General features: G+C 33.8%; 1 protein-coding gene and 1 pseudogene across 1 annotated transcript; both read left to right on the top strand.

The window, feature by feature from the left end:
* The first annotated feature begins 32,638 nt into the window (after window positions 1–32,638).
* CDH19 (cadherin 19) lies at window positions 32,639–113,041 on the top strand. The gene is made up of 13 exons (XM_027118721.1): window positions 32,639–32,748; window positions 41,166–41,215; window positions 62,483–62,782; window positions 66,011–66,305; window positions 72,911–73,030; window positions 76,071–76,235; window positions 77,947–78,128; window positions 78,882–79,135; window positions 84,109–84,230; window positions 87,011–87,132; window positions 106,218–106,332; window positions 108,595–108,846; window positions 111,755–113,041. Exons 3-13 carry the CDS (start codon window positions 62,588–62,590, stop codon window positions 112,243–112,245), a joined length of 2,313 nt encoding a protein of 770 aa, XP_026974522.1. The 5' UTR covers window positions 32,639–32,748; window positions 41,166–41,215; window positions 62,483–62,587; the 3' UTR covers window positions 112,246–113,041.
* Window positions 50,581–51,098, top strand: LOC113626829 (cytochrome b-c1 complex subunit 7 pseudogene; annotated as a pseudogene).
* Window positions 113,042–144,179: the final 31,138 nt, after the last annotated feature.

The following is a 144,179-nucleotide window of genomic DNA, read 5'->3' as shown; positions in this document are numbered from 1 at the left end:
AGGGAGCATATCTGGCTTTCTCTGGTTGGTCCTGAGTTGGAAGCAGAGGTAAACATCAGGCAAGCTATCTGTCACTGACCAAGTTCTAACCTTCTGGGTAGATCACTGCCAATGATGTTCGGCTTCCTGACTGATTGCTGCAGAGATTGTGGGTTGAAGTTTTATCACATATATGGTCTGGCCATTATCTATTAGTATGTTTGATCTTTCAGTAAAAAATAATATAATTTAGAACATATCAACTTTTGAAACAAAATACCAATGATTAATGTTTAAAGAAAGCTTTTCTTGAGGAAGATGTATCTGAGTTCATATTGGAAGGAAAAGTAAGGACTAGCAAAATTGAAGGAACTGGGTCAGGGGATGGAAAAGAACTTCTGAAATGAAGTGAATAGTGCTTGCACAGACTGTGAAATAAGAAACAGCATAGAACGTGGATAAACAGAAAAGCCTCAGACTTGTATTCACAGCAATTCAAATTTGTCCACAATGAGTTGGCTGAGGTGTGCTGAGACTAGGTCTCACATGGCTTCTTGGTAAGAGGAAGGGTCATGTATGGTCAGGCTGTCAGTGTTTTCCTAAGAATACCCAGGTGCCATTGAATGGATCGGACAAATTAGAGCTTTTCTTTTAACAAAAGAATCATTTCTACTCTTTGAAGAGTGGATAGAGGGAAACATCAGTAGAAAGCACTTAAACTCTTGCAGAACCCTTAAAAAAATACAAAGGACTAAACTATTAGCAGTGGAAAAGTAGAGGGAATAGATGGATTAAAGCAGTGCTTCTCAAATACCAGTGTGAATATGAATGCACAGCAGATGTTAAATACAGATTTAACATCTGTACTGATTGGGTGGATCTGCCCCTGGATTATGCATTTCTAACAAGATTCCAAGTGAATGCCAATGTTGTTGGTCCAACTAATAAACATTGATATTTGAACGGCAAAGGATAAGAGAAATACTTCTCCTCTCTATGATGTTCAACTATTTAAACAAAATTTTTGCAACAATATTTTGTATCCTGCAACAGAATTCACTGATAAAATAATCTTTCAAAACATGTGCAAAAATTTAAAGGGGTCAATAAGGTGTCCTAATAGTAATTACAAAAAGGAGAAATAAAAGTTAATTATAATAAAATAATATGGCTTTCAATATGAAAGTATTCAACTATGACCATACTAGAAAACATATAATCACTTTGCACCAGTACTTAAACTCAGTGTAAATATCAGTACAAATATAGATGAAAATAAGCATGCTGTTTTTGCAATAATAAAACCTGCAGCGTTGTCATTGTGACACATCTCGGCAAAATGTTTTAAATTTTCTGAAAATATTCTAAATAGAATAAATTATCATCTTGCAGTTTACACAGGATTTGTATTTCTGAAAAATATATATTCAATGTGGTTAAAATCATGCAAAAAAATTTGTCTTTGTATACAAAATGGAGTAAAGTTCAAAACTCAAAAAATTATCATCATATATGTCCTGTTAGACATTATACATTTTGTGCAGGGCAGTAGAAAATTCTTCATTCTGTGCATTGCAGACATGGAATATCCATAGGCCTACCCAAATATTCAGTTATTCCCTATTCCATCCATAGCCTTATTTGCAGGTACTTTGTTCCAGGTTTTTTTTGCTAACACAAACAATGCTGCAAGGAAAATCGTGAACACATATTTGCTTGTTGCAAAAATTGCTCTCTGAATGTGACAGATATTGTCAAATCATTCCCATAAGATGGTACCAATTTACACTTCCAGAATCAAACACTTTATATTTAGAGGACAGCTTTTATAGTGTGTGTTTTTTTTTTTTTTTTTTAATGTTTCCTGCTTTTGTAGCAACCATGACAATCAGGAAGTTAACTCTGAGAAAAGACTGGGGACAATGGAGAGACTAAGCCACGTGAATACACAGAAAAAGAACATTCCAAATGCAAAGGCTCTGAGGTAGAAACATGCTTGGTGTTTGAGTAGCAGCAAGGAGGCAAGGAATGGGGCTAGACTGACCAGTGAGGTGAGAGGGAGTACGGTGGGAGCAGAGGCTGTGAATGAGGCAAGCACCGAATCTCTACCGTCTTTGCAGGGTTTGAAAAGGAATTTGGAGTTTATTCTCCACTGGTAGTAGGAACCCAGTGGAGACTTGAGGTTCCACTTGAATAATCATCATACGTCTAAGAATCTAGTACCACTCAATATTTTTTTCTAAAGCCATCAAGAGTCTCTTCAGAATTTTCTTCTAATTATGAAGTTATATATCTTTCTTTTCAAATTCATATTGTTTCTTTGTATTTGCAAAATTTCTTAATTTCTTATTAAAAACAAATACATCTTGACAAAAATTTTTGTCAACTCGAGGTAACCTACCATTCACCCAGAAAATGTAAGGACTCTCGATAACTTAGTTATATATTTTCAGATTTTTTTTTCTTTTTTTCCTTTTAAGAATGTGTGCAATAATGCACTAGGAGCTGACATAAAACTATGCAAACTATTACAAACATTTTTCTTTTATTTTTTAAAAGAGAATATTTGATACTTGCAGCAGAATTCGTATCTTTTTAAAAATTTTCTGAAACCAATAATAAAATAAAAATTCATTAGTTTACCACACAAATTAAGAAAGTATATTACTGATATTCACTGGGAGTTCCTTCTAATTCTTTTGCTTACCACAATTATTTTCATTCCATGTTTTCCTAATAGCTTTATGATAAATAGTTTATCCATGATAAATATACTTTTTATTATAACATATTGAACTTACTGCATCTTGCTTTTTCAACTTACTATTAAATATCTAAGATTCAGCAACATTAATATGTGAAAGGTAGCTTTTGTTCCCTGCTAAAAAATATTCCGTTGTTTCTCTCCCCACTTCTTATTTACCATTTCTTTTCCGTTTTTCATTGCTTTTATAACTAACATACCACATCAGTAATATATTAATTATGTTTATTTTTAAAAGTTTCTGTGCCTTCTTACCAGAATATGTTCCACTAACGCAAGCATTTTTGTTTTATTTAATGATGTATTTGAGATATCTAGAATTTTGCTTGATACAGAGTTTGAGCTCAGTAAGTATATTTTGAATGAATTAACAAATGTTAATTAATCTTCAAATGTATTAATCTTCTATTAATACATTATTAACAAATGTATTAATCTTCTATTCAGAAGAGTTGCATTTATTTTGATGTATGTATATTAATATCCATATATATTGCAGGAATATTACTTACAGAGTTTCTATTAAGATCTGATGATTTTGGGCATGTCTGTGTCTTGTTACATATGTAGGGGTTTTCTGGAGTATATACATTGGCTTATAGTATAAAGAAAAATGATCAGATTCAAGCTGTATATTGAAGGTAACAGAAACAGACTCACTGACACAATGAATTAGGTGTTTAAGAAACTGAGAGGAAACATGGATGACTTGAACCTTTTGGCCTAAACAATTGGAGAAAGAAGTTGCCATTAATTGAGATACGGAAGACTGTGGGAAGAACAGTTGGGTGTGATCAAAGGCTTAGTTACTGAAGTGTGATATTTGACATGTCTTTTTGACGTTCACCTAGAAAGGTCAATTAGCTGGTTGTATATAATATTCGGATATCAAGGGAGAAGTTCCGTCTAGACATAAAAATGCTGGAATCTTCATCATATGCAGTACTTAGAGCAATAAAACTGAGATCAACAACATCCAAGGAGAAGAGGTTTTGAATATTTGAAGAGAAAAGAGAGTGAGAGAGTATATACCTAGAAATAGGGTGATTAGTGGGTATCAAGAAGAGCCTCCTTGGGATTATAATCATGAAAATGTAATGAGATCAATCAGCATCTTTGAAGATGTTTTCTCCCAATTTGTTCGGACACTTATAGAAACTTGGCATAGAATTAGACTTAAACCAAGTGGGAGTTTGGCAGGTGAGTTTGGATAGAAGGCATTTTGCTGATGCTAAACAGCTTTATTAACAGGGTATAGAAGGGATAGAGGAAATAGGGGTTGACAAGCAAAGGGATAAGGTCGTGAATGAGATAGAATGGCACTAAGAGTACAAGAGAAGAAATATAAAACCTGAGTCCTCTTAGGGTTACATGAACAGAAATTAAAGAGTAAGTTGGGGTTCAAATTATCTCAAATCAGAAGGTGGTTTTTAAGGCTCTGAGTAAAGAGTTAGGGAGTAGAGACTGTATTCTCGTTGTGGTCTTCTTTGGTTCTAATGTTAAATTTAGTTCTTGGCATTGGAAAACATCCTGTATGACCACAGTTAACCTGTCCTACACAGAAGAAGACAATTTTCATTTAAGGAGGAAATAGAAGAATTCTAGAGTGTGCTAGGCAGAGGGCAGAACAGGACATTCAGAACCCAGCAATCTTTAATTATATCCAGAAAGAAATGTTTGTAAAACTTAATTTTCTTATAAGCTATCACCAACGCTTTCTTTATACTGTGTGTTTGATTGTGGATAGCATACCTTTAGGCATGAAAAATTATAATTTAAAAAACACAGTAATTCATAGATACTCAATAGTGATATGATGGAAACCTCAGGAATAAGTAGAAAAAGATTAAGCTCCAAGACATTTCAAATCTCTTTTATTTTGGCATTTAGTACTCTTTAATTTTTGCCTTTGAAATACAGTTTAGAGACCTGCTGTTGTCTGCATTTAAATGATTCCTCTTCAAGTTGTGAGTTGGGTCCCTACAAGATCCAGTGTAATGATGGCTTTTGAATATTAATATGCTTCTTGACCTACAGGTAACCTGACCTTTTCTAAATCTTAGTTTTAAAATTTCTCTTTATAAACAAGTAAATTTATTTTAGCTCTGTGTGGAGTGGAATACAGTCTCCACTCCCCAACTCTTTACAACTGAATAGAGTTGTCTTTCAGAATGTGTAAAAACATTATCACTGCCAAAAAATGGAAGAATATCATTTCAGAAGTTTCACAGGGAAACTCACCTCAATGATTTTCAAGGTCTTTTTCAAAATGAAACCACTTTTTTTGGTGCATAAGAATAATGACAGTATCACAAAGAGAAAAATCTCACATTTTTCAAAAATCACACATTTTTTTCTGATTCTTAAAGACAATTTAAATCTCAACCCAATTTATAATTTCATGTTGTACATACTAGTGATTCTGAATAGTTTCATAAAAAGTCAACTAAAAGATACAGTTTTCCTTGATGATATCCTTTCGTTTGGTCACCATTTTATAAAAGTAGATTTCTCTCTTTAATGTCAAATTTCTCTTAATTGTGAGAAACTGCTCACATGAGCACTTTGCCTTGGAGAGAATAATAAAATTATTTTCTTAAGGATAGAAATTTTAAGTTAATCATTATACTCACTGGGGGAATGGTTCTATGGCTTTTTCATTTTTATCCTATTTCTGTCACATCATAAAACAGAAATATTTACTTATAGTTGTTGTACAATACATGCCATCATAATAAACCAATGGGCAAATGAATGGTTGCTAAAGAATGGTTTACTTAGAAAAAGCCTAAAAAAGTTGTAAGAGATTAATTTTCAATCATTCACAAAGGACTAGAAATCTATGTTCCACTCCTAAACAAAATATAAATACATCTACCTATGAACACATATATATAAATGTGATTTTTATAGTTCATGTGGCATACTTTTAAAGGAAAAATTGGACTTTACAGCCTCATAGGTGCTTAAACTTTATCTAGTCTACCAGCTTTATTTTTCAAAACATAAAACTGAGGCTTAAGTAAGGATGCTTTAATTATTAGCCTTGGTATTTTCCAGGGTTCAGTATTCCTTAGTATTATGTCATGTTCCCATGCTCACATGCTCTCTTTACTCCTCATGCCTGGTAAAGAAAGCGCTAGTGAAATAAAAGAAATTGGGGTAATAAAGTAGGAAGAAGAAAAGCAAAATTTATAAAAAATTATTTCAGTTTACACGACATTGTAACACATCTCTGTCCCAATCAATAACAGATCAAAGGTATTACCTACTGAGCGTTTTACACTGTCAAAACCAAAATTTCAGGGGAAATGATCTACTCAAAGTGACTTTTATGTACTGTACATGTTTTCTCAGTCCCAAACTCGATGATAGGCATTTGAATTAGTGGTGAAAATAAAAGACTTCATATCTAATGTTAGGTCATTCACAATCTAATGAGAAAACAAAAGTTTTTCGTAAACATATCTGTTTAACATTATCTCAAGTGCAGTAAAGGAATTGAACCTGGCTCTGTAAATCAGGGCAAGAGAAAATATTTAGCTTTACACAGGAGAGGTCGACAGAAGCTTCTGTATGACAGTAACATTTTAGCTGAAATCTCAGGGTAGGTAATGTTGAATAGTCAGTATTGAGCCTGCAAAGGACAAAGAGCTTTATTTGGGGTCTTAGGAACGGCAATTCGGGAGACACAGATTTGGGTAACACTGAAAGAGTGTTCCAGGGAAAAGGAAGAGTCAGGGACTCATAAAGGCAAAAGCCACGAGGTTGTTAAATTCCCTGGCCCAAATTATTATTTTGACTCTGATACAAGAAAGACAATGTTTATCCTTAAGAGACAGACTGCCAGGAGTTATTTTAGGTAAGGATCCGATATGTATCTTGAGTTTCTGGAACATTGGGCAGGTGTTCTGGATGCCTGAATTAAGACAATCAGGGATCAAAGTTCGGACTCCATCTGGGCTGAGACCTGCGTAAGGTCATACTTCCTCAATGGCCTCCAGACTCCACTTAGAGAATTTCTTATCAATACTGACTCCATTTTGATTTTCCTTTCACAGTAAGAATCAGTCTGAAGAATGTGCATGTTTGAAGACTAGGAAAGGATAAGAAAGGTGCAGGTGTAAGAAACAAACATTCTAGGTTAACGTAATTGAACATGAAACTACTCTGAAATGAAAAGAGCTAACTTATTAGAGAAACTCACAAAGGGCAGGATGAAAACATGAGGGACACCTTGCAGACTGGCCTCCAATGAACTGGATGTGGTCAGAAAGCATAGGGCTGTGGAGGAGATGCTAGTTTTGCTTTTAGTTCTAGGTAAAACCGGAAGATGTTAAATCTCGTAAAGCAGCGGTCCCCAACATTTTTGGCACCAGGGACCAGTTTCGTGGAAGACAATTTTTCCACGGAAGGTGGGAAGGGAGGGTTCAGGCGGTAATGTGAGTGATGGGGCACGATGGGGAGCTGCAGATGAAGCTTTGCTCGCTCACTTGCCACTGACCTCCTGCTGCGTGGCCCGGATCCTAACACTGGTCTGCAGCCCGGGGGTTGGGGACCCCTGTCATAAAGTACATCATGGCTGTGTGGGAAAGAAATAAAGGAGGAATCAGAGGATAGGTTTGGCAACTATTAATAGTTTTTATATGAAATGAGAGTGAGTTGCATAAGAGTCAAGGTGAGTGATGGAGGTATGGTGGGCAAACTATTAAATCCATGCCTGTCAAAAACAATACCATGAAATGTTTGTTCAACATGAATTATTGTGGGTTAAAATGAAACAACATTTTCTGCTAATCAAATTATATTATTCTTTATATTCAAAATAGGAGATTCTTTCTGGTACTGAACCCAACATAAAGTTTTCAAATACTTAGAATTTTTCTTTTGTTTTATACTTTCCCGTCACTCATAAATAATGTTAGTCATTCAACTCACCAAAACCACACTGACTTAGATAAATATTATTATAAATATTGCTTAAATATGTATAAAATTCTTTCATCTGGCCATCAGGTCCAAAAAATAGGGCCCGTAATTTTGTAGGTCTTTTCCAGTTTGATTTGAAATGTTCTAAACCAGACAAACCCTTCAGAAGAAGTTTAAAGTATTTAAAATTTAGGTAATAAAATAAATTACCACTTACTGGTTTATGTCACTTCACCTGGCATTATTCTGTTTTGGAAGTGCAAATAATTTTACTGACATGGGCATAGGTTATCATCCTATAGAGAATATTAAAAACAAAAACATAACACTTAAAAAAAAAAAAACCAGATAACTGGTGTCAGGGTTTGGGTCACATTATGTAGTTTTCCTTTAAAATCTAACTTGAAAAAAGTACTCTGGAGAACTAGGTCAGGTCTGATGATAAATTTATCTTTAGTTTTTCTTGATATTGCTGTTAACTTTAGCAGAATTGAAATCAATTAATATTTTGCCAGTTAAGAATCATCTGCCTGTAGAAATCTGAGGAGACTGGAATGTATTTTTGTCTGTTATGGTTATGTTTTAATATCCCTTGAAGAATGGATCATCATGTTTCTCCACGTCTCCTTCCCATATTAATTTGCCTCTGAGCAAAGAAACTAGTAGTGCTGGAGAAAAGTTGAAGTATATGAACTATATCATTTTTTCCCTCTTTTTTTTTTGATGAAGTATAGTTGATTTATCAATACATTTCATTGTACAACAAAATGATTCAGATATATATATATATTCTTTTTCAGATTCTTTTCCATTATAGGTTATTACAAGATATTGAATGTAGTATGAACTATAACTTGAAGAAAGTGTTACTTGGGTTTGTTAAATGTATCTCTGTGAGTGTGGATAAACTCCATGACAAGCATATTTTTAATTTAGATATGAGCCTGATGATTTAGAAGAGAATAAAGTTTTGGAAAATTACATGCAAATTTAAATTTCCATCTACTTACTGTTTCTTACGTAGTTGCATAAGTTTGATCCATATTTTTATGCAACCAACAGCAATAATTTACTTAAATAGCAGTGAGAAGCATCCCATTGCATTTATTAAAAACAAAAACAGAACCACTACAATTTACAAAAATAGTTTACAAATCACCTAGTCATGTCAAAAATATTAACATGCCATAATAACTTGTGTTGGGAAAGGAAAAACATTTTTTCTCTACCCTTCTGGGTTCTTCTGTCTGATCTAAGAATTAAATTGATGTGAGACGGATTAACAGGAGAAAAAAAACAGTTTAAATACATATGTACAGGGCTCCATAGGAATATGAGCTCCAGGACAGGTTAGCCAATTGAGGCTTATGTGCCAATGGAAAGAAAGAGAAGGGGTAGGAATTTGGGACTTCAAAGGGAAGGGAGGCAATTCACATGGAGATGGGAAAACAAATGTTTGGTAAACAAATGTTTGCTGAACCATGCAGAGACAATGGGACACCTAGTGTACACTGGTCTCCAAGCCCTTCTGAGTTCCTTCCACTCCATCCAGCCCACATTCTTTGCAGATATCTCTAGTGATAATACCCTTCCTGAACTGGCCCTTTATCTAAATTCTTTTAGGTAGTTAAAGGGAAGGTGAAAAGAAAGACTTCCTGTGTCTGCTCTTTCTTAAAAATAATTCATATGAAGTACTTCTCATGCCAAAGAGACACATTTTGGGGTGACAAATTTTGCTCCCCTACACTTGACTAGTCTCATTTTAAAGTTTTATTTTTCTAAAATTTTTATCATGCAATTTTTTTTCACTAAATTAGTAAGAACATAAACCTCTAGTATGAGATTTTTTAATTTTATTTATTTAAACAGCCTTCAGTTTGAGTAAACTTTTAGTATTTTTTTAATTTGTGAGGTATTGGAAATATAATTACATCAAGGTAAACATTTCTTGCTAAATTTAGATATCAGGAAAGTGGTATAAAAAAACAAGATTGGAAACAGAGAGCAGCTTTCTCCCTTCTTTGACAAAATATACACAATGTTGCCATAGTTACTGAAACATAACAAATATTTTCCTTACTTATATGCAATAAGTATTTTGCTACATATTCTCTTGTAATGAATTTCTGATACAAATGAAATTTCAGTGCATCTCACACGTGAAGGGGAGCAGAATTTTTCACCCCAAAATAAGCATGCTTGGCATGATGATTATCTTAAGCTGGCTGTTTTTAAAAGACAGCAGACACAGGAGAAGCTCTGAAAACTGAGTAGAAGTTACCCTTTTGTAAGAGATATTTATGCGTGCAAGGGAAATCTCCATTTGTACAGGTGTTTCCCTTACCATAACCAGAGAGGGATGACCAAATCTCTAGAAACTGTTATCAATGGAGATGATAGTGTCTTAAATCTTCATAACAACCATATCCTATTTACTGTGCTTTCCTGTTAACCTCCCATAAGCGGCTCCCAGACCTCCAATATCTTTCTTTTGTCTTCAGAGGAAGATGATGTTTAAGGTGATGGTGTAGACCCTCTCAGAGAGTTACTCAATTTTCCCGTCTATCTCTCACGTATATAGAAGGTACACATGTTATAAAACTTTTGTTTGTTTTTCTGTTAATCTGTCTTTTTTTTACAGGGGTGTCTCAGCCAAAAACCTACAAGTTTAGAGGGTGTAGAGGAAGAAAAACTTCTCCTCTACCCTTCTGGGCTCTTTGGCTGGTCTAATAATTAAATTGACCTAAGACAGATCAATAGGAGAAAAACAAATTTAATTATGAATGCATGGGAGTCCCAAAGGGCAAGTTGTGCAGGTGAATCTTGTATTCTGAGCTAAGGATTGGGATAGGGGCCTGGGGCTTCAAAGGGTTGGAGGATAATTTACAAGGCAATAAGAAGAGCAAATGTTTGATTATTAGATGTTTGCCCTGTCAGACAGATGGGTCATTCAGATAAAAAGTTATCTCTAGTAATAGCTCTCTCTCTGAGCCAGGCACCCCTTCTAAATTATTTTAGGAAGTTAAGGGGGAAATAAAAATCTCTTTCTGAGTCTTTTGGGCCTTGATTGTCTTCAGCTTAAAATAATCCACATGCCAAAGTGGCACATTCTGGGGAGGCTTGTTCTGAACTCCTTCAAAGGAATTTTTTCTTTCCTCCTTCATACCCTCAGCATGCAAATTTATCATTTAATATCATACATAGATTATTTTTTAAGTCATAGATTAATTAGATAGCATACTAAAAAATAAGCAATGGCATGAAAACATTTAAGTTGAGTATAGGAAGTTAAGTAACCCCACAATTAAGAAATTAAGAAGTTTTTTTAATTTATGTTTTATTGGAGTATAGTTGATTTACAATGTTATGTTAATTTCTGCTGTACAGCAAAGAGATTCAGTTATACATATAGTTATATTCTTTTTTAATATTCTTTCCCACTATGGTTTGTCATAGGATCTTGAATATAGTTCTCTGTGCTATACAGTAAGACCTTGTTGTTTAAGAAGTTGTTTTAAATTCTAACAACAACAACAAAAAGTTGTTGATAGGTTAATTCTATGTGTCAACTTGACTGTGCCATGGAGTGCCTAGATTAAATATTATTTCTAGGTATGTTTAGTGGGGGTGTTTCTGGATGAGCTTAGCATTTGAATCTGTGGATTCAGTAAAGTAGATGGCCCTCCCCAATAAGGGTGGGCACCATCCAATTCATTGAGAGTCCCTTAAAGGGTCCCTTTGGTCTCCCGGTGTCTAGAGTCAGGAAATGGGCTGAGAAAGTTGCTTAGCCCTGGTAAGGATATATTCTCCAATCTAATTTAGACATGGTCAGGGAGAATAAAGGATAAAAAGAAACTGCCAGAATGTGATGTCAAAATTTACAGAGAAAAATTAATTGGCTATTTCTTCCTAGGGAGCAGAGTTAAGACCTAACCCTGAAGTGTTTCCCATGCTGGGGTAAGGGCTCTTGCCGTGCTTTCCTGGGAGAGTTCAAAACTGCTACCTATATGGTCACTGCTCTGTGTGTTTTGTATTCTTTCCAAATTCAAGAGCATATTGTGGGCTCTGTACCTATTCTATCATTGCACATTGTTTGAGTTTTGAGAAAACTTGGCTTTCTAATACGTAGGTCTCTAGACCAAGAGGAATCACATTTGGACATGATTAAAAAAAAAAAACAGATATCACTCAGAATTTTTGGAAGATGGGCTGGAACATAATAACTGGATGGGACTTTTGCATTGTTGCCCAGAGGACTGAGTGAGTGTGTCTGCATGTGGTAAGGAGAGAACCCAATATTTGGACAAATAGATGCCCTGTGGTAGTCCCTCTAATACTGCTGGCTCTCCTTCTAGGAGCCTGTTATGATTTCACTGCCCCACTCCATCGAAGGCCCATAAAACATGAGCAGAAGTGACATTTGTCAGGTCCAGCTGGAAATTTAAAGAACCATCAGTCTTTCATTATCAGACCCTGACAACATGCATCAATTCAATATAGTGTCTGCCCTGATAACTTGAGTTCTGGAGCGAATATACACAAAGTGGAGTCCCAGCTACCTTCTAGAAAATGTAGGTTTCAGAGAAAGAATCATTTATTTTTTTAAGCTGCTAAAATTTTACAGTTTTTTTCGGTACGCGGGCCTCTCACTGCTGGGGCCTCTCCCGTTGCGGAGCACAGGCTCCGGACGCGCAGGCCCAGCAGCCACGGCTCACGGGCCCAGCTGCTCCGCGGCATGTGGGATCTTCCCGGACCAGGGCACGAACACGCGTCCCCTGCATCGGCAGGCGGACTCTCAACCACTGCGCCACCAGGGAAGCCCAGATTTTACAGTTTCTTTTAAACCACAGCCTGAGTTAGTCTATCCTGACAGATACAACCATTCACAGAAAATTATCCACTTAACACAGGAAAACAGTGCATATTTTTATCCAACATAACCATGTTAATTAATTTAGGCATTAGTCATAGTCTAATAATGATTTTTTATCCAAAACATACCTCTTTAATTATAATTACATGTAGAATAAACTGTTAACCTAGGACCCATTTTTGTAGTCCATGTTAAGGAAAATATAGTAATAGTGAGGGGAAATTTTTGTTATAAAAAGAGGCAAACCATAGTGCACTGTGGACTCAAATACAAACAAGCGTTCCTGATCCTCTGCATGCCAGTGCAACTTTGAAAAAAAGGTTGAAGTAATGCATTTTACATACTTCTTTCACCCAGTGACAAAGTTGTTTTTCCTCACAGAAACTACCTAGATAGTGCATTTCCCATTTAAGTGTGTTTCCCAGTGAGAAGCAATCAGTGAAGCCATTGTTATCTTGTTGCAAAAATACCTACCAAGAGAGTACAGAAGAAAAAAATACAGCTTGCATCAGCTATCAATTTTATCGGTGAAGAAAACAACTACTATTCATTGGTTTAGGTTAGAAATACTTTTGCTACAGATTTCCTTAACATCTAAACGTTCTTCTTGGGATTTCTAAAAGATGTATTGAAATGGAAAAAAGAAGGTGTTCGAACATAAATCAGTCTCTACAAGTAAGTTGCTTCCTCGGAACTGAATTTATTCTTTATAATATATAGTGAAAGCAAAAACTTACTAAGACAGATCAAAACAGTTATGAGCAATGAAGTTAAATTTAGTTTATCAGAGACTACCAGCCTTTTAATTCAAATGATTTTATATGTTTCTCCAGTAAGATCCTATGCCAAATGATATTTGAATTGACCAGATATTTAACATTAAAAACTCTTCAGATGCCCTTGGATTTAGTATATTTTTGTAATGGTTATGTGTGAATGAAGTTGAGATCCAGTAACATTACATAAATTCACTCATATATACGTAATTATATCTCAAATTTCAGTGTTTGTATAAACTAACCATCAGTTTTATTTGAACATTAATGAAAAATGTGCTACAGTTATTTATTTTCTTCTCCATACCTTTGAAGTAATGTTCTGGAGAATGATTTTATATTTGATTTTGGATATTCACATTCCCCGTAATGTTAATATGGAAGTACAGGAAAACAAGCCCATAATGTTAGCCTGAGAGTGCATTATGTTGGATTATCCTATAATGTTTCCCACTGGGAATGCACACAAGGTCTGATGCCAGCCTTATAAAGAGCAGTGTCATAACTTGTTACACAGAACTGCCTTTATCATGTCTTATGAGCTTTCATACTTTTCATTGTTTATTGGATATCCTTAATGCCACTAGAGCAATTTCATTCCAACTAAGTCAAGTGCTTCTTATTTACTTGCACAGTTCAGGTGCAAACATCTAAACTAATGATTTAAGACATTCATTCTCATATGCAGAAACTTTGGTTTGTATACCTTTCTGAAGTTCACTGTAATCATTTTAATATGAAGTGTAAGTTAAGTTGATAAAAGTACCATTAACTACAGAGAAATGCTTTTGACAATTCTCATTATCAAACAAAATGACAATAAATAAATTGCAGCACAGGCAAAAACTCGGAAATAACGGAGCTGCATCAGAAGTGAAAGAAGCATGTGACGGCCTATTTAGGAAAGTCTAAGTGTTTGTCTTTCTAAGATTCAAGGAAAATTTCAAGATTTTTAGATTCTTTATCATTGCAAAATTTTAATTCCATAGTAAAATTTTCCTTTAAGTAAAGACATATTCATAACATATGCATCTTTTATCTTAGTCTTAAAGCAGGCTTATGAGGAAATAGCCTTTACTGCCTATTTCTCTCATGCTTCAGCAGAAAAGGAGTGTCAATCCAGTTGACACAATAGAGTTTTGGTTGGAAAGTGATGCTCAGTAGCAGCAGAATAAAGACAATAATGGTGGGGGCGTCCACTCTCCTGGAGGAGCTTTCAGATGAAGATACATGTAAAATAGAAAATGATGGGAACACTTTCTGGTTACCCTATTTTAGTCCATGCTATCCATATAGTTAGTCAGATGGTAGGTGACTTGATTTTACAAATATCTACCAAAAATAATATTTGGCATTTGATATTGAGTTTGTGAGTCTCTATACATTTGTAATAGGGGGAGAAAAAGAGTCTTTCTGCAAACCACTTCAGTATGGTAATTGTGATAGCCATGAACATTTCTATATGATCTTCTGCTGTGAGGAGCATGGTTGAGTGACAGCCCCCGCTAATATCCCTCTGGACTCTGGATCCACCACCATGTTGGTGCCACATTCATGACTCCCTGAGGCTGCTCCCAGCCAATGATTGACTGTGACAGAGCTACTAGTACAGGCCTATTTCTATGAAACTCTATTTCAAAGGATGGTTTGAGTCAAAGACTGCCCATGAGCTCAACCAACAATTTATCAGAATAATGCTGTAATCTTAAATCTCTCCTATTCCATCCTCCTTCCTTTCCACTTCCTTCTCACAGGCATCAGGCTTGCATTGTGGTCTGACTGTTTTCCTTAGTTACTTCTGATTCTTCATGTTCATCATTCCCAGGCACTTCCCCCAGTATTGCACATCTAATCCCATCTTGCCATCTGCCCCTTGGAAGATGAAAACCAATACATTATGCATATCATCAGCAAACATATGATAGGTGACTCTTTTCTTGACTTCTCATTAGCTATTGTTGATTCCAAACAATGCTAGCATAGATCAAAATGATTGCTTTATTCACCATAAAATGCTTCGGTATACACAGTGTGACCTAAATGTATGTTAGACCTAAATGTAATGTATGTTAGATAATCCTCTGGTATCTTGGATAAAAGCGTCCATTATTATCCCAATAAGGATGAATCTGTGGGGCTAATCATCCTAACAGACAGAATCCACCATCACTAAGAAAACAAAGTATTGAGAGGTTAACATACATATCTGTAAGAATTTCTTTGGGGCTTCACAAGAAGACATTTAATTCATTTGTTTTTTCTATATTAGTCTTGCCAAATTGTATTGTGTGAATAATGCAAGAACTTAAAAAATATAACTTAAGGTAAAATAAACATACATTTCCTCCATATGTCCTCATTCAATCATAAAAACAAATATAAGATAGAGCATATAAATTGTTAAATGAATAAAATCAGTTTACAGGAAGCATGCTTTGGGCAGAGAAAAACATTATAAATATTAATATTTGCTATTGCCATATTGAAAAGTCTTACGTTAGCATATGGTCCCTTCTTTGTACATTTTAATTCAAAATATACTTAAAATATTTTTTGTTTGTTTGTTTGTCATGACATCTTTCATTTCTGTCTCAATCTTACACTCTCATTCTTTGATAGTGTCATGATAGAATGCAGATAAAAAAATATAGAACATGTATAGCTGATTCACTTTGTTATAAAGCAGAAACTAACAACTAACATTGTAAAGCAATTATACTCTAATAAAGATGTTTAAAAAAGTGCCTATTTATTATCATTTTGTTATTATTCCACAATTCACATATATTACTAGTATCTGTATACAGATTTATCTTCTATCTGATAATTTAGTAAGAGGATCATTTGAAAGCAAACCACCTGTGTCTTCCACTCACTCTTGTGAACTCAAGCACATTTCTCACTCCTTAATCACCCTCTACAAAATCCCCAAACATAGTAGTCAAGATTACAGGGACTGGTATTGTACTTCATAAGCTTGAATTCTGATTCTATCATTTACTGTCTGTACAATTTGAAGAAGTTACTCGACCTCTCTGGTCTATAATCTGTTCAACCTTGACATGGGAAAACCATCTACCTACTGAGGCTGTTATGAGGATTAATTAAAATAATTGTATGGAAGGAACGTATAAGAGAAGTTGAGGTAAAATAAATATTAGTCTATATCTTCCATATCTATAGGCTTATATTATGTAGTATATAAATATAGGGAGGTTTCAAGTGTTAGGCTTCCAGTAACTTAACCCAAGAATTAATGGTTGGGCAAAGTCTCCTGCAAATAACAATTATAAATTCTAAAATTGGAATATATATAGAATATAAAACTATAATATATGTGTGTGTCCAATTTTATTATTGTTTGTACATAAGCTACTTAAAGCATGTGAGTGTGTATGTGTTAAAGGTTTAAAATTCATTAGGACATTTGGTACAATGCAGAGCTCTTTAATAGATGCCATGATTCCTGTACGGAAAGGCAGTAGTGGGAATTTTGATTTGTTTGTTTTTGTCTATTTCTAGCCCAGTACATTGCACATAGTAACACTCAGTAAACATTCTGTGAAAGAATGAATGCTGTATATTCGCTTGCATTCCTAAATATAGACAATGTGATAGACTGGAAACTGTGTCATTTCTGGCATCAGATGACAGAAGCTTGAGATATGGCTGCAAAACATTCTAACTGCATGGCATTCTCTGAACTTTAGTTTCCTCACTCCTTATATGAGGATGAAAATAATAGCAACCAGCATATATTATGATGCCTGACAACTCCATATCACCCAAAAGAGTCACAGCATCCTTTATCCTACTGCTGCTGGAAGGGATGCCCTGGAGAATTACCATTTGTTGTGTACAACACCATCTACTTCCTTTGCCATTGAAAATGACAGAGGTTGTGAATCCAAAAAGTAAGGGAGTATAGGATCATTGCTGATGTACATAAACTACTTTGTCTCCTTAGAAGTTTTCTTTAAATTTAACTTTATTTATTTTTATACAGCAAGTTCTTATTAGTTATTTATTTTATACATATTAGTGTATATATGTCAATTCCAATCTCCCAATTTATCCCACCACCACCCCCGCCACTTTCCCCCCTTGGTGTCCATATGTTTGTTCTCTACAGCTGTGTCTCTTTTTCTGCCTTGCAAACCAGTTCATCTGTACCATTTTTCTAGATTCCACATATATGCGTTAATATGTGATATTTGTTTTTCTCTTTCTGACTTACTTCATTCTGTATGACAGTCTCTAGGTCCATCCACGTCTCTACAAATGACCCAGTTTCATTCCTCTTTATGGCTGAGTAATATTCCATTATATATATGTACCACATCTTCTTTATCCTTTTGTCTGTCAATGAACATTTAGGTTGCTTCCATGACCTGGCTATTGTCCCCTTAGAAGTTTCAACAGGAAGAGAATAGGCATTTACTAGTAGAAGTTGAAAATCTGTCACTAAGAATTTGTGTTGACAATCAGCCATAAATAAGATAAATTATAAATAAACAGAAACTCTGAGTGAAAGAAAGCCATACACAGAGAGAGGAGATTAATAACGTAATTTGATATTAATTGGAAAAGGAACACAGAGAGAGAAAGTAGCCAAGTCATTTCTGGAGATAAATCTCTTTTCCTTACAACCAGATTTGCCTGATCAATTATTACCTGCTTCATAAGTTTGCTATAATCCAGAAAACAGATCTGATTTTTACAACAGCTCTTAACATGTCTTACCCTTTTTTCCATCATGACCCCTGACATTGTAATCTCAACCCATAAACTAGATTTGTTCTTTAAAATGTAAATAAAATGACATCGTCTTTCATTTAAAACTGTCCAATGCTTCCCAACTCACTCCTTGTAAAAGCCAAATAACCTAAAGTTGTCAGAAAGACCTTATAAAATCTGCCCCCATGTGCACAAGTCTCACACACACACACACACACACACATACACACATCATCATCACCTTCTGCTTTCTACCTCTCTGCACTCCAGCCATGAACGATGCCTTGATGTTTCTTGAGCATTTTTGGATAATTGTTTTGTGTGACCTAAGCTGTTCTTCAGCTTGATAACTTCAGGGCTCACTCCCTCATCTTAGTCATGTATTTACCCGCTATCTCCTCAGTTGGACCTTTTCTGAATCTTCTGTATAAAATTTTGTGCTTCCTACCCCGTGACAATACTAACTACCCCCCTTACCTGCTCTATTTTTCTACTTAACACTTTTGTTTATCTAATATACTATATATTTTACTAATTTACCATGTCTATTCACTATGCTCTAAACTAGGACATGAACTTCATCTAGATAGAGACTTTTTTTTCTGGAACATTCCTGAGTGTACCTCCAACACTAAGACAGGGGCCTGAGAAATAGTAGATGGTCAAAAATTTCTTGGGAAGGACAAAAAAGGAATCAATTAAGGAAGAAAGGACATTAGTTTAAGTGCTTATATGCTTAGTTTTATTGCTTTACAAGTGGTGCCTACTATAATACTACAAAATTAGATTGCCCATCATGTTTTTAAGAGAAGTGTTTCTTTTAAAAGTTGTTTGTTTTCTTCAGTAAAGAGGGATTGTGTTATAGTGAGTGTAATATAGGCTTTGGCATAAAATATCCTTTGACTCTTCAAGACCTTGCTTTGCTATTTGTCTCACATTTACTCAAATGTAAAGGGGGCCAACAACTACATCGCAGAAATGCAGTGAGTATTAAATAGTTTAAATCATAGCACAGCCGTTCCATATGTACCATAAAATGAAGTAACTGAAGCTTTCCATTTCTTCTGCAAAACAGAACACTCTGAACCTGCCGTAATACTCTCTGATATATGAGCACACTTTTTCTCCCAACCATGCAAATATATTCTTCCAAAAAGCCAGCTATGTTAGTTTGCAAAATATTTATATGAGGTTTTCTAATTATTGAAAACATAGATTTATAAAATATAACAAATGAAATATGTCTGAAAAGTAGAAGCCATTATTTTTCTATTAAATCTGAGATATATGTTCTAGAAATGCTTATTAAAAGCAAGGTGTTAAAAAGCTATTGAAGGGTATGAATAAAAGCATTTTAAAAAATAGATATGAAAAAATCATTGAAACCAAAGAGGAAACATTTATATCCACACAAAAGCCTGTACACGGATGTTTATGACAGCTTTATTCATAATTGCTAACACTTGGAAGCAATCAAGATGTCCTTCAGTAGGTGAAAGGATAAACTGTAGAATATTATTCAGGGATTAAACAAGTGAGTTATCAAGCCATGAAGAAAACATAGAGGAAACTTAAACCCCTATTGTAAGGAAAAGAAGCCAATCTGAAAAGGCTACATACTGTATGATACCAAATATTTGACATTTTGTAAAACTTTAGGTAAAACTGTAGAGAAAATAAAAAGATCAGTAGTTGCCAGGAGTTAACTGGGAGGGTAGAATGAATAGGCAGAATACAGAGGATTTTTAGGGCCATGAAATTACTCTGTATCTGTAACGGTGGATACATGTCCAAACATTTCTCCAGATTCATAGAATGTACAGCACCATAGTAAATCTTAATGTAAACTACGGACTTTGGGTGATAATTATGTATCCCTGTAGGTTCATCAAGTGTAAAAAATGCTCCACTTTGATGGGGGATGTTGACAGTAGAAGAGGCTCTGCATGTGTGGGGCAGGGGGAATATGGGAACTATGTGTACCTTCTACCATGATTCATTAATAACCTAACACATCCCTTAAAAATAGTTTATTAAACTGTATGCCTTCACATCTTTCTTTAAATTCCTTCTTTATTCTTTTGTGTGTGTGTGTGTGTGTGTGTGTTAGTTTCTGCTTTATAACAAAGAGAATCAGTTATACATATATATATGTTCCCATATCTCTTCCCTGTTGTGTATCCGTCCCTGCCACCCTCCCTTCCCACCCCTCCAGGCGGTCACAAAGCACCGAGCTGATCTCCCTGTGCTATGCGGCTGCTTCCCACTAGCTATCTACCTTACGTTTGGTAGTGTATATATGTCCATGCCTCTCTCTCGCTTTGTCACAGCTTACCCTTCCCCCTCCCCATATCCTCAAGTCCATTCTCTAGTAGGTCTGTGTCTTTATTCCTGTCTTACCCCTAGGTTCTTCATGATATTTTTTTTTCTTAAATTCCATATATGTGTTAGCATACGGTATTTGTCTTTCTCTTTCTGACTTACTTCACTCTGTATGACAGACTCTAGGTCCATCCACATCATTACAAATAGCTCAATTTCGTTTCTTTTTATGGCTGAGTAATATTCCATTGTATATATGTGCCACATCTTCTTTATCCATTCATCCGATCATGGACACTTAGGTTGTTTCCATCTTCGGACTATTGTAAATAGAGCTGCAATGAACATTTTGGTACATGACTCTTTGAATTATGGTTTGCTCAGGGTATATGCCCAGTAGTGGGATTGCTGGGTCATATGGTAGTTCCATTTGTAGTTTTTAAAGGAACCTCCATACTGTTCTCCACAGTGGCTGTATCAATTTACATTCCCACCAACAGTGCAAGAGGGTTCCCTTTGCTCCACACCCTCTCCAGCATTTGTTGTTTCTAGATTTTTTGATGATGGCCACTCTGACTGGTGTGAGATGATATCTCATTGTAGTTTTGATTTGCATTTCTCTAATGATTAATGATGTTGAGCATTCTTTCATGTGTTTGTTGGCAGTCTGCATATCTTCTTTGGAGAAATGTCTATTTAGGTCTTCTGCCCATTTTTGGATTGGGTTGTTTGTTTTTTTGTTATTGAGCTGCCTGAGCTGGTTAAAACTTTTGGAGATTAATCCTTTGTCAGTTGCTTCATTTGCAAATATTTTCTCCCATTCTGAGGGTTGTCTTTTGGTCTTGTTTATGGTTTCCTTTGCTGTGCAAAAGCTTTGAAGCTTCATTAGGTCCCATTTGTTTATTTGTGTTTTTATTTCCATTTCTCTAGGAGGTAGGTCAAAAAGGATCTTGCTGTGATTTATGTCATAGTGTTCTGCCTATGTTTTCCTCTAAGAGTTTGATAGCTTCTGGCCTTACATTTAGGTCTTTAACCCATTTTGAGCATATTTTTGTGTATGGTGTTAGGGAGTGATATAATCTCATACTTTTACATGTACCTGTCCAGTTTTCCCAGCACCACTTATTGAAGAGGCTGTCCTTTCTCCACTGTACATTCCTGCCTCCTTTATCAAAGATAAGGTGACCATATTGCATGGGTTTATCTCTGGGCTTTCTATCCTGTTCCATTGATCTATCTTTCTGTTTTTGTGCCAGTACCATACTGTCTTGATTACTGTAGCTTTGTAGTATAGTCTGAAGTCAGGGAGTCTGATTCCTCCAGCTCCGTTTTTCGTTCTCAAGATTGCTTTGGCTATTCGGGGTCTTTTGTGTTTCCACACAAATTGTGAAATTTTTTGTTCTAGTTCTGTGAAAAATGCCAGTGGCAGTTTGATAGAGATTGCATTGAATCTGTAGATTGCTTTCGGTAGTAGAGTCATTTTCACAATGTTGATTCTTCCAATCCAAGAACATGGTATATCTCTCCATCTATTTGTAACATCTTTAGTTTCTTTCATCAGTGTCTTATAATTTTCTGCATACAGGTCTTTTGTCTCCTTAGGTAGGTTTATTCCTAGATATTTTATTCTTTTTGTTGCAGTGGTAAATGGGAGTGTTTTCTTGATTTCACTTTCAGATTTTTCATCATTAGTGTGTAGGAATGCCAGAGATTTCTGTGCATTAATTTTGTATCCTGCTACTTTACCAAATTCATTGATAGCTCTAGTAGTTTTCTGGTAGCATCTTTAGGATTCTCTATATATAGTATCATGTCATCTGCAAACAGTGACAGCTTTACTTCTTCTTTTCTGATTTGGATTCCTTTTATTTCCTTTTCTTCTCTGATTGCTGTGGCTAAAATTTCCAAAACTATGTTGAATAAGAGTGGTGAGAGTGGGCAACCTTGTCTTGTTCCTGACCTTAGTGGAAATGGTTTCAGTTTTTCACCATTGAGGATGATGTTGGCTGTGGGTTTGTCATATATGGCCTTTATTATGTTGAGGAAAATTCCCTCTATGCCTACTTTCTGTAGGGTTTTTATCATAAATGGGTGATGAATTTTGTCAAAAGCTTTCTCTGCATCTATTGAGATGATCATATGGTTTTCTCCTTCAAGTTGTTAATATGGTATATCACATTGATTGATTTGCATATATTGAAGAATCCTTGCATCCCTGAATAAATCCCAGTTGGTCATGGTGTATGATCCATTTAATGTGCTGTTGGATTCTGTTTGCTAGTATTTTGTTGAGGATTTTTGCATCTATGTTCATCTGTGATATTGGCCTGTAGTTTTCTTTCTTTGTGACATCCTTGTCTGGTTTTGGTATCAGGGTAACGGTGGCCTTGTAGAATGAGTTTGGGAGTGTTCCTCCCTCTGCCATATTTTGGAAGAGTTTGAGAAGGATAGGTGTTAGCTCTTCTCCAAATGTTTGGTAGAATTCGCCTGTGAAGCCATCTGGTCATGGGCTTTTGTTTGTTGGAAGATTTTTAATCACAGTTTCAATTTCAGTGCTGGTGATTGCTCTGTTCATATTTTCTATTTCTTCCTGATTCAGTCTTGGCACGTTGTGCATTTCCAAGAATTTGTCCATTTCATCCAGGTTTTCCATTTTATTGGCATAGAGTTGCTTGTAGTAATCTCTCGTGATCTTTTGTATTTCTGCAGTGTCAGTTGTTACTTCTTTTTCATTTCTAATTCTATTGATTTGAGTCTTCTCCCTTTTTTTCTTGATGTGTCTGACTAATGGTTTATCCATTGTGTTTATCTTCTCAAAGAACCAGTTTTAGTTTTATTGATCTCTGCTATCCTTTCCTTCATTTCTTTTTCATTTATTTCTGATCTGGTTTTTATGATTTCTTTCCTTCCGCTAACTTTGGGATTTTTTTGTTCTTCTTTCTCGAATTGCTTTAGGTGCAAGGTTAGGTTGTTTATTCAAGATGTTTCCTGTTTCTTAAGGTAGGATTATATTGGTATAAACTTCCCTCTTAGAACTGCTTTTGCTGCATCCCATAGATTTTGGGTTGTTGTGTCTCCATTGTCATTTGTTTCTAGGTATATTTTTATTTCCTCTTTGATTTCCTCAGCGATCACTTCGTTATTAAGTAGTGTATTGTTTAGCCTTCATGTGTTTGTATTTTTTTCAGATCTTTTCCTGTAATTGATATTTAGTCTCATGGCGTTGTGGTCAGAAAAGATACTTGATACAATTTCAATTTTCTTAAATTTACGAAGGCTTGATTTGTGACCCAAGATATGATCTATCCTGGAGAATGTTCCATGAGCACTTGAGAAAAATGTGTATTCTGTTGTTTTTTGATGGAATGTCCTATAAATATCAATGAAGTCCATCTTGTTTAATGTATCATTTAAAGTTTGTGTTTCCTTATTTATTTTCATTTTGGATGATCTGTCCATTGGTGAAAGTGGGGTGTTTCTAAGTCCCCTACTATGAATGTGTTACTGTCAATTTCCCCTTTTATGGCTGTTAGTATTTGCCTTATGTATTGAGGTGCTCCTATGTTGGGTGCATAAATATTTACAATTGTTATATCTTCTTCTTGGATCAATCCCTTGATCATTATATAGTGTCCTTCTTTGTCTTTTCTAATAGTCTTTATTTTAAAGTCCATTTTGTCTGATATGAGAATTGCTACTCCAGCTTTCTTTTGGTTTCCATTTGCATGAAATATCTTTTTCCATCCCCTCACTTTCAGTCTGTATGTGTCTCTAGGTCTGAAGTGGGTCTCTTGTGGACAGCAAATATATGGGTCGTGTTTTTGTATCCATGCAGCCAATCTGTGTCTTTTGGTGGGAGCATTTAGTCCATTTACATTTAAGGTAATTATCGATATGTATGTTCCTATTCCCATTTTCTTAATTGTTTTGGGTTCGTTATTGTAGGTCTTTTCCTTCTCTTGTGTTTCTTGCCTCGAGAAGTTCCTTTAGCAGTTGTTTTAAAGCTGGTTTGGTGGTGCTGAACTCTCTCAGCTTTTGCTTGTCTGTAAAGGTTTTAATTTCTCCATCAAATCTGAATGAGATCCTTGCTGGGTAGAGTAATCTTGGTTGCAAGTTTTTCTCCTTCACCACTTTAAATATGTCCTGCCAGTCCCTTCTAGCTTGCAGAGTTTCTGCTGAAAGATCAGCTGTTAACCTTATGGGGATTCCCTTGTGTGTTATTTGTTGTTTTTCCCTTGCTGTTTTTAATATGTTTTCTTTGTATTTAATTTTTGACAGTTTGATTAATATGTGTCTTGGCGTATTTCTCCTTGGATTTATCCTGTATCGGACTCTCTGTGCTTCCTGGACTTGATTAACTATTTCCTTTCCCATATTAGGGAAGTTTTCAACTATAATCTCTTCAAATATTTTCTCAGTCCCTTTCTATTTCTCTTCTTCTGGAACCCCTATAATTCGAATGTTGGTGCATTTAATGTTGTCCCAGAGGTCTCTGGGACTGTCCTCAGTTCTTTTCATTCTTTTTTCTTTATTCTGCTGTGCAGTAGTTATTTCCACTATTTTATCTTCCAGGTCACTTATCCGCTCTTCTGCCTCAGTTATTCTGCTATTGATCCCATCTATAGTATTTTTAATTTCATTTATTGTGTTCATCATTGTTTGTTTAATCTTTAGTTCTTCTAGGTCCTTGTTAAATGTTTCTTGCATTTTGTCTATTCTATTTCCAAGATTTTGGATCATCTTTACTATCATTATTCTGAATTCTTTTTCAGGTAGACTGCCTATTTCCTCTTCATTTGTTAGGTCTGGTGCGTTTTTATCTTGCACCTTCATCTGCTGTGCATTTTTCTGTCTTCTCATTTTGCTTATCTTACTGTGTTTGGGGTCTCCTTTTTGCAGGCTGCAGGTTCGTAGTTCCCTTTGTTTTTGGTGTCTGTCCCCAGTGGCTAAAGTTGGTTCATTGTTTTGTGTAGGCTTCCTGGTGGAGGGGACTAGTGCCTGTGTTCTGGTGGATGAGGCTGGATCTTGTCTTTCTGGTGGGCAGGTCCACATATGGTGGTGTGTTTTGGGGTGTCTGTGGACTTATTATGATTTTAAGCAGCCTCTCTGCTAATGGGTGGGGTTGTGTTCCTGTCTTGTTAGGTGTTTGGCATAGGATGTCCAGCACTGTAGCTTGCTGGTCATTGAGTGAAGCTGGGTGCTGGTGTTGAGACGAGATGTCTGGGAGTTTTTCGCCATTTGATATTATATGGAGCTGGAGTTGGGAGGTCTCTTGTGGACCAGTGTCCTGACGTTGGCTCTCCCACCTCAGAGGCACAGCACTGACTCCTGGCTGCAGCACCAAGAGGCTTTCATCCACACGGCTCAGCATAAAAGGGAAAAAAAGTAGAAAGAAAGAATTAGTAGAAGTAGAAAGAAAGAAAGAAAGTAGGAGGGAGGAAGGAAGGAGGAAAGGAAGGAAAAAAAGAAAGAAGATAAAGTAAAATAAAATAAAGTAAGGTAAAATATAATAAAGTTATTAAAATTAAAAAATTATTATTAAGAAAAAAAATTTTTTAAAAACACAAAAAAAAACGGATGGATAGAACCCTAGGACAAATGGTGGAAGCAAAGCTATACAGACAAAATCTCACACAGAAGCACACACATACACACACAAAGAGGAAAAAATCATAAATCTTGCTCTCATAGTCCACCTCCTTAATTTGGGATGATTCGTTGTCCATTCATGTATTCCACAGATGCAGTTACATCAAGTTGATTGTGGAGCTTTAATCTGCTGCTTCTGAGCCTGCTGGGAGAGATTTCCCTTTCTCTTCTTTGTTCTCACAGCTCACAGGTGCTCAGCTTTGGATTTGGACCCGCCTGTGCATGTAGGTTGCCGTAGGGCATCTGTTCTTCACTCAGACAGGACAGGGTTAAAGGAGCTGCTGTTTCGGGGTCTCTGGTTCACTCAGGCCGGGGGGAGGGAGGGTCACGGAGTGTGGGGCGAGCCTGCGGCGGCAGAGGCCGGCGTGACGTTGCACCAGCCTGAGGTGCGTCGTGCGTTCTCCCAGGGGAGTCGTCCCTGGATCCCGGGACCCTGGCAGTGGCGGGCTGCACAGGCTCCCGGGACGGGTGGTGTGGATAGTGACGTGTGTTCGCACACAGGCTTCTTGGTGGCGGCAGCAGCAGCCTTAGCATCTCATGCCCGTCTCTGTGGTCTGCGCTTTTAGCTGCGGCTCGCGCCCGTCTCTGGAGCTCCTTTAAGCAGCGCTCTAAATCCCCTCTCCTCGCGCATCAGGAAACAAAGACGGAAGAAAAAGTCTCTTGCCTCTTCGGCAGGTCCAGACTTTTTCCTGGACTCCCTCCCGGCTAGCCATGGCACACTAACCCCTTCAGGCTGTGTTCATGCCGCCAACCCCAGTCCTCTCCCTGCGCTCCGACTGAAGCCCGAGCCTCAGCTCCCAGCCCTGCCCGCCCCGTTGGGTGAGCAGACAAACCTCTCGGGCTGGTGAGTGTCGGTCGGCAGCGACCCTCTGCGGGAATCTCTCCGCTTTTTCCTCCGCATCCCTGTTGCTGTGCTCTCCTCCGCGGCTCCGAAGCTTCCACCTCTGCCACCCGCAGTCTCCGCCCGCGAAGGGGCTTCCTAGTGTGTGGAAACCTTTCCTCCTTCACGGCTCCCTTCCACTGGTGCAGGTCCCAACCCTATCCTTTTGTCTCTGTTTATTCTTTTTTCTTTTGCCCTACCCAGGTACGTGGGGGGTTTCTTGCCTTTTGGGAGGTCTGAGGTCTTCTGCCAGCATTCAGTAGGTGTTCTGTAGGAGTTGTTCCACGTGTAGATGTATTACTGGTGTATCTGTGGGGAGGAAGGTGATCTCCGCGTCTTACTCTTCCGCCATCTTCCCAGAAGGCTTCTCCTTCTTTATTCTTAAACAAACTGGAAAACATAGACATATGATGAATGTGTTTTATAGAAAAATATGCAGAGACTCATTCCGAGGATAATATCTCAAAGAAAATGCCTTGACACCCTAGGGCAAAATATATGTATAAAATTAACCTGAATGTATATATTTTAGGTAAATATAAAATATTTAAGCTATATTTATAAAAGCTAACATTTTATTCAACCATATTAATTCATTGACCCACCGACAGGCAAGATGATTGCTGCTGTGTAGATTTTTGTTTATTTATGTGTGCTTATTTATCTATTGATCAAATGCATGTAATTTAATTTTTAAGTAAACTATGCTATAAATATGAACTTAAAATCACTACATCACATGAATATAAATCAGAAGGTGGTAAACTTTTCCTGTAAATGGCCAGGGTAAATATTTTATTTTATTTTATTTTATATTTTTGAAATTTATTTATTTTTGGCTGCATTGGGTCTTCATTGCTACGCACAGGCTTTCTCTAGTTGCACCGAGTGGGCGCTACTCTTCATTGCAGTGCGCAGGTTTCTCATTGTGGTCACCTCTCATTGCAGAGCACGGGCTGTAGGTACACGGGCTTCAGTAGTTGTGGCATGTAGGCTCAGTAGCTGTGGACTACGAACTTAGTTGCTCCAGCATGTGGGATCTTCCTGGACCAGGGATCGAACCCGTGTTCCCTGCATTGGCAGGCGGATTCGCAACCACTGCACAACCAGGGAAGTCCCAGGGTAAATAGTTTAGATTTTGTAGGTCAAGAATCTCTGCTGCAACTACTCAACTCTGCCCTTAGAGTATGAAAACAGCCACAGACAATTTAGACAATACGTAAACAAAGGAGAATGATTGTGTTTCAATAAAACTTTTTTTGTTTATAAAAACAGAAAGCTGGGTGTATTTGGCAATTGGTGTCTTAGTTTGCAGATCCTGATGTGGAGAAAGATTGTCCTTTAATTAATATTAAAACACTACTAGTTTCCAGTGACTAATTTTCCTTAATTTAAATATATGCCACTTAAACAGGATTTTTCTTTATATAGATATATGCAAAATCTTTCATAAAATGCAGAAATGTCTTAGAGGTACCATTATATTTCAGGGAACTTAAACAATAGTCAGGACATCTCGTACAGTACAGCTCAGTCTGCAAACAGCTGTTATGTTCTAAAATTCTCTCATGATTAAATTCTCTCTTGATTAAATAACACGTATTTCACATCTCATCACATAGTCAGTGGAGGTTAACATTCCTCTCTTTCAAAGTGATTTTATTGGATTTTCTTTTTTTTTTAAATTTCATTTTGTTAAGCATCTTGTTTTATGCTTAAAAATGATGTGTGCTTTACATTTTCAAGAGATGGTTGGTCAGAGTCTTATTTGTCTTTATGTAACTATAACCTTGAACACAATGTCTTGCAAAAGGAAAAATGATAGATGACTGATAGGTAGATAGATGGATAGATAGATAGCTGAAAAGCCAGGGGTCAAGAGGGATAATTTTACCTTTCTGGGGTTGTACTTCTGAATTCCATTATTATAAAGTTTTTATGTATTACCAGTTACTAAAATACTTTTTTTTATAGAATGGGACTTTTGTTATTTATGTATTATTCAATGTCAATTTCCTCTATCATGGGGTTTGTGTAGTTTAACCAAACAAAATTATTTCTTAGATGCAGAGCTACAGAGTAAGTTCTGCCCACAGGAAATAAAAAAAAATAACAAAACAAAACAGAAAATAAAAGAAGAAAATATAGATATATGAACAGAAACATTTTAATTAGAGCAAATCAATGGCTACTGCAACTAGACTTCAGAAGGTAAATCTTCTAAGACCATACAAAATGTTGCCGTATTCAATAGAATGTTTCTTTACTAGGAGCCAAGTTTTCTGAGTTTAACAAAAAAGGATTTTGCCATTGTTTGAAATATATGGATTAACTAGTGTTTTACTGTCATTTTTATTGTTATTCATTTTATTTTATCTTCTATTTATCATTGTGATATATGCTCACAATTTCAAAAAAAAAGAAAAGAAAATACATTAAATTGGACAATTAGAAAAGAATACCATCTAAAAGTCATTCACAGAAAAAAATTTTTATTTTCAGCTTTTTAAAAAGCTATTTTACATACATGTCTATAGTGAATACTGTTGATTGCCAACTAGATTCAACAATCTAACCTTGATTAGCTGACATTAATCTATTTACCAGGTAGTTCTTACTCCCAGGTGCAAGAATGGCTTAATGGTTCTAAGCTTTTCTCTTTGGCATAATTTGTTCAGATATGGACAAATGATTTTATTAGTCAATAAGGTAAAAGTGGAGTGTTTGGGACACTCTTGGGGAAACACTTACTTACTCTTAAGCACCAGAGGAGAGCAAACAGACCTGGAAAACTGATTGCAGTGTGAAACCACTGGATCCAACTAAACCTAAGCCTATTTCATTTTTCTATGTATGTTCCACATTTCTCCAAGGTTTAATCCATTATTTAAACTTTAATTTGTATTGTTGTTTCTATGGCAGCCAAAAGAATCCTAATTGATACTGTGACATACAGTTAATACATTTCTCAATTATTTCTATCTTAATACATTATGAGTCTTTCCAAAACCGTTCATGAATATAATTTTATTATAATACTAATGTATTATTATAATAAATAATAAATAATAGTATGCTCCAAGACTGTGATGATCAGGATGTAGACCTTAAATTCTACCATCCAGACCACAGCTGATTACAGCCTTTATATCTAATTAAAGTCACCTTGATCATCTATGCTGTGATGTAGGTAGACCTAAACTTTATGAATGAAGTTTTATCTCAAGGGATGGGTCAGAACTTGAATAACATTTGGCTTTTGTCCTCTGCCTGCTGTTAGATCTGAAGTTCATTAGCTGGTCCAGTCTGCGGCTAGTCAATGGATTTACATTCCTTAATTATCTTCTTTTAAAAAAGAAACTGATGGCTCATCAGAGCATTGATGAATTGTACTATTTTAATTTAAATCTTTATTTAGATTGACTCAATTCAATCCTGGCTTGAATGCTTCTAAAACTTCATGCTCTTTTCATCAGCCTGCTGGCAGATGACATTTGTAGAATTCCCCCAGATTGCATGTGAAAGCTGACAGTTGTTTACTAGAATGTTTCTGTGTAGTTATGAAACAGCGTCTGTGTCACAGGAATTGTCCACCCTGCCTTACGTTTGTTCTATGGTGTGGAGACCTCCAATAACCCGTAGTGTAATGGCTTTGGCTCTCCTATGGATAGTGCTGTACTTAATTCTGAGACTCTCCATTCTTATACAGTCATGTTCCGTGCACTACTTCTTTTCCCTCACACTCCTGAAAAAGACTTTTCTCCTGATATGAGGAAAACGCACTAGAAGTAATCCCTAAGCTTATTTGATGACTAAGCTTATTTGAGCTTATTTGAGTCCCCTCAGTCCAGCCAAGTCTACATTCTTGGTTTTGGCATACCTGTAGAGACTTGCTGGATTCCAGCCTATCTGTCCCACAGGGAGGACAAGCATTTTTTAGTAATTTATAGTACTTTGTGCTATATTAAAATCAAATCTAGTTGGTCACTTTACATGTGTTTTATGACAGCTCTTCCCTTAATGAAATCAAAACTTGCTGTTAATGGTATTCTACGTAAAATATATAGTTTCAAACTGTACCTTCTTTAGAAAGTTTAATACTGTCTCAGTGGATTTCCTACAGTCCTGATTGTCCTTTTAGTGGTATTATAACAATCGGTGTAGAAAATGCTGATCCACACTTGTTCTCTTTTGCCTTAAGATAAGCCCTCAGGACATCTTGTGGCACCAGGCTGTCAGGTTGAAAAAGTGTAATTGCAGTTCAGAGTGGATCTGGATACTGTATCAAGGCAGGAAACAATACTCCATAAGATGTTAGATCCTTACCCAAACACTAGAACATGGATGAATCTAGAGAACATTATGCAAGTGAAATGAGGCATTCACAGAAGGCTATATTGCATGAGTCCACTTATATGAGGTGTCTTAATTTGTCAAACTCAGAAGCAGAGGGTAGAATGGAAGTTGATGGGGCCTGGGGGCAGGTGGAAATGGGGAGCCGTTGTTCAATGGGTATAAAGTTTCTGTTATACAAGATGAGAAAGTTCTAGAGATCTGCTGTACAATGTTGTGCTGCTAGTTTACAAGACTGTACTGTGCACTTTACAATTTGTCAAGAGGGTAACTCTCATGTTAAGTGTTCTTACCACAATTAAAATTTTAAAAATAGCTCTTGGGAAAAAACTTATTTAACATATTCTTGTTTGGTTTTGCCACAGGGTACAGAGGTATCTAACGTCTATTTATTTAGCAAATGGTAACAAATGAAATTTGGTTTTTATGAATTGAAAAACGGAGTAAGCATGAATCAGACGTCATGTAATCTATTTAGTTCTCACTAACGTTGGTTGTAATCTTTTTCCTACTTTCCTTCCACTGTTATGATAAAAAATACAATGAACATGTATATACTCCCGATATTGTAGGACTCAAGTATATTTCTGAAATTTGAAGCTGTCTCCTCACAATAATTGCATATGTAAACCATAAAAATATTAAATTTTATATACATCAATCATAGTGTTAGACACTGTTCACATTTTTTTTAACCTCTCTCTGATTTGGTTAAAAGATGATTTTTAACTAAAAACAACTTGAGTAAACAGTGGAGTATAATATTATATATTTCATAATAAATAACTATAACAAATTCTAATTATAAATTTAATACAATAACTATATTTAGGTAATGCATAAACCAAGGAAAAGAAGAGGATTATAATTTAGACATTGCCCTCTCTTTCTGTATTTTACTTTATTCCTGAATAGAAAGACTGAATTAAGGAGCAGCCAGAAGGCATAGACTCACAGTTAAAAAGCTTTTCTCTTTGTAGTAACTTCTGTGCCCGGTTTAAATTGATCATTTGTTTCATCAGCTAATCCCCAAGTAGAGGGCATGTCCTTTCCACTTGCAGAATTCTCTTACATAAGTTGAATTCCCTCCTCATCACCTCAAGCCAATAAGTACTTTATTTTCTTTTTGGTTGTTGTTAGCAAAAAAGGGTGAAAAAAATCAGCTCATGCTACTTGCTGGAGCTGTCTGCATATTAATCCCAGACTATGAACGGACATCAGAATGCCCTTATGATATTTTGCACAAAGGCTCAGTGTTCATGGCTCTGCTCAGAGAACCCAAAATAGCATTCAGTAAGCAGTGACATACTGAAGGTCTTGGTACTAAAAGCACAAGCGTCTGTAACTCAGAGCAATGCGGCACATATAAGGTTTGATGAGAAGCCTGTGAAACAAAATCGGGACAAACTCTCCTACTATTCCTCATGTGTTTCATGTGAATTTTGAATTTGTTTCTGCAGAGCTTATTGAACTTGAAGATACACAGGTAAGAATGTGATAATCAGGCATGTATTGATTATATAAATTAACTCAATGAAAATAGGGCCAAAAAGTACTTGAAAAACTCTGCTAATTTGCACTTCATAAGGAAAATTTCCTAAAAATTTTAAAACTTGACATGTGCATTGAACATTCTCTAAAACAAAAATCAGTTTGCCATCTCTACAGTTCAGATTGAGGAAAATAAAAGTTGCTTATATCTAGAAAATTTAAAACAAGTTTCTTGGGAGGAATGTAGCATTACTGCTTTTTTTTCTTTCTCCAGGATTTTGTTTCTTAAGTTTTTTCTGTATTTACCTCTCTACTGTCAGATGCTATGAGCAGTAAAGTTATCAACCTTAAAGATATGAGAAAAATATTTATTTATAGAGTAAATATTTTTAAAACAATAAATTATTTATTTCTTAGTAAATGATATTCTGTATGGAGCTTTTCACATATGTCAATAAAACTATATGTTTCTTTGAAGGACAATCTATTATTAAAGTTGACATAATTATTTTATTTTCTTCCTCTTTGCCAGGTTTTTTTGGCTATCAAACTTTCTATTGACTTTCAAAATTTCTTAGAGTGAAAAAGTTTAAGTAATTAAGAATGTTACAAAAATACTACTAAAAAAAGTAAACTATTGAGCATATTATGAATACAAACACATATTAATTTGTGATCTACTATATCTATTACATGTACACATATTAATTTGTAATCTATTATATCTATTACATGAAGAAGGCTAATTCATCAAATATGAAATTACACAAAACTATAAATTAAGCAATGCAAACTGTGAAAGGCATTTATTATTGTTTCAATTCTAGTTCATTACAAATAATTTTAATCGGGTTACTAATTTTAATAAAATATTTCAATGTAAATTTGCCAAAGGGATTTAGTAAATCAGTAACTAGCATATGAAATAACACCTGAAGAGATTAACAACAAAGATACATAAATAGAATGGCAAACTCTTCTTTAGATTATATAAATTTATAGTTTAGCTCTATAAGTTTATTTTTTAATTAATATACCCAGAGAGAAAACATTATTTATTTAAAATATTTGCAACTTTATATAATTATAATATATAATATATAAAAATTTATATATTAATATATATTTATATTTTGGATGTATTTGCAATATGAAGTAATGTAATAAAATAATATACATTTATATAATATTGTTTATTTCAAATTCTAAATACTTTAAATGTCTAAATATCACTAGCATGCAAATATATATACTTAAAATTTTTAATTTGAAAATATTTAAATTTCAATATAATCTGAACATTTCTGTTTACCAAATTTTGTAACCAGTAAAAATATTTCCCAAAAGGAATAAACATTACAAAATTAGGAGTCTAGAATTATTTAATCTTTTAAAATAGCCAGTTTGTGAAATCTAGAAATCATTTGACCTCTTATTTTTTATATGTGTTTTCTACTTTACCAAAGTGTTTAACAATGACTGAAATGAATCAGATTATTCTGTAAATTATATCTTCCTTCTACGTTTTCAATTTTTTTTTTTTTTTTTTTTTGGCTGCACTGCATGGCCTGTGGGATCTTAGTTCCCCCACCAGGGACTGAACCCATATCCCCTGCAGTGGAAGCACAGAGTCTCAACTACTGGACCTCCATGGAAGTACTATGGTTTCAATTTTAGTATTTTCTTTACTTGTGCCCTTTTATGCTTAAACCCACACACACGCTTTCACACAATTTGTAGAAGTCTTAAAGCATATATTACATAAGTATATTTTTTTTATTTTGTTTCCCCCATTGAAATATTTCTAAGGTACTTATCTCCAGGAAATTTTAAAAAATAATTCAATTAAATTATCATAAGTTGAAGATGTTTTAAAATGATGTGCACAAATTCCTCCCATGCATTCTTAAGAAACCTGACCCATCTTTCAGAAATTTGTCATAATGTAGTACATATAATTTGATAAATAATAATCAGTAGCTAAATATAAATTGGTAGTAAATTTTTTGCCAGTCATGCTCTTAACATGTACCCTTTAAATAGTATGTTATATTTAAAGTCTTATAGTATAGTATTTAACATGTTATTGAATACTAATGCAATAGGAATAAATGTATTACACAGTTTAAAAGAACATATTGAGCTTTTCATATATCTTTATTTAGATTGGGATTTATTGCTACTGACCTAATATTTGAGAACCATGCTGATGAACATGGGAAAATGGAACTTTTATATTTTGTTGTCATGATGACTTTCTTTAATAACCATGATCTTCGAATACCTGTATCTTTGCTTTGGCATAACAGATGAAGGATGAAACATAAACAAATATGGAACTTAATAAAGCATATGAATCCTTTCTTTCTTGCCGTGCTGGTGACAGCTCGCAAATTTGACAAATGAATGAGTTACTTTTTCCATAGTGACAAGAAACATGTTTGACCCTTTTTTTAAAGACCTATACCACTAGAGAGTTTTGTTGCCACCACTCAATTAAAAGAATTCAGCTAAAATGCTCTAAAACCCACCTTTTCACAACTTACAGCAAATCAATTTCTTTTTGAAATGTTGCATGTCCTCTTGAATATTCTGATGTGATTCAGTAAGACAACTCTTGTCTCACATTAAAAACGCCTCTAGAATTAGTAAAGTAGAAATGTTTTTGTCAGAAATTTGTCGCATTAATTAGTACTCAATAAAAGACATTCAGAATCATCAAAAAATGTCTTAAAGCAAAACATAATTTTTCAGGGACTCTGCTTTGGCATATAAAGTCAAGTTTGAGATGTTATTATAGAACAGTGACTTATCAACATACAAGATCAGTACATTTACATTTTATCTGTTCCTTCCTTCTAAGAACTTACTTGATAAATGAATTTTGTAAATTAGCAGTGTAATATATTAAAGTGGGAGTAATTTTGACACATTAGTTATGGCTAAAAATAACCTAGGTAATTTTCTCTAAGTGCAAAATTTAGAAATGTTCCTGTGGAAATGAGAAAATTACGCATAAATCATGGGAACGGAAAATGCCACCATTTTTCTGCCTTTAAGTTGGATTAAAGCTAAATTGTTTTCGAGAGTTTGCCATCTATTTTATTTTTAAAAATCTCAAGTGGAGTATCTATGACCTCCTTTTATAAAAAAAATTTTTTTATTGAAGTACTGTACAGCAAAGTGATTCACTCTTTTTCATATTATTTTCCTTTATGGTTTATCACAGGATATTGAATATAGTTCTCTGTGCTGTACAGTAGGACCTTGTTGTTTAGCTATTCTCTATATAATAGTTTGCATCTGCTAATCCCAAATTCCCAATCCATCCCTCCCGGACCAATCCTCCCCCTTGGCAACAAGTCTGCTCTCTGTATCTTTGAGTCTGTTTCTGTTTTGTAGATAAGTTCATTTGTGTCATATTTTAGATGCCACATGTAAGTGATATCATATGGTATTTGTATGACCTCCTTTGATAAAGAGATAATACCACCAAATTCAGACACAGATATAAACTATAACTAGAACACTATAAAAGATAGAAAAGAAAAAGATAGGGATGAATCTTCTGTTTGAAATTTTAATGGTATTTTTTGTCATTAAGCAAATACTTCTTGACAGTTCTTGGAGTTGCTCTTGAATTAGTGAAGCAAAATATAACTCTTTCCCCAAAGTGTTAGATGAAAAATAAAAGGGCCACGCTGTAATTTTTTAATTGGATGTAAATCCCCTTCTTCTAATTTGGACTTTTGTCTTGGGGCTTTTTAAAACATCGTTGCTCTTTGGTCATTTTCTTTGGTCATTTTCTTTGGTCATTTTCTGTCCTTAACCAATGTCTACTAACTATGCCAATTCTACAGGCATATCAGAATTTGACTCCAAATTTATTGGTTAATAATAAATAAGCATATGTGTTTCTATACATGCATACCCATATATACATATACACACATATGTGTGTATATATATTTATCTATGGTCAAATTTCAAATTTACATATATACTCATTTAATAATTTTAAGCCCACACAAATTATTTGTTAAAATACTGTGCCATGTTAGAGTGCAGATTTAATAAAGTCACTTATATGAAATTTAAACTGGCTTTTTAAATTATAGTTTCTGTGCAATATTACATAAGTTACAGGTGTACAATATAGCGATTCACAACTTTTAAAGGTTATACTCCATTTATAGTTATTATAAAATATTGGCTATATTCCCCATTTTGTACAATATATCCTTAGAGCTTATTTTATGCCTAATAGTTTGTACCATTTAATCTCCTGCCCCTATATTTTCCCTCCCCCCTTCCCTCTCCCCAGTGGTAACTACTAGTTTTTTCTCTATATCTGTGAGTCTGCTTCTTTTTTGTTAATTTCACTAGTTGTGTATAATTTTTAGATTTCACATATAAATGATATTGTAGAGTAATTGTCTTTCTCTGCCTGACTTATTTCACTTAGCATAATGTCCTCCAAGTCCACCCATGTTGCTGCAAATTTAAATTATTTTAAAGGTGTGAAACAGTGCTGTCATTGTGTGTGTATACACGTGTGCATATATGTATATTCCATATATACATAGGATTTTTTTAAACCAACGTTTAAAACACACAGTTCTTAACTCATAAGAATAATTTTCATGAGGTATGTGACATTGTATTATAATGATACCACTAAGCTTTTGTTTTGTAGGGAAAAAAGGACAAGCAATACATGTTTAAGGCTATATGTATATGAGTTAAACATTACAAATCTTAGTAAGATATTAATTAGTTCCTTTCTACATATTACAAAACAATTATAAGGGTTGCCAGGGTTTTTAAAAAATTAGGTAAGGAATTATTTCATGTAAGAACATCATCCCTTTCCACAGAATACATGAACTCTCCCTACCCGTTGACAGGTTGGAGTGTCTCATAGTGCACATAACTTAAATTTTTAGGAAAAACAGAGACACTTATTCCCTCAACAATTCAGTCATTCAGCTTCTACATTAATATTATACTGAATGAGGGAATTCCCTGGCAGTCCAGTGGTTAAGACTTTGCCTTCCAATGCAGGGGTTGTGGGTTCAATCCCTGGCTGGGGAGCTAAGATCCCACATGTCTTGCAGCCAAAAAACCAAAACAGAAGCAATATTGTAACAAATTCAATAAAGACTTTAAAAATCGTCCACATAAAAAAATCGTAAAAAAAAAGTTATACTGAATGCTTCTACATTAAGCACTAAAAAAAAGCATCTTTATCTTCCCTGGTATCAATTACAAAGGAATAAAAAATTTAAGTAAGATATCCTATTTTACTTTTTAAATCAATTTTGCATCTCAAATGAACTATATTCATGATGATTTTCCTTCCTTAAGTCTATGTATTTTTAACCCATCCCATTTCTTGGAGGTACATTTACTGTTTTATATATTTTAAAACATCTATTACTTATCTTGAAGGAGTGTTTGTTTAAAAATATTTTGTACTGGGCTTCCCTGGTGGCGCAGTGGTTGAGAGTCCGCCTGCTGATGCAGGGGACATGGGTTCGTGCCCCGGTCCGGAAAGATCCCACATGCCGCGGAGCGGCTGGGCCCGCGAGCCATGGCCGCTGAGCCTGCGTGTCCAGAGCCTGTGCTCCGCAATGGGAGAGGCCACAACAGTGAGAGGCCCGTGTACCGCAAAAAAAAAAAAAAAAAAAAAAAAAAAATTTGTACTAAAATATAGATATATTCTCACTTCCTTTAAAAACATGTACTTTGAAATGTACATTCCATATTAGGACCCAGAATTTCTTATAATTTTTATCCAACTTTTTGTGAGTAAATATTGTAATAGTAAACTCTTTATAAACTTTTTTATTTCAGTTTTGAAGTTGATTTGAGTAAGTGTTATCTTAACACATGGAATATTCTGAGAGATTATTTGAAGTTCCTGAATTTATTGTTTAACTCTAAAGTCATAGCAAAGCATAAACAGTGGTAATTCATTATTATTATTTACTTATATATTATCATTCTTAATAATAAACAGAATTTATTGAGTGGTTACTTTGGTGCTTGGTTTATTTTTTTCTTTGCAGCATCTTTGCTTATTATTGCTCATTTAATTGTCCTACAAATGGGCTCTCAAACACTGTAATTTCTATCTTAAAAAATTCTTCATTAACTCTAAGCCCCCTAAGGCAGAGACATATCTCTGCTTTCCATCTATTTGCAACTACTCTGAGAGACACATCTACTCTTGGGACTCAATTCTTGACCTTTAGTCACTCTTCAATCCACTCTTTTCTAACTGTTGAGAATCACTTGTAAAACTTCTCTTGAGCTATTCATCAAGATGCACCAGTTTTTGTTTTTAATTAATGAATGGTATAAGAAACAAAATCTGGACACTTAGGGTGCATATTAATGCTGGTAATAGGTAAATTTTTGCTGATATTGTAATGGTCTCTTTTAGTGGCACTTTAGGAAAGATATCTATTTTTCATGCTCATTTGTTAATACTGATTTTTCTAATTAAATACAACTCACTATCAAACTCTACTTTCCTGATAGCATATAGTTTTTCTACTACAAAACTATGCACTGTCATTGTCATAATTCTGTCCAACCTCTTTAAACATTTGACTAAGTGTAGATGTCAAAAATTACTCAACTAGCTTCAACAATTAGGTTTCCAAATTCTTCACACAATAAACAAATGCATTGCACCAGAATTTTCTAAATGTCAGTTTCTTTCTGTAGGATAGTTTCAGACCTGAGTTTAGTAGATTAAATGGTCTGAAATCTTTAACACTCCTGAAAGATATTTTCTAATTTCAAAATATCATTCCAATTTATTTTGCTGGTATGAGAAGCAACTAATAACAAGAAATTGTGGTTTAGGAATTTAGAGGTTGTAGGAGATTAGTGCATATCTTTGAAAGATTTAACAGGTAGAATTGACCATAGATGAAGCCTGAATATATATGAGAGGTAAAGTGAAGAAAATATTAAAGGGGAATTTTTATTCAACTGAGAGTTTCTGAGTGGAACCTGGTTTCATTCAGTGAAAGAAACAACATAGTGATGATGTGGAATGGGGGATAAAAGATAATTATTTCTGTGTGAGACATGGACATTGAAATGCCTCTTGGAAAATAGGTTTGTAGATCAGGAAAGTGATATATATGGACTATTGAGATTGCTTTGTGATGCTTCAGGATATAAATATTAATTGAAGCTATAAAACCAGGAGATAAACATGAATCAAATGAACAAAAAATTCCTTAAGAATGCAACTCCATAATTTAAGAAATAGGACAGTAAAATGAAATAGAGATTCCTCAGACAAAAGAGAACCACAAACGTGTATGGAGTTTTGCAAACCAAAAAAGGGAGATTTTTGAAAAGGATGTGTGGTTATGGTGCAGGCAACAATGTGCCATGCCACTGTGAAGTTAATTTAAAAAAAATAAATAAAAGTATTTATTAAATTTATAGAAAGAAATAAAGGGGATCCCTTTTGACCTCAATGGATTGGTTGCATTGTACAGTACTATTGGCGGAAAAAAACAGACTGCATTTTTCTGTAGACTGAATGAGAGACCATGAAGACAGTAAATGGACATTTATCCTGTAATAGTATTTCCCCTCCATTTTCTTTGAGATTTACTTGTGGATGCTGTGCCTTTTGAATTAACCCTCTAATTTCCTGATCTTTTCTATCCAAGTTTCTAGATCTATGCCTTGTTATTCTACTTCCTAAGAGATTTTCTCAAATTTATCTTTTAACCACCCTCCACCTTTTAAAAAACTAGTCATGAAATTGGATTTCACTAGATTTTTTTGGCAATGACTCAGGTGATTGATTTAGATATCCCCAACTATCATTACAGCTTTGTACTTGAGGATATATGTTTCTTTATTAAAGAAAGTTGATAGGCAAGTAGATAGATTTCAGTTTACAAGTTCATGGAATCAACTTTTCTAAATCTATATTTAGATGTGACAATGGTACTATAAGGTAATGGTTTTAGCCTTCTGATTCTATCTCTAAAGTGTGTTAGGTCTTGTCACTATTTATAGTACGTTTCTACTTCAAAACCTGACTTTTCACATAATAGAAACTGCATACGTTAGCTTTGGGTGTATAAACCTGAAATCATTTGTATACAGTCTGCAGCAAATATTTCCTATTTTTTGTTGCCCTGTCTTGAAAGGAGTTCTTTCCTCTATGATTTAAACAACATTAATGTTGACAGTTACTCCTTTGATTTTTTATTCCTGTGGTAATGGGGACTTACTAGTGATTCTCTTATGCACCCTAAGGATGGATTAATTAGAGGGTTACGAAGAAATCTGTGATTATAAACATTTAAATAAATGCCATGTTTATGGCATAATAATAACTAATTTTATTGCACATTTAATATGTTCCAGGTGCAGTTCCAGTTCTTTTTAAATGACATCACAACATACATAGAAGTCAGGTATGTTATCTCATTTTACAATTGGAGAAACTCAATCTGAGAGTGTTTAAGCACCCTGATTAGTACCATGCAACTCTTGTATCTATATATGTACAAATCTTTACATTTTATACAGATTTTCCTTAATAGTTAGCATTAATTTAATATTAAATGAAGACTTAAATAAGTAATATAATTAAGAAAAAGAACCAGATGGATATTATATGGTTTATTTGATTTAATTCTTTACTTCATGTCATACATTTATGTACTATTATGTATCCTCAACCTTTATTATTTATAATAACCATCCATTCTAGATATAATTTGGCAACCAGAAAGTTACTACTACATGATCAGGGCTTTACGGTAAAAGTCAGTCTGAGAACCAGAGCAGACTATTCTCTTGAAGAGAAGGGAAGCAGGATAAAGTGGGGGATGTGGATTTGGAACATCCAACATGGCCATTTGGTGCTCCTCTACCTTGCAGAACAGTCTCCAAATAGGTGTTTATGTAACATAGGGCATACACAAGACCGTCAACTGAGCTGTGGGAAAATATAAGAAATTCTATTTGTATTGATGTTTTATCTCATTCTTTTGCATTTCAATTTTCAGTGTGATTTATAAAATATCTATATAGTGGTAAAAGTTGTAGAAGTAAATGATTAGTATATAAATATACAACAAATATTGGAGACCACCTTCAGCAATTTTTTTCTGATAGGAGTATAAAATATGAAAGTTCAGAAACCACTGCTCTAAAAATAAACCTTGGCCAATATCTGCACACATATTTCATTTCCAAAATAGCATCCATATTCCAGAATCCTGCAACCACATTGGTTAAATGTACCCACTCAGAAAGAAACAAGCTCTCTGGATTTAACTCCAATCCCACCAATTATTATATGGCTAAACAAAGCTAGTTAACCTACATATGTTCATTGTCTGCATTTATAAAATAGCAACATTAAAAGAAAATATACCATAGAATTGTTGTAAGACAAATTAATTAAAGAATGGCATACTCTTTGTATAGTTATAATCATGGAGTAAGTCCTCAATACTTGTTAGACAAGATGATGATGATGATGATAATGATAATGATGATGGTAGTGTCCTCAGACTATTTGCCTTAGAATCACCTATAGTGCTTGTTAAAAATACCTAACTGGTGAATCAGAAGCTATGGAGTGGAAAATCTACATTTTATCCAGAGTAGAATAAGATGTGTAAATCATTTCCCACAAATAGAGGGATGGAACTAACCAAGTTACTGTTTACTTTATACATTTAAGGATCAAGGGATTCTCTTCATGCATAGTAAAAATTTTAAAGTAGAAAAAATGTAATCAGCTCCAACATAAAATAATAACAGTATTGTCACGTGTTCAGAGTTTAAACTAATCATTATTACTACTATTGTCAAAAAAGTGTTTTTGCTGAAATGCTTTTAATATTTCACCCAGTTCCTGAGAATCTGACACTATATGATTCTATGATACTATTTTATGAATTTTAAAATTTTGCATTGATCCTATACACACACAGACACACTCACACAAGCAAAATACAGGGTATATGACTTTAAACTCTTTTTTTCATTCACTATGATTTGGGCCTTTAAAAAAATCATGTTTATATTATGCCTTTTTCAATAACAGAATCATATTTTCCACACCATTTAGAAGTGGTGCTTACGAAGTATTGCTTTTGATGGTAGAATAAATTTATAGATATTATAGTTGTAAAGATGTACTGAAAACAATTGATAATTGGAGAAAGAAACATTTTTTGGATATATTTGACTAGGCTTTATTGAGCTACTAATACAACATCAGCAAAAATTGTCAAATAGAGTACAACTGTGTCTTTATTTACAATACTATAATAAGAAGTGGCTAAAAAGATTTTCAACAAGTGAAAACCAAAATAATATCTTTATAATGGAAATTGAGGACAAAATAAATAACTGTAACAAATTCTTCGGAGAGTAGAATATATTGTTCGTAAGAAGAAAAATATTTTTTTCCTTTGTCTTTTCTTTATAGTGACATATATGTTCAATTTAACAGATATCATTTATGTGATGAAAATAATTAACTGATAATGTTTTATAATCATGCAAAACAATGTTTTAGGTGAAAAATGCCTAAAACAATAACTTTGTGTCATTCTAAGATTGTGGAATTTTTGACTCAAAATATATGTTAACTGATGGTTTTGTAAAACTGCTATGATTTATTTCATGGTTCATGAAATCTTCAAAAGTGTACCTTATTCATCAATGGTTGTTTAAAATTTTTACTTTGCTAAATTTGTCTTTTAGTTTTTCTTAGCATTGAAAATCACTCTTTGTTAGTTATATACTATCTGAAAGCTGTGAATTCATTAGGATTAGATAATAAAGGAAACCTGGAATATATGTTATATTTTCTAATCAATATTTCAGTGGTTTATCTGCATGCATTACACTTTAGTCTTCACCCTGTATAAATTCCATACACACATGCAGACACACACACACACACACACACACACACACACACACACACACACAGCTGGAGCCTGGCAATAAACACAACGTTCTATTTGTTTAGATACAATTTGTGTGTGTGTGTGCATAATGCAACTTTGATTAGTTCTAGTCATAAAAATGAAAAATCAGTTAAATCCAAAGAATTGTAAAGAGAGTGTCTACTTGGGACCAATTAACAAGTCCACTCTCAAACAACCTAAGATAGTCATCCAAATCATAAGAGTTCCTCAATTTATATAGATAAGATATTCCAATACCAAACCAGGACTGTCTAGAGAAGAAATAGAATAATTTTGCATATGATATTACCTGGAAAATATCATATGCTATATATCCTATATATCTTTTAATGTATATTCTATATAAAATATTTATACTACCTACACTACATCATATTGTCATGTATAATATTTTATATAATACAAATTTACATTACATATTGCTTTCTATATATATTATAAATATACACATATATATACAAAGTTGTTTGTATATATTAGCGATACAAGAGTGCCTCAATATTACTGAATCTATTTATTCTGTGAATTATCAGATCAGACTAAAAGAAAGAAACCATGTGTTAATCTCAATTCATAATCTCAATTTTAAAAAGATGCATATTCATAACAAAATTTCTTTGAAAAGTAGAAATGGAAAGTAACTTATTTAGCCTTCTAAGATATATACAACAAATTCGACAATATATAACCACTTAATGTTTAAACACTAACAGCTTTCCCATGTGAAGACAGGGAAAAAAGTGAGAATTTTGTGTCTGTGTGTATGTGTGCATGTTACATACTTTTAAATTATTTCTTATTTGGCATTGTTGAAATAGGTGAGCCTTTGCTGCCCATTGCATCCTGTGTGGCCCTAATTTTTTAAATTTTCCTCTCCTGCACTCAACTTAAGCATGTGGTTACAGGCTCTGGGATTGAAATTGAAAGTGGAAATCTATAGGACTGAACATACAAGTGTCCATTCATAATAATTCTACTCATTCTTTTTGAACCAAATAAGCTGAATTGAATCCATCAGTAAGGTAATCATTAGGAGGTTATGATTTAGGAGTTGGGTTAGTGCTCAGAGGAAGTGTGGTTAGAAAGGAAGAAATAGAATTACTATTACTCATACAGAATAAAAGAACAATTAAAACTAATAGGAGAGTTCAAAAAATATGCTAGATTCAAAAGAAGAAAAATATTATCATCAGGCCAAAAAGGTTAATTGTTAAATTGGTGTAACCTAAATGGCAAAAGAAACTCTAAAGTATTAAGGAATGACTATCATATAAATGGTCAAAGTCTTAATGGAAAAATATAAAAGAAAAACCGTATTGAAATATTTTTTAAAAACCTGAATAAATGATGAGATGCTTAAAAATGGAGAAAATATTCAACATGTAAAAGATAGAGACAAACTTTTCCTTAATGAATCTATAAAATCAAGAAAATTTCAACCACATATTCAGATTTTTTCATATAACTTTAGAAGCTAATTTTAAAGTGTATACAAAATGCTAAAGAACCATTTGAAGAAAAAAAAATATTAGTACCAGTAGATCTAGATAGATATAATATAGTAATACATATAAATATAATATTTAAAAGTGTCATTAGTCTACAAAGAAAAGAGAGCCTTTAACTTAGTCCATAACAAATGTGACATTATAAATTTATTAGGCAATTATGGGTTAACAAAAATAATGTTCTGAGAATTACCATTTATATGATCAAAGGTAAAGTTGATTCCTTAACTCAAACGAAACAAAAATAAAAATTTCCATGTGAATTAATGAAAAGTACTAAGTGTGAGACACAAAACAGGAAATTTTTTCAGAAACATACAGTAGAAAATGTTTAAAATGTTTGAGTAGGAAAGGATTTCTTTAAAATAGCATAGAAATGGCAACTGATAAGGAAAAACCTGACAATTTAGACTCTTGTAAAAATTCAAAAATTTTCTGTATGAGAAAAAGCACCATAAAGAAAGTGAAAAACATCCCTAAATTGGAAGAAATTTTAAATGTATGTGCCTAACCAGCAATTTTTAAATTTTTTTTAGCTTCTGTAAATAATGCTTAAAAATCAGTTAGAAAAAGACAAGCAATTAAAATTTAGCAAAAATAAATGAGGTCAGGACTTCCCTGCTTGTGCAGTGGTTAAGAATCCACCTGCCAAAGCAGGGGACACAGGCTCAAGGCCTGGTCTGGGAAGATCCCACATGCTGCAGAGCAACTAAGCCCTTGCACCACAACTACTGAGCCTGTGCTCTACAGCCTGCGAGCTGCAAAGAATTCAGAATAATGATAGTAAAGATGATCCAAAATCTTGGATATAGAATAGACAAAATGCAAGAAACATTTAACAAGGACCTAGAAGAACTAAAGAGGAAACAAGCAACTATGAGCAACACAATAAATGAAATTAAAAACACTCTAGAAGGGATCAATAGCAGAATAACTAAGGCAGAAGAACAGATAAGTTACCTAGAAGACAAAATAGTGGAAATAACTACTGTAGGGCAGAATAAAGAAAAAAGAATGAAAAGAACTGAGGACAGTCTCAGAGACCTCTGAGACAACATTAAACACACCAACATTAGAATTATAGGGGTCCCAGAAGAAGAAGAAGAAGAGAAAAAGAAAGGGACTGAGAAAATATTTGAAGAGATTATAGTTGAAAACTTTCCTAATATGGGAAAGGAAATAGTTACTCAAGTCCAGGAAGCACAGAGAGTCCCATACAGGATAAATCCAAGGAGAAATATGCCAAGACACATATTAATCCAACTATCAAAAGATAAATACAAAGAAAACATATTAAAAGCAGCAAGGGAAAAACAACAAATAACACACAAGGGAATCCCCATAAGGTTAACAGCTGATCTTTCAGCAGAAACTCTGCAAGCCAGAAGGGACTGACAGGACATATTTAAAGTGATGAAGGAGAAAACCTACAACCAAGATTATTCTACCCAGCAGGATCTCATTCAGATTTGATGGATAAATTAAAACCTTTACAGACAAGCAAAAGCTGAGAGAGTTCAGCACCACCAAACCAGCTTTACAACAACTGCTAAAGGAACTTCTCGAGGCAAGAAACACAAGAGAAGGAAAAGACCTACAATAACGAACCCAAAACAATTAAGAAAATGGGAATAGGAACATACATATCGAAAACTACCTTAAATGTAAATGGATTAAATGCTCCCATAAAAGACACAGACTGTCTGAATGGATACAAAACAAGACCCATATATATGATGTGCACAAGACACCCACTTCAGACCTAGGGACACATACAGACTGAAGTGACGGGATGGAAAAAGATATTCCATGCAAATGGAAATCAAAAGGAAGCTGGAATAGTAATTCTTATATCAGATGAAATAGACTTTAAAATAGACTATTACAAGAGACAAAGAAGGACACTACATAATGATCAAGGGATCGATCCAAGAAGAAGATATAACAATTGTAAACATTTATGCACCCAACATAGGAGCACCTCAATATATAAGGCAGGGGCTTCCCTGGTGGTGCAGTGGTTGAGAGTACACCTGCCGATGCCGGGGACATGGGTTCGTACCCCGGTCCGGGAGGATCCCACATGCCATGGAGCAGCTGGGCCTGTGAGCCATGGCCGCTGAGCCTGCGCGTCCAGAGCCTGTGCTCCGCAATGGGAGAGGCCACAACAGTGAGAGGCCCGTGCACCCCAAAAAGAAAAAGAAAAAAAAAAAAGAAAAAAAATATTTATGGCAAATACTAACAGCCATAAAAAGGGAAATAACAGCCATAAAAGGGGAAATAGACCAAAAAAGTGTAATGCAGGGCTTCCCTGGTGGCGCAGTGGTTGAGAGTCTGCCTGCTGATGCAGGGGACATGGGTTCGTGCCCCAGTCTGGGAAGATCCCACATGCCACGGAGTGGCTGGGCCCGTGAGCCATGACCCCTGATCCTGCGCGTCCAGAGCCTGTGCTCCACAATGGGAGAGGCCACAAGTGTGAGTGGCCCGTGTAAAGCAAAAAAAAAAGAAAAAAGTGTAACACATTTATAGTAGGGGACTTTAACACCCCACTTTCACCAATGGACAGATCATCCGAAATGAAAATAAATAAGGAAACACAAGCTTTAAATGATACACTAAACAAGATGGACTTAATTGATATTTATAAGACATTCCATCCAAAAACAACAGAATACACATTTTTCTCAAGTGCTCATGGAACATTCTCCAGGATAGATCATATCTTGGGTCACAAATCAACCCTTGGTAAATTTAAGAAAATTGAAATTTTATCAAGTATCTTTTCTGACAACAACGCCATGAGACTAGATGTCAATTACAGGAAAAGATCTGTAAAAAATACAAACACATGGCAGCTAAACAATACACTACTTAATAATGAAGTGATCACTGAAGAAATCAAAGAGGAAATCAAAAAATACCTAGAAACAAATGACAATGGAGAAACGATGACCCAAAACCTATGGGATGCAGCAAAAGCAGTTCTAAGGGGGAAGTTTATAGCAACAAGACAAGGTTGCCCACTCTCACCACTCTTATTCAACATAGTTTTGGAAATTTTAGCCACAGCAATCAGAGAAGAAAAGGAAATAAAAAAGGAATCCAAATCAGAAAAGGAGAAGTAAAGCTGTCACTGTTTGCAGATGACATGATACTATATAGAGAGAATCCTAAAGATGCTACCAGAAAACTACTAGAGCTAATCAATGAAGTTGGTAAAGTAGCAGGATACAAAATCAATGCACAGAAATCTCTGGCATTCCTATACACTAATGATGAAAAATCAGAAAGTGAAATCAAGAAAACACTCCCATTTACCATTGCAACAAAAAGAATAAAATATCTAGAAATAAATCTACCTAAGGAGACAAAAGACCTGTATGCAGAAAATTATAAGACACTTGAAAGAAACTAAAGATGATACAAATAGATGGAGAGATATACCATGTTCTTGGATTGGAAGAATCAACATTGTGAAAATGACTCTACTACCCAAAGCAATCTACAAATTCAATGCAATCCCTATCAAACTACCACTGGCATTTTTCACAAAACTAGAACAAAAAATTTCACAATTTGTATGGAAACACAAAAGACCCCGAATAGCCAAAGCAATCTTGAGAACGAAAAACGGAGCTGGAGGAATCAGGCTCCCTGACTTCAGACTATACTACAAAGCTACAGTAATCAAGACAGTATGGTACTGGCACAAAAACAAAAATATAGATCAATGGAACAGGATAGAAAGTCCAGAGGTTAACTCACGCACATATGGTCACCTTATCTTTGATAAAGGAGGCAAGAATACACAGTGGAGAAAAGACAGCCTCTTCAATAAGTGGTACTGGGAAACTGGACAAGTACATGTAAAAGTATGAGATTAGAACATTCCCTAACACCATACACAAAAATAAGCTCAAAATGGATTAAAGACCTAAATGTAAGGCCAGAAACTATCAAACTCTTAGAGGAAAACATAGGCAGAACACTATGACATAAATCACAGCAAGATCCTTTTTGACCTACCTCCTAGAGAAATGGAAATAAAAACAAAAATAAACAAATGGGACTTAATGAAGCTTCAAAGCTTTTGCACAGCGAAGGAAACCATAAACAAGACCAAAAGACAACCCTCAGAATGGGAGAAAATATTTGTAAATGAAGCAACTGACAAGGATTAATCTCCAAAATTTACGTGCTGCTCATGCAGCTCAATAACAAAAAATCAAACAACCCAATCCAAAAATGGGCAGAAGACCTAAATAGACATTTCTCCAAAGAAGATATACAGATTGCCAACAAACACATGAAAGAATGCTCAACATCATTAATCGTTAGAGAAATGCAAATCAAAACTACAATGAGGTATCATCTCACACCAGTCAGAATGGCCATCATCAAAAAATCTAGAAATAATAAATGCTGGAGAGGGTGTGGAGAAAAGGAAACCCTGTTGCACTGTTGGTGGGAATGTAAATTGATATAGCCACTGTGGAGAACAGTATGGAAGTTCCTTAAAAAACTACAAATAGAACTACCATATGACCCAGCAATCCCACTACTGGGCATATACACTGAGAAAACCATAATTCAAAAAGAGTCATGTACCAAAATGTTCATTGCAGCTCTATTTATAATAGCCCGAAGATGGAAACAACCTAAGTGTCCATCATCGGAAGAATGGATAAAGAAGATGTGAGGGGTGGTATAGGGAGGGTGGGAGGGAGGGAGATGCAAGAGGGAAGAGATATGGTAACATATGTATATGTATAACTGATTCACTTTGTTATAAAGCAGAAACCAACACACCATTGTAAAGCTATTATACTCCAATAAAGATGTTAAAAAAATAAATTAAATAATTTGGATAAAAAAATAGTAAAGCATTTCTTTATTTACAGTAAAAATTTAACATCTACTTTTCTTTTTTCGAACTATTAAGTGCTATTGTTTTAAATTTTAAATAACACCACAGACTAAAAACAGCTAACATAAAAATATTTTATGCTTGCCACCTCAAGTCATTGGAATGCTACCAGATTGAAGGTCTATCTATGTTGAAGCATAAGTCCAAACAAAAAAATTAATACCTTAACTAATTACCTGAGAAAGAAAAGAAATAGGTTATGCACCTGGTGGGGGGGGGGGGAAGGATTAAAATCGGTTATTTTCCAGGAAATTCATTATCCCAGCTAACCTTAATTTTAAAAGTTGTTCATGCCGGCCGCCAGAATTGCGCCTGCACGTTCTCTCTCTCTCTTTCTCTTTCTCTCTCTCTCTTTCTCTCTCTCTCTCTCTCTCCAACCCCCGCCCTCCTCACGACGTTGACTTAACACGCCTGCGCACTGTGCCTTGCGTGACCTCTAGGACTTACCCAGCAGGCAACGCTTCTGTCTCGGGTTAAAATGGCGGGTAGGCCTGCCGTTGCAACATCAAGCAAATGGCTGCAGGGTATTCGAAAATGGTATTACGATGCTGCCGGGTTCAATAAACTGGGCTTAATGCGAGATGATACAATATATGAGAATGACGATGTAAAAGCCATAAGAAGGCTTCCTGAGAACCTTTATGACAGGGTGTTTCGCATTAAGAGAGTCCTGGACCTGACCGTGAGGCAGCAGATCTTGCCTAAAGAGCAATGGACAAAATATGAGGAGGATAAATTCTACCTTGAACCACATCTGAAAGAGGTTATTCGGGAAAGAAAAGAGAGAGAAGAATGGGCAAAAAAAAATCATGTAGTCTAAATCTGGATGCAGCTATCGTAAAGTATTTTTATGAAGTTGGTTAAACCTGAAATGTACAATGTAGAACTATCTCGGCTGTAAATGTATTACTTTAAATAAATCTCTATTATAACTTTAAAAATAAATAAATAAAAGTTGTTCATTATAACTCTGATGAAATGAAGATTCCTTTCAAATTTTTATTTTTAGTGTCGTATCCAAAACTGATTTTAGTATTTCATAGATTGTTGACATGCATGTAAAATATCCTGGTATTAAATGCTTGAGCAATGTACCCAAAATTGAATGTACCCAACAAATGGGGAAATCACAAAGAAAAATAAAACTCAAGATAAAAGATTTTAACCATTTGCTTTAAAAATACTGCAGAAATGGCAGAAGAAATAATTCAGTACCTAATATTGTGGAGAAAATATCCCAGAAAAATCAGGACTGAATTGCACTAGAGAAACCAAGACTTGACATATACACAAGAAAAAGTTAACTGAATTATACAAGCTACAGAGATTTGTAGCCTATTAAACCATGCTTCATATCTTAACTTGAAAATACTTAACTTGGGCAGCTGTTTGAAATAATGTTTTTGAAATTAATATGCAAATGTACTTGTCCTTGGGCACATCATATTTCTCCCCAACTCTGACCCTATTCGACTTTTTGTATTCTTTCAGGTTAGGCATTTTTATCTCTTCTATTACTCTGACAAGTCTTTATTTCAGCTATTATCTATAGCTGGGCTTTGTGATCCCCTTTCTCTCATTAGTTTATATAAGCTCACTTTGATCTTTCTTCTTTTTTTAAATGGAAGTTAATAATTAGTATCTCCTTGAATTACAAGGAAGATTAACAGGAAAATACATGGACGACCTACTATAGTGTCAAGAATAAATTTGGTGATTTTATCAGGGTGCTAATCTATGAACCAAGTTCTCAGCAATCTCATACCACAAATACTTAAGAGTCAGTGGGGATGCAGTCCCTCAGTGACTCAAGCTTGATTGAGACTCCACCATCTCATAACTACAGCATCTGGTTGCCTAAAAAAAGAAAGATAAAAGAATTATTCACAGGTCTTTTACTGCTTCTGGTCTGAAAAAATAGGCATATAACTTTTACTTATATTTCATTAAAAAAATTAATCTCATAACCCTTCCCAGTTGTAGTAGGGTTATTGGTAAACCATGATATGTCTACCACAGTGGTCAAAAGATTTTAGTTCCTTTTTTACTCTCTTATGTCATATCCCAGTCACAGTCATTTCAGCTTACTAATTATCCAGAAGTTAGAGATAGTTAATGAAATCCTACAGAATTAAAGCTAGGCTTTTCTTAGAGCAGTTGGGTGGAAGGGAAGATACCATGATAACAATTACAGGTTTTGCTGCGTCTGGAATCACCAAGTGCCCACTTGGAATCTTCGCCTGTAATTTTTGCAGGTATCTCAACCTCAGTATTTCCAAACCTACCTTTGACATCCCCTACACAGGAAATCTCTCTTGAAATCCAATTAGCCGTCAAGTTTTGTCAATTCTGTTTCCATATTATACATTGCTGCTGTTACTCATATTATCCCTTTCTGGGCACCGTGATTAATCTGAGAGCTGGGATGCACTGGAACCTTCAAGTGGGCAATAAACTGTTACAATAGATGGGAGAAACAGAACAACCATTTCAAAGTCCTGGAATTGCAGATGCTTTTTTAGCACTGATTAGAAAATTCAAATTATTTCATTGAAAACTAACATCATATTAACTAATGTTTAAAATAAAAATAAATATAAATGAAATATGAAGGTAGACATTGAGATGGGAAATGTAATGATACAGAGGCCCCAAGATATTTCAGCTAGAACTGTTCAAGAACTTAACATTTTTCTATTATTAATATCCTTGCTTCTGCATTTAAGTAAGTAGATAAGGTTTTAAATAGATTCACACAAATATAGAGTATCTTTTTTGAAATGAATGTTGAGGCAGTGTATACAACATAAAAAAAGTAAACTTCAAGATGCAGTCCATAACCTTCCCCCAACCACCTATGTTACTACTCTATAAAGAATTATAAAGATGCTTATGGAATAAGGGGGACTGTTAAGAGGCATTGATTTTCTTTTCTTTCACAAATAATCAGTCAAATTAAAATAGAAAAAGGAAAATAATCTCTAACTACTTCTTCTCTGGTAATATTACCACTCACAGCCCCAAGAGCCTCATTTTGCTATTAGTTTCACACTGAGGTTTTATAAAATTTACTTTCTTCAAACATTTAGATCCCAGTATAAGAAGTTAGACATGCTTCCTTAAACTGATAAAGAGAAACATTTTATCTTATTTTTGAAGTAGTATTTTAGAAACCATGATTTTCAGATTTTTTTGAGCTTTGGAACTTCCTGATCATTGCAAAATGTGTCTTTTGATATATTATTTTGCCAAGCCTACTCAATGGTTTTCTGAAGACAGAGACATTATATTAATTGCCATCTGCTTTTCTCTATGAGAAGCTGGCTTAGTTGAGCTTAGTTTCAGCCTTCCACAAGCCTTTCAGAATACATTGTATTTTTATAAGTTTTCACAGATGGAATAATTATCTTTATGTAACCAAGAAGAGGTCATAGAAAAGACAATTTCTAATTAGATTCAGTTACAAACTGTGTAAGTGCATAGATTATAATATTTTTCATCCCTTAAGTCATAATTAGTCTTCTTTGAAAACATAATTGTTTTGAGTCACACTGGGATCATTTTCAGCCTATATATGTCCATGCTATATCACATATTTCTTCAAGCATGACAATGTTTATTTGTCATAGTCACTTAGCATGCTTGGAAAAAATATAATGACATTCAAATCCTTTGAAAATACATGCAGAACATATACATTAGGGACAATGTATCCTACACTATGTTTGCAATAGTCATATATAAAATTTTTATATGTGCATGAAGTTTGCAGAAATCACACTAGCTGACTACTTCAAAGTTTAGAAATAAAGAAATCATTAGATCTTTATTACCCATGTATAGGTAGCTATTCTTATAGAGCTAGTTTAAAATACTTACATAACACATATAGCATAGGGAACTCTGCTCAATATTATGTAACAACCTAAATGGGAAAATAATTTGAAATATATATATATATGTATAACTGAATCACTTTGCTGTACACCTGAAATTATCACAACATTGTTAATCAACTATACTCCAATATAAAATAAAAAGTTAAAAAAATAAAATTTTAATGTCATGGAAAAATTTTTTAAAAATAAATAAAATACATAGCACATACAATGTGTCAGATAATATTCTGGGTACATCAACTCATATAATCAAGATAACAACCTAAACGGATAGGCCCTATTATCATCCTCATTTTTCATGTGACAAAACTGAGGCACCCAGAGGTTAAGCCAGTTGCCCAAAGTCACACAGCTATTGGTTGGTAGGGCCCCACAGGTGGCGCTCTTCACTCCATCAAGCAGCCTTTAGAACAGAATAACTTCAGTCAGTAAATAGTAAACTCTTGATCTTCATTATGGTGCTACATAACCTTAATCTATGTAAAATAGTTACATAATTCGTTATAAAGCTCTGTGTATATATGTATTAATGAAATAAATATTAAAACTAAAAAATAGAAATACATATTAATTTTACTCCATTTATAATTCCTCAATTCACAGATAATTTCTATCTGCATTTCAGGGCATAGTCTTCCAGGCTTTCTTCTCTGAATTTGTCTACATTTATTGTCAAATTAATGGAATCATTTTCTGTGTATTTAATTTATTTCTTTCACCTAAAAAAGTGAAGCAGCATATTTCTGTTTCATTAAATGACTTTACAGCACAACATTTACAGCAACATAATAACTGAATAACATTATGTTAACATGAATTTTGAAATTTGTTTTTATTCAGTTGTTTCTTTGTCAACTCTGAGAGCAATTTTGTATATCTTCTCCAAATGATATATAGGGTACTCAGTGATTTTCCAGTGTTTTAAAATTATACAATGATAGAAAAATATAGACAAATACATATGGGTTTACCTCCAGAAATAATATATTAGAATACCTTTTTAGGTGTTAGAAATAAAGCACTGTTTTATTTGTCCATGTTATATACTTTCACAAGAACATTAAAAGATTTCAAAAAAAGAAAGTATTTTCACAGCAGTCACACAAGAAAATAAGTGTGAGAAATAGCCTATGGACATGCAATGGCTAAATTAAAATTAGATTACAAAAATAGTAAAGACATAATTAAGTTCTTTACATATTAATTGCATTGGCAACATGTAGTGAGGAATATAGTCCAAAAGTAGTTTAGGACAATCTTCAGCTCAGAAGCATACCAAGATTTAGCCTTGAAATTATAAGAATAAATCATATTTTGGTAGCTTGTGGAAGGGGAATAAAAGGTAGAATATGAGACTTTTAAAAATGAGATTTTGCCAGTGTGTATTTCATCAACTGGAATCTGTCTCTTCTCATTCTAGAATATTTTGCATGGTCAGGTTCAATCTTGTCAACACATAGCACTCCAAATATGGGGCTCATTAATCCACAGCCCTCCCCACTACTCCAGAACAGAGTTCACAACAGCCAGACCAGGAATGGAACGACTCCATATTTTAGGACACTACACACATAGTGAATGGGGAAGGCTGTAAGTTCAAAGAGGGCTTAGGAGATTCTCATACAGGTGTTCTGACACTATATTGCTTCATGTGTGGCATACACTTTTAATTCCACAGTAAATACTCAAAATGTAAGTCTAACGAGAGTTTATAAATGGGACAAAGAAAAGGTCTTTAACATTCTAGATTTATTAATAAAGAACTAGCACATGGTTAATTATAATTTTTGGTTCAAAAATTGTCTTTCTTCCTTCTCACTTATATCTGCAAGCTATATCCACTCATTTCTTGTTATATTCTTATTAGTAGTTCTAAGAAAGCCATGTAAAAGCCTTTATTTATAATGTCACTCTAAAAGACTGCCAAGTTTCCCTTGATTTTTGAGATCACAAATAGGATTAAGTTTCTATATTTATCCCATCCACATTTCTCCAGCTCCAACTTTTATCTCCCCACACACAGCCACCAAATCCATCATTCTGACTTATTCTTTCCCTTTGTTTTTTTTTGTGACCCCAAGAATCTTTAGAGTAAGAGAGAAAATGACGGTCCAAAAGGAGATAATAGAAAATATTTTATTATATCTAGTTCAAGACTGGTCCAAATGTTAAAATGCAATTTATAGATCTTCATTCAACTTCAATAACATGAACTATCAGCAAAAGATGTCATACACAGTGTTAGATATATATGCATTTTCTTTCTTCCATTCAGTAAAGCACAATATATATTGTACACTCCATGCCCTTAAAATTAGATTTCCAGTCCTACCTCTATTTGGTACTATGCAGGTCACTTAAAATTTCTGAATAGTTTCTCTAGGGCCCATTTCAGACATACTAACTGATAACAGTTTTCCTTATTAGCCTGAACTCAGCCCTGAATATTTCTCAGTCTGGCACTGCTGACAGCTGTCAACACTCTTCAGTCAGAAGTGGACTATTATTTGAAACGTTTTTCCCTTCCCCTGAAATGTATGACCATTATAGAATATTTGGAATATGCAAGAGTGTAAACGAAGTCACAATAGATCATCATTTGGGCATGCTTACTGCCACCGTTTCATTCCTCTATTTTTATATTGAGGTTCAAATGAAAGGGTATTCATATCTGTTTTGTTATGATATAGGAATATGAAATACTGATAGTTTAATTTTTAAATATTTCAATCATACACTTAAACTGAAAAAAAATAACATATGGTAGAAAAATTACCCAGATTTAATGAATATTATGATTTGAGACCTTTAGATTATTTTAGAGGGAGGAAAATGTGACAGATACTTCTAAACTTCAAACTTTAAACCAGTTTCTCTTTCTCCTATCATGTTAATTACCATAATAAATTTTGTGTGTTGTTTTTCTTTTCTTAAGCTTATTTTACAAAATCAACTTATGAGAATAGTCTCATATGGCATCATCTTACAACTTTAAAACATTTTTATCTGGTATCACGTGGTACCCTAATTTGAACTTTTTTTATATACATTTTTTCTAGTTAATCCAATTGACATTTGCCTCTAAGTGGATAAATTTTTCTAGGTGTAGAGCAGTAAAAAAGAAGCTCTTAGTTTATAGATTAAGCTCACTTTTAAATATACTAAATTTGGACAAATTATCTCCACAATGATTGTCCAAATTTTCAGCTTCATTAACATTGTATAGGAGTTCTATTTTCTGTATATTTTCATCAATGGCTGGTACTAAAATATTTAATAATTTTGGTCCATCATAGTGATTTTAAAAATGAAAAATAAATCATTTGTATTTTTGTTGTTGTTGAATATATATGTTTTAAACACAAGTGAAGAATAAAAAAATAGCTCTGCAAATACTTATTAACCAATTTCAAGGATATTAATTACCAGTATGACCACAAAGAAACTTTTATAACTAACAAAATTAACAATATTTTCTCTTTATCATCTAATAATCAACTTATATTAAATATTACAGATTCATAAAAATGTAAAGATAAAAATAGGCTTATACATATCAAGATCTAGATAATATCTCCATTTTACACTTGTTTTGTGTCTTAAACATCTTTTAATCTAGTATATTATCTTCTTTAAAACTCCTCACTTTTTTTCTCAAACTACTGACATGAAGAAACTATATCAGTTTTTTGATAGACAAATGCTATTTAAAATTCATTGTGTATACGATCTCACACATAGTGTGATAAATGCAGACTCAGTGTCAGTATATCTGGAGTAGCTCAAGATTCAGCATTTTTAATAAGATGCTGCTGTTCCACAGATCACAAGGTGGGTAGAAAATCCATAGAAAGATTAACAGTTTGGACTTCTTTGGTTATTTTGGTTTCATTTTTTGGACATATTTATACTTCTGTAAGACCATCATCACAATCAAGATAATGAACATAGCCATCACCCCCAAATTTTCTCTTGTGACCCTTGGTAATACCTTCTTCCTATTCCTCTCCATCTCTATTCTCTCTCAAGAACTTATCTGTTTTCTGTCACTGTAATAGCTTTGAATTTTCTAGAATTATATATAAATGGAAACATGCAATCTGAACTACTTTTTGTCAAACTTCTTTCACTCAGCATAACTATTGGAGATGTCACTTTGTGCATCAATAGTTCATTTCTTTTTACAACTGAGCATTATTACACCAAATGGACATACCACACTTTGTTAATACATTAACTTGTTGGTGGGTATTTGATTTGTATCCAGTTTGGGCTATTATAAATAAAGTTGCTTTAAACATTCTTGTAAATGTCTTTGTATGGGCAAATAATTTCATTTCTCTGGGGCAAATATCTGAGAACAGAATGGCTGGATCATACGGTCAGCGTATGTTTAAGTTTTTAACAAACTCCGCATCTGTTTTCTACAATGGTTGTGCCGGGTTCCATTCCCACCAGCAGTGCATGAAAAGAAACTATATTCCATTTGGTGCAGCAATCTATAGTCTTAATTATTTTATGTTGATTGATGGTACTTTTAACATTTTTTATACGTCAGTGATTTTTTTTTGTCCTATTGGCATTTCAATAGAGGAGACCAGTGTTACCCACTCCACGATTATAACTGTCTACTTCTCCTTAGCGCTGTTGATATTTATTTCATGTATTCTAAAGCTCTGATATTAACTTCAGTCACATAGGACTGTTAGGCCTTTTTGATCAATTTACTTTTTTATCTTTATAAATGTACTTGTTATGGCAGGTAATACTTCTTGTCTTGAGGTCTTGTTTCTGAGATATTAATACAGCATTTCAGCTAACTTATGATTATTATTTTATGGTATATATTTTCTCATCCTTGTCCTTACAACCTATCTGTGTATTTATAATTAAATGATTTCTTTAGTACATAGTTGGGTTAAGTTTTTAAATCCCAAACTGACAAACAGTGCATATTAGTTGTTGTGTTTTATTAATCTCTTTTTAATGCAATGATTCATTTGGTTAAATTTGCTATACACTCTTGAGTTTACTTCTTTCCCCTTATTCTCCTGTTTATTATTGTACTAATAGAAGGTAATTTTTGGAATCTTTTTTCCCTTTCTTAGTCACTTAATATGGCCTTTTGTTTGTTTTCAGTGAGTTCTCTAGTGATTTTGGTGTGCATCCTTCACTTCTCACAGCAGTCTACTTGAATAATTGCTATATCACTTTATCTATAATGTAAGAAGCTGACCACCAGATAGTTTAATTTCCCACATCCCATTATTTGTGCCATTATATTCTGCATGTTATATATCCCATAATATTGTTATTAATTTATAAATAGTAAAGTATTTTTAAAATATTAATAAAAAGCCTTTTATATTTATCTATATATTTAATATTGCCTTCTAATTTCATTACTTTATGTTGGTTCATATGTCCTTCATTCTGAAGAGTTTCTACTTAATATTTTTATAGTGCAATTGTGCTATTGATTAGTTCTTCTAATTTGCTTTATATTACTCTTGTTTTGAAGGATATGTAATTACATGTTAAAAGTTTTTGTCTCAGAACTTTATGCATGTCATTCTATTGCCATCAGTCTTACATTATTTCTGATGAACATTTAATGGATATTCTTATTATTTCCCTTTTTCCTCTGGTTAGTGTTTAATATTTTCTCTTTATATTTTATTTTTAGTAATTTTACAATAACATGATTTTTGTTTGTTTTGTTTTATTCTTGCTTAGTGTTTGTTGAGTGTCTTTTTGGGTGGGATATTGTTCTGCACGTTTGAAAAACCATTGGCCACTATTATTTTCTCTTCTTTCTTTTTGGGGTTCCAGTTATATATATATGTTATACTATTTGAGATTGTCTCATAATTATTGAAATTCTCTCTATTTTAAAAAATTATTTTTTCTATTGTCGATGTTATCTTTCTACTTTAATTTGAATCATTTCCATAAAGCAATCTTTAAGCCAATGACATTTTCTTCTGTAATGTTCAATCTTTTGATAAAACAATTTTGGATTTCAGATATTATATCATTCAGTTCTAGGAGTTTCATTTTTTGAGTTTTTCTTTTTTTGCTGTGTTTCATCACATGGTCACTGAAATATTTGATATTTAGACAATTGTCATTGTAGACATTGTCATTTGATATTGTCATTTAGACATTGTCATTTGATATTTAGACAATTGTCATCAATAACTGGTAAAACTTTAAAAGAAAGGGTGACTAGGAAATTCATAATAAATGATTCAAATGACAGTGATGAATGAATGAATTCCTAATAAATCTTACGAACAAGAACAACAACTTCAGGACAGGAAACAAAATGTGACAAAACTAAGTATTTTGTGCCTCCAGATATCATGGAATATGAAATATACAGCATCAGCTATGAGTATTGTTGACAAATATTTAAAATTGCATCTAATCAAGACTCTACTAATTTAAAGGGAATAAAGAACTATATTAAACCACACTATGGGCATGCAGTCAGAAAAGTCCATAATGTGGGAAACTCTATAGGATCAATGACCTTGTTTGTTCAAGACATAAATGGAAAGAAAAATTAAATTTAGAGTCATGAATCTTGTGGATTAACTGAGACTTAACGAATGTCTCAACAAACTGCATTGTGTGGACATAGCTGAATCCTGACTCAAAGATGTCTAAAGAATTTTAATTTGAGTATTGGTTGGATATTTGATTATATTGAAGACTTACTCTTAATTTTTAGTATTCAATTTTGATCTTTAAAAAGGTCATATAGCATTTGTGCCCAAGTGTGTTTGTGTGTGTGTGTAATGAATGGTTAAAATGATAACGACATTTAAAATTTGTTTTAATATCAGGAAGTGGATATGTATATAGATTAAACAAGACTGACCGTGTTTTGATAATTTTGAACCTAAGTAATGGTATATAGGTGTTCATTATACTCTGTTTAGATGTATGAAGATACCATAATATAAAGTTAACATAGATGTTATTTACCCAACATTTTAAGCATAATTCATATCACTGTTAGTGATAGTTTTACAAATGTATACAAAATATCTTCTCATAAAGAAAACTGTACTTGTTCCAAATGTCTTCATTATTCACTAGCTATCAAAATATATATTTTAGCTATTTCTAAGCAACAGACATAAGAATTTCAAATATTTAACATAGGGTGAAATTCATCTTTAATTTTCACCTCAGCTGAATTTCTTCATGACTTTCATTAAGTAAACTTATAACAAAGAATACATCTGCTTGAAAGAATTACAGCGGGACCACAGGATCCCCGTTTATGACAATGTGTTCTTTCTTAATTAGGTGTTTTTAACAACTCTTCCTAATGAGCCAAAGACCTAAAAAGCCTGTCAGGGACAATCAAAAATATGTGGAGAAAATTCAAAACAAGGTCATATGAAAAACTAGCAGAAAGAGATTCTATGACTTTTCTGCTGATTATGGCATTGTAGATTGGACAAAATTATTTTTCTTCATTAATCCCAAACAAACAAATCCAATTTGGTTATACGGAGGCTCTATATAGATGTGGAAATTGCAAAGTTATTCAGTTTCATATAAGGGTGAGAATTACCAATCATATCATGGAGAGCTGGTATGATCAGTATCAGGTTAATGGAAAATTTTAAATGGAAAAGTCAGTAGCTTGAGTTTTTTGTCTTAGTATTTACATACTAAAAGATACCTTTCATCTCCATTTTATGTATTATAAACATTCAGCCATTTTACCCAAGCACTGTAATTTTTCATTTATTTTTTTAAAAATGGCTTTATTTCTTTGTTAAGATGAAAAACATTTCTTTCATATCTTTTGCAATATAAAAATATCTTAACAGGATTTCTATTCACATGATGTTTTATAACATCAGTATAAATCCGTGTAAATGTTTAAATCCCCCAGGTTTTAAGTTGAATTGCCATTTTGTCTATTTAATTAGCTATGTAAAATACCATAACATGGGAAACTGGATGCCAAAGCGTGTCTATTGAAAAAGAGGAAAAATGTCACATTTTTCCCTGGCTTGATGGTTGATTTAATTGGACAGTTTGAATTTTACTGAGATAGAAAGGAAGAAGTAAGCAGGTTAAATTTTTAAAAATATCTCAGTGTCAGTTATCAATCAAGGAGATTGCTAGAGCAACTTTTCAACCTTCAGGCAAATTTATGACTACAATGACTGAGCAGAAATTTGTAATTGTACCATTCAAATTATTGCTGAGTTACAAAACATAATTAAGTAGCTTAACTGGAAGATGAGTGTGTATTTCTGTTCCATTTTTACAGATGCAAAAGTTGTATCATGTCTTTAACAATTATGGGAGAAAATATTATTTTTTAAATGTCGAGAATTTTGTTTTGTTTTTTGTTCTCTAGGAATATGAAAGATACCTAAGAGTTAAAAATATTACAAGGGAACATAAGATTTTTGTTTGCAACATACTGTTTCTCTGAAGAGTACCAGTTGGAATCAAGATCAGAATGAATTGCTGCTTATTGCTGCCTTTTATGTTGGGAATTCCTCTCCTATTGCCTTGCCTTATAGCAACAGAAAACTCTAAAACAGAGGAAGTTAAGCACCCAGCGGGATCTCATTTGAGAGTGAGGCGGGGCTGGATGTGGAACCAGTTTTTTGTACCAGAAGAAATGAATAAGACTAGACATCACATTGGCCAGGTACTGATTTTCTGAAAATGCTACAGGAAATAACCTTGTAAATCTGATCGAAAGAGTGGAGGAGGCTTTGGTATTTGATGAATTCTCCGTTTTTCTTAGTGGAACCATTAGAAAGCTTCAAACACCAGCATAATTGATTGTTATATTTGCAAGCACCTAAAATAATCGCAAAAACTTGAAGAAGAGGGAAAGCTCTGGTTTTTAAATTTCACTTTAACCTCATACAAAATTGCAGCATTTATCAACATCTGGAAATGTGATGGTGTTATTTTTGGTAATGGATCAAATCCACCACACGGAGAACAGTAATGTTTATCAACGGTATTTAGCCTGGTTTTCCATTATGCTAAGTAGGTGTTGATTTACCCCTCATTAATTTTTAATGAAGCAGATTAATACCAAGTCCTTTTACAGTTATGTAGCTTCAAGAGCCTACACACTTCATTTGATTAGTGAAGTTGAAGTAAAACAAATAATTATTTCATTTTCTTATAAGAATACATTTTAAGAAAATTTCCTTAATGAGACAAAACATTTCCTATTTATGTTTTTGGATTTTACTATTATTTGATTTTCTTCAAACAGAGGTAGTTATAATATCATGTCCTTCTCTGTAAGGCTCTTTCTCTGGATGAATGTACTGAAATAAGTTTAACCAATAATTAACTGACACTAAAATTTAATTGGGCCCAAAGTGTGAAACACTCAAAATTTATTAACTCTCTTTTTCTAGCCCTTTTAGGAGAGCTGCAGTGTTAGTGTGTTGTCTGGATTCCATATGGGTTCATCTGTCCCATCAGCCAAATATATGAGTACATTCATCCAAAGGCCTAGATTAGGGTTTTAGGCAAACAGATTTCAATTGCGCGCGCGCGCGTATGCACCCGCACGCGCGTGTGTCTGCCTGCTATAAGTAATATTTCTCACCCCTTTTTATTTTCTAAGATAACTCCAGGTAAAGCACAGGCAGAACAGTGTGAGGTCCGTTGTTAAGTGTCTGCTAGTTACCTGAGTCTCTAGCCATATTTACAGTGGACTCCGCAGACCCCCATAGGCTCTCCCACCACTGAATAAGGAGACATGCTACTATTGGCAGGCGAATGTTAGTGGTAAGGCTCTACAGGGAAATGCATCAATGCAGTCAGAACAGGGACTAGTCACTGAATAACTCACATTTTCTGGGTTTTGTTTTTCTGCTCCCTACACATATCTCCCATTACCTCCTTTCATATAGCGGTTTATTTTGCTTCTTTTTCATTCTGTAAAAATATTTATGAAAATATTCTAACAGATTCTTTTCCTCTAAACAGCCTCATTAAGCTTAAACCACATGCAGGTAACTGGTTTAAAATAGAGTAATAATGAATATGTACATGCTTATAATAATAGAGCTGGTAAAAATAAAATGTAGTTGATGTGTCCAAAATAACTTTCTTTTTGATCTTTTTGTTAAAAGAGATTAAATTTGGAAAGCACAATTAGGTAAAAATTTAGTCATATTGATTTGCCAAATTGATAATAACTATGTAATTGAAAAAATATTTTTGAATGGAAATACAGAAAATTTTATAACACTAGAATCCACAAAATTGAAATGTGTTTAACTTATGCATTTTGTGACAACAGGAGGAAGATGTTCAATATTTTTTTAATTAAATATGGGTCCTTAAAAAGATCAAGCTCACTGATCTATGAAAATTAACATGAATGTACTTGAAATACATTTATTCATGACTGAATTTGACTTGTCTTCATTCTAACATTCAAATTTTCAAACTACATTGAAATAATATTTGGAAACCAGGGGCTATGCATTGCTTTCATTTGGTATACTTATTGGAGAATACATTTGTTTTCCACAATTTCTTATCACTGGGGCATGGGGATTTCACTTTTATGAGTAATGAAGGACTTTCAAATTTTAAAAGCTGTAACTCTTTTTTATTATCTTTTTATTATCTTCAATTTGGTTCTTTCATTGTAGAGCAGTGATGTTCAACACATTATTAAAATTAGTTATTTTAGATATCTTTAGATATTCTCCACAATCACATAGAAAAAATTATTAATTAGTCCAGAATAATATATTGTACTTCAAGCTATCAGAAAAATTATGAAACTAAGGTTGTATTTTTTGGCTAACTTTGTAAATTTTCAGAGAAGCTCTTACTTTGCAGAAGGGTATATTCATAAATGGTGAATCAAGAAAACCATGGATTTACAATAATTAAGAGATTATTCTCTAATGCTTCCTTTCTTTATGTAAAAATAAGTTGGATATGAAAAATCATACAATGTTACCTATATCATGACATCTTTTTTATATATAAAATTCAAAATTCCATTCACACTATGAATAATGAACAAATTTACTTTGCTCTTAAATAAATAAAATAGTGAGGACAAAAGAAGTACATTTGAGAACTGAGTGACCTATGTTGGAAAGGAAGAGTTAGAGTTAATTTGGCTAAAACTCAAGGACTAAAAGACCATGTTAGGTACTGGTTTGCAGGGGAGGATCTGAGATCAAACAGGCCTTTTGGTGTAAATCATAATTCTACCCCAAAACCATGTGACGCTGTGAAAGTTTTTAAAATTTTCAGTCTCATTTTCCTTCTCTATTGAAAGAATTTATTATATCAATTATGTGTATTTTACAATGAATGCATGAGGATTAATTGAGAAAACTAATATAAAGTAATTTGTAGATTTTATGGATGATTGAGATTATTATCATCTTCTCAACATGCTCCCTAATTTTCTTACTAATATTTCCATGTTTTCTATGTGTTTTTAACCTAGAGATAGAACATCACTGTTTAAATTTATTTTAGATCATTATCTCTCTGTCTCTAGGCCCCCATCTAATATAAATATTTGAGAGTATGGTTTTAGTGACTAAAAATGTAATCATATGGAGTAAACACGAACCAACTTTTTTGTGCATAATGTATAAAAGGGGCTTTGTTTTTCAATCATTATAGTTTCTAATTAGAATCATCTGTTTAGAGTAATGAAATTTGTATAGCACTTTATGTTGAAAATTCAAAAACTTCTCTGCCTGGTGATAGATTTTAATCTTAAACTTAACATTTTACCTCACTTAATATAATATGGGAATTATATGGAATTTTTAACTTAGGGAATAATTAACAGACATGAAGATGCAATGATTAAAATTTGTCTTAACATGTTTGGAAAGTAAATTATCTCTCTTTGCACTTGCAGCTAAGATCTGATTTAGACAATGGAAACAACTCTTTCCAGTACAAGCTTTTGGGAGCTGGAGCTGGAAGTATTTTTGTCATTGATGAAAGAACAGGTGACATATATGCTGTACAGAAGCTTGATAGAGAGGAACGGTCCCTCTACACTCTAAGAGCCCAGGTAATAGACACCACTACTGGAAGGGCTATGGAACCTGAGTCTGAGTTTGTCATCAGAGTGTCGGATATCAATGACAATGAACCAAAATTCCTAGATGAACCTTATGAGGCCATTGTACCAGAGATGTCTCCAGAAGGTATTGCATATTAATTTACGTCAAAGATGTACCTATTAACAATGAAAGCAGATTTAAAATTTCGAGCATATGTTTTGGAAGTGAATTATTTACCGTTCTACACGGGTACTTCCTTCTGCAAATGTGTTAAGTAAAATATTTGAAAAATTAGACTAATGATTAAAATCTTGTAAATAATCATACTATATATTAATAAGTAATTTGTCTTGTTAAAATATAATTTCAGTCTTCAATAGAAAGAAACGTTTATTTGAGTATACATAAAATTCTTTAGCTTGTTCACTTATTGGTTTCTTCAATAAAATAATTTACTTTCCAAAACAAACTATTCTTTTGTATCTCAAAAAATACATAAGATCATCCTGAAAGAGTCACACATAAAAACAGGAGAAACCAATTTATAAGACTAGACTCCTAGATGCATCCAAACAACGGAACATGAAAACTAAAAACAAAACAAATGGTTGAAGACCTCTGTTTAGCCATATCCATTTTTAAGTTCTTTTTCAAACCCAATGTCACTTTAATAAATATTTTAAATATAATACTTGTAGAAGAGAATGCTTTCCATGAGATGTAAATCAGACATGTCTTTCCAATAGGGGGAAAATCATGGTATGGTTATACAAAATTTGTCCACTCATTCTTTGTCAGAAAAGTTTAATAATACAACAGATAGTAAAATTTAATTCACAAAATTTACTTAAGTATGATAAACTTCAATGTGATTTAATAATTGTCATTTTTAAATTATGCTAATGTGCTTTAAAACTGCCTCACCTAAACATTTGATTCATTAGCCAGGAAGTCTAAAAATGTATATTCCATTATATATTTTCCTGATTCTTCATTTTTTTTAACATTCCAGGTAACAATTTAAAGACCTATTTCTACATGTATTCAGAACATAGGTTTTTAACAACAGCCTAAACAAATTTAGCTGTGTAGCATGTATCAAGACAAACTCTCCTTAGATATAATTGACACATTAATATTGTCCTATTTGATAGCTAGGCAGTGATATATTTCTTCTTTTTTAAAATAAATTTATTTATTTATTTATTTATTTATTTATTTATTTATTTATTTTTGGCTGCACTGGGTCTTCTTTGCTGTGCGCAGGCTTTCTCTAGCTGTGGCAAGCGGGGACCGTTCTTCATTGGGGTGTGCAGGTTTCTCATTGCGGTGGCTTCTCTTGTTGCGGAGCACAGGCTCTAGGTGCATGGGCTTCAGTAGTTGTGGCACGCAGCCTCAGTAGTTGTGGCTCGCGGGTTCTAGAGCACAGGCTCAGTAGTTGTGGCACACGTGCTTAGTTGCTCCGCGGCATGTGGGATCTTCCCGGACCAGGGCTTGAACCCGTGTCCCATGCATTGGCAGGCGGGTTCTTAACCACTGAGCCACAGGGAAGTCCTGCAGTGATATTTCTTTTTCCCCTTTCCATTCTTCTCCTCCTCCTCCTTTCTCTCCTCCTCTTCCTCCTTCTTCTTCAACTAACATATGTTATGGGCCTCACATGTTCTAGGAACTTTTTGTAAGACTGGGGATTCAGTTGTAAAGTAAATATACGAAGTAACGGCTAGTATGGAACTTATATTTTAGTTATAGCACACGAACAGTAAATAACTCTTTTAAATAAGCCAGGTAATATTTGACATTGTATGTTATTAAAGTGTTAAGTATGGGTAAAGTATGATGATGATTAATTGACTGGAGGAAATGGGGACATTTAGGAGGTGACATTTGAAGGAAATGATACAAAAGGGCCAGCCATGCCATGTTCTGGGAAAAAAAAAATTCCATTGCAGGGTGAGGAGAATTGCATATATCAGTATTGGAGTTATTGGCATATTGCTGGCATGGAGGGCATGACAAAGGATGAGATCCCCTTAGTAGAGAATTTAGGTAGAGAAAAGGCAAACATACAGGGTGACCGAACTGATAGAACTTAGTTGACTGCTGAATTAGAATCAATGAGATTGGTCAGTCATGTAAGAAAAGAAACACATGAGGAGAGACGTTGCACAAGAAGACATCCTCCAACTCTGTGGAAGCTGCTTTGAGGTTGAATAAAATCAACGTTATTATTTCTCAAGCATTTGGTACAAGTTTACATGCTGCATCACCTATGTAAAATAAGTTTTTGCAATATGATATGTCTGATAAAGTGGGCATAGTCAAATATCGTCTTAAATTTATTTTTATAAAGTCCTTTGCAAAAACTAGATTTAAGATTCTAGAAAGCTGTCTAGAAAGACACAACTGATTTAAATTTTGCATGTTTGAAGAAAATCTCTCAAGGGTAATATAGGCAAACAATATCAACTATCAATGTAATGGATAGAATGCAGAATTGATATATTACAACATATTATGTTGAAGTTTATTATAGGAACAAGTAAACTGAGAAACTACTTTTATTAAAATCTGATTCTGAGACAATAATTTTTTAGAATTAAACTTTTGTTCACTTAACAGGGTAGATACCAACTGATTTAAGAGATCTTCAGGCTGCAAGAGTCCATCATTGGCTCTTTGCATTTCCAAATAGTTTGGCCATCTGTGATCAAGCTATGCTGACTCAACTCAGAGGCTCACAATGACCTTTGGATCCTTCAGTCACCAAGAGAAGGCTTTTCCCACTCTCTGGTCTACATTCCGTGCTAATTCAATTTCATGAATCTAGTCAATTTAAATTTTTAGGAGTTGCCATCAGTTATTCAATTCTAATTACAGGATGGTGTCTTAAGGTGGAATAATAGGAGTTAAGGGTGAGAGGATTCAGTATACACATATTTGTTCTGGGTTATTGGCCCTTCCCTTTACACATAATCATTGTGATCATTTTGCATTGTCACCGGTGTTCTAAAGTAGGGCGATCAGATTTCCAGTTCTACCTATGACAGCCCTACTAAACCCTATTTTTCTTTTTTCTGGCATCTTGTCCTAGAAGCATTTGTCCCTGATTTTTAATTTTTTAAAAATTTTATTAGTATCTGCATTACAACAAGCCAGAGTTAATTTGGTAGACATCTACTTTTTTAACTTGCAGTTTCTTTCATGGTGTGTGAGAAAAAGTGTGTGAGACATGTGGGCAGTGAATAAAGTTGTTTTAAGACATGGTTAAATCTGAAAGAGGGCTAGTTATAACCCAGTACACTATATAATAAAACACAGTTAAGCTAAGAAACCTATTAAATAATGTAAATACGTATGAAGAATATCCTTCTGATGATATATTTCAGGTTAAAATAGTCTGCATAAGATACCTTTCATTAATGTACATATAGACCATTTATCCTTTAGAAATACATTTATTTCTAATATAATTTAGAGAGAATTTAATTTTTGATCCATTAATGTAATAAACCCAACTTTGTCACTTTTAGTGAGAGTACAGTAAAATGAATAAAGAGAGACTAAACAGGTTAGATTATATATGTGACATGTACCATGCTTCATACATTGATCGAGTCAGTAATGCACATTAAAGATGATACGCAACAACTAAGTGTCTGTTGCCTATATTTAACTGGTGACACAAGGAAGGGGGTACTGTGAAACAATTATTGATTATTTCCATGAAAGACACATTATTGGCCTCATAGTGATTTTTTTCAACTTTGTATGCACTATAGTATAGCATACCTAACTGCGAGTGAATGCACAATTCCTCTTACACATGACAAGTCCTCATGGAAAACATAAATATACAAAATATTATCAAATATTTTTGTATTTCTTAATTGCTTTGATGTTTATTTATTATTACTATTTATTTACGTTTGACTATTTTTTGAAGATTTCTACAGTATTTAAATTACTGATTAGGAAAGTATACAGGCTTACTTCTCTCTATTGACTTTTTTAGAAAAAACATTTAGAAAATATTTAGAGGGTTTAAAGTTGCTTAATCTGTATTTAATGAATTGTAATGTCAATAAAACTGAAACAGGAGAAAAGGAAAGACTGAAACAACTGAAGAAAATAAAATCAGATCATCAGAGTGACGTAAGAGTTGAACATTGCTAAAGTCCTTCTGAACTTAATAGGCGACATTTACAAATTATGAGTAAAAATAAAGCAAGACTTTACGCAATGAACTTTTGGAAATTCTGCTGCATATTTGTATCATCTTCATTTATTTTACATTTCTTTTTTCCATGGTAAGTTTATAGTAAGATTCACAGACACATGATTTCACACACACACACACGCACGCACACACACACTCACTCACAAACATAAAAAGTGAATCACTGGTTAGTCATCAATGGTTCGTTATCAAGCACTGTTTGAAACATTGAAACATTGTAGAATTATGCCAGTTCTGTAGGATTGCTACTTTTAATTTAAAAGTGCAGTGAGTCTTATACGGGAGAACAATAATTATTTTCCTAGAAATTGAACTCCCTAACAAATTCACATGAGAGAGTTATTCTGAATATTTATAATATCATATTTTTACCCACTAAATTTTCTGAGTTTGACTTTTTTGGACTTACCCCACATGCAAAGAAATTATTTTTTGTGACATTAATATATTACATTAAGTTTTCCATTTAGTAGAGAAAAAGGTCATGACATATTAGGACATTGAAGAGGTATGTTTTGGTTAGAAGTAAATGAAGCGTCAATTAAAATGGGCTTTAAAATAAACTGAACTGGGAAGGACAACCTAACTCCATAGCTCTCGCCTCTAGAAATGAAGTATGGGTGGTCTATGAGTCAGTGCATTTTCTTGGTCTTCCTGATTCTCATTTGTACGGTACTAAGAAATCTAAAGTCTTAATTAAGAATTTCTCTTGGTCAACAACTAACAGTACAATGATTTTGACTATTGTTACTGAAGCCAGATACAGGTGGTCTAGTTCTGCAAACTAGAGACAGGAAACCCTGATAGAAATAAATGAAATGGAGACATCATGAGGAAATGTAGGGGAAGGAAATGGATGAGTGCATAGAAGCATAGTTAGAAGAACAAGACTTGCCTATTACAAACTGATAGAAATGGTCTCTAAGAAGCCTTTTGTTGGAATAATTCTTTACGATTCCTACAGGGAAATATCTATCTATTCATTTATTTAGTATTTGTATTATTGTGATATAATTGATAATATTGTGTAAGTTTAAGGCATACAATGTGCTGATTTCATACATTTATATATTGCAATGTGGTTACCACTATAGCCTTAGCTATCATTTCCATCATATCACATGATTATCATTTCCGTGGTGAAAACATTTCAGATCTAGTCTCTTAGCAACTTTGAAGTATATAATACAGTATTGCTGATACTGTATAATCACTATAAGGTACATAATCTCCTCAGAGCTTATTCATATTCTAACTGTAAGTTTGTACCCTTTGACAAACATCCCAATTCCCCTACAACCAAGACCCTGGTAACCAGTAATCCACTGTCTCTGTAAGTTCTGCTTTTTTTTTTTTTTTTTTAAGATTCCTCATATAATTCATTGCATACTCTGCCTTTGACTTAGCATAATGCCCTCAAGGTCCAACCATGTTGTCTCAAATGACAGGAACGTATTTAAAACACCTGAAACTAATGAGTGTCTACATGTTGAGTGGAGGACAGTATAAAACAAGCGTTAAATAACTAACATAACAATTCTAAAACAAAACAGCAAATACTATCAATACATGCAATTGAGGACCACAGTAAAAGTTTCAACATTTTTATTACTGAAGCATAGAATGGCTTCATGTTAGAATGTGTCAGTTTATAAAATTAGATTATAATGAAAAACTTCATAATGCTAATTTCATATAAAATCACAGCCTATTTGATTTAGTGTCATTTGTGTTGCCATTCTTATTGACATAGAACATAGTGTTTCAAAAGATGTGGATTTCCAACAAGACCCATAATGCTAGATTCCATGTTTACATAAAAATAATTTAAAAGCTCATTAAAGAAATATTTTTAATTTGACCATTAATTTTAAACATACAAATACTTATTTCCCATGAGTTTTATTGATTGTTACTGAATTTTAATGAGAATACTTACCTTATCAATCTCGTAGATTTTGTTTTGCACTTTAAAAAAAATCTTTAAAGAAAGTAGGCATTTTACAGAAGGGGATGAAGCAAGCCAAATAATTATGCTTATCTTCACACTATGTCGAGATCATTTCAATAATCTTTATTAATATTTTACTAATATTCTGTAATTTTTTGAGGTACAGGCCACAACATAGTTTTTTGAAGAAAACTGTTTCTAATTTCCCTTTGATTCCTCTGCTAACTGTTTCTAAATTCCCTTTGATTCCTCTCCTCCATCTTTAAATGATCCTTAATTACGTATTGTAACGGGTTGTTTAATAGTTATATTTCATTAGATCATGGATTCACATATTTAAAACTGTATATGGTGTATGGAAATTAGGGTTATTTTGTATAAGGTTTTATTTTCTTGTCTATACAGAAAGATACTTGTTTTATAATTCAGAACAGGGAGGACTAGTCTTTTATTGCATATCATCATCCTCCTTGCTAAAGAAAGAATACCTTACAGAACTGGAATCCATTTTTCAAGAAGACCATAGACTTAATTTCTTGTAACTATGTATTTTCTCTTCAGGAACATTTGTCATCCAGGTGACAGCAAGTGATGCTGATGATCCTTCAAGTGGCAATAATGCTCGTCTCCTGTACAGCTTACGACAAGGCCAACCATATTTCTCCATTGAACCAACAACAGGTATTCCTGGAAGAAACGAAGTGCAATTCAACATGATTCTAAGGCAAAGTCAGAGCAAAAGTTCTCTGCCTACAAACATGTTGTAAAGTAGACCTGATGTTTCAATAAATAAATGGGTTGTAATGTTAAGCATTTAATTATTTTTAATCTTTTAGCTGGTTTTTCTAATGTTGGGAGATTGGATTTTTCTCACCCATACCACAAATGATTTGTGTATGGGATATAAAACATACTTAAGGATTATTACAAATTAATTACAGAACTACAGACAACCCAATTTAAATATATGGGGAAAAGACATTTACAAACAATTGGCAAAAAAATCGACAAACAGAAAGCCTGCACGCATATTAAAATTGCTCAACCTCATTAGTCATCATGGAAATGCAAATTAAAATCACAGAGTTCCACCTGTACACCCAGCCAGAATGAGATTAAGCTGAGTTTATGGCTGGGTGTAGGAACTTAAAAAAAAATAGTTCTGTATTGTATGTCTTTTTGATTCACATGAATACAACATTTGCTTTTTCTGTCCTTCTCCAATTTCTGTTAATCAATTGAATACTTTATAAAATAAATTTAAAAATTGCTCTTATTTATTTACATCTATTAAACAGTTAAGAATTATGTGCCATTGATTGATGGACAAATATTGATTGCTTTGGTCACTACAAAGATTAAACCCATATAAATGAGCTTATAGTCTCTAAAGATGAGAAAAAAAAAATACCTGACTAACCAACGAAGAATGTGGCAAGTTCCAAAAGCAATAAAATTCTGTGATTGTTAATGAGACAAATATTTCCATCTTGATGACATGAAAAGCTTTAAAAAATTAAAGCATGTGTTGGGTCTTTAAGCATTTGTTATTGATTCATTCATTTAGCAAGTATTAAATAGGTCAGCCTTTATCAGTCAAGTTTCTTTTGAGAATCAGATTCTGAAAAATATGATTTGAGTGACTATATTCTTAATTCTCCCCGGGATAATACCTAGTTTCTATTATTCTGAAAGTACAGGTTAAAGTTATTTTAGTACATGCAGTGGATGCCTTAAGACATTCCCTTACACAATTTTGGTTGAGAAGGGTTGAATATGCAACAGGCATTGTACAGTATACTAGGTTTACAGCAGGACACCATTGCAACATTAAAAAAATAATAATAGGGCTTCCCTGGTGGCACAGTGGTTGAGAGTCCGCCTGCCAATGCAGGGGACACGGGTTCGTGCCCCGGTCCGAGAAGATCCCACATGCCACGGAACGGCTGGGCCCGTGGGCCATGGCCGCTGAGCCTGCGCGTCCGGAGCCTGTGCTCCGCAATGGGAGAGGCCACAACAGTGAGAGGCCCGCGTACCGCAAAAAACAAAAACAAAAGCAAATAATAATAACAATAAAAGGAAAGCAGCAGGGACTCTTTTCTCTTGGAACTTACAAATAAATATTAAACATTTGTGTATTAATAAATACATGCATTAAGTTTGTGAATATTATGAAGTGAAATAAACAAGGTTCAGTAGAAGAAAGTAAGAACTCCTTCATATTGTGTGGCCAAGGCAGAATACACTGAAACCAGAATGCTGAGCTGTGATGTGACCAAGGTGAGGAGAGCATGGAAGGCATTCTAGGTTATGGGAAGAATGTATAGGAAATTCCTGAGAAAGGAGAGTGTTTAAGCTCTTAGACTAACTAGACACCAATGTGAAAAAGCACCGAGGAGGAGACTAGAAAATGGGCTATCTGTGTAGTAGATGTGTGCTGGGTGACACTGGATCTTCACAACCATTTTGATCACTGTCTGTTCCTCCAGCCCTCACTGGAGGGCTGAGCAAATTAGCTGAACATATTGAGCAAATTAGCTAAAGCAATTAATTGTATTAATGGAGGAGCAGTAGAGCCGACAGCAAGAGAGCAAGACAATTGGAAGCCAAAGCACAGAAGTGGTAAGTTTTCGAGTGTGTAAGAGGATCTAGGAATATATGTCCTTTATCCATTCTGAAGGTAAGAAGACAGGTTGAAAATAAAGTCAGCAAAGTTAATTGAAGCCTCCATACATGGGAAGTGAAGGCCTCTGTGTTCGTCTCACTCGCTGACTAATCTCTACACCTAATACTTTAATACTATTCTCCTTTGCTAATAGGAAACACAATTCTCTGTTGAGTCACACACAGGGAGATATTAGGAGCATGTGTTTCATATATTCCATGGTTTCCATACTGATTCATATAATATAGTTGTGAAACACTTCAGTCCACAATTAAAATCTCATCATAATGTGGTCCAATTTGTCCTTCTTTTATTTTTTTACAATTTTTTAATTAACACTTTTTCCCCAGACATATTTGAAGATTAGCCATTCTCTTTCTTATATTTGTATTATGTGTTCCCCAAATCTTTAGGATTACAACCCTTCTATTCACCACCTTAAATTTTTCCTAGGTTGTTTTCAGTGATGATTAACTTTTTACTAAATAATTTTATAGAAAGTGGACATTTATTACCACATTTCCATGGTCCAATATGTATATGAATATCTCTGTTGGTGGATTATGAATAACTGTGAGTCAAAAATCAGCTCTTCTTCATATATTATGACTCAAAATAAACTTAACATCACAGGTGCACAATATTTTTGCATAAATTTGGTATTATAGTTTTACATGTATCCATAATAAACTAACTTCTTCTAAGTGTAGGGGAAAAGTTAATCGTAGAGCCCTAATATTATGTTAGAGAAGAAAGCAGAAAATAAGTTGAGGTAAAAATAAGACATTCTTCTTCTCTCCCTGTGGTTTATCTTAACATAGTATTTTATTAAGATTCCACTAGTATTAGTATTGTGATGGCCACTCTAAACTTCAGGCAGAGGTGGTGATTGACTGATTATTGTTGTATTTTTTTCTCCAGGGCAGCATCTAGCACATTGTAGTGGTTCAAAATGTGTCAAAAGAATGATTTTATGTTTGAATTCTTAAGAAATTAACTAGGAAGATGCCATGGTTAATAATGAAATAATAATTATAGTTTATTATGTCTTTAAAGGAGTCATAAGAATATCTTCTAAAATGGATAGAGAACTGCAAGATGAGTATTGGGTGATTATTCAAGCCAAAGACATGATTGGTCTGCCTGGAGCACTGTCTGGAACAACAAGTGTATTAATCAAACTTTCTGATGTTAATGACAATAAGCCTATATTTAAAGACAGTAAGTAAAAAGGATTCTAATAAATAATTTTTGAAAGTATGGGAAATAGCACAAACTAAGTCTTGATTTAGCAAAGTGCTTAAAGCATCTGCTTTCAGATTTAGGGTAGTGTCACTCTTTCCTCCAGATTAACTTGTTGGCAATTTTTAATTTGTACAATCAAATGAACGGTTCTTTTAATTTTCCCACAATGAAAGAGACACAGTAGCACAGTTACACTATTACTTCCTGAAAACAGCAAAATATTACCAACTTTAAAGTAACATTTCTCCCACTTAAAAAAGGAAAATCTCACAAAGCAGTCTGTGGAATGACCTGCTATATGCTACTAAGGAAGTCAAGAATCCCTTTAAAGAAAAATTATACTGAACATTCTCCTTTTTTTAATTCTAAAAAGATTTATTCTTTAGGATATTAACACCTGTGATTATTTTGTACATTTTAGCATAAATTACAAATGATATATGAATGACTAGTTCTTTGTAAGTTTTATGCAAGTTACTTTTGAAAAGTAAAGAGAAAAAACCTTATTTATATTTATATCTATGTATTTCAAATATAGCTGCCAGTATTTTCTTGTGACCAAAACAATGGGGTCATCTGACTTCATCTTTCTCTCTCTTTTTAAAATTTATTTTATTGAGACATAGTCGATTTACAATGTTGTGTTAATTTCTACTGTACAGAAAAGTGATTGAGTTATACATATATATAATTCTTTTTGATATTCTTTTCCTTTATGGTTTATCAGAGGATATTGAATATAGTTCCCTGTACTATTCAGTAGGACATTGTTGTTTATCCATTCTATACACAATAGTTTGCATCAGCTAGCCTCAAACTCCCAATCCATCCCTCCCCCACCGCCATCCTCCTGACAACCACAAGTCTGTTCTCTATGTCTCTGAATCTGTTTCTGTTTCATAGGTAAGTTCATTTGTGTCACATTTTAAATTCCACATATAAGTGATATCTTATGGTATTTGTCTTTCTCTTTCTGAGTTACTTCAGTTAGTATGATAATCTCTAGGTTCATCCATGTTGCTGCAAATGGCATTATTTCATTCTTTTTTATGGTTGCATAATATTCCATATCTTTCTTTTCCATTTCCACTAATGGAATGGAATTAATGCAATCCAGGCTCAGATTCTCAAAGTCAAACTATTACCCTTAGAACTCAACTATTTGTTTTTGGACTCTACCGTCTTTAATTCATACTTATATTGGGTTGGCCAAAAAGTTCGTTCAGGCTTTTTTGTAACATCTTATGGAAAAACCCAAATGAACCTTTTGGCCAACTCAATATTTATTGGTTATTTTAGGTATCAGAGAATTCTTGAGTGAAATTGAAAAACTCTTTTAATTAAATTTAATTTGGCATGGTGGAAGGATACAATAAAAATAAACCTAAGAATATTGAGAAGGTATACATATGAATAGAAATTTGGAAATTATATGTACTGGTGAAAGGACTTCCTAAGATATATTTAAGAGAAAATAATAGATACTCAAAAAGATATGAGGGAAATGTTCAGATTGCAAAATAATAAAGGGAGAGAGAGAGCAACAGAGAGAGGTATTTAGAACAAGTAATTGGTGAAAAGGGTGGGTATGATTTTCCCGACAGCCCATAATAAAGGGAGGGTGTTATATTTAGGAGTTTTTTATGTTAATTATCTGTGCAAAATATCCTAAATTTTGTTTTTAAAGGTTTATTTCGCTTGACTGTCTCTGAATCTGCATCTGTTGGGATGTCGATTGGAAAAATCATGGCATATGATAATGACATAGGAGAGAATGCAGAAATGGATTACAGCATAGAAGATGATTCAAAAACGTTCGATGTCATTACTAATAATGAGACCCAAGAAGGAATAATTATATTAAAAAAGGTAGATGCATTAAAATTATTTGTTTTGCATAATAATGCAAAATCAAATCAGAAATGCATATATATTTTGTGTAACCAGTTAGTTTTTGCTTTGTTACGTAATTAAAATAAGACCCTGTGATTTAGTTTAGGGAGCAAAAGAAAAGATATATTATATGTGCTTTTATAAAAAATTCTAAGATATTTCATTTTTTAGAATATTAACATATATGATTATTACCTACATCTTAGTATTAATTACAAATAATAATATACAAATAGCTAATTATCAGTTTTATGCAAGATACTTCTGAAAACATAAAGAAAAAAGCTCAGTTATTTATATTTTATATCTATATATTTCAAATATAATTGATGAGAGAGTTAATTGTTACCGAGATCTTTTGAATTATATTGTAGAGTAGTTTTTTTTAAAAGATTTTAATACACAGGGGAAACTTTTTGAAATTATCTTAAATAACAGGAAATTAATTCTCAACTCCATATTTATACTCAGAAAAGTATACTTTTAATCCTAGATAAAAAATATAATTATTAACCCAAAACATTTTATAATAGACATAAATAACAAAATACACATAGGGATTTGCTACACAACTACTTAATGAAAATATCAGAGGGATCCAAGAACATAAATAGTAAAACCTAACTGGAAAGCAACTGAGACTTAATTTAACAACAAAAACTTTTTTTTCTTAAGTAATTCCTCGGGTCACTGATACCAGTTTTCTGTGTACACTGCATTTCTTTGCAGAGAGTAGACTTTGAGCACCAGAACCACTATCGTATTAGAGCAAAAGTTAAAAACCGCCGAGTTGATGAGCAGCTCAGGAAATACCATACTGAAGCTTCCACCACTTTCATCAAGATCCAGGTGGAAGATGTTGATGAACCTCCTGTTTTCCTCCTCCCGTATTACTTATTTGAAATCTTTGAAGGAAGCCCGTACGGATCATTTGTAGGCACCGTCTCTGCCACAGATCCAGATCAGAGGAAATCTCCTATCAGGTATGTCTGGAAGGCCAGCTTTGCATTAGTAAATGAGGGAACACAGATTAGCTTGAAAATAAAATTTCATATTAATGTAACAAGGATATATCTAGATCTGTATTTCTCTCTAAGGTACTTATAAAATTTGCAACAGTTTAAACAAGTTGAAACAGGAAGCCTCACTATTGGTTAAGATGCAGTGAAATAAGAACTTGAAAACGTGCAAGAAAGAGGCAATCACCAACTAAAATTAGATACAGTCAACTCTCTATTAATTGGGGTAAGAAGGTGAGGGAAAAGAAACCCTTGATTATGCCAAATCAGAGCAGAAACAAAGCTGATCACAATGTGGTTCATCTAAACACTGTTTAATTAAAATGATATTCAAAAATAAACTAAGCTTTTATAGGGTACTGCTAAAGGAGTAAAAGTGAAGTAAGTCCAATCAATTAGAAATAAATTTCTGTGTTGCAATTAAACAATATTTACCATCTATTAAATTAGTCTGTTATATTCAGGTAGTATATTTTCTTTCTGTTTTTTTTTGTATTTGCATCATAGTTCTGGTTAAAAATAAAAGCAAAACCTTTTACATGTTTCCTTCCACCACCTTCCCTTGCTCATCCATTTTCCATACTTTACAGTCCAGGGACTTACACAAACTTCCATATATTTATTAAGGTGCTGGGTACTGCTTTGCTCTTTGGAAGAGCTACTGACACAAAGAAGAGCTTCTTTAAATTTCTGAGAGAGACGATGCTCCCACTTTTCCACTGTAATTCCTAATCATAAAATGCTGCCTTCTAATATGTAGATACAGTTCCTGTTTATTAGGAGGAACTTTAATAATGAATATAAGTATATATGTGTGTGTATATACAAGTCAGTAAATTAATTGTTTAGATTTTAAAGAGTATATTAACCTGTTTGTTTTTCTGACAATACTAAAGAATACATAATTTTAAAAAATGCTTTCATGATTGAATCTTTCATTATATTATTCTTTATAATAATAAAATTGTAGAAACAATTTAAATATCTAATCTCAGTGGTGTAAATAAGGCAATGAATGATGAATGCTTTCTAATGATGCTTATGAACATAAAGACATGGCATGATTCTTTAAAAATAATACAAAATCAAAAATAATAATAATAATAAAAAATCATTAGAGTCGTATGTTTACTACAAGTAAAATATTATGTAAAATAAATGAGAAAAATAAGTGAGCACACCCAAATATTAACAGAGGTTGTGTTTTTTTGGTTTTGTATTTTTAATTTATTTAACTTATTTTTTATACAGCAGGTTCTCATTAATCATCAATTTTATACACATCAGTGTATACATGTCAATCCCAATCTCCCAATTCATCACACCACCACACCCACCTGCCCGCCACTTTCCCTCCTTGGTGTCCATATGTTTGTTCTCTACATCTGTGTCTCAATTTCTGCCCTACAAACTGGTTCATCTGTACCATTTTTCTAGGTTCCACATACATGCGTTAATATACGATATTTGTTTTTCTCTTTCTGACTTACTTCACTCTGTATGACAGTCTCTAGGTCCATCTGCGTCTCTACAAATGACCCAGTTTCATTCCTTTTTATGGCTGAGTAATATTCCATTGTATACATGTACCACATATTCTTTATCCATTCGTCTGTTGATGGGCATTTAGGTTGCTTCCATGACCTGGCTATTGTAAATAGTGCTGCAATGAACATTGGGGTGCATGTGTCTTTTTAAATTATGGTTTTCTCTGGGTATATGCCCAGTAGTGGGATTGCTGGGTCATACGGTAATTCTATTTTCAGTTTTTTAAGGAACCTCCTTACTGTTCTCCATACTGGCTGTATCAATTTACATTCCCACCAACAGTGCAAGAGGGTTCCCTTTTCTCCACACCCTCTCCAGCATTTGTTGTTTGTAGATTTTCTGATGATGCCCATTCTAACTGGTGTGAGGTGATACCTCATTGTAGTTTTGATTTGCATTTCTCTAATAATTAGTGATGTTGAGCAGCTTTTCATGTGCTTCTTGGCCATCTGTATGTCTTCTTTGGAGAAATTTCTATTTAGGTCTTCTGCCCATTTATGGAATGGGTTGTTTGTTTTTTTAATATTGAACAGCATGAGTTATTTATATATTTTGGAGATTAATCCTTTGTCTGTTGATTCATTTGCAAATATTTTCTCCAATTCTGAGGGTTGTCTTTTTGTTTTATTTACGGTTTCCTTTGCTGTGCAAAAGCTTTGAAGTTTCTTTAGATCCCATTTGTTTATTTTTGTTTTTATTTCCATTACTCTAGGAGGTGGATCAAAAAAGATCTTGCTGTGATTTATGTCAGAGTGTTCTTCCTATGTTTTCCTCTAAGAGTTTTATAGTGCCTGATCTCACATTTAGGTCTCTAATCCATTTTGAGTTTATTTTTGTATATGGTGTTAGTGGCTGTTCCAATTTCATTCTTTTACATGTAGCTGTCCAGTTTTCCCAGCACCACTTACTGAACAGACTGTCTTTTCTCCACTGTATATCCTTGCCTCCTTTGTCATAGATTAGTTGACCATAGGTGCGTGGGTTTACCTCTTGGCTTTCTATCTTGTTCTATTGATCTATGTTTCTGTTTTTGTGCCAGTACCATATTGTCTTGATTACTGTAGATTTGTAGTATAGTCTGAAGTCAGGGAGTCTGATTCCTCCAGCTCCGTTTTCTTCCCTCAATACAGCTTTGGCTTTTCAGGGTCTTTTGTATCTACATACAGATTTTAAGATTTTTTGTTCTAGTTCTGTAAAAAATGCCATTGATAATTTGATAGGGATAGCATTGAATCTGTAGATTGCTCTGGGTAGTATAGTCATTTTCACAATATTGATTCTTCCAATCCAAGAACATGATATAGCTCTCCATCTGTTGGTATCCTCTTTAATTTCTTTCATCAGTGTCTTATAGTTTTCTGCATACAGGTCTTTTGTCTCCCTAGGTAGGTTTATTCCTAGGTATTTGATTCTTTTTGTTACAATAGTAAATGGGAGTGTTTCCTTAATTTCTCTCTCAGATTTTTCATCATTAGTGTATAGGAATGCCAATTTTGTATCCTGCAACTTTACCAAATAATTTTGTATCCTGCAACTTTACCAAATTCATTGACTAGCTCTAGTAGTTTTCTGGTGACATCTTTAGGATTCTCTATGTATAGTATCATGGCATCTTTCACAAGTGGAAGAGGCTGTCTTTAAACATCTTTCACCTGTGCATTATAAAAGTACTTTAAAATTCTTGAAAGATCTGGTGGAGTTGCACCTACTTGGGAATCTCTAGGCTTTGTATATGGGCTTGGCTATTATGTGCCTCAGTTTTTCTTCTGGGAAGTGGGAATAGTAGAGGCGTACAAAGATTAAGAACCTGATATAAAGACATCCTTATATGTATGGAAGAATCTTTTGTTTCTATCATTCTGTCAAGAGCTCTTAGCAATGAGAAAACATTACATAGCCACATTCTATTCACTCAGCATTTTTAGAGGAATGAAGAGTCTTTAAAAAAGGAACTGTGAAGCAAACCAAAGATTAAAACTTTATTTTTTAAGCTTTTTAGTTCAAGCTCTTTCTAATATGTATTACACACTTCTTTCCTTTCTTAAATGGTGTGTATTCACTATTATTTTAAATGTTACTGATGACTCAGGGTCATAATTTTTTAAAACTTTTATAAGGAAATAATCTCAAACTTTTGGTTGGTTTTATTTGGAATGGTGTATTATAGAAACAGGATACTCTGTACCCTTACTACAAAATATTAAACTACTGTTTCGTTTTGTCAACAAGTCTAAGTAGGAAATGTGACCACTTGTGGATATGTAAGCAAATTGCTTATAAAGGTTTAAAAATGAGTAGAGCTAAAACCAAATTCTTTTAAAGCTTAATTCTTTGTAGTTTCTGTTTTAATTTTCCCCTCAACACCAACCTACAAATTATTGTGATATTTTTAGAGAACTGTCAATTCAAGATTAAAATATTCTCATCTTTTGCCACATAATTATGGTAAATCTCATTGATGTCTTATCAAAATCTTTAGGAATATATATGCAATGAGAAGGCATCACTGAACCCTAGTTATTACTCTTCTTTAATTTTAATTATTGATCATTTGCAAGCAGATAAGACATGCTGAGTACTTCAAAGTCTTCTTTCATTGTGGAATTTGAGATTATTTTCCGGGCTTTTGCATGAGAGAATTCTATTATCTGGCTTCTTTCCATGCATGATCTAATAATAGCACATTACACCTACTATCCTTACTTCCTCACTTTCAGGAGATATGTTTATATATGTATATATGTTTATATATGTATATATATAGATATGGTTATATGTGTATACACACACATATATATGTATATAAATATATGTAATAAATACATACTTTATTTTTATTAGATATTATCTAATTATTTCCTTAAATAAAAACAAACATTTCTCATATGTCAGCAATCAAGTAACTATAATATGATGCACAGATTTAGAAAGTAACTATGTGGTGTAACAAGGAGACTCAGCAGCCTAAACTGAGAATTTGTTTTACATTGCTTCAAAGGAAAAAATAGGTTCACAAGCTTTCATTTTTACCCCCGTTTATTTGTACTTCTCTTCATTTTGCAAAAGACATTTGCCATTTCTTTTTAACCAAGTCATTCACTTATGAAAATTCTCTTCTGGGAATAAGAATGAGTGACATGTGTCTAGATTTCACACGTGTCAATTGAAATCTAGAACTGTTTTAGGTTTTTGGTGTTTTTTGTTTCTGTCTCCATTGAGTTGAATCTTAAATGTAGAATGCACCTTTCTGAAAATTGTTCAGCATTGCATTAGCTGTGTAGAGTGTGGACCTGATAATATTTTATTGCTTAAAAAGAGTGTTATACACTCTTTAAAGAGTATTATATGGGGAAAATAATTAAATTAAGGAGTTATTTTTGTGTGTGCAGGTATTCTATTACCAGAAGCAAAGTGTTCAGTATTGATGACAATGGTACAGTCTTCACAACTAACCCTCTTGATCGAGAGATTAGTGCTTGGTATAACCTAAGTGTTACAGCCACAGAAAAATGTAAGTACTCATTTGGGAACCATATATTGGTTCCCCATATTTTTTAAACCATTCAGTAATCTCTAAACATAGAGACAAAAGCTAAAGTGTTGCTGAAATTAGAATTAAATGGTATTTTATATGTCAATTCATACATGTGTATTTAATTTATTATTTTAAATTCAAAATGTCTGCACATTCTTACTACATCTTATTTATATACTTACCACTAAATATCTTCATTTTTATTATGGCAATAAATAATGTTTAATGCAAGAAATAAATCATGGAAAATTCAGAAAAACACAAGAAATAAACAAAAAATCCCTTGAAATTCTAAGAACTTTTAATTATATAATTATATGTTCTTACCATATTTTTCATGAATGCATTTTTAAATCAATTTTTAAAAATTGAATATAAATTTTGTAAGTTTTTTCAAACTGGATATATAAAATATTGCCCAGTAAAATGTGTTCAAATTAAACTCATTGTGTCAGCAGTGCTGATAGTCACATCTTTAATAATCAGTAGTGACCAGTTTTTTTCCACAGAGAAGCAGATGATTCCATTTTCAGGTTGCAAAACATAGATAAAATCATCCCAGTTTAACACTTAGATTGTGTCTTCAGAATTCTCAATCAGAATTAGATCAACCATATTCATTCAGGCTCAAAAGAATAGATAGAACACAATGGAAAGGATTATCAAAATCTTCCCTATTACTTAGTCAATGGTTTTAATATAGTACAGTAAAGGATTCAATTTGTGAGTTTTCAATATTTTAGATTGCATCCTTTCAAAACTGATTTTGCATAGAATTTTAGTAATCGTGTTTACTTTCTTGGCTTGTTCTTTGAAAGTCTTTGAACATATATCTTACTACTCACCTTATTGAGCAGTAGGCTGATGAGACGGTGGAGTACAAAGCATCTCTTGCATACTTTTTGTCATACATTGAATAGCTCTTTGGAAACTGCAGAAAGACTGGGTCTGGGTTTTGAATTTTCTGTTTAACTAAACGATAAATGATGGGGAGCAAATGTTGCAGGGGAGTAAATGCCTGCTGCACAGAAGAAACGCCAAGGCTTTTGGTGTCAGAAAACACAAAGATGTTTGTCTAAAAGCAAGAAACTTTTATTCATTGCATATTTCTGAGAACAAATTATTTATATCATTACTTACAAGACTGCTGAGAAAAGAATTCAAATCAGTTCAAAGGAGGACTGGACATCTTTGAAAAATGTGTTTCTATGTAAAGTAGCCTTCAACTATTGAAAGAGCATGTTTTAATGAATTTATGTAAATAATTAGCCACTGTAATCTTATTTTATATATAAGGGGAATTTTTTGTAAGACTATATCATTAACTTCTGTTAAATGAGAAGTACTACAATTTAAGTGATTAAAAAGCAGAGTCTTTAAAATGTGTTATTTGTATTGTTAGACATAAATATTGTGTCCTCTTCTCTAAGAGGAAGGAAGGAAAGACTTTTCCCTAATTTTCAACAGGTAGAGTTAAGCCTCTTTTTTTTTTTTTAAGTTTGTATTTGCCCTTATGAATTACAATTGCAAATATAATGCTTTGTGATTTTAAAAGAAAGAGCATGTAAGATTATAAATAAAAACACTGAGACCAACAAAAGAAACTCCCTCTCCCCACTCTTCAATGTATGTACCTTCCCATGGCTTTTTAAAATAAAAAAGAAAGATTTAAAATAATGATATACAAATATACAATACCTTATGCTGCAAATTGTTTTTTAGCACTTCACAAAACATCATGTATATTACTTCTAGTTAGTAGATAAATAAAATAATAGTATTTAGTGTTTATTGCTTATTTATATAAGTGATCTTCTAAATGTTTCATATGTATTAATTCATTTAATCTTTATAACAGCTCTATAAGCTTGTTACTAGTATCATTTCCATTTTACAGAAAACCAACTGAGACAAACAGTGGTAAGCATTTTTCTCAAATTGAGAACCAAGATTAAAATACATTTTTAAAGTTCATGATATTACTACATGTGTTACATTGATGCATTCATTTTTAATAAGCATACACAATTTCATAGTTTGGTGGTAATTTATTTCCCCAATCCCTTTTGGGTTACTTCCAGTTGTTTGGTTGGGATGCAAACAATTCTGGAATAAATAAATTGGATTACAGACGCTTATATATTGGTGCCTTGGACTGTAGCATAGGTTTCCCAAACTAATGACTGGGTCAAAGATATGTGTTGTTTAACTTTTACTATCCATTGCCAGATTAGGTTCTAGAAAGGGCTAACATCCCACTATTTTTAATCCTTCCACCATCACTGGCTCTGTGTTTCATATTTAACACAAGGACTAAATTATCATTCTCCTCATTTCTGGTGAGCAAGCGCCTTTGTGAAAGTTATGATAGAGCAACACATCTCAACTGCAGGCACTTTTACCTCCTAGTACATTTGACCATGTCTGAAGACAATTTAGATCATCACAACTAGAGTGGACGGTGCTCATGTACCTGACTATCTCCTTTACTTTTACTACTTTTCCTCAACAGCTCCTACAGTCCATGGCAGATACAAGGCACTGGATTAACACTGGTTGAGCTGAATGTGTTGAGAACATTTTTTCTAGGCTGTATTGTTGATAAATAGATGAATTATATACCTATCCTGTCCTCAGCTTTTATTCAAGTAAAATAAAAATATACCACGTAGCCTCTAATGCAGTTTTCATGACCATTTTTCCCCTAAAGACAGCATTAGCATTCTTTATTTTCATTCCGTTTATTCAATTTGCAGACAGTATAGAACAGAGTTCTCCAGTCCCTGTGTATGTGCAAGTTCTCGATATCAATGATCATGCTCCTGAGTTCTCCGAATACTATGAGACTTACGTTTGTGAAAATGCAGTCTCTGGTCAGGTAAGAATCCATAATAAATTGCCGACGTCAAAACATTGCCTTGTATTATATAGAATAACTTTTGCTATGTATTCCTCCCACTTTGAAATGATAAAAATAAGCGTTATTTAGCTATATTAATTTCATGCTTTAATGCTGTAAATTCTGTATAATTTAAATTTCTTTCTTTTAAAAAAATATATAAACTTCACATTTTCTACTTCCAAATTCCTCAAATGTTTGAAAAATCTGCTAACAGTCAGGATTCAAGAGTAAATCCTTTGTACTTTGTCAGTTCAATAAAGAAAAATTATTTTTTGTGATTCCATAGAATAAATAATTTTAATTAACTTTTATTTTTCCATTCATCATGAAGATAAAGATAAAATGATATATAAAATATATCAGACATCAACACAAATGAAGCTCAATTTCAAATGAATTACTAAGTATGTAAAGACTTATGAAAGCATACTCATTTTGAAATAAATTTTCATTACTTCACAATTTTTTTCACACATTTTCTCATGTGGAGCTTACCTTTTTTCATTTGTAAAATGTAGAGTTTAAATTAGATTCTTCTTTGAGTGTCTCAGTTCCAGTACACAATAACTTTACATTTTTTTAGGTATCCTATTAAATGTCATAAAACATTTTAAAAACTTATAAACTAGTTTTCAAAATACCGAATAAGTATATATACTATAAAATCAATTATTCTAAGTAGGCTTGAATTTATCAATAAAGCTAGCTGAAGACAATTTGGATTTTACATGGGTCTTAAAATGTCTTGTGAAATTTATTCAGCTAAGTTTATGCTAGAATACGTTTTATTCAAATTTTCAAATCTTGCCTATAAGTATTTCCTAAATATTTTTAAAAATAATAAAAAATGATTATAAATATACAAATGAATTTAAACTTAAAATATCTATTTTAAATGGATTTGTACCCAGGGTTTTTGATAAAGTTTTTGATAAAGTGAAAGGTTAACATAAAACTTTCAGAGACTCTCCACAATGCAGCACACTGTCCTCTAGATCCAAAAGCAAACTGATTTAGAAACCTGTGAACATACAACATAGGATAGAAAGATTCAAAAACAGAATGCAAGTGAACTGGGACCCATCGCTTCTATAGACACTGGGCTTAGACATCTCTTTAAACTTGGTGTTACAAATAGATCTATGCTTAAAAATTTGATATATCTAAATTTCTCAAGCATTTCAAACATACCTGGTTACCTGGACACATCAACAAATAGGCAACTTTTTAAAAAATCACGTAAATAATTCATGTAAATCTAATAAATGATACTTTAAATGTAGTAACTCAGTTGCCTTAAAAGTCACATAATTTGGGGAATAATCAATTTATCTTACAATTTTCTAACCTATACATATTTACATATGTCAGGTAAATTATATTTTTACAATTATTATAAGTAGTACTATATTTTATAGTTATATATGTCAAATTTAAAGTATAAAACTAGTGTGGTTTGTTGTTTTACATACTTTACGTAAATATGAATATATTCAGAGTACCCCATTGACGGGACAATGTAGACTCAAACTTAAAAAAAAATAGGCTTAATTTACTTCATACGCTATACATTTCTTTCTGTAAATGTCCTTGGTGGTAAGTCCACTTACCCAACAAAATTGCATGTTCAGCAGTCTTGACCAGGCTGAGTTGAGCAGAAGATTTGGGAATGCAACATGATTTACACAGTAAAAGACTTAGACCAGAGCTCTAGCTCATGGTGATAAATGCTTCTAGAATAATGCTACCTATGTCCAATGACTACACTGGAACTTTTATCCTAACTCCTCAATTGTCATTTATAATAACAATCATAATTTAAAATGCTTATAAAAACCTTTTGCAACTTTTGCATCATGTGGCAAGATGGAGATATACATTCCTAGTAGGAGCTAGCTCCCTTCACTATTGCATTAGAATCCATTCATGTATTTACTGACTCAGTGGACCTTTCATTCTTTTCACAGACCCTGACTCTTAGGCAAGAACTCAGAAGTCAGTACATTTATAATATAGCAGAATAATCACCTTTTTTGAGAAATGAGTGTTTGTTTTTTCTACTCATTGCTCACTGACAGTGAAAGCATGATCATAAGAATCTTTGGACATTAGGTACAGAGGAAATAATAGCAGAAGGCAGAGCAGTTGAAATTTCCTACAGCACAGTTTTCTGACTTCAGTGTTAAAAAAAACTTCAGTGGTTTTTCCAAAACTAGCACATAAAAGTGCAAAACTCCCTGGCCTCATATTTATCACTGTCTGATTTGGTCACAATTTGATCTACCTTGATTTAAAAAAAAAAATCTTGTTCATACTCTGAACTGCTTGTTTTTTAAAGCATAGATAACACTTTCTAATTTGTAGTTTTGTTCATATCAACTCTCCTTTCTGAAATGTCTTTATCTAATTCTGTTTAAATTTTAACTATATTGCAAACTGAACTCAAATTTACCATAAGTAATCTAACCAATTTTAAACAAATAAATAATGTTGACAATGTCCCACACATGATTCTAGCAAACACTATAGCATTAACCCATTTAATTCTCAAGAAATATATGAGGAAAATATATTACATGCCTCATTTTCCAGGTGAAGAAACTGAGGCCCAGAGAAGTTACTTCCTAAGAAAAAACAGAGAGATATTTTATAACAAGTGCTGGCATCAGAATCCACGCATTTCACCATCATGTTTTTGCTCCCTATCTATACCTAGTTTGAATAGATCTTATACATTTGTCAAACAAGTTGTCTCTAGTTTTGCATGTTTTCTAGATTATAAGATATTTGTGATAAATGAGCAAGTTTATTTTGATATTCTTGATAATAATAATTAGCTGAATATATGAACAGAGCATGAAGACTATGTTTCTTGAAACAATGATACGGTATTTTTCTCTACAATTCTCTGTAGATATACATTTGAATTTATTAGCCTATATGTGATATTTAAAACTTTTAGTGTGTTAAGATCCCTTAAGGAGAGAGGGTAGACAGAGAAAAGACTAAGTCTAAAGACTGAGACCCAGATACTCCGTAGTAAGTACTGGGAGTTGTAAGGAGCAAACCAGGAGAGTATGGGAGCCTAGAAACCAAATAAAGAAAGTGTTCCAAGGGGGAGGGAGTTATTACCTTTTTTATTTACTGCTTACAGTCAGGTAAAAGCAGAAAAGAAAAGGTCCATTCGAATTCAACAATTTGGGACTTACTAGAATATTTGTAGGTAAGAAAGTATATGATGTCACCCAGGAAGAAAATTATAAAGTGAGAATATGAAAGAACATAGGGCAGAGCCTTTGGGAACAGCAATATTCAAGGATTTGCTAAAGGAAGAGAAGCCTGCAAAAGATACTAAGTAGGTGTGACCAGTGAGGTAAAAAGGAAACAAAAAGATTTTTGATGTGGACATGCATAGAGGTGATAGTTTTTGAAGGAAGAAGTATCAATAGCCTCCATTCCCACTATTTCAGGGGAAAAAACAGCTCTCACAGTTCACCATTTGGTCATTTACTTAAAAAAAATGTATTTTATAAACAATTCACAGCTATATAAAGAGACAGTGCCAAACAACTTTATTAAAATGTGGCAAACCAAAATTGCACCGGACGCTTGTTAAGGATGCCAAGGAAGATGTTATTCAAGATTATTACAAAAGGTTCAGACTATTGCAGTAGGGGAGAGAGAACTTAAATCTATTGAAACCAAAAGCAGGAGAGTTTTTAAACACTGGTGTGAGCTAGTGAAAACGTCCTGGAGGGCACGTCAGCAGAGAGGTTGGTCAATGTGATTAGACCATCTACGTTTGCTGATTGACTCTTGCAGAAGTTAGGCTCCCGATCTCCCATAGAGACCGGGAGATAGGGGCCCTGTCTTTCTTGATGATTACATTTCAGAGGAATGGTTTCCAGGTCCTTGAGAAAGACCATCTGGCATTATAAAGTGAGAAAAGGCTGGGAGAAGATTTATCTCTATTCCAAAGGGACAGAGAAAGATTTTGTGATTAGAAGTTTTCTAGTGTAATTGTTCTAAGAAAATGTACATCAGGAGTCTCTAGTCAGGAAGAAATTTGTCTGAAACTGAGTCAAGCTGAGGGGAATGTTATGACCCTCCTGATCAAATGTTAATAAAATGCAAACATGGCAAATACATATTTGTCAATATATAATACTTTGAGAAGTTTTAAAAAATCTTTTACAGCTCATATTTTTGCTGGAGAATGGCTATCTTCTTTGTTCCATGATTGCAGAGCATTTAATCTTTAGATTTATAGAAAGCAAATAGCATAATCAATCTACTTAAAAAGAAATATTCTATTGCATCGTTTTCCTTCCAGTTACATTTGGATACATTCTGTCTTCACCAATTTTCAGGATAAATCAAATATATTTTGCTGCAAAATTTTTGTATAGATGAAAAAACACTGTCACATTTAATTTTAGCAAAACAGAACAGCCCAGATTCTCATTAAAAAATATTCTGTAAGGAAGTCCTTCCTATTGAATGACTAAAAGGGTGATTACTTTATCCTTAGAATCATATTGTTCACTCATTGATTCTTGATTTTGAAAATATTCATGTGTTCTGTCTTCATCTGAGGACTCACAGTCTAAAGCTTTGTTTACATGATCAGTTTCACCATCTTCTTGAGTCTATAGTGCTGGCTTCTGCTTTTGGTATTCATCTTCTAATTCACCTAAGAACTGTGAAATATCTTCCTCTGGCAATTTTATTTTCTTTGTCATTATGGATGTAAAATTTTAAATTTGAATTTTCTACTGTTTTTAATGAAGAACAATATCAGACTAAAAAGTTAGTGTATCATTGCTTTTATATCTTTTTTGAAAGATGATGCAATACTTTGAGCAATACATTTACAAAGAAGAGAATGGTGCAATGGGAAAATTTATTTTATTGTTGCATCAACCTTCTAGACCATTCATCATACAAGTTTTATATAAGTTTTGAAAAGCACATTGGGAAAACTTTATGAGTAATGGTGAAATTTGTAGGATGATGAAATAGGCATAAAAAGAATCATATCACTAAGTTCTTATAATGTATCCTAGATCTATAAAAGTATCCAGTGTGACCATTCAGTAATTGAAGATAGGGTTAATTTATTTATTTAAAGATAAATTGATATTTCTTTATTATTTGGACACTTCTAAGAATTAAAAAAATGAAATACCAATGTTTAGAAATAAGTAAAACTGCTCAAAAAGTAACACAAATACTAATTTTTGGTTCAATGAACTCTAAAACTATACTGAGAGTTAAACTCTGCTGTGGAAGAAAAATGTCCATTGGATGCAGTGGCATAGAGTTCTCTTATGACTTGCTAAGAGTTTACATGTAAACCAACATTGAAGATCTATGAAATTCTATATTTTTATAATTTTAGAGATGTGTATATTATGCTTCAAAAATTTAGGTAACTCTTTCAGCATCATATAGCTTATAAGTGGTTAAGCAGGAATTATTTGTGTCAATCTCCAAGAATGATGCTCATTTTAACTATGCCCTTCTAATCATAAAGACTAGCTATCCTTAGATTACTTGCTCAATCCAAAGAGAAATAGGAAAAACGTTTTTCTCTTTCTGTACTCATAAGTAATTACATTTACAAGTTTAAGGACAAAAATTAAAATAAGGTCAATACAGCTGATCCTCACCTCCTTCCCGGAATGTGTACTGCTCAAATTCAGAATAAGTCACATTGATCAGCCCTATATTACAATCAGTTTCCTTTAAGGAGGAAGGCCAGAAATCATCAAATAGTTCTTAGAGGGCTCATAGATGTCACTGTCAAACCTAGGAGTTTTTCCCAGGTCTATATGTACCTGAAAGAATGGTACATAGCATGGGTACCTATAATGTTCTTCCACTCAAATTCAAATGGACTCCAAAAATTCCCACTGGCACTGCTACATACACTATGATTTATGAATTGAAATCAGTTCAATGGACGGACAATTTGAGTTCTGCCAATATGTGCAACATTACCATACGTACTTTCTTCCTAGCACATGGCAATGACCTTATTTTAATAACATGGAAAAAGAAAAAATAATATGGGCATTAGGGCTATCATGGCTCCTGGATTGTCACGGTTTCCCCCATGTTTTCTTAGATGTTACATGTGGAATCAGACTAACTTACACTCATATTTCTGGTCTGAAATTTACTGGGTAGGCTTCCTTCAAGTACAACTAAAACAAAGCACCAAATATTAATACATACCTCCCAGTGTACCAATACAAACTTTCAAAACTGCTGTTAATTTCTTACTCATTCCTAAAAGTTTGATAGTAATGTGTGAACGTTAAAACTTAATGGATTAAGCTCTCAGAAAATATTTGCTTTAAAAGATAGTAAAGCATATCTTGTGTAACTGAATGGTTTTTATGTAGAAACCATAATTAGTTTAAGTTTTATATCTATATAAATAAGTTTCATAAAAACATTACAAAGGGTAGTAAAAGTTACTTGTTTATCATAATCTTGACAACAAAACCAAATGGTGCTGATAAGTGAAATATTGTTAAGAGCATTCTGTTTAAAATTTTTCAGAGGGAATTTTTTTTATTAAAAATAAAGAATAAATAATCAATAAAATAAGGAAGTGGCTGCACCATCAAAACATAAAATGAGAACTATACATGTCACATAGTGTAAATTCTGGCTTAAGCCGAGAGAAGATGAAGAAACAGCATATACTTCCCCAGATGGCAAACAGGAAATTTGGGTGGTGAAAGCAGAGAGGAAAGAATCTCACCTTTTGATTGCAGTTGAGAAAGGGAATGTAATGAGAAAGAGGAACCTTTTGCAATACACCTCTCAGCCTGAGGTTCCCCAAAGTTAATTGCTAAGAATAAAATATAGAGAATATGTAATTTAGAAAATATTGGAGTAAGAAACATAAAACTTCTTAATAGTAAAATCTGAGGGGAGACTTTGTGCCAAGGACAATAGACTTGGTGTGAATTTGTTTATACTAAGAATCCCAAAGTGAAGTTCACTCTTTTTTCTCCCACACACTCTCCTTCCCCACACCACACACACAAAGAAAAGTCCTCTTTGATGTTCAAAAAACCCAGAGCCATGCTAGTTTAAAAAATAAATACATGTGTGTTTGCATGGGTACACATACATACACTCAAGTAAAAACAAAAGAAAAGAATGTAAGCAATCTATATCACAGATTTATAAATGGGCAATGTTAAGAAAAATTTATCTTGAGAATTTGTATCCGTTTCTGTGTACTTTAGACACGACCTATTAGTCTTTGATTGCTTTCATCGTTTTTGGTACAGCAATATGTTCTAGGCTCTGCCACTTACCAATTTATTGCTTCCTAGCTGCACATTCATCCTTCACTACCTGCTTAAAAAGAACTGGCACTGTGAAACTATGATAATGGATTGGCCCATTAGAGCATCTTTTATTGTGAGTGCAAGGTTGAGTCTTGTCAATAAAGGGCACTGAATGCACATTGCAGGAGGAAAAGGGCTCCTCTTCCTGGTTCTATGTGTGTAGCATTTTTGCTTTTCCCTTTCTCATGCTGAACGGTTGACCAGCTAACTGGATGTGTGGAAATACATGTATTGCTTTGCCTAGCCACAAGTATGGTTCCCAAAGTCCCAAATGTACATTCCCTTGGCAACCGTAGGACTCCAGCCCAGGCCAGAGGAGGTCTTACAGCCCTGCCAGTGTCGTCACTGTGTGCTCCAGGCCTTGCACCTGCAGTGGTCTCCCAATTCCCTCTACATTTCCAACCACCAGCCCACTTGTACCCTGGAGGATTATCCATGTTTGCCTGGAGAATGTGGACTGGTTCTAGCCCAGTAAATTCCTTTGCCCTGCGTGCAAGATGCCGCAACCACACCTCCTCCAAGGACATCTGAAGCTTGTCTCCCTTCCACATTTTTCTGTCCTTAGGTGATCTCACTGAACCCCAGAGTACCCTTTGGAGTTCTCATTACATCTTTATAGTTACTCCCCTATTATAGCTTAATAATTCTTTATAGTAAACTTCCTTCATTTAAATTACTGTCTCTCTCAATTGGAAATAGACTGATACATAGGATTATTTTATATTTCCTGTTCAAGATCTCAAATCAGTTATTTTTCCAAGATTCTGTGATATTTTTAGTGGAGAATTATAGAAAATGTAGATTCAATATCTAAATAAAATTGGGATATCTGTCCATGTAAACCAAGGAAAACCCTGCTCTCTCTTTCTCTTACCCTACTATCTTAGCTCTCTTCTTCTCTCTCTCTCATATTTTTAATAGTATTGAAGACCACTGTAAGGAAAACTCCATCTCATTTTGTTATTTCTTTGCAAGTTTCTTTATTTTCTTCAGTTATGTACAATTAATATATTTTAGAGAAAGATACGTATGATAATTTTCAGAGGTCCTCTTTAATTAGAACACATAAATATTTAGAGGTAAATAATTTTTTCTCAAATTGCAAAAGATAATCCCACTTATATTTCAGCACTAGTTAGGATAGTTCTGCCATAAATGTGTGTACAATATATATGTATACAGCTATGGCAAATAACGTGGGCTTTTTGACCAAAATACTTCATCTAAATGTCTAATAGAGACTTGAATCCTAGGACTAGTACAAGACTCTCTATTCTTAAATGTAATAGAATTAATATGAAAAATATTATAAGGTGATGATACCCAAAAGATAAAAAATCAATTTTACATAACACACACTCTCAGAAACTTAAAAGACAAAGGATGAAGAAGCAAATTCTATTTAAAAAATAAAATGATTGAAAACAGTGTCAAATTTAGTAAATGTTTTCCATTACAAGTAAATATATTCACAAATCCTATACATTTTTGGTATATCAATAAATTTTAATTAAAAATAAAGGCAAAAGATAGAGGGAAAATAATTATTTGCAAAAACTGAAAAAAAAAGTGCTTCTGTTATTAACATATAAGAGGGCATGCTGATTGATAAGAAATCTTCTTATTAAAAGCTGGTTCCTTGATACTGCTGTAGTAACTGTCTTTTGGAAATACTATGAATAAATTTGTCAATAAATAAATATCCAGGTACTTTGTATCCAAAACAGATGACATGTTAATGATTTGTCAATGTGAATGTTTTCTCTAGAATATAGTGGTCCTATTGAAGTTTATCCAAATCATTTTCTATAATATGTATTACTATAAATTAATCTATTTTTCATTTTTATCAAAACCACATTTTACTGTATAGTCTTTTATAATAGAATCTACTACTAATATTCATAGGAAGTGAACATTTTTAATAAATTGATTTATAGAAAACATATTTGTAAATTACTTATGACTATAGAAATACCAAGTGAGTATATAAAAATGAGTATAAAATATAATTTAAGCATATAGATAATTTTACTTAATTTAGGAAAAACAAACAAAATGAAAGATGTTTTGGAATACCAATTACCTAATAAATCACCTTAAAACCAATAAAAGAAAAGCATTCTTTCTAATTAGCTCTTAGATTATTAGAACAACCAGACTAATGAGTCTTGAAGTAGCACAATTTGAAACAATTAGATTCCAGAACAATCAGTGTCATCCTGTAAAAGCAACATTTTCCCTTATCTTTATTTTGACATCAAGATTATCAAATTTTTAAAACTTGGGTTCAAAAACAATTAGGGAAAAATGCTTTGAATTGTGAAACTTGTTTTTTAAAGCTTATAATGTGACTATGTGTATAAGAATTCATGAGATTTTCCATGAGCTTTGCTGGTTCGTTTTTTGTAGTGCAGATCTATGAATAGGTAGGAAGGGCAAAAGTATCGCATTTTAAAATTATTAAAAATTTTCCAAACAAATTTCAACCAATATATCTATTTCTTAAAACCATGTTCTATTATATATACAATATTTTCTTGATTATCTCAAATCGGGATTTGATTGTTTTACAAACATTGGTAATTTGTTAATGAATTTATTTTGAGATACTGAAGATTGCTTAACTGTGCTAGAACGTCAGAAAACGAAACAACAAGCCATTTTCTTTCCAGCTAATTATCATTCTTGGCATCAAAGTGACCACAGAGTCAAAAAAAGAAGTATTTATTAACTCAGGCTTCTCTAGGTTTTTTTTCTCTTTTTTGAGTGGCATTGTCTACTACATTTTTTTTTTTTTTTCGGTACACGGGCCTCCCACCGCTGCGGCCTCTCCTGTTGCGGAGCACAGGATCCGGACACGCAGGCCCAGAGGCCATGGCCCACGGGCCCAGCCGCTCCGCGGCATGTGGGATCCTCCCGGACTGGGGCACGAACCCACGTTCCCCGCACCGGCCGGCGGACTCCCAACCACTGCACCACCAGGGAAGCCCTCTACTACACTTTTAATTTAGTCTTAAGCAATACATGTACACTGCTTTCCAATGATAACTGTGTGTATTTGTGTAAGTTTGATGGATTTGCTTCTCTTAGCATTTGAGAAAAAATGAAAAGGGTAGCAAAATAATTTTTCTTCCTTTTATTCTCTACCTGTTGTCCTTTGTTTTTTATTTGTTGTGTCTTGTTTTGTTTCATGTTTTTGAGAGACAAAGTGGTCCTTTAGAGAGGATTGCAATGAACGTTTGTTTTCTAGTGTTAATTTGGGGCATGGTATGGACTGATTGGTATTTTTTATTGTCTAAAAATCAGTTATGTAATTCAAATATGTTTCCCCTCCTGTGGGAATGAAACATCAATAACGACAGTTAAGCAGCAATAATAGAAAGATCGCCTGGCGTGATAGCAAGAGAACTTGACTAAACTCATCCACACTAACTGATTTCAGTGATAATCTAACCATGCTGAATACTGGTCTCATATGAAAAAGAATGATACAACTTTTGCTCTACAAAAGGGTTAGTAAAGATAAAATACTTTAAAAATACTATTAAATGAGAAAATTGGTAGAATTGAACTTTATTCAAAGTAATTTTGTAAATACTAACAGCAGCAAACATTTAAGAGTAGTGTCATACATTACAAGTTCTTAACATGGGGCCCATACCTTCTAAAGAGATTCTGATGAGCTATGAGTCGTCTGTGCACACTGGATAGTGCATAGAAACAACACTGTCACTGTGTATGCAGATGAGGGTGGAAGCAGGTCAATGTCTCTCATTCAATGCTTAAAGGAAACCATTACTTATAAAATAAAAATTGAAAGTTACAAAAACCAATATAAACATATTATTGATGTTGGTTTTTTTTTTTTTTTGGAGTTTTTTTGGTCAGATTCTTGATTTATTTTGATTGGTTTGAAACATTAAGCTTTTTTTAAATCTCTGGAGTAATAATTCAATAAATTGCATTTATCATTTTTCTTTCTTTAAGTTAATATTTGTTTACCAAATTATTTTATTTCAAAACTATTGTTTGAAAGACAATGAAATGATGCCTTTGAGAATGCAAATCAAGAAAAAGAAAGAATAATTAGATAAATAGGAGTAAAAATTAAATCCCTGTTTTATAATATGATATTTGTGTGTTCTAATAATTTGAAAATCTGGATGATATGAGCAGTATTGGGGAGAAGATACACAAATACATTTAAATTCTCAAGTCTTTTCAACAAATTTTACTGTTGCAAATGGGTATTCATAGGGAGGAAATGGAAAACTCTACCTTAACCTCACACCTTATACAAAGATTATTTCAAAATGTATCATATATTTAAATGTCAACCTAAAGCAACAAAACTTTTAGAAGCAGAGGAGAAGAAATTCTCTTCTATGGCTAGGCAAAGAGTTCTTAAATATGTCACCAAAAGCCCAATCCATAAGAGAAAACATATTCAGTATTTTTAGGAGAATAACAAAACAATATTTTAAAACCTATTAATATTTTCCTTAGATATAGTGATATAGTATACACGTAATGTAAAAATATGTGTAAACTTTTCATTTGATGCTAAGAAGTCCTTTGAGAAAAACTTAAATTTTGGATTACAAATAAAATGAGTCAAAATGCAGACATAATATAAATAGTAAGAATGAAATAGTATACTCAAATCAATAGTCAAAATCTCACTTAATACTGAAACACACATGGTAGCATAATTTAAAACAGTAATGAGAAAGGAATTCCTGCTTTCCACACTATCAATGCATAGTGTTCTGAAGCTTAGGTCCACACAATAATATATAAAATACATACAAAACAGAGTTACTGGAAAGAAGAAAATTTATTTGAGAAGGTAAGATTATCTAGTAAAATACTGACAAATAAATATGACAGAATTTTAAATTTTCTTAAAGGCACATTTTAAAATATTTTTAAAAGAGGAGAGGTTGCTACCCAACAGGCATAAGGTTTCCATTAAGCTGGGTGAATAAGCTCTAGAAATCTGCATGCGACATTATCTCTATAGTTAACGATACTTAAAAATGTGTTAAGAGGGTCGATCTCATGTCAAGTGCTCTTATCACGAGTAAAGTTTTTAGTATGTCAAAGAGAAACTGATGAAATTAATTTTAATATTTATTTGACACAATATATACAGAATATTGTGATTTTCACATGTAATGAATTAAAAATCAAAAGGGATATATTTTATATGTTTTTTCATACTATGAAAATCACTCCCATCCCATTTCCCACAGGCTCAAACAGCTGGACAAGATGACAAGTTAAAAGGTCTCCTATATCTATCTGCTTTGGGTAGATAATAACATTCATTATAGAAAATCAAAATACCAGAATAGCTGCACTGTATTCTGGAGGAAATCAGACATTTCCTTAATGACCTATGTGGGTAAACAGAAGTTTTATTTCTCTTCTTACTGTGTAAATGGCCAGAATGGGGAGGAGAGGAAGGAGAAAATTTTTCATTGGTTTGCAAAATGTGAATATAATAAATGAGCTGACGTTAGGGCAATTTGTCTTTTCTGTTTAGTGTAAATAGTTATTTTTCAAATTAATGATTCCCATTATCTTGACTTATACCAAATCTCTTTTCCAGAAGTAAAGTGTAATAGCAGTGATTTTTAGATTCTTTCATACCAATACACTGTCTAATGTAAAGACATTTACATTGTCTCCATGTAAAAGTATTCTTTTGACTAAATTTCTGTGATCTCACAGTGTGATCCCTGGTTTCTCTTCATCTTCCTTTCTCTCTTGTGTCCTATACTTTTCATTTTTTTCAGACTCACTCTTCCTGCCATCCTCCACAAATATGTCTTAAATACAGTTCATATTCAAGTGACTTCTAGATCTTTATGCCAGTTCTTTCTCTTGTATTTTAAGCTATAGGTCCAACTAATTAGATAAAATACTTACTCGGGTGTCCTATGGTCACACCAGATTTGTTCCCAAGCCCGCCTTTTTTTTACAGTGTCCCCAGCAAAATTACTACGGTTCACCAAGTCGTGCAAGAAAGACAAATGGATATTATCGTTAATTCTTTCTAGGCTTTTATTCTTTATATCCAATCAATCATTAAGTTCAGTTGATTCCATCTCCTAAATTTTTCTGTCATCTGTCATCGTACCCTATCCCCACTCTTACTAAGCTCACAAGGGCCAGCAACACTTGCGCAGTGAACCTTAGTTCTGCTGAGGGACGTTCCTGTAAAATCAAATGTTGAATTACCCGATCTCACAGCCGACATGCAGAGATATACTACGGTTGTTCATTAGTTATCGTTAGGTAAGCCTGTAGGCACGTAAACCGCTTCTATGACAGTCAGTTTTAAGTTTTGCGGCAATGGTCAGAAGAATATATTGTGTGCCTTCTTAGAAATGATAAAAAGACCTTACTTTGGTGATATCGACCTACCCTTAGAGAAAATTGGGGACCTGGGAAACTGTATCTCCATCTGGAAGCATGTTGTACCATCTTCAGTTTATGCAAACACTTCAGTAATTTATATGTACTTTCTCATTTAAAATAACTTACATCCTATCACTGATTGTTGCTGTCTTTTTGTATAGCACATCTAGGAGTTTTGTTTACCAACCGGTTGCTCCCAAGCTTGCTAACTAGGTCTTCTATTTTCATACCCACACTAAGGATGTCCATAGAATGAGCCTTTTAAAATGCAAAACTTCCCCCAATAATTTGGGATTCTAAATAAAAATACTTTTGTCTTTCCCAGTTTAAAACTTGTGAGTGGCCATTGGTGTGAAGTCCAAACTCTGTAAAATGCCCTCCTTAAATAAATGTTTGTGTGGCCACCAATCAACTCTGAAGTAAAATCTAATTTCAGTTTAGATGCCAGGTCCTCTGACCCCAAAAGTTTAAGTATTATGTACTTTAGGTGTTTTATTATATGCTTTTATTCTGTACTTTAGGTATTAGGTCCTTACTCAACACTCTAAGTTTGCAGTCCTGCTTCTACCTCTATTCCACTAGAATGTAAACAGTGGTGAGAGAGACACTCTTGACCCCAGCCACCATGGGACACCCAGACCTGAGATGACATGGCATGTTCCAAGTGTCAATGAAATATTTGTTAAATGGATACATTTGGGATATTAATTAGATATTTTCATAATTTAATTTTAAATTTATATATGATGTTATGTGAACTTATAAAGAATGATTAAAATTTAATTCGTCAAAGGAAAATAAAAAATAAATATATTGAGATAAAAATCTAATAATGTATAATTTGTAACAGAATATGGGTAGATTTCTACAAGTTAATGGCAAAACATTGCAATATCTATGGCTTTTAAATACATCTAATAAAATTTTGTGAAAACTTATTTTTTTAAAACAGAGTAGCTCTGCCTCTGTCTAGGACCAAAATATTAGAGTATCATGAGCATCTCAACATTTTTCCCCTAAAAACATTCTAAACAAAGAAAGAAAACAGACTACAGACTCAGTTATCTTGTGGCTCTATTATTTTATTAATTAGCACTTTGACCTTTTGAACAGGTGTTCAACAACCTTTTTGAATTCCATAGATTTATTTTGTCAAACAGATCTGATTTGGAATCTGATTTGGAAGTACTATAAGAAGTGACGGTCTTAACTAGATAAGCAATTTTTTTTTTTTTTTTTTAGATAAGCAATTTTGATAAGATTTTTAAAAATCCTTCCACATATTCATTTACTGCAACTCCCACTTTTTGGTTAATTAATATAGCTTGCATTGAGAGAAATTATTTATTAAGCACATTTCAGGGAATTAATAATTTACGTCAATTTATACTCAGTACCTGTGTATTGATTTATAGTTTATAATTCAATTTATAGTTCATAATAATTCAAAAATGTGTTCCTCAACTAACCTTGGAAGTAGATTTCACTGATATCTGCCATTAGAGGTAAGGAAACAGAGTCAATTGAGTTGTTTGCTCCAAATCACAGTATATAACACTTGCTTATTGACTAGCTTTCAAAAAATTGCATGTTTAACAAAGGCCATACCTATAGTTTGTGGAGAAATGAGTATTGGACTGATTTAAAATCAGGCTATTTAATCTGGGAATGACATTTTAGTAAGCTGGTCCATGGGTGCCTCTTTAAAAAAAAAGCCGTAATGAAAGGTAATTAATAGAAGGAAAATAGTTATGTCTTCCTTGATTATCTTTAAATATCTTACAATTTTATTTGTCAATTATATCTAAATAAAGTTGAAAAAAGGGCTCTGGGGGGCACATATACTACTCATATTTCACACCAGCTGTTGCATCAGCTTACATTCAAATTCTGACCCTGCAATTTTACCTACCTAAGATATATAACTGACTTGAAGCTTAATATAAGAAAATATAAAGTTGGGACAATGATAAGGTTTATTCCACAAGATTGTTGCAAAGATCAGCTATGGTAATATATAGGACAAACCCCGGCCAATAGGTAAGTTCTCAGTGAAAGGTGGTTATTGTTAGGTTCTGTATGCTTACAAAATATATTTCCATTGTAGACTTCAAAGTAGTATAGACAGGAAATCACATGTACTGTGTCAGAGGGAAATTGGACAAAATTCTGCCCAGAGAGCAAAGAGAAATGAAAAAGCTACAGTTTCAGAATTTGTCAAACACAGCTGTTCTTTGTATGAGCTTTGCATTTTGATTTCTTTGCTTCTCTCATAAATGTATAAGGCCAGAGATAGGCTCCAGGTAAGTAGATATAAGTATATAGTTTAGAAATCTAACCAATGCAACAAATAGGGATTTTTCTTAGAATTTTATTTTAAAATTAAAATGAAAAACTTTCCATTGTTATATTAAAATAAAAAATCAATATCCTCACTCAAGGCTTGAAGGTAGGGCTTCCCTGATGGCGCAGTGGTTGAGAGTCCGCCTGCCGATGCAGGGGACACGGGTTCATGCCCTGGTCCGGGAAGATCCCACATGCCATGGAGTGGCTGGACCCGTGAGCCATGGCTGCTAAGCCTGTGTGTCCGGAGCCTGTGCTCCACAACGGGAGAGGCCACAGCAGTGAGAGGCCCGTGTACCGCAAAAAAAAAAAAAAAAAAAAAGACTTGAAGGTATATTAATGTTGACCCCTTTTTAGAGATTTGCGTTTTCAAGAAAAATATACGTGTTCGAGGTTGGTTCAATAGAATTAATGATACCCACTATGTGACTGATTCTATTATGTCAGTGGGCTCCTATTTTTGTAAAGTGGTGGAACCCAATAAAACATATGGAAACCCAGTTTACAAAGCAATTTATAAGTGGAGGTATGTTCATTGAAAAAGGCAGGAGAAACCTGTACATATTCCATTTACCTATACATATGTATAGGGTAGTTTGGTTTTTTTTTTAACATCTTTATTGGAGTATAATTGCTTTACAATGGTGTGTTAGATTCTGCTTTATAAGAAAGTGAATCAGTTATACATATACATATGTTCCCATATCTCTTCCCTCTTGCGTCTCCCTCCCTCCCACCCTCCCTATCTTACCCCTCCAGGTGGTCACAAAGCACCGAGCTGATCTCCCTGTGCTATGCAGCTGCTTCCCACTAGCTATCTACCTTATGTTTGGTAGTGTATATATGTCCATGCCTCTCTCTCGCTTTGTCACAGCTCACCCTGGTAGTTTGGTTTTTAAAGTATTTTAAAATATATACAAAGTCAAAATCTCTCTAGTGTTCTTGAGCCTTCATACAGGAAAGAAAAACATTTTCAACATTTAGTCAGAGGCATGTGTCTAAAACAGGAAGTCAGGTAGTAAGATAAATTATTCCTTGTCTAAACATCAAGGCTGCATATGCCAACAAGATAAACGTGATTTTTTTACAATTTGCTATCCATCTTAACTGAGCAAATATATATATAACAAGATTACTCACAGTATTCAGGACACCATCCTATGCAAATCCCAACAAGACAATGTTTTCCCGAAGAAAACACGTAAAAATGTGTACGGCTTATATGACAAGCACTTTGACAAGCTAAGACATTGAATCCTAAAAATGAATCCTAAAAGTTAAGTATTAGTATCTCCATTTAAAAAAAAATGTTATTGGAGCATAGTTGATTTACAATGTTGTGTTAGTTTCAGGTGTACAGCAAAGTGAATTGTCTGGCGGTCCAGTGGTTAAGAATTTGTGCTTCCAGTGGAGGGGGCACAGGTTCGATCCCTGGTTAGCGACCTAAGATCCCACATGCAAGCCGTGCAATGCGGACAAAAAAATTAAAAAGTTAAAAAAAAAAGTATCTCCAGTTTTTAAGCTTAGAAAATTAAGTGGTAAAGGCAGAATTCAGAGTATCAGACTTCCAAGTCCTTGCCCTTCGCCCTGGCTATACAAAATCTTATAATAACCCAGAATAAAATAATTATCCTCATACGATGAACATTTATTATTGTAGGCATGAATTGAATAAAAATGTTTTCTTTTATTAGATTATTTAATTAACATTACATGATTATGATTTAATTAAGAACGTGTTATGAGGGAAAAGATAAATCAATGTAGAGAAATAATGTACAAATTGCATTAGTTTCACAAGGTTCTTTATGCATGTGGGGAGATACCCTTTGAAGTGTAACATTATAAATTATGGGTCTGTCATCTTGTAACTAAGGATATTTTTGTTTGACACATTGTTAAAAGCACTTTCATTCTAGAAAATTCAAAACAATAACTTCTATAGTCAATTTACTTTAATTTCCAGAATTAATCACAATCTCATTATTTGATCTTGACAGCACATCTCTTTTTTGACAATAATTAACTACTTGACTGACACTTTCATGTCTTGAAAGCAAAGAACTAATTGTCGTTTGTTCATAGTTGCATTATTTCACTTTTTTATGATCTGAGATAGAAAGAGGGATTTATTTGACGTGGAACACTTTTCCTATAATCTTTGTGGGTCAAGGAAATCATGTACATTGCCCCTAAGCTTTAAATGCGTTACTTCCTCAAATCAATTTAAAAGCTCATTACTTTAGCAAATACTCTAGTAAGACAATAAGCTTACCACAGCTATGCTGTCAATATAAGCAGGAAATATATAACTTCAGCAAATCATAATGGTTGGTATTCAGATAAGAAAGGGAGAAGGAAAAAAGGAAGGAAGGGAGAAATCGAGGCAGGAAGGATGGGAGGATGTTTTCTAACGAACTTAGCTTATGGAAATCTTCTCCTCTGTTAACAAGAGTTCATTTATTATGTAATATTAAAATGTTCTTTTGAAAGGAGCAAGTAAACATATATATATATATATATATATATATATATGTATTTTTTTTTTTTTTTCTGTACGCGGGCCTCTCATTGCTGTGGCCTCTCACGTTGACGCGCAGGCTCAGCGGCCATGGCTCACGGGCCCAGCCGCTCCACGGCATGTGGGGTCTTCCCGGACCGGGGCACGAACCCATGTCCCCTGCATCGGCAGGCGGACTCTCAATCACTGCGCCACCAGGGAAGCCCCAAGTAAACATATTTTTAACCTGAAAAAATATTTTCATATTCTCCACCAGTTTGAGATATCCTCTGCAATATCCATAAAGATTTTGGTAAAGCAATTTTAATAAAAGCTAATAATAATAAGAATATAATAATGATAATGATCATTTTTCTGAATAATAATATAAAAAACTTATCCCTATCTTTTTCTAGGTGATTCAGACCATCAGTGCAGTGGACAGAGATGAATCCATAGAAGATCACCACTTTTACTTTAATGTATCTGTGGTAGAAAATAACTCAAGTTTTACAATCATAGATAATCAAGGTAATGCCATTCACTCATAATAACTTTCTATCCATTCTTCTTCGAGAATCTTGTTTAATTTTAAGGAAATTTGTAACATTACTTTTTATACTATACCTGAAATATGATAATGTTGAGAAATAAAGCAAGGAGTGGCAATGGAAATTGGAAACAGAACTCAAAGTAGTGTCCTAGGAATATCATTTCCCCATTTCCCACTGGATTTCTTTAAATTAGAAGCACTTTTTCAAGTCATCATTGGCTATAGGCCCCTGTAAAGTCTGAATGACCTTGCAAATATAATTGCAGTTCTGACACCATGGTTCCTTTCACGTCTTCACATAACTCAAACTTCAACCCATGTCTGGGGAAGAAAATGATATATAATCATGTTAGCTTGATTGATTGAAAGATATTTGGAGTCATTAATTAGGAGCTATAAGTATTTGGAATTGGCTTAAGACTATGCTTTTTCCTTCAAAACGAAGTGATTATATCAGCCTGAGAACAAAATGTTCTAAAGGATTTTGTACAGAGGGACAGAATTCCTTTTCCTTCCATATAGAAGGGGAATAACTTTTTACAAAGCCACTCTGTTCTTTTTTCCTTCACTTCAGTAAAATATTTTTTTGTCATTACATGGATTTCTATTCTAATTTTGCTTCATATCTCAAAGATATGAAACACCGTGGGATTCATTACTCAAGCATCTATAACCAAACACCTGCAGCTGTCCTTCCTTGCAACTGAGTTTAAGCTCCATATGAGGGGAGATCTGTTATGGGAGAATAAATGCAGACACGTTCTTTTCCTTTTGCCTTTGTCAAATTCCCCAGTGAAGGAAACTCAAATAGATTTAGGATTTAAAAAAATACAAATATCAATATAAGAAATAAGCTGTGGGTTAGTTTTGTTTATGTAAATATAAAATAAGTTAGTGGGACAAAATAAATATATTGAAACATAAAGAGAATAATTGATTTGGTTTAATGTTTGCAGTTACAAGGAATTTAATGAAATACATACCAAAAATATATAAGCTCTCTCACCTCTTCAATCTGCCTAGTGAATAAAATCACAAGTGTTTTATAGACTTCAAGAGCATGATGGAGAATTAGTTTTTAAAAGGTGATTTGGGAAAAGTCATAAGTAGGCATACATTTCAAAAGACTTCCATTTATTTGCATTTGCCTATTTCAAATTCTTCCATTTATATATTTCCATTTATTTGTTTGTGTCTTCTAAAATTTGTTTGATTGCCACAGAAAATATTTCAGGGAATGCCAATACCAAAAATCAAAGTCAAGGGCTTCCCTGGTGGCGCAGTGGTTGAGAGTCCGCCTGCCGATGCAGGGGACACGGGTTCGTGCCCCGGTCCGGGAAGATCCCACATGCCGCGGAGCGGCTGGGCCCGTGAGCCATGGCCACTGAGCCTGCGCGTCCGGAGCCTGTGCTCCGCAACGGGAGAGGCCAGAACAGTGAGAGGCCCACGTACTGAAAAAAAAAAAAAAAAAAAATCAAAGTCAAGTCGGGGGGAAACACTAGTACTGAGACACAATAAACTGCCCTGGAAAAGACTATTTAGAATAATTTGGGATTGAGGGAAAAGCAATTTCAAATGTGTTGAAGTATATATTGTTTATTTTTGTTAATTTTTTGAATCTTCTGTCTAGGTGAATTAATCAGTACTACCAAGGTTTAACGATTCTCTGAAATTTAAGTAGAAAATGGGTTAATAATGTCAAAGTGAAATGAAACATTCTAATAGAATCTTTTACACCAAGTAAAATGAATTCTTTTGTCTTATTAGTAAATACATTATTTGAGATCACTTGCTGTGATAAGGAGATGACTTGAAAATCTCGTGTATTTATAGTATTTGTGAAAATAATGAGTTTCTACTAGAAAAAGCACTGTCATGAGTATTTAACCCAAATGAAACTGATATTGTCATTATAAATTTAATGCTAGTACCCCCTATTTACTATTGATATCTAATTAAAATGCTGTTTTCTTTTCTGTGTTCCACATGTACATTTCATATATTTATCAAAAAACATTTTGGAACTGATTCATATACTTTATCTAATTTTTAAATTGGGATTTAGGCAGTGTCAAAATCAATAATGACTTTTTGAGTTGATCTCTTGTCTTTTTTATCAGAAATTTGCTCTTCCCTATTTGAACTTATTTGATCTCTACACTGCTGCCTCTAGTACATTTAACTGGTATGAATTTCTTTTGTATTATTGAAAAAATCATGCACATGGATTTTTGTTTTAGATAACACAGCTGTAATTTTGACTAATAGAACTGGTTTCAGCCTTCAAGAAGAGCCTGTCTTCTACGTATCCATCCTAATTGCTGACAATGGAATCCCATCACTTACAAGCACAAACACCCTTACCATACACGTCTGTGCCTGTGATGACACTGGTAGCACGCAGACCTGCAATAATAAGGATCTTATGCTTTCCATGGGATTCAAGACAGAAGTCATAATTGCTATTCTGATATGCATTATGATAATATGTGGTAAGTTGTGTGAACTGAGCATATCTTCATTTATTGACAGTAACATGATAAATATAGAAAAGAGTTAATTCCATTATAATGGTATGTGTGGGCTTGTGTGTGTGTCTGCATTTAATTGCCCTTCTTAATGTGGTACAATTCTAAAATCAAGTGGACTGAATGAAAAATAGAGTGAATATGCACTTCAGGTTGAAAATAGATGATCCTTGAATTCTATGAGTATATGAGTATACTTGTGCCCATCCTTTTAAGAGTGTTTTGGACACACACATTGTAACATATGTAGCAATATAAAAATTAGTAATAATAATGGTGAGATTCCATTGAGTGCTTATTATACTCCAGGAGACTGTCCTAAGTGCTTTACAGAAATTATGCAGTTTGATCCTCAAGATAACCTTAAGAAGTGGCGACTATTATCACCTTCATTGTGTAGATGAAGAAAGTGAAATTCCAAGAGTTATATGGTTTACAAAGGGTCATGCAGCTAGTAAATGAAGTGCTAATATTCCATAACACACCTCTATCCAACCTGACACTGCAGCTCACTGAAGCCTAGGATCATTGAGGAAGTAAATGTTAAGATGAAAAAATGTAAAAGAGAGGGTCTTACTTAAAGTGCTAAACACAAAAGAAATAGTAAAATAGCTCCACCTGTTTTTGTTTGTTTTTGTTGCTGCTGTTGTTTTCACAAGGAGATAAGTTATTCTCATTTTACGGATGAGGCAAATGAGGCCCCAAATGTTTTAGCCAGGCTTTCAAAACTACACGCATCTAGCAAAACATTTTCCCTTTCTTTAACATACCAGTATATATAATCTAAACCCTTCTCTTGCTTTCCCTCATAGCTTCATATCAAAGCCAACACAACTTTACAGAGTGTTGACAGCAATAGTATCAGCCATGGGTTCTGGAATCCCAAACTCACTGCTCAAAGGGACATACAGAATGTTTCAGGATTTGCTTTGCCTTCACTCTTCTCGTCTGTCTCAAAGCTTTCCTCTTTTACCATTCAAAGTTACCCTTCATTTCTACCTAGCTTCAGTTTTTCAAAATTATTTTTAATGATCTTTGATCACAAAACTGAATTTAGAGCTACATAGCTAGATATCAGAAACAAGAAGTAGTAAAAACAGTACAATGTTTGCAGGATGCAAGTACTAAGTTACTCACTGGTACAGAGCTAAACCTAGTCCCGAAACCCTGCAAGTAAATACCAAGGGCAGCCTCACAGTCAAGGGCACGAGTAAGTCTGAGAAGGTGGGAAATCAGGGTAAACCAGTAGTCAGCAGTTTCCTGTGAAAGTTTCAAGAATACGCTCTTCAATTTTCATAGATTGAAAAATTATTTATTAGATTCCTTTCTATTTCAACCATATACCTCTGCTGTATTAAAGTACAGTGCCAGGATTCAAACACGATGGCCTTATTTCAAGAACACTATTTCAATTTCTTTAAATGTAAAATTTATATAAAATATATTCTAATGTATTTCTCTTTGTGATAATATTAATAACATTACTTCCTGTTTCAATTCTTATAGATGAAATGCTGAACAGCTACATAAGATCCAAGATTGTGTAAGGATTGGCTATCCATGAAACACACACAAACACACACATATACACACGCACTTTTCTTTAAAATTTAAAAATTTAAAAAGACATTCTGAAATTGTTCTATTTCTACACAATGCTAAAATTATCTTATATAATTGATCGATGTGGACATACCAGTGTTATGATTCAGAAACCTGATAGGTTTGGAATTTCTGAAATTAATATGGTATAACAAAGCACGGATTCTGAACCAACTTTCTGGTTTTGAATGCCAGCTTTTTGTTTCCTAGCTGTGTGACTCTGGGTGTGTGACTTAATCTCTCTGCACTTCAGTTTCCTTATCTTTAATAGAGAATTATAATAAAATACGGGTATCATAACTAATCAATGAATAAATGTAAAGCTTTCAGAAAAATGACTGGTACATACTTTGTAGTCAATAAATATTAACTTAGAAAATAATTATGCCACAGAATTTGTCTCAATGGCGAAAAACAAATCAGTTCTGTGTGCTTAACTTCCACTAACATGGATCATTGGTTACTGAGATTGGCAGATGCATATAGATTCTGCTTTGTTCCGTTTTCAATATATAAGAAAAATATAAAATTTTTAATCTTAAATTGATCATCATAAACAATTCACTATATATATATATATATATTTTTTTTTTTTTTTTTTTTTTGCGGTACACGGGCCTCTCACCGCCGCGACCTCTCCCGTCGCGGAGCACAGGCTCCGGACGCGCAGGCCTAGTGGCCACGGCTCACGGGCCCAGCTGCTCCGTGGCACGCGGGATCCTCCCGGACCGGGGCACGAACCCGCGCCCCCTGCACCAGCAGGTGGACTCTCAACCACTGCGCCACCAGGGAAGCCCAATTCACTATATTTTTATGATGTTTTTCTACTTTAAACCATCAGCCAGAAAGATTGTTATACTTCCTTGTCATTCTGCAAGTCCCTTCAGTAAATTTTCAATAGCAAATATATCTTTTTGTCTTATAATCAGAAAATCGAAGCTTATGTCTTGAGCTTGTAACAGAAGCAAGAATTATATAGTTTATTATAAATAACAATATTTAACAATATCTTATATATTATGACATAATATTTATTAAATAGTACATTATATTTTTATGTATAATATATAATATAAAATATTGTAACATACAATATTTAATAATGTGTTTAGTATAAATATATAACATACTAATATATGATATTTATTATATATTATATATTTATTATATAATAGTAATATTATTGGTAATATGAAGCATATGTATTTATAATATATAATATTGTATTATATTTGTGTTAATTAATGTTCTTGTATGCTCTCTTTGACAGGGTTTATTTTTTTGAACCTAGGTCTGAAACAACGAAGGAAACAGACTCTATTTCCTGAGAAAGGTGAAGATTTCAGAGAGAATATATTCAGATATGATGATGAAGGTGGCGGAGAGGAGGATACAGAGGCATTTGACATAGTGGAGCTGCAGGGTGGCACAGTCATGCGGGAACGCAAGACTCGGAGAGCCAGCAGGGTAGAGATTCGGAGCCTGTACAGGCAGTCTTTGCAGGTTGGCCCAGATAGTGCTGTATTCAGGAAATTCATTCTAGAAAAGCTCGAAGAGGCTAACACTGATCCCTGTGCCCCTCCTTTTGACTCCCTCCAGACCTATGCTTTTGAGGGGACAGGGTCCTTAGCTGGATCCCTGAGCTCTTTAGGGTCAGCAGTCTGTGATCAGGATGAAAACTATGATTACCTTAATGAATTGGGACCTCGCTTTAAAAGATTAGCATGCATGTTTGGTTCGGCTATGCAGTCAAATAATTAGGGCTTTTTTATTAATAAATTTTTTTAAATGCTAATGTGTATTTGGGCAAACTGGTAGTCTCTTGGTAAAGAGTTGTATACTCCGGTTCTTGGGAAAAAGGAAAAGACCCAATTTATAATGTTTTCTGATATTCTTGGGGTAAGTATCCCATGGTTATTTCAAGCTACCCATCCATTGTCACTGACTGCAGGTATGGGGAAGTGAAGCTAACAGTCAGCTCTCGGGTGCCAAGGCAGGCCAGCTCTAGTGTGCCCCTGAAATACTCCTCTGACATTTTTCCAATACCATCCAATACAAATTCTCAAAATTTTTGAAAATTTAATGTGAAAAGGGCCCTGATCTAGATTGTCTTAATATTATTTCATTTATCCATTTTTAAAATCTTACAAAGTAAGAGTGAAGAGTTTATGTGTGTTAAGCTCCCGATACTCTACAGAGATAAACACCTAGGAGAATCTCGGTGGTTATATACATCTTTTAAAAACTGTTTCTTTTCTATGAATAAGCAAGCTTCTGACTGAGAGTCTATGATTCATTCTAGTTTGATATTTTAAAAATGTCATCAAGACCACATTTTAAAACTGATTTCAAATTTAGACAGATGCTTTGTATCTGTTAATTACTCAAAGATATAGTGTAAATTTGTATTCTCTTTGATATTACAGCTTTATATAAAAAAAGGGACATAGACTTTGTTTAGGAGATTTTCATATGTTATTTTCTTATGTATCCAAAATACATCTTTATCATGTCACAATACTATGATAAAACACATATCAACATTTACTGAACATTAAATTTGAACTTTAAGAAAATGGTAGAAAGTGTGAAATTTTTTTAATTTTAGTTTTTCATTTCTAATTTTATTGCTACTAAAAATAATATAAATGAAAGGAGTACTGGATTCAAACTGGAGTTATTATTCATCCTAAATGTTATGATCAGCTGCCCTGCTCTTACCACGCATAAAATAAAACATGATAAAATTCTCAGCATTTCCTTTTTTATTAAGAGATTAGACTATAACTGATTCTTCTGTGTCATTTTTTTTATTATAAAATATAAAATTAGGTACAATAGTTACTTTTATGGTAACATTATGAAGGAAGTATGCTAAGCTGCTGGACATAAAGCTTTAAGGTAACATTAGATAGTAAGATAATAAAACACTTTAATTTTAATCAACCTTGTAAGAATGATTCTCAATTATTCTATCCAAATCAAAGTGGAATTCAAAATTCACAGGTTGAACAGAAAGAAAGTAGTGAATACTGTGTCCTCAAAATAGCTTTATCTGTTCATTTTTTATTAATAGCATGTGAAACTGAACTGAACCAAATTGACCATATATGTTCTAATCAAGTACTTCAAATAATTTTGAGCTAAAGTTGGACTAGTTCAATAGCTACAATATATTTTTTCTCTGTACTTTAAGACAATACCATCCATACCATGTAATAGAAGAGAATTTTTTCATCAGTATCAATCAGGTACCATTATGTCAGCAACACAGATATCACCATTTTGCAAAAGCCTGAGAAAATCAGACTTGAAATACAACAATTTAGGAAGATATTAAATGTAGTAGAGAGGACATAAGCTGTAGTAACTCCTGGTATATTCACATCGTTATTTACTTAGGGAAAAGTAGGAACAGTAAACAAAACAAAATTCAAAAATAAAGTAAAAACTTGCAGGTAAAAAAATGTATGGGTTGAGAGAACATTTATATTCCTATCATATGGATATAAAAATTGAAAGAGTATAGTTAGGGAAATTTTCATGAATTATTCCATGAATGGCTGTACCCTGTATTTAGAAAATAGTGCTATATAATCTTGGTTGAACTGGAATGTATGATAAACAGCAGATGAAGCAATCCATGGAAAATAGATTAGAAAAAAAGAAATAGGGTCTTCGGAGGCCTGCAGTTAGTTCAGTCATGAATGAAAGCCTTATAAACAACTTATCAACTTGGATGAACACCTTATAAAAATGCAGTATCTGCATCACTAAGTTTAGTGTTTGAGTCCAGTGGCACTAAGAAGATGTGTTAAAATAAATTCTGGTTTAGTTAATGATAGGATTGTCAATCATAGGGTACATAGGAAAAGAGATTCAGGGCTGGATACCTATTTGCTAGTCTAGAAAGTGTCCTTTTAAACTATATCAAGAAAATACTATCTGATTCTAGTAGAGAAGTTGCAATTTTCTAGAAGTTATATTTGGTAATATTTCAATAACTATTTTAACCTTTTTTTCTAGTCACATAGCTGTTGCAAGAACACAGCTGTATCCTAAGCTAAAGACATGACATTAAGGTCTCATTTTTGTTAATTTTAATAAAGGTAAATCAATGCGAGGATATTTATGAAATAGCACAGCTTTGCATTAATACCTGCACTACTTAAACAGCACCCTTCATTAACTTACAGGTTTATGTGTAAGTCTTAAGTTACTAGTGGTTGAAACAGGAAAATATTGAAATCCTTTATAGGGATCAGAAAATGTTAGCAATAATAGTTGTTCACTAAGCACATAGCTTGAGCCTATCAGATCTGAGTTTGAATTAGTTCACTTTTATTTAAATAAATGTGTGAACTTTATCGAACTGTCTAATCTTTCTGTATCTGAGGTTGTGATCGGTAAAACGAGGTCCAATGTATGTATTTCACACAATTGTTGTGAAGAATAAGTAAAACAGGAAGCACACGTAGTACCAGACAAAACGCAAGAGTTCAATAAATATCAGCCCAGCATCGTAACAGCTGACCTTATTCTGCTGGAATGCACAGATCCCTTTCTTTTCTAGCACTGAGTGATCCCAAGGGCTTCACAGCGCATTTGAAATATAAATCAGTTTTCTGACCTGACATACAAGGTCATGTATTATCCTGTGTCTGCTTATCTCTGTGTGCTCTGACCTCTTCTAATGCCATGCTCTAGGCCTGAAGCAATCTTCCTCCAAACATTTCTATTTTTCATTCCCTCACTTCATTCAAGTCCGTGATCAATTGCAACTTCCTCAGAAAGGCCTACCGGACCACTCTCTCCCACTGTGTCCCTTGCTCTGCCTTTCTTTGCATCAAATCACTCAGCTACTTTGTAGCAAGTACATTATATATATGTTACTTGTTATTGCCTTTATCCTTTATTAGAATGTAAACTCTAATTGGGCAAGGGGTTGTCAGACTTTTTCATTTGTTCTTGTCTAAAATTGTTTCTAGCACATGGTATGTGACCAATAAATATTTCTTAAATGAATGTAATAATGAATCCCAATCTATTTTACTTGGTCCTGTATAGAAGCTGTATTGACATTGTTGAATATTAATGTGAAATTAATGTATTTTTCTAACCAGGTTAGCACTGGGTAGTTCTGGGTTACAATAAGATTTTTCAAAATCTTTCTAGAAATTATATGAATTTGGTATTTTAACTTGTTTGTACTTATTGATATCATTTCCTGCTGTGGGGAAAGGTAATAATGTTATACTGTTTAGTCAAAACACATCCTTTGATGATTGCTGTAGAAGTTCTCATATGAATAAGTTCCCATGAAGTGTGATGAATAGGAAAGCATTTGCGATGCATGAGAATTCTATGCTTCATGTTTTAGAATACAACTTGGTAACAAATGCATTGTTAAGCTCACAGGGCTACACAAAACATACAAGGTAGCTTCATGTTCTTTTATATGATATAAATAGGCATTAGATATCAAGTACATTAAAAGCTGGAAATAAATGTAGAAAAGGATTATGTGACTTTTACATATCCAATTACGTCTGTCTTATATATCTATGTACCCCTCCAACCATCCTCCCATCCACATATCCATCTATCAACTATCTCCTTTCTACTATCTATCCCCTCTTCCAGGAAACTATAATTTCACAATTACATTAGAGACTAGCATCTCAATCACAGATTAGATCCTTGAGACACGTTAGTATTTCTTGCTGTCTTTTTTTCCTAGAGAGCTCTAAGGATGGGAAGCTGCCTGATATGAAATGACAGGGAAACAGAGAGGGCTAAAACTGGGAAAAATGCAGTTCCTAGCCTTTGGCAAGGCAAAACTGCATGAATTTCCCATAGGTTAAGTGGTTCCAGGTGTAGAAATTTTGCACAGAATGTAGAAGCTGTAAGGGAGCTTAAATCAGTCATCCAAAGACTGTGTCACACAGGCTAAGGAAAAACAGGGACCTCTGGTCCTTAAAATGTCTCCAAATACCCAATGCATGAGCTCCAGAATAGAGTGCCAGCAGTCAGATGCCTGTCATCACACAGAACTTTGGCTGTGAAATTATGATAGAGCCAGCCTTGTTTATATGCCCTTTATCTCTCATCTCTCCATACCCACCCAGAAACCAGAGGTCCAGATGCAGCAGAGTAAGTGGAACAGGGAGAGAGACAACCACCTTGGCCAAAGTGGGCATAAGAAAGATCAAGTCAAGTGTTTCTTAAAAACGGAATAAAATGAAACATTTTCATGATGTTTCTTTCAAGTTACAAACTAATCGATAAAGTGGATACATTAACATATCAAATCAATTTGGCATTTCATATAGTTTGAATAATTTAAATTTCACCTTACTAATAGAAAACATTAGCAAAATACAAAAAAGTAAATATAATTTATAGTGTTCTTAGGACATTTGAAAGCCTGTTACAATAGTTTTTACAACTTTATTTCATGCTATTTCTTTGTGCTTATTCATTTTAATAGTTAAAATGTGATATGTTCTTTTGGCTTCTGCAGTGCTAAGTGGTTTATCTCAGCTAGAAATAAGGCTGGACATGGAAATGACCATATATTCATGATTACATAGAGGTACAAATCTATAGAATATTTTGTCCTAGGAAAGGGAATAGAGATTATATATGGGATTCATCTGTACAACAGGGATATTAAGGATATATAAGTCATCATATCATTGGAGGAATGAACTGAAATAATACATATAAATAATTAACTGGGCTTAATGTATAGCAAACATGACATTTTTACCTGTTGTGATTCTTAAAATAATAATTATTATAATTATATTAAGTTTAACTTTAGTAATGCTCATAGACTTATCTCCTTACTCTTGAAATATTATGGCCAAAAAGAAAATGAAGTGGAAATGGGCAAAGATGGCTAAAAGGTACAAACTTCCAGTTATAAAATAAATAAATCCTGGGGATGTAAGGTACAGTGCGCTGACTGTGGTTAATAATACAAAAAAAATGGAGAGAAGAAAATGAATTAATTCAGGACAATAATTAACTTGCTGTTACTTCCTGCCTGCACACCTTCACCCTTCCAGGGTAATGTGCCATTATTACCAAAGGAAAAAATTAATTGCTCAAGTTATACATTATGTATGAGATGTTCTGATTGAAAGTCGCTCCTCTGTGACATTTATTTGGAAAAAGACCTGCTAAGTTAAGTAGTAACAACGTTTGCTGGCAACTTTTTCTAGGTATAAATATTTTAGAAACAAACAAAAACTATCAAAAAAGAAAGGGTTGGTTTTGCTCACTTTTGTAACTAATGGAGAAATGAAGTTATTTCTATGCTTTATTAGAACTACATGGAAAACGTGAAGTTCACATGCTAATGGCTCCAAGAGAAAGCTTTCATACCAGTTGTAATATCTAAGGTCTGATACCCACAGTTCTAATTTTATGTTAAGAATTTAAAATTAAATTACAAAGCAGATTGTTCTCAGCAACTCTGAAGATACAAAATGAAAAGCTGCACTTTGGCTTCTATCTACATTCCCCTGTCCTTTCTCATTTTAAAAACAAAAAATTAAGGACCTGTTGCCATATGTTCTCTGATGAGTACATTTTTATCATCTCCTTTTCTTCTATCCAATCTTAGGACTCAGGCAACTTCTAGGCAATTATCCAGCTCATACTGCCACCTCAATTTTCAGAAACTCCTTTCTTATCCCAGATGACCTCCGTATTATTCCTCTATGGAGCTAATTAACTAATTTTAACTCTCTTTAAAACTTAAAACATACCTGCACATGACAAATTCAATTTACATAGAATTTCATCTGATCAATTGAAAATGTTTTAAGTTTTAGCGATTATATAAATAAAATTAGAAGTTGATAAATCATATGGTATATTTATTCATACTACCTTACCATTATCACACATTATTAAAATAATTTGTCCCAATAACATAGTTTTTAAGAGCAAAAATTTCTCCCACTTTATAAAATAGTCTACAGTCATGTTACTTTATTTTTTTACATAAATGCTTGAAAATGAAATCTGTACCAAAGGACATACTAGCAAAAAGTGTGAACTGTGAAAATCCTACGTATTTCTCACACTTGTGTTCACCCATCCGCCATAAGTAAATAACAAACATCAAAGATTTTATCCACTAGAATCATCTACTGAGCATCTCCAAGTTGAGTACTGCATAATGAACCCTGATTGGAATCCTAACAAATGCTATATCTGCATCCTCGCTGGAAAAATTATGGTGAGGAACAAGTGGAGGTGGAGTGAGAGACTGTGACCAGGGTGACAGCTGGCGCTAAGGTGAGATTTGGTGTTGAATTCAGCTCCCCTCTGTGCTTTGCAAAGGAGTCACTGCCTCTTACTGCTCTTCATTCAATTACGCTACTGGCCCCAAACAGGAAAGTATTAATGATGAGATTTGTATTCTTTCAGATGTTTCTGAATATGTCAAAGCTGTTCCTTTACACAGACATAGAGAATGGACTTGAGGACACAGGGAGGGGAAGGGTAAGCTGGGATGAAGTGAGAGAGTGGCATGGACATATATACACTACCAAACGTAAAATAGCTAGCTAGTGGGAAGCAGCCGCATAGCACAGGGAGATCAGCTGGGTGCTTTGTGACCACCTAGAGGGGTGGGATAGGGAGGGTGGGAGGGAGGGAGACGCAAAAGGGAGGAGATATGGGGATATATGTATATGTATAGCTGATTCACTTTGTTATAAAGCAGAAACTAACACACCATTGTAAAGCAATTATACTCCAATAAAGATGTGAAAAAAGAAAATAAATAAAGCTGTTCCTTTAAATCTCTCTCACTTATTTTTTCTTTTTTTTTTTAATGCAGTTGCATTTCCAGGTGTTATTCTAAGTGTTGTTCTAAGTGTTATTTAAACACTTATTTAAATAAGAAATTTAAGAATTTCTTAAATTTAAGAATTAAATTTTCATAATTTATTTTTCATAATTTAATCTTATTTATTTAAGAAAAGTACTGATGTTACTCCTAGCATACTAATAAGGAAACTGGGACAAAGAAAGACTGAGCAATTTGCCTGAAGTCATACATGTAATACGTGATGATAATTTAAACCCAGGCAAGTTAGTTCTAGATTCCAGGCTTTCACCCATCATACCATACCGGCTTCTAATTTGCATCACCTCCTTATGTTATTAATGTAGGGGCTTTATTCATTTGGTTACCAGTGATTTTTTTTGTTACTTTAGTTGTTATGGTAGCATATAAATTATATATACATATAGATAGGATAAAGAGTTGATTAGTATTCTTTTTTCAAAACATACTGAGCTATTTTTATATTATTATTACTGAAACTGTTTCTATCAAAATGAAGTGCTGAACATTTTACTTTTCCCATTATTATTACATACCATTCCTTATTGCTACTAATCAACCATAGAAATGACACCCTCAAAACATATTTGAGAACAGAAAGATTGATTATTTAAGGATACTCAAATTATTGTTATATTAGATAATGGCATAAAAATCCAGTATATTAATTTACTTAATATGACTTATATTTTTCCCTCTCCTTAGTAATAATCCCCCCATAAAGGGAATAAAATAAATACTTGTGTATATGTTGTCATGAATAGCAAATAAATAATGAGCAAAAGAAAGAAAGAAGATTAGGCAAGAATATGAAAAAAACACTAAATTCACATTGGGAATTCAGAGCAACTACCATTCATTTACATTGCTTTTGTCACGTCCCTCTGCTTCTTTCTTTGCTGTTTTTTTTTTTCTATTTGAGCATTTTCTGTATCTTAGAATGCGCTTGATTTATTTTTCATAATTTAATCCTCAATCAGAGACAAGGATTAGCTATTTTTAAGCAATGACTTTTGAGATTCATAGAAACAGAGAACTGAACATCAAGACTCGCAGGATTGTTGAATTATTCTGATGTGGTTGGGTAGCACAAAGTAAGCTTTCGTAAATAAACACAGATGATTCCATGATGTATTTTTCAGCAATGATCTGTGCCTTAGGAATAAAAGCATGATAATAAGCCTGACATGTTCCTTTAGCTTTCCTCTACTGATATCAGAGTTCATGGTCTGAATCATATTAAAGAATGTAGTACTCTTTGAATAAGGGAGACAGCAATTGACCAAGAAACCACCTGAAATACCAAGATAATAGCCACCATCACTACTGAGCACCAGGTCATCTATTGGTTTCGCCAGCACACATCTTCTTCACTCAGGATGAAAACAAAATAGAAGTTTCTATTTCGTCCACAGTAATGTGTGATTGTATATTGGGATATATGGTCATCATATAAAATTAACACACTGGGAAGCATATCAATCAACTGATTTTTTGCACATCTGAATTGTAATTGTTTTTATTTTTGATCTTTCTACATACATACTCAAATATGGTCTTTATTCATTTATCTATTTATTTATCTATCTATTTATTTTTGGCTGCGCTGGGTCTTTGTTGCTGTGCGCAGGCTTTCTCTAGTCGTGGCGAGCGGGGTCTACTCTTCGTTGTGGTGCACGGGCTTCTCATTGCAGTGGCTTCTGTTGTTGTGGAGCACGGGCTCTAGGTGTGCGGGCTTCAGTAGTTGTGGCACGTGGGCTCAGTAATTGTGGCACGTGGGCTCAGTAGTTGTGGCTCGCGGGCTTAGTTGCTCTGCGGCATGTGGGATCTTCCCAGACCAGGGCTCAAACCCGTGTCCCCTGCATTAGCAGGCAGATTCTTAACCACTGCGCCACCAGGGAAGCCCTCTGGTCTTAATTTTTAAGGTGGTCAACACAGAATGATACAAGTCAATTTAATTTGACTTTAAAAATTTCAAGTTTTTAACTTGAAATTCTTTGTTTAAACTTAAACTTTCGGGCCAAAAACCATGCAAATCTTTAATATAATAAACCTGGAAAGGATGAAAACAAGAAAGAGAATAACTCAGGAGCCACATACCTAGAGCCATTTGCAAAGGAAATGTATTCAACTGACTATTCTCCATGCTCTCTTTCTACTCTCCATGTGGAAAGAATGTAACCTAAAATCCTTCCTCTTAATATTTGTAGAGTGAATATTAAAACATGGTGGGCAGTTATTAGCATTGAATCATTACTGTGTTCCTAACCAAGTAATTAAAATGCCTTGTTACTATTGATGAAATGAAGCTTGACTCTGATCTGGGAAAGGCAAGGTAGACAAGACACCCATAAAATCTGCCCCTGCAGGGGGTGCATTCTACCCATTTTTACTTAGAGAGAAGACTATGGGCCCTTCTGTATTTTGTGTCAAAGCAAACATTACCATTATCAGCTCAGAGTAAGAGAATATAACTGAATATGTATGAGGAAGTAGCACCAACCCACACAGAATTTTATATTACATTAAAATCCTGAATTTCTTATGGTTTTCATCCTTTAAAAAATTTTTGGTTTGCAACATTAATAAAAACGACTAGATTTATTAAAATGTATAGATAACTAGAACTGAAAGTCATAGCTGAAGCTTTTAGGAATGAGTCATCGTATTGTATTTAACATTCCAGATTGCAGAAGGGTTTCTGCCCTTGTAAATCATTTGCTACCTTATAACGTATTCTTTTTTCTAATTAAATTGGTTGCACAAAGCTTATGGAACCTTGGGATTTGAACTCAAATGCCTTGTGGGGTCAGACCTATTCACTTCCAAGCTGACTCTTGCTTTGCCACACGGCTTACACTTCCAAAAGCCAAATGCTACTTTTTTGTGGCATGTTAGCTACTCTTTGAGGAAGGTTTCAGCCCATATTTTCCCTTCCCTAATCACTTCCGTTGATTTTCATACTGTATATAACATTAAGTTAATCAGCGTATTCCATTATGACCTCTAATTGCTTTTCTGAAAGGTAGAATAGTTAAATGTATTAAATATGTTCAACATGGCACCTTTCCCACTGAGAGACTGGGAATCTCAACATCACACCTTTGTAAAGCAGTTCAAGATGCCTCTCTTCTTCCAGACAGTTCCTTTCTTCAAGCAGAAATTATCTGAGATGTGGCTTACAATTAGCTTTTGACTTAACACATTGCCCCAGATGAGAGAGGATCAGAATAACAATGAGTTTTTAAATATCATACCCGTACTGCTTCGCATTGGTAATAAAAGAGTCAAGCAATTTGGTTTGGAACACTCAAGTATTTAGTAGATATTCTTTGAGGAAATATAATGTGAGTAAACATTGTTAATCTTTTCAAAAGTTAAATTTCATACAGTTAAACCACTGTTAAACTACTTGTAAGACACAATGTCCTTAAAGTGTCCTTCACCTACTAAAAGTAGCAAGAAAAGTTGAAAATGCAAATTTTAGACGATATTTTGTTACTTAAGCAATTATTTTCTTCAAAAGATCCATTTGAATAATACTATTAAATATCTTTAAAATGTGATAGCTATGTGATCCTATATTGTTGCATTTTTTAAGATGATTTGGTTCTAGTTATACTAAGTACCTATAGAGTTGTGCAATGAAAAATACCATTATGTATATATAACAACTCATAGTAACATATATCATAAGAGGCAGAAGTCACATCATAAGATAGTGAGAATCTATTCTGCTATGTTCTCATCCCCGGTTCTTTCTAAGGACATGTAGCATATTTACTATTTATTCAATTTTCCCTTTAAAACCCCAATCAATAAATACTTACTGAGCACCGATTACATGGCAAGCACTTTAGTAGATGCTGAGAAAATCAAAGAGAATACTACAAGGTCTCTTAATACCCAAAATATACTCTAAATGAGAGACAGGTGTGCAACGATACATTTCTCATAATCCCAAAGCTAGCAGTGCCCAGTAGGGGATAGGGCAGAGAGGTGTGGTGAGAAAACACTCCATAAGCTGGTGATATTTGAGCTGGGTTTGAAGAAGTTTGATAAGGAGATGGTTGTTCACGTGATTTTTGTGGATACAATACTGTACCTCATACACATTTACCTACCACACAGTGGAATTTCTTTAGATGTTAGACAGAACCTTCTGGTGACACCGTTTAGCTTGCAGGTACATAAGAATTACCTCAAAGCTAGGCTTGCCCCAAATATACAAGTAGTGAATGCCAGTTTTTGTGCAAATGCAGACAGCTAGGTAGAGGGCATAACCATGCATAGAGAAACTCTTAGGGGCACCATTCATTTACAATCAGTGTTGCAATAGGATTTGACTCATGAGGCAACTCTGGCCACAAATGTCTCTCTCCCAAGAAAATTGTGAATATACTTTATTTTTCAAACAATTCTAGATTTACGTTTGTTATGTTGCATTTTACATTTACATTTGTGTTGATAGTACAGACTACTCGTATACCACATACCCAGTCTCCCCAGTATCAACACTCTACATGAGTATAGTACACTTATTACAATTAATGAACCAAGAATGATATATTATTATTAAATAAAGTCCACAATTTATTAAAATTTCCTTAGCTATTAACTAATGTCTCCTTTGTTCCAGGGTCCTATTCAGGATACAACACACTTTGTTTTCACTGCTCCTTAGGCCCCTCTTGGCTGTGACAGTTTCTCAGGCTTTCACTGTTTCTGATGAACCTGACTGTTTTGAATATCTCTGGTCAGGAATTTTGTTGAACGTCCCTCTAATTTAATTTGACTAATGACTTCCTAGTGTTTCGACTGGGGTTGTGTGTTTTGGGGGGCAGATCACTGAGGTGCCATTTTAATCGTACCAGATCAAGGACACACTTTCCACATGATTTGTTGTTGCTGTTGTTGGCTTTGCCTGGTTGGGGTAGCATCTGTCACTTTTCTCCACAGTTAAGTTACTCTTTTTTTCTCCCTTTTCAAACTATATTTTTGGAAGCAAGTGCCTATGTACAGCCCACATCTAGGACATGGGGGATTATGCTTCCCCTCATTGAGGGCAGAGTAAGTGCATACTTTTAGAGATTCTTATGCATGGGAGACAGGTCTCCTGATTATGTATTCACTCAGTTATTTATATCAGTATATACTCATGGATATTTACTTTATATTTTGGGTTATTATCCAATATTACTTTATTTTGTTGCTCAGATTGTTCCAGCTTTGGCCATTAGGAATTCTTATATTTGGATTTTGTGTCATTTTGACACCCCCCCCCCATGACTCTGTGTATGTGTATATGTCTGTGCGTAGCACTTTCTTACTTTCTGGCACAATAAGATGTTCTAGGTTTATTTTGTATATTTCCTGCTTCACTCCCAGAAGCAGCCATTTCTCCAATGAGCTCTGGGAACTTCTACTGGTGAATGATGTTAGAAACCAAGATTTGGGCAATAAGAGTGTTTATTGCTACTCGGGTACTGGTTTTTCTTTTTTTTTTATTCTTCCTCCTTTTAGGCTCTCAGCCGTAAAAGCAGGGAAATATACATGTGTTTACTGTCATGTGTAGATACACATATCTTAATCATATCATAAATATTTCCATATGCAACCATCTGCATCTGTATTAAGCAAAACCTGAGCTTATACTTATGTTTCCAACACTAATCCATTAGCTAATGGGTCATTCTAGCCTTCTACACTTGCTATTATCTAGACTATGCTCCAACAGTGAGAAACGTGGTTTCTAATATCTGCCATCCATTTACTTAATTATTCAATTCTAATATACATCTTTAGCAGTATCAGAATTGTTAACAAGTATCCCTTTGGGATGAAACTTTGTGTTTATTCAGCTGTGTTTAGATGGAGTATTCTATAAATGTCAATTCGATTGAACGACAATGTTGGTCAGGTAATTATATTATTACTGATTTTCTGCGTGCTTGAACTGTCAGTTACTAAAAGAGGGTGTTGAAGTGTCAAAGAATGGATTTGTTTATGTATCCTTTAGTTCTTTAAGTTTTTGCCTCATGTTGGTGCTCTTTTGTTAGATGCATACACATTAAGGACCGTTATCTGTTATATTTTCACGGACAATTGACTATATCTATTCCTATGTCTATGTCTATAATCTATATAATATCCCTCTTTATACCTGATACTTTTCTCTGTCCTGAAGTCTACTTTTTCTGAAATTTATATACAGATTCGAGGTTTTTTAAAAATTAATATTTACATGGTACATTTTTCTCATCCCTTTACTTTTATTTGACTTTTTACATTTAAAGTGCATTTCATATACCCAGCTCATAGTGGGTTATTTTTATATCCACTCTTACAATCTCTTTTTTTTTAATGATTATACCATTCATATTTAAAGTGATTACATGTATATATCTTCAAATTCGTCCTTCTGTTTGTCTCCTTACATGGAGTCCTTGGGTTGCGGTTATTTCATTTATAATCCATTCTTATTTACTGGAGCTCTGATGAGGCGGTAATAATGTGGGGGGGGGAGGGGAAGCATTCTATAACATTATGATTAAATCTCAGCTTATGATTAGTTCTCTTAGTGGCCCTCTGTCCCAATGCTGTGACCTTCACAAGTATTTCTTTCTTCCCCCCACCGCTTACGTAAGGCAGAACGGTAGTGGGAGCTAGACTTAGATAAATGCCCTTGTCTCTAGGTGGGTTTGTCTCTGGAAAGGTCTGTTTCCCTGGAGGGTAGGCCACGGCGATAACCCTGTTCTACAGGTCTACCAAGAATATTCGGGGCGTATTTTCACAAAGATTATTTTTCTTTCCCCACTGCCAGAAACACAAGGAAACTTTCTTTGTTACCTTCTCTTTCCTTCCTTCTTTCTTTTCTTCTCTCCTTTCTCCCTTCTCCATTTTCTTTCCTGTTTGTTTTGGGGGACCTGGGGCTCTTTTTCATAAAAGCTGCTGGAATTCCAGAGGGGAAATCCACCAAAGACTGCAGCTTTTAGGAGTTTCTCACACTCGCGCTAGACCACACTCAGTCCCCAGCAATTTGTTCAAACTACCAGTTAATGGGTCCAGGAGCTGAGACTGACTGGATTCACCTGTCTTTCCAAAGTTCAGCCTGGCAGTCTTCCAATAATAAGCTGCAATATCAGTTATCTGACGGGTTTAAGAAAAGTCAGTGAATTTCAGTTTGTTCAGCTTTTGCTGTTATTATTGTAAGAATGGGAGTGACGTCTTCCAAGCTCTTTATCTGTCGTTGCTTGTGCCAGAAATCTCTCGTCAAAATTTAAGCAAGGCAGAAGGAAAACATGAAGATAGAGCCCACCAGCTGGGGCAACGCAGAGGGGAGCACAAAGGTGACACTATCTGGAAAGAAGAAAAAAAAAAAGACTACGCCGGGCTTCCCTGGTGGCGCAGTGGTTGACAGTCCGCCTGCTGATGCAGGGGACGCGGGTTTGTACCTCAGTCCGGGAAGATCCCACGTGCCGCGGAGCGGCTGGGCCCGTGAGCATGCGCGTCCGGAGCATGCGCTTCCGGAGCCTGTGCTCCGCAATGGGAGCATGCGCGTCCGGAGCCTGTGCTCCGCAATGGGAGAGGCCGCAACAGTGAGAGGACCGCGTACCGCAAAACAAACAAAACAAACATAAAAAAAGACTACGCCCACCAGTCTCTGTCCCTGGAGTTTATCTCAGCAGCCGCTGACGCTCAGACCAACGCCTTAAGGTTAGCAAACTGGCTTCCTTCATATAAAGTTTTGGTGCTTTTCAAAGTGCTGCTTCTGTGCTGGGCCTTGGGGTAAGCCTTTTAGGAGCGGTTTCTCAGTTCGCTGCCGGGTATTGTGGTCGCGAGCCTCGAGCCATGTTGCTTTTCAAAGTTGGATGTTTTGGGGGTTCATCTTTCAGGTGTCTCAGTGGGTGCCCAGCCAGATGAGCAGGTCGGGTGCTCAGTGTGGAGTTAGAACCATTCGCTTCTCTGGGAGAAGCTACGGTTTTGAATTCTCTCTTTGTTGTGGGTTGCGTTCTTCCTACTGTTTTGTTGTAATTTGAAATTGTTTGTGGCCCTTGTGAATCCCAGGTAGTGGTCAGCAAGTCTTTCTTTAAAAGCTCAGGTAGTAAATAATTTAGCTTTGCCGTGCATATAGTCTTTATTGCAACTTTTCAGTGTTTGATTTTATAGTATAAAGCAGCCACAGACGATACATAAATTAATGGCACGGCTAAGTTCCAATAAAACATTATTTGTAATATCAGGCAGCAGGCTCACAGGCCATAGTTTTCTAACCCTTGTTTTAAGGTATTCTTTGGAAATCCAATACACTTATAGCTATATGTTAGTACTTCAGTGCTTTAAATAATGATTGTTTTTTCAATGTCCTAAAGGTTAAACAACCTGGTGTGGAATTTGCCTGGATTATGAAGAACAGCCTTTATGTAGATTCTGTCAGATGTCAGCAAGCAGTTAAAATTTCCTACTTCAGTTTATTCATGTGAAAAGTCAAATATAGTAATATCTCTATGAGAGAGGAGGCTAGAATTGAGGAAAACAAATTAAATGGTCATAACTTCCCTATGCCTATTACAGTTCTTTGTAGGAATTCACTAAACACACCTGCTTTATTTACCTGGCCTGTTTTTGAAGGTCAAATTAGAAAATGTATTTGAAAATATATAGTAAATGTTATGATACTTGATACTTAAAGGTTATTGTAATTACGAATAGTAAACATATTCTGTTCTTTATAGCCAGGTAAATATTATCTAAGCTTCTAATTGGACATATTCCAGTGATTGATACACTATCCAATCAATTAACCAATTGAACAGCAATTACTTTTCTATCTGGTTCTTTGACCCCTTAAAGGATATGCTTCTGTAGCACAGGTTTTTTCGTTTGGCTCTGCTTTAACCTGCATGGTTCAAAGAAGATTGTATGACTTTGAAATAACCTAGATTTTCAGCATATGACTCTACAATTCATCCATAACTTCTCCCAGTGCAGCCATTTCTTTGAATGGACACTTTTCCCAAGGTGATTATCATATACAGTACTTCTTATAAGATACAGATCTCGTTTAAGTAGTGGCCATCCCTGTCATTTCTTTAAAGCAAAAGCCTGTAGATTATTTTTTTCTTATATAATTTAACAGAGAAGTGGGTTTAATATTTTACTTAAGAATTATGGAAACTCCTCTAAAACATGAATGTATCAGAATGGAACTACAGTATCTTTATGGGCATTTTGTTCTGAAATATAGTCCAATGTGGATCAGCCTTCTTGATTTCAAAATTAATATAAGTGGAGCATATTCTGAAATAGTTTTAAAGCACTCTCTCCATCCACATTCACTTTTTGAGAAACTTGTAAATGCATAGAGAAGTACATTTAGAAAAGGAATTAAATGCAAGTCACTTTATTTGCAAAGTCCCAGAGTGACACTTTATAGGACATAGGAAGATGGAGTGGTCACTTATCTTTTTATCTCTAGTTAGCTTAGATTTAAAAATTCTTGTCTGATACTTCTTTCTGAATTGATCCTAATTTATCATGTCAAAAAGTGATCTCTTTAATAATCGCAGGGCATAGTACAGAACTGACGGCTTAATAGGTCATCAATGAAATAATAAATTAGGCTCTTAAGAAAGGTATAAATTATCCTTCCTTACAAAATTGACTTATCCAGAAAGGCAAATAGTTAAAGCTGGGCTGGGAGAGATGATTGCTTTTTGGGGTCACAGGTGCTTCCTATTTCAAGTTAATAAGAACTAAATGAAATGCCACAGCCTGCATGCTGCTGTGCATCTATATTGCATGAATTTACACCAACTTTATTTCTATATATTCTTATGTCAAACATGGGAAAAAGTACCAAGCAGGTGAAAGATCTCCTGTGACTTCTTAAAAGTTAAATATTTGGATTTGATAAATGTCAAAATAAACTTAGGTAGTAGACTGGCTAAAATCACAAAGGAAGGAGAATTTTCAACAGTATACAATTTATTCTTTTAATCTCTCAACTTTACTGAATCTGAGAATATGATAAAATGTCTTCTATTTTTTAATTGAAGTCTTGGACAAACATTTTGAAAGCTTAAATTTCAGCGTCGATCTACAAAAGATTATTAGTATTGTACCTTAAGGTATCAATTCTGGTGAGATACTCTCATTAACATGTGTATGTCTTCTAAAAACACTATTACAGATTTTGCATTATTCAGAGGTATCAGTAAAATATCATAAGAAACACTTTCAAGTTTGTTGTTAAAATACAGATGCATTATTTTCTGACTCTATATCCTAATCTTGTAATTGCAAAGCATAATTTATAGGACTGAGTATGTACCTATTGAAGCTTGATTATTATCACTCTAGGTAAGTCAAAAAGTAATTGAAGGAATTAAATGCATAAGAATTATTGGAAGATTTGATTTACAAAAGTCTAGGAGAACCTTTCCTAGGAAAGGTTTTAGGAAATCAAAGAGTAATCAAACTAGCAGGAAAATGCCAATGATCACAGATGCCTATAGCACAGGACAGGAAATTTGTAGGAAAAAAATATTAAAGCCTGAGGAGTTGCAATATATTGCTCCCTCAGAAGCCCATGTGTCCTGCCCTCCTGCCCACCACGACTGGAATAATTGCCTTTAGTTTTCTCTTTCACTTTCCAGATCTCACAAACTACATCTTATCAGTAGAGTTAAAACCAAAATAAAGCAGACTGGGAGGGAGGTTCAGCCCATTTCTCACATCAGGCACAGTTTGGCCAGAATCAGACAGAAAAATAGAAACCTCTCTTTCCCGCAGATAGGTATTTAATACAATAAATGATATCCTTAAAATTCTGTTAGAATACTGGAGAAGTCAAGGCCTGGAGAGTTATTACTAACTCTTAATTTCAGTCTTAGATTTTAGAAAATCAGTTTTGCAGAAATACAAGGAAACTTTAGACAATAATAGGAACTGCCTATAACAGCAGACAGGGAAATTTTCAGGGGAGCACCCGCAGAGCCACATAAGTTCATGTCTGCCAAAACACAGGCTTATGCCTGAAACCACTGCAGGAGAAACAGTGGTTTCTGCTTCTTTTCTGCCTTCCAAACTGGCTTTGATTTTTTTCTTTTCAAAGTTTCTCATTGGTAACCTCAACCAGAAATTTGCTCGCAATGTTTCCTGTCCATAATTCAGCAAGGACCAGAAGATGATGGGGATGATTGTTAGTTGAAATATGTTGATTTCCCCATTTCTTACTCACCCATATCCAAACCCTCATCAAGTTCTGGTGATTCTATTGAATACTTGTTATACAGATCTCAAATGTATTCACTTATCTCCATGTTTATTCTTATCCTCCTGTTACATGCCATCATTCTTTCTCACCTGGACTATTGCAACAGTTCTTAACTGGTCTGTAAATACTTCTAATAAGAATTCATCTACCTCAAATGTGCTCAGCTGGCAGAGTCATTGTTCTAAAATGTTTATTGCATTATGTCACACCACTACTTAAACTAGTTCATGTCTTACTTTGCATATAAAATAAAATCAAACTCCTTAAAATAGTGCCAGTAATAATAACTAACATTTGTTATATATTTACCACATGCCATATTTGCTATGTGATAGTGACAAGACAGATGTATTGGTTTTTTTAACAATTTTAAAAAATAAATTTATTTATTTAATTTTTGGCTGCATTAGGTCTTCCTTGCTGCACGCAGGCTTTCTCTAGTTGGGGAGAGCTGGGGTTATTCTTCGTTGGGGTGCGCGGGCTTCTCATTGCGGTGGCTTCTCTTGCTGAGGAGCCGGGGCTCTAGGCGCGCGGGCTTCTGTAGTTGTGGTGTGCAGGCTCTAGAGCGCAGCCTCAGTAGTTGTGGTGCACGGGCTTAGTTGCTCCACAGTGTGTGGGATCTTCCCGGACCAGGGCTCGAACCCGTGTCCCCTGAATTGGCAGGTGGATTCTTAACCACTGCACCACCAGGGAAGCCCCAGATGTATTTTTGAGCATGAGAAATGAGGCTAGTTTGGACTGAGATGTCATATAAGTGTAAAATACACATAGCTTTTCAAAGGCAATGTGAACACAAAGAATATATAATATCATTAATAATATTATATTGATTTCATGTTGAAATACTATAGTGAATGTGTTGGTTTAAGTGAAATATGGTATTAAAATCAACATAACAACCTTATTTTTACTTTTTAAAATGTAGCTACTAGAAAATTAAGTTTACATGTTTACCCTTCATTTCTTACTTGCAATGTACTTCTACTGGCAAGTGCTGGACCAACGTGTCCCCAGAAATGTTAGTTCAGTTAGGTTCTTGCTTTGCATTCAATTCTCCTAAGTTCAGACATTTGCTGGAGGCGGTTTTCCCAGTGGTCCACAGCCCAGTCTAACCTGTGATTCTAAGGAGTCTGTAGAGGGACTCAAAAACTAGTTTTTCTTTTCTTTTTTTTTAATTTAATTTTTCTAGAGAGTGTGTTGGTATGTTTTCACATCAAAGGTTAACTACCTCCAATCAACTAAAGTCTCACGGTCAAAAATAACTTGATGTCAAAGTGTATTATATTCATTCCATGTCAATAAGGGATATAAATATATGTTCTGCACTCAGAACATATATTTTAATTATTATTATTCGTTTAAACCAGATTTTGTAACTACTACCTTTCTATTTCTTGGTAATTTTTAGATAAATATTTTTTTCTAAATTTTAAAAATAAAAATGTATTTACTCGTTCGCACTAGAAGCACATTTCTGGGGCTTTATCTGAAAGAGGTAAATGTACAGTATAAAAAGATATGAATGTATATAAAGGATATATGTTGAGATTATTTCCAGATTTTATGCATTGCTATATTCTCCATTCTACCTATGTGGTATGACACTGTACCACTGTGTAACTTGTCATTATTTTTTCCACTACACACATTCATCACAGTCAATACATACTCATTAAAATATGCACAGTATGGATGTGCAATTTTTTATTCAACATTACATCTTATATCTTTTGTTTTTCCTTGCTGTCCCTGATGATTAATTTTGTGTATGACCTTGACTATGCTATGTTGATCAATAGTTTTGTCAAAAACTAGACTAAGATGTTGCTGTGAAGATATTTTCCAGATGTGATTAACATTTAAATCAGTAGAGTCTGAGTAAAGCAGCTTACCTTCAGTGACATGGGTCAAACTCATCCAATCAGTTGAAGGTCTTAAGGACAAAAATTGAGGTTACCCAGAGAAGGGATCTGGACTCAAGTTTGTAACATCAACTGTGACCTGAATTTCTAGCCTGCCAGACTGTCCTACAGATTTTGGACTTGTCAAAACCCAAGTTCCTTAAAGTATATATTTGTCTGTCTGTCTGTCTATCTATCTATCTATCTATCTATCTATCTATCTATCTATCATCTATCTATCTATCATCTATCTATCATTCTAACTATCATCTTCTATTGGTTCTATTTCTCTGGCGAACCTTGACTAATACAATGTTCTTTGTAATTTCAAATGTACTTCTTAGTTCCTTGAGGTGGGGCATGATGCAAAATTACGGAATAAAAGCAGAGCTAGCTCATGAAAGATTTATGTTATATTGAAAACTTCGGGGCAGTTCCTCTACAGTTGCAGTAAGGTACGATGAAAGAATTTTCATCATTATATTTAGCTTTTAGAACTATCATTTCAACTGTAATATAGAAAAGGTGCTGCCTTTTTATAGGTAGATATCTGGAAATGAGTTAGTTTGAGAATCTCTTAGGAAAAAGTTGATGGTGTTCATCACAGGAAGGCTGGTGGTTTCAGAAAACAAGATGTCTAAATACCCTTTTTTTTTACTTAGGAAACAAGTATTTATGGTGATAGGATTCAGGGTATGATCCTGAGAGTGGGTAGGTAAAGGGGAGAGGATGAATCATCTGTATTAGGATTTTAGATATCAATAATGAAGATACGATTTGGGTAGAGAGAAAGATGGATAAATAGGGGATAATGAACAGAAAATTGGTATACAACACTGACAGAAAGAGTGAGAGGTACATAAAGCAAATTTCTACTCTACCAATGAACCTGGTGTAAGGGCAACGTGAGAGATAATAAGTAGCCTACTTTATAGGAGACACTTAGGCAGAAGTCAGATAGGAAAGCATTTCTTAACACTTTGATAACAGAGTTGATTCTTCTATGAAACAGAGATTAAAAGGAGACTGTGGACTCTATTGATGTTTCAAATATTCCACATCTTGGGTCATTATCATGGATAACATGGATGTGAATTTTGAAATTGGCTCTGAATAAATGTTGGGTAAATGAATAAACGCATGAACTTCCACACATTTATCTCTTTTACTCTAATAATTTAGATTTATTCCTTTTAATCTAAAATTTCATGAAGTGGTCTCAATGATACTTGAAAATTCCTTCTATATTTTATTAAGCATAACTGTTGTACACATAACTGAAAGCATTTGGAAACAGTCTGACTCTGGGAACCCTCTAAAAGTGGTACCCAGTTCGTACAGCAGCAATATTGGATATTCATATTTAAATTGGGATTTCAATTTGAAGTTCGAATTTTATCACAAGCATGAAAGGAAGATTAATGAAAATTTCCTGAATTATTTAGAAGGGTTCAAGGATCCTTCATAACCTGATATAGTGTGGATACTCAAATGATTTACAATAGCAAATAGTTGCTCACGCTTGCAGCGAAATGGAAAAATGCCGCAGTTAAACCATGGAGTTGATCTTTAAAATGTCTCACATTCAAACCCTTTATGCATGCGAATCGCAATTTTAATCATATAAAATGAATTCCGTAAAATACAAAGTGAACAAACATATTTCTTAATTCCAATAAGAAGCATTATAACACGATGGAAATTAAAATTACTTTCTAGGGAACACTCTCGCGCCTCATAGGCTGAGTATGAAACCAGCTGAGCTGTTTCCAGCTTCAGCAGGTCTGAGCCTCTCTGTGGCTTGTTTTCTCATAGGTAGAATGGAGCTAATAATAAACCTACAACCATTTAGTGACTTAATGTATGTTAAGCAATTCAGACAGTTCCTGGGAAAAATAGTGTTTTATGAGCATTAGTTATTTGATGTAGTTTTGAAAATGAATTATGCTTAAATGCACCTATATTATTACCTTATCTGTATATGTTATTTGATTGCTGTGCGTAAGAAACTATACACCACAGATTTATTCAATGGTGGTGTTTATTTCATAAACCTGATCAGATTAATTTATCTAAATAAAAATAGAGGGTAAGAACTTGAAAGCACACTGTTTTTCCCTTTTTATTTTTAATTTTATTTGAAATATAGTTGATTTACTATATCATATTAATTTCAGTTGTATAGCATAGTAATTCAGTATTTTTACAGATTATACTCCATTCAAAGTTATTGCAAGATAATGGCTATAATTCCCTGTGCTAACAATTTATCCTTGTTGCTTACCTATTTTATACATAGTAGTTTGTATCTCTTAATCCCATACCCCTAACTTGCCCCTTCCTGCTTCCCTCTCCCCACCCTTAGCCACTAGTTTGTTTTATCCCTCTGTGAGTGTGTTTCCATTTTGCTATATACATTCGTTTGTTTTATTTTTTAGATTCCACAAAGAAGTAATATCATACAGTGTCTGTCTTTCTTCGATTTATCTTACTAAGCATAATATTCTCTAAGTACATCCACATTGCTGCGAATGGCAGAATTTCACTGAAAGAATACTCAGCTTTAATCATCTATAATACTTACCAAAATACGTAAACCCCCCACTAAAACTAATGGTCACTTTTCTACTGAAAATAATATTGAGTGAGAGATGTGCAAATAAACAGGAGATAAAATATTAGTATTTCATTTTTTAGATCCTAAAGGTATTTCTTTCAGTTATATAGAATATGCAATGTAAAACTTTCTTAAGAACTTAGGCTTACAGAAAAGTCATCAAATAAAGACAACAAAGATCAACTTTTTTAAAAAAGTTGAAATGAAAATAATGTCTAGATAAGCACAAATCCCATTCCTCTGATTGTGATAAATTTTGGTAGTGTTATTCAAGTATTTCTAATAAAAACTAGTAAATAATTCATGGTACAAACACTGCCAACTTGTAATAATTGTTCTTTTTCTCAAATTTATTTACCAAGATGCTGAAATTTTGAAAAATTTTAACTGTACCAAAAATAAATTCAAGAAACAACAATATTAATAATCATCTCTCTTCTAACTGTGAAAAACAGAGCCAAAACATTGTCACCAGGACCAATGTGTGAAGTTTGAATTTAGAATTTTTCAGTAGTGGGGTAGTAATGGGCCAAATACCATCATGTTAAAACTTTGAAGGCAAGTGAATTTATAAAACCCAATACCACATGATTTGCTGAAAGGAACATAAAGCCAAGTAGGTGGGATGGAAATACAATTTTTTTCATGTGTAGGCCCTTCAGATACTAGGAGCCATTATCAGCTAGCATGTGTAAGTTTTCTCATATCAAGCTTTCTCTTCTGCAAAATAAGCAATTCTCACTCTCCTATAATTTTTCACAAACTGGTGTTAGGTAGCCCTCTCTGACTCTCCATAAATGAACTACAGTCCTCTTTTTCTAAGGTGTATTGTACAAAGCTAAACATATAACACATGTGTAATCTCACATGTGTGGAAAGAAAATTAGCAACACCTTCATTCCAATACAAAGATGTGAAGGAAGACAAAGATTATTTTAGTTTTTGTGAGTGAGATCTTATTATCAATTTCCTTTGAGCATTACATCAAGTAAAAGCACTATATTCTATTGTTATTGGCAGCACACCTAAGAAACATGCCACACAGGGTGATAATTAGAGGGTGTTTGAGCCATTCCTATTAATGTTCTTAATTTATTAAACATAAACTTTTCTTATCATTTTGATCAATATATTTTTTAATCCCTCCAGATATCTTGTCCTCTGGAAATGTACAAAGTTTCCTTTTTTCAAGTAGATTTTACATTAAAGTTAAAATGGACGACAGTGTAAAACTGTCTTTATTTGCAAATAGCATAATAGTTTATGTAGAAAATTCCATGAAATCTACAAAAAAGCTACTGGAACTAATAAGTTTGATAAAGACTGAATATGAGATCAATATACAAAAATCAACTATATTCTGTATATATATAGGAATAAAAAGCAGAAATTGATATTAAAGTAAAGTGATGTATAATATTATAAAAAACATAAAACAGGAAGAATTCTGACAAGAGTGAACACTTGCACACTGAAAAGTACAAATAGTGCTGAGAAAAATTAAAGATGACCTGTATAATTTAAAGAGATATACCTTGTTAATGGGTCAAAAGATCAATAATATTAAGGTGTCATGTATAGAACAATTAAAATTAGATATACAATGGTATCTTGATCTGTTCAGGCTTCCGTAACAAAATGCTATAGATTGTGTGGCTTACAAAGGACAGAGGTGTATTTTTCACAGTTCTGGAGGCTAGGAAGCCCAAGATAAAGGGGCCAGCAGATTCGATGTCTGGTGAAAGCCACCTTTCTTAGATAGCCATCTTCTTACTGAGACTAGCTTCCTGGGGCCACTTTTATATAAGCAATAACTCCAGTCATGAGGGCTCCACCCTCATGACCTCATCACCCCCCAAAGGCCCCACTTCCGTGTACTTCTGCACTGGGGATTAGAATTTCAATGCATGAATTCTGGGGGGACACAAACATTTAGTCGATATCAACTGGCAATGTATACCATGTTTTCGATCTTGTATCCAGGAGCCAAATTATCTTTCCATTATTTACTAATAAAATACAATATAAATATATTAATAAAATACATTTTAATTTTGATACAAGCTAGTGATATAAAAATGTGTGGCTACCAAAATTTTTAAAAAACATCAATAGAATTTGGAATTCTGTACTTTGAAGACAAGTTTATTGCATCAACTGTTGTTTTGTGCCTTCATGGTCCATTATTTCTTGACTTGATGACGATGATGAATTTTTAGGTATTAGTATGTTTGGTAAATCTTGAAAGGCTTGATCTCATATTATTACATAATCTAAGAAGAGAATATATTTTCAATTTGACATGGTGGTTCCTTCCTTTCTTCCCTCCTCCCTCCCTTCTCCCTCCTCCCTCCTCCCTCCCTTCTCCCTCCTCCCTCCTCTCTCCCTCCCTCCTTCCTCCCTCCCTCCCTCCCTTCCTTCCTTTATCCTTCCTTCCTAATATTGTATACAACTTTCTCTCTCTTTGAAAAAAATGTTACTCTTCCTCCTGGAAGAGTAACACCATGATTTGTGTTTGTCTGTGGTTCGTTAATATTGTTAAAGCCTTTAAACAAAAATCTTCTTAAACAGTACTAAGGAAGTGCACTGTATACTAATAGCCAGGGAGTAGGTGGTGACATACTCCAAATAGAACATCTTTTTCCTCTGAAATGTTACAAATAGAGATCATCATGTGAGAAATGGGATTAGCCTTCTGCATAATTTAGCATTTGGAGGGACAGTTATCAATATTCCAATTATGTTTACGGCTAAAATTGATTATAAATGAGCATTTAAATTAACATAATAATTCCTTTAAATCATAACCTTTCAGAAATAATGGTGTTTTTAAAAAGGTTGGTGTCATTTTGGGTAGCGTCCAGAAATTATTAGGAAATAATAAAAGGAAATAGTTTCTTCATGTTTGTTGTTGTTGTTGCTTGTATTCTAAATGCATAATTAAGCCTTAGTTTAGAAAGACAATCCATAATATCGCTGTCACAGGAAAATATCCTTTGGGGGTCTCCTTTTTTTTGTTCTAAGTTTTTTTCTCATTAAGCATAATTCTTGTCTATACTTTCATCTCCATGATGGATTTGCTTCCAGGAAATAGTGCAAGGAGTTTAAACCAGAAAAATCTCTCATTCTAAATTAATAAATTAATCTTCTTTGAAATAAATTGATATCTTGGGATTTTGGTTCAATAAGTCGGTCCCTTGGGTTCCTTAACACCATCTAACTTGGTAAAATAGTATAAATGAAACTGTGTACGTGTGGATCACACTTTGATTTGGGCTTGCCACAGTAAATGTACTTCCAATTTTTAAAATCTGCATAAGGACCACATTTTTCTCCATGTTTTGATATCCCTTTAGTTTCATTGATATGCAGTGTACACTGAGGAAATTTGAGTTTTCCTTTTCTCTCTCTGTTTCATATTTCTTCATTCTTCATCTTCCTGACTTCGTACTTCAACTTTTTATCTTCCTCAGAATTAAGCTCATTCTGTGTTTTGTTTTTGTATGTGTGTGTGTTGCTATTTTCTGATAATCTATATAAGGGAAAACATTTATGAAGTTTTACTTTTCTTCTCAAGCCTAAACAAAGTCTATGTTTGCCTTTGGTAGTGACAAAAAGGCTTCCTGATTTCTACAGGTCATGAAACAGACATTTCAGTTTATTAGCTTATGGTATACAAAGGTGAAATAACAGTACTTTATGTACGCTTGGTTAATTTCTTTCACCCCAAATTCTAATGCCAGTTTCTCTGACTCTTAGTTCAATATTTATATCCCTCTGTTTTCTCTCATATTATCTTCTCTCCTCCAAATTAGCAAAACTCTTTGGCTAATTGCAAGAAAATTACCAGACAATTACTAATACAAGTTCCTCAGTACACCTACTTGCTTGCATCCCACATGCTAAACAAATGGAAAGCTGAAGAAATGTTTATATATTAATAAAAAATTGTATAATTTTTAGTCACGGGGTTTATTGTTTGGAAGCAAAGTTTAACATTATTCAGCAGAATAACTACTTCAAATGATATGATCTACATTGACTTACACAGTTTTATATTCCCTCAAATTATGATATTAATTACGGAAAAAGCATATTTTGCCTTTTGAAGATTCAGCTTTTACACCTCTTCTCATAAAATGACTGGAAAAAAAACCTTTAAATATTATCTTAAAACAAGGCAAGTCATTTTCAATGTATTTGAGAACTGCCAGGCAATTACATTAGGTTTATTTATTTAGTATATGTCCAGAACACCATACCAATGTTTCTTTGAACAGTCTACATATGGTGCAGAGAAAATTGACAATATTGGGAGTAGCAGGTGATTAGTGTAGCATAAATATTTTAGGCTTTGTTTTGCTCTGCTGTTTTTTTTTTGCTTTGATAATATGTTTGGATTGAGCTAAAATTTACATTATGACATTTGTATGTGTGAGTAATAGAATATGACTGGAGAAACAAATAGTTTTGAAAGAAACCTCTTCTTCAGGCAGGTAGTATCATCCAGGTTGTGTTTGAAATGTCACCCTATATTTTCTAGCAGTTTTCTGCTTTTCTATCCACTTTCATGATTTCCCTTTTATGTTTTTCTCTTTTAGTGTTGAACACCTCAAGGATGTAGGCAGAAAGATAGATAATACTATAAACATGTTCTTTTCATATAGAATCACTGATCTAAGTATATGGATTTACCTCCCTTGCCTCAGAGAATCCCCCTAAAATGACACTACTGGGACTTTTAAGAGATGATTCCACACAAAAAAAGGAGAATATAAATGAAGAAAACAACAACAAAGTACAAAAGCTAGAGAGCAAATGTAAAGGTGATAACTGACTTAACAGACGCAAGAAAGAAGAATCGTAAACTGATGGTGGAGAACTCAAGATGCTCCCCGATTTCCCTGACAAAATTCTGAAAATGCTTAGGAATTAGTGGCTTCAGGTTCCCCTAAATGTGAGCTGAAAGCGTGGCATAAATCAGGGATAAGGTGAATATCTATAAGAGGAGTGTCCATTCTGCACCCTGAAGCCACTTCTCTGTGCCCTGTCTGAAGATTAGCAGGGTTTTTCTTGCAGAATGAAAAAACAGTATCTCTGGGTTGGAGGCTACCAGGACTGAATGAGAGCAATGTTACCATACTGCACAGAAGGCAGTGAGTGGGTATCTGTCAGGGCACAGCCTACATGTGTGAAGTCTGTGTACCCTGCAGAAGAGAAAAGGAATGGCTGAGATAGGGGATTTGCTATGGTCCGAACGTTTGAGTTCTCCCAAAAGTCTTGTGTTGAAATCCTAAGCCCTGAGGTGATGTTATTTGAAGGTGGGCCTTTGCGGAGATGATTAGGTCATGAAGGTAGTGCCCTCATGAAGGGGATTAATGCCCTTTATAAAGGAGACCAGAGAGCTTGCTTGCCCTTCCACCACACGGCACTGTCTACAAACCAAGAATCTGTCCTCACCCGACACCACACTGAATCTACTGGCATCATGATCTTGGACTTCCCAGTCTCTAGAACTGTAAGAAATAAATGTTGTGTATAAACCACCTAGTTTGTGGTAGCTTTTTATAGCAGTTTTTTATAGCATTTTTCCAAAGCAGATTAAGACAAGATTCTATGCCCTACCCCTTCACCCGTAGGGCTCTGTCTGCGTAGACATGGTGTCCTATTTTTAATTATTACAATATGCAGTATAATGTTGTTATATTACTGAAAACTACATACTAAATGTTGGGACCTGATACTCTTATTCCCCACTTTCCCTCCAAAACAAATGCTGAGACCTAGATTTATAAATCCAGGTAAAAGAGTGAAAGGTTTTTCTCAATGCATGCTTTCTATTAAAAAAAAAAAACAGACAAAAAGCATTGTTTCCTTAAAAATACACACATCTTTCATCTGGATAAAAATAAGACATAAGTAATTAACAATTGTTTAAACACAGTCTCACAATGTTAATACTGTTCGTACTTAAAGTTTACGTGGACCCAAATTAACAGTGTGTCACAGCGTTTGGTTTATTAACTGCTCTAGTTTCATTCTATGGATTCTGTAGAATTTTCCTGCTCTCACAACACTTATGCATGCATGGTATTGTGGAGACTAACAAAATAAAATCTGATGGAAATCAGAGATGTAGCATTAATAATTTTTATTATAGTGCTGTCTTAGCTCGTTCAAGCTGCTATAGCAAAATACCACAGACTGAGTAGCTTATAAGCAACAGAAATTTATTTCTCACAGTTCTGGAGCCTGAAAGTCCCAGGTAGGATGCCAGCATGGTTGGCTGAGGGGCCTCTCCCAGGTGACAAACTTCTCATTGTGTCCTCACATGGTAGAAAGGGCTCCAGAGCTTGGTGGGATCTCTCTCTTTTTAATAATTTTATTTCTATTTATATACAATTTTTCAAGCTTTACTGAGATATAATTGACATATAACAGTGTGTAAGTTTAATGTGTACAATGTGTCGATTTGATACACATATATTGCAATATGATTACCTCTGTAGTGTTACCTAACACCACCATCATGTCACATAATGCCATTTCTTTTTTGTGGTGAGAACCTTTAAGATCTACTCTCTTAGCAGCTTTTAAAAATATAAAACTGTATGGTCAACTATATTCACAATGTTGTGAATTAAATCCTCAGAACTTTATCATCTTATAGCTGCAAGTTTGTACCCATTGACCAATAAGATTCTGACTCTTGAGTTTATAATATAAAGAGGTAATAACCATATGTCACATCATACTATTTTATTGCTTCTTTTTATAATTAATAGAAGTTTGATTTTTTTAACCCTTCTGGGCTTGTTTCCATTTTTGTTGAACAGGGAGAATTATATTACCTATCTCATGTGACTGTTGGGAGGATTAAATAGGATGATGGAAATAAAGCATGTGCCTGGCACAGAGCAATTGCCCAGCATGTGAATGAAAGCCTTGCCCACTGGTGAGAGCTGGGTTACAGTGACATTTAGAATCAGGAGGGTGAAGGCTGGAATCCCCATACCCCCTACTTGCTAGCTTGTCATCTGCAACAAAATCCTTTAAACCATCTGAAGCTCAATTTTTTCATTTGTAAAACTGATATTATCTCAGATATTTGTTGAAGAAGTTCAGTTTTTTAAAATATACTTTTGTATGCATGGAAATGATTATTACTTTTAAGTTCTATGAATAGGATGTATCATATTAAAGGATTTCTTAATCTATACAATCATTGAATTTCAAAAATGTAATTAGTCATAATGTATTATCTTTAATATTCTGTGGGATTGCTTGATAATAATTTTTATTGATATTCTTAAGTGATATTGACCTAGAGTATTGTTTTATCATTTACATTAATTACACTTCAGTATGCCCCCATACAAATTGGAAAATGTCCTTGTTTTTCTATTCTCTGAAACAGCTTAGGTATGATTTTATTCTCTGGTCTTTAAAGATTTGGTAAAATTCCCCTCAGAAAAAAAGTACAATTCTTGGGCATTTTACTGGGAAGTTCTTTTAAATTGTTTACACTCTCTGTATCTTCCGGTTGCAGTTTTTCTATACCATATTTTCTCCAAAGCATACATTTCATCTGGGTTTCCAGATATATATAGAGAGATATATTTTGTTTCTCCTTTATTAAATGTCTTTGTTCTGTGAGTTTCTCTTGACCTTTCTTAATTTGATATTTGTACACTTTTGATATTAGCTAATCTAATACCCTTGTTGAGTATTAGATCAGCTGGGATGTGTCCAGTTTGTTCATCTTTATTTTAATTTTTAAAATAATTATTTTCAGCATAAAGGTAATTATTCCATATTGTAATTGTTATTTCATTTTTTTCCAAATCATTTCATTCACTTTTTATGGTGCTTTATATTTTTGTGAATTAATGACATATGCAAATATTTTACATTTTTAAATTTCTAAATAGTTATCCTTAATATTTGCCAACCTCTCCAGTTCAAATTATTCAGAAATTATAAAAATTGTCTGTCCAAGATAAATTATTATAGATAATTCAATATATTTCTAAGCAATTATTAGAAGTTATGAAAAATAGTGATAAAAATAAGTAATTTTGTCAATAAGCATATCAAAGAACATGTTTATTATAAAATTTGTGATCTCTCCTTATTCATTCATATAGTCAGCCATTCAAAAATGTTTATTGAGGACTTACCCATTACCTTATATTGTTTTTATAATTTTAAAAAGCCTGGCAAAATGACAATATTCACTAAAAAATCAGTTTTACAGCACTCTCTGAGACATCACTCAGTATGTAGCCAAACTCATCTTCTCTAACATGGTTTTACACAAAAATTAATTTATGGTTAAATTTCCAATATCATTTTGAAGTAAATTTTGCTAGGCACAAAAAAATCTGAGACCTGGACCTCAGGTTTCTTTGAAAGAGTATTCATACTCTTAATCTTGAATTAAAAAAAAAATTATTACATTATTCCACAAAAGAATGTAAGAATGTTGTTCAACGTCTTAAAAAAGATTTTTTTAATTTATTTTTGGCTGTGTTGGGTCTTCATTATTGTCGGTGGGCTTTCTCTAGTTGCGGTGAGCAGGAGCTATTCTTTGTTGCAGTGCACGGATTTCTCATTGCAGTGGCTTCTTTTGTTGCAGAACATGGGCCCTAGGTGCGTGGGCTCAGTAGTTGTGGCATGCGAGCTCAGTAGTTGTGGCTCACAGGCTCTAGAGCACAGGCTCAGTAGTTGTGGTGCAGGGGCTTAGTTGTTCTGCATCATGTGGGATCTTCCCGGACCAGGGACCGAACCCATGTCCCCTGCATTGGCAGGCGGATTCTCAACCACTGTGCCAACAGGGAAGTCCCTTGACTTTTTATTGAGTATTTCTTTGAAACAGTCTCAACATATTTCAACAGAGTGAGTTATTTTCTTGAGAATGAACATTTTTTTCTTTCTTCTTTTCCTTTTTTATTTCCTTTGGTGAGATAGAAACAAATAATAAAATGGCAGACTTAATCTTTACATATCATGGAACTCACTACACAGTAA

This window comes from Aethalodelphis obliquidens, unplaced genomic scaffold (genome assembly GCF_003676395.1).
Source record: "Aethalodelphis obliquidens isolate GAN/ISIS:26980383/991018 unplaced genomic scaffold, ASM367639v1 scaffold19, whole genome shotgun sequence".
Classification (NCBI taxonomy): Eukaryota; Metazoa; Chordata; class Mammalia; order Artiodactyla; family Delphinidae; genus Aethalodelphis; species Aethalodelphis obliquidens.
Note: the sequence above shows the minus strand (reverse complement) of the source record. Positions and strands in the feature narration are given on the sequence as shown.

Bases quoted from the DNA above. Each gene is read 5' to 3' on its own strand.
- CDH19 (XM_027118721.1), top strand. From the start codon at position 62,588: ATGAATTGCTGCTTATTGCTGCCTTTTATGTTGGGAATTCCTCTCCTA. The intron at 66,306-72,910 runs GTATTGCATATT...TTTTCTCTTCAG, and splicing joins ACCAGAGATGTCTCCAGAAG to GAACATTTGTCATCCAGGTG. The intron at 73,031-76,070 runs GTATTCCTGGAA...ATGTCTTTAAAG, and splicing joins CTCCATTGAACCAACAACAG to GAGTCATAAGAATATCTTCT.